Below are 121896 nucleotides of genomic sequence, written 5' to 3' on the forward strand. Positions count from 1 at the left end.
AACATGTAAATTATGAGCTCTATTTAATAACAATATTATTGCTTCACTAATTGTGACAAATGTGATATAAAAATGTAAGATGTTAATAATAGAAGAAAATGAGTGTGATGTACAAGGCAACTTTCTGTACCGTCGTCACAATTTTTCTGTAAAGCTAAAACTATTCTAAAGTTAAAAGTGTATTTTTTTAAGGTTAAAGGAGCTTAAAATATAATATAGGTGTGCCTTTTCTCCTGCTGCCCAAAAAGTACAGAATTAGACCAACAGGTACATACAGAGGTGCTCATCACTAATCATCAGGGAAATGCAAATCAAAGCCACAATGAGATATTGTCTCACACCTCTTAGAACAGCCATCATTAGAAAGACAAATGATAAATGTTGATGAGGATGTAGAGAAAAGGAATGCAAATTAGTGTAGCTACTATGGATAACAGTAGGAAGTTCCTCCAAAAATTAAAGACAGAATTACCATATGATCCAGCAATTCCACTTCGGGTTATATATCCAAAGGAAATTAAAACAAAATCTCAAAGCAGTATCTGCACTTCCATATTCATAGAAGCAATATTCCATTGTATAATGGACTATTATTCAGCCATGACAAAGAAGGAAATCCTACCATTTGCAACAACATGGATGGACCTTGAGAGCAATGTGCTAAGTGAAATAAGCCAGACAGAGAAAGGCAAAATAAATGACATTGCTTGTATATGGAATCTTAAAAAAAACAAAAACAAAAACGAATCAAAGCAGATAACAGATTAGTGATTGGAGAGGCAGGAGACTGGGGTAAGAGAAATGGATACAGGTGGTCACAAGGTACAAACTTCCGGTCATAAAGTAAATAAGTTCTAGGGATGTAAAGTACAGTTTGTTGACTACAATTAATAATACTGTTTTGTATTTTTGAAAGTTATTGAGAGGATACATCTTAAAAGTTCTCATCACAAGATAAGAAAATCAGCCACCAGGTGAAGCAATGGATGTTAACTAGCCTTCCTGTAGTGACTACTTTGCAATATGCACAGGTATCAAACCTGTGTGGTATGCCTTAAACATATACAACTTTATATGTGCATTATATCTCAAAAAAACCTGGAAAAATGTATAATCATATTCTCCAATTCTCTACAAAATTTTTCAAACTACTTACTAGTGTCAGCTCAATTTGCAGTTTGCTTTTTCACTCAGAAGTATATTTAGGCTTGTTATGGTGAAGACGAATGGTGGGTGGAGTGAAATGGGGAAGTGGTTTATTTGGAAGAAAATCAAAATGCAGAATCAGAGTCCCAGGAGGGACAGACTCGTTTCCTTCCTTTGACAAGAATTTGTTGATCAACAGCCCTCTCTCTTTTCTTTCCTCTGATCCTTTTCTGCTGCTCCTTTCTTTTTCCATTCTGGGGACTTGTTGGGTCAAACCTGCAAAGTAAAACAGAAACAGTCCCCCTCCAGGACTTGCTAGCTCATGATCATGAGAATGTGGAAGCCTGCCTTGAGGCCAGTCTGGTGGCTTCAGGTCATGACACACTTTCTGCGTTCCTGTTTATCATTGACTCTTGTTTTCCACAGTCTGTCCTAGAAAACAGTCAGTCCTTAACCGTGATCTCTGAGTTAGTATTCTCCAAGACCCTTAGTTTTGATTGTCCTTCTATCCTGCCCAACATAGAGAGAAAGCTCTCTTGTTCTTTTGGAAGCAGCTGGAGTCACTACCCAGAAGATGTAACTGCATCTTCCTCAAGATATCCATAGAGAGGAACCAGGCCCAATTCCTCAGATGCATTTCAAAGACACGCAAGCCACTTTTGCTCTAATAGCCACTTAGGTATACGGTGCTTGTTCAGGAAACCTGGGACAAAATCCATTGCAAAGGAGTTCATTATTTTAACTAGGAAGCAAAACTATCCTGAGTTTTGTGACATATCAAAGTACACAAGGGAAAAGATACAAACATGAGGCAGGTCTAGACATCACCCACGACGGCTGTTGTCCAGACAGCTGCGGGGCCTGGGGCATAGCCGGCTGCCCAGGCCAGCTGTACATTTCAGTCCCCTGGGGATCTTAACCTTGGCCCTAGAATATCCTTACTGTAGTTTGGTTCCCTTTCCTTTGCATTCAGATTCCATTCAGTTCCTTCTTATCATAGAATAAAAAAGAGGACTGTTTGTGGTCTGATTCTGGAGTGAGACAGGGAATTTGTTTGAGTTAACACAAAAATGATGTTAGAAGGGGAACGTTCTCTTAGTCTTTGGGGATACCTACCCAATACCATCAGGCTTTTAGAGAGGATGGCTCTGGTGTTCAGAAGATCACAGCATGATATAACGGGGTTCTACCATTAACATTTTATTATGGAATATTTCAAATATATGCAAAAATATGTATGTTTTGATTGTGCTGTTATCCTGGCCAACACAGAGATAAAGCTCTCCTGTCCTTCTGCAAGTTGTACCTATAAAGAGCCCCCAACCTCAACAGTTATGCTCTTAAGGCCAATCTCATTGAACATATACTTTCAATCACTCCCTGAAAGCCTCCCTCCCTCTCCACCTGCCCCAGTATTCTGAAGCAAATCCAAGACTGTAATCTCTTCTAGAAAGAGTAGGGCTCTTTTTCACAGCATAACCACTATTCTGCTATCACATCTCACACATGGACAGTAATTCCTTAATACGATCACATATCCTGTCAGTGCTCACTTTTGCCCATTGCCTCCTAAGTATTTTTTTGAATTCTTTAACTCATTTATTTTAATCTGGATCAGAATAAGATCTATACTTTGCTGTTGTTTGGTATGTCTCCAGTCTCTTTGATGTACAAAATTCTCTCTTTGTACCTCTCTTGCATTGGGCACAACTTTTTTTTTCCTAAGTGAAACCTGATCATTTCTTCGCAATCTGGACTAGCTGGAATATTTCTACAGTCTAGATTTTGCTGTCTATATCCTGACATTGTTTAATGTTTTACTCCTTCCCCTTGCAGACTTCCCACCCCTACCCCCCCACCCCCATATACCTGTTTCTTCTTTTTTAACTTGGATTCAGTGAAGTAAAGCTTTTGAGCTTAAACTCAAGGACAACAGATTGCACTGAATACGTTCTCCTTTTGAAAAAGGCAGGGCTTCCCTGGTAGCTCAGCTGGTAAAGAACCTGCCTGCAATGCAGGAGACCCCAATTCGATTCCTGGGTTGGGAAGATCCCCTGGAGAAGGGAAAGGCTACGCACTATAGTATTCTGGCCTGGAGAATTCCATGGACTATACAGTCCTTGGGATTGCAAAGAGACACAACTGAGCCACTTTCAGTTTTGAAAAAGTGTTTCACTTTTTTCCCACAGACCCCACCGGTCTACCAGGTCACCCCTTAATTTGTCTGGAGGGTTGAAAGGAGAGCAGTAAATCCCAGAACACAAGCAAATCTATTTATTTTCCAGAGTTTTAAATAGAAGCACTCAGGTCCTGAGTTTCAAGCAATCAGCATTTGTCTACACAAAGTGTACTCTTCTTTATGGCAGCATTTGGTTTTTTAAAATAACCTGTTTTAACTCACTCCACCCCTCTCCTGCTTGCCATCCATCCAGCCACAAGGGGGGTGAGGGGGAAAGGAGAGAAAAAAAAGTTGAAATATTTAGTATGTTGCCACCTGAGTCCATTTTAGTTACATCACACAAACTTAACACAAACAACCTGCAATGTTGATCTTAAAACAGCACAACAGGCTCCTTCCAGACTCCATGCCTCTCTTTTCCTTTCCCTTCCTGTCCCATCTGCCCCTCAATCCCCAAATGGTTTCGTGGAAAAGCAGTGGACCAGCACTGTTGAGAAGGAAATGCCGAGCTCTTTCCCAACTTGAGATTTGATTCAGATACCTGTTCTACACTCCCTGAGCTGATAGAACACTGACCTCAAAAAATTAGGACTGCTGTCCAAGCACCTGAGGTTTCCTGTTCCATTACAGACTGATTATCATCAGTTCAGTTCTCTAAAACTCCAGGGAATGATTTTTTTCTTCCTTCTAAAGCAGGGTCTGGCTGGAAGAGGAGCTTTTCTAGAGCACTTGGCATAGTCTTTAGTTATGCCCACTGCAAAGCAGGCTTAACTACATCCTCTCCAAGGAGCCCCACCTGGGGGCTTGTGTGCCCTCTTCCTCCCCACCTTCCTCAACACCCATTGTCTCTACTCTCCCTCCCCACTGGGCTGCACTTTGGATGAAAGATTCTTGGTTAGTTGAAGGAAAATAGTAGCTGGTCAAGAAACCTGCCCCCATGGTGTTTCTTCTAAAACAGAGAGCAGCTCTTGAATTAGAATAGGGGAGATAAAAGAAATGAGTTTCTACTAAGATCTGCTAGTTCAGGGGAATTATTCAATGAGGGGTGTGATCCCCACTCTAGCCTGCCCTCTTGTGCTGGGGATTCCAAGACCTTTGTGATCAAAGCCCTGACTACTTTTGTACTGTGTTAACACCTCCCACAGTACAATGGTGAATGCTGTATGTGATCTGGAATCTTAAAAACCTGAAATCAAATTCTACCTCTGCTATTTATGACCTTTCCTACTTTGGGCACCTTTACCTCTCAAAAGTTGAATTCATACCGCATGCCTACTTTTTAGAGTCTTTAAAAATTACACATGAGCCAGAAAGAAAAAATACTCTAGTTGACATATTGCCATAAAGACAACTTAAAATAGATGTTTAACGCTTTCAGCTAATTTTCCTAGGCAAATGAATCTTTCATATAACAAATGGCAATATCAAAAGCTTATGGCTTGAATTGGAATAACTGTACCTGGTTTTCTCCAGGGGAAAAAATAAGTTAACTCTCCAAAGGACCATCTTTGAGAAGGAGCCAGTCCAAACCTGAGGATATGTAAAGTTGCACCCTTCAAGCAAATAGGGGAGAAGGGAACTAACCCAAGTTTATTTCCATGAAAGTAGAAATATGTTGGGATCGAGTTTACTGTAATGGTTGCAATCTACCATTTAGTTTATGTAGTCTCATTAGAGCTGTAGATTGGTTGTATAAAACATACATATGGAACCTATAACACATCCTCTATTTCCTCATCAGCAAAAGGAAATAAAAACAAAATTGAATGCCTCTTAAGCACTCGATTCTTCATACAACAGTATGGAATTAGATTGTGGTAAGAACCCCAATTTTCAGCCAAGGAATCCTATGTCCAAGAGCAACTTGCCTGAGGTCAGTAGGTTAGTAGGCAGCTTAATCAGGAGTCCAACTCCAGTGTGCCAGTTCCAAAGTCCATGCTCGTTTCGTTGCAGTGACACAAATGAACAACATACCAGAAAATTGTTAGTAGGCATTTAGTACTCTTGCCTGGAAAATCTCATGGACAGAGGAGCCTGATGGGCTGCAGTCCATGGGGTCGCTAAGAGCCTGACACGACTGAGCAACTTCACTTTCACTTTTCACTTTCATGCATTGGAGAAGGAAATGGCAACCCACTCCAGTGTTCTCGCCTGGAGAATCCCAGGGACGGGGGAGCCTGGTGGGAGGCCGTCTATGGGGTCGCACAGAGTCGGACACGACTGAAGCGACTTAGCAGCAGCAGCAGTAAATGTAAATATGCAGTAAAAACACATTCTACTGAGAATCAGGGGGAATAAAGGTGATACTGAAACCACAAGACAGCAGTCCGCTTCCTCCAAGTCCTGTCAATTAACACTTTAAGACCCTGTAGAGCAATCTGAGGACAGCCATTCAATCTGGTCATAAAAACTGGTTGGAACCTCTACCACCACCTAGAGGTCAATGCACTGAACTGCAAAAACAAAGGGAAAAGGTTATTGAAGTGACTGTAAAATCCCGCGCATATTATGGTTTTTCCATTACCATGTTGAACTGACATAATATTAGATCCCTGGGAGAAACAGATGATCCTCAGAAAAGAGAGAGTTTCCAGCCTCCAGAACATAAAGTAGGTCAAGGAGTGGGGAAGACCATCTGGAGAAAGAGGTTGTTCCAAGAATATTCCTGCCTTAGTTTAAGTTGCCACTTCCTTTACCAGCAGCTACATTTTGAAGAGCATATGTTCAACACGTGCTCTAGAGAGGCAGCCATTAACACCATCATCTTGCTTCCTGGGAAAGATGATGTAAGGGGCAAAGAGAAAGGAATATATGAGAATCAAACCTTTTACATTACATTTACTCCTGGTTCATTCTTGATGTATTTAGACAAGATCAGAAGAAGCAAATTTAATATGTATTCCATGATTTTATTTCCTCGAAAAAATAATCATTTTTATTTTAATATTTGTGGAATAGATCAAAAACCTCCCATCTGAAACACTTGAGAGAAAGAAAAGGAAAAGGAAAAAGAATAAGGAAGGGTCTCATACTACTTTAAAAGAAATATGTCTTGTATGATTCAGACTTTGCCTCTCAGTAAGGGTCTCAGTCCATTTTGTATCTACACAGCCAGGGTACTGGTGACTCTGAACCCACCTTAGACCTACTCTGGGTTTGGGTTGACTTCTTCTCTATGGCACACCAGCAGAAAGTTTGGTTATGAGTCATTGCATACCAAGACCCTTCACACAACCAAACAGACCTTCTGGTGGAGGTTCTGGAATTGACTCCTTCTAGACTCACACCTGTACATTTTATAATTAAATTGTCAAAATCTAAAGACAGGGAAAGACTTTTAAAAGTAGCAAGAAAAAAGCAACTTGTTACATACCTGGGAATCCTCATAAGACTATCAGCAGGTTTTTCATCAGCAACTTTACAGGCCAGAAGAGTGGTATGATATATTCAAAATCCTGAAAGAAAAAAAAAAAAAAAACACTTGCCAATCAAGAATACATTATCAGACAAGGTTTTGCTTCATAACTGAAGGAGAGATAAAGAGTTTTCCAGACAAAAGCTGAAGACAAGTTCATCACCCTTTGACTAGCCTTCAATAAATTGTTAAAGGGAGTTTTTCAAGCTGAAACAAAGACACTAATTAGTAACAGGAAAACAAAACAGAGTTATAACTCATCTGTAAAGGTAAATATATAGTTAAGTCCTGAATATGCTAATGTCATAATGGTGGTGAATAGATCATTTACAACACTAAAATGAAAGTTAAAGGACAAAAGTATTAACTAAAACTACAATACAATTGGTTAATGGAAATACAATTTTTAAAAGTTGTAAATTGTGATATCGAAATCATAAAATGGGGGTTAGTGTCTAAATGTCAAGTTTTGTTCAAAATTAGGTTGTTATCAGCTTAAATAGACTTATAAGATGTTTTATTTTAAAAATACAATAAAAATACATGACCATCAGCAGGCCACATCATTAGAGTACCACCTAGTGGTCCAGCCTCTTGCCCAGAGCATCCTACTGTAAGTGGAACTAATGGAAGCTATGCCTATGGATGGGCTACTCAGAGCGTGAAGAAGGGGAGAGCACACAGAATTCCTCATGTCTTCTGGGTGCTGTGTGTGGTATAATGAATAACTGCTCGACATCCAAAGTGTTTGAGGTTAGTGAACAAAATTAATAAGTTAGACTTCAAAAAGGAGTTTACTTCCCAGTTGGATGACGTCAAAATGAACTGCCTGCAGATGGTTTTCATTGCAAGTAACTGAAAAGTGTATGCTTTTGCCAGGTTTGCCCAATTTTGCATCTGGGGACTGTAGTGAGGTATGTAGTGGTCTTCTGTGGTTAGAAGCGCTCTCCTTTTATAGTGATGCCAGAGGCAGAGTTGGCTCCAGGGATCTCAAAGCATTCATCTTTCCACTCAAGAAATTGCCTTCCACCCAATGTGCTCCTTTGAAACACAAGAACAACACAGTTCCCTGAAATGCTCTGCTAGTAATTAACTGCCTTGGGGCCCAGGATTCTCAGATGGGAGCTCAGCATCCTTCTTTCATTTACAGGGAAACCATTCAGACCTCCTTAGATGAAAGCAACCAGAGTCGGCCATGAAAACAATTAGTGTACTTCAGAAATAAGCAATTTAGAAAAACAACAGACAGTAGGTTTGAGGCATCTCTTTAAAAGTAATCAAAATGGGAATGGTAAGGAAAATGCCATGGGAAGAGTTTGGGCATGTTGTATGTTTGTGACAAATACAGGGCAACAGGGGGGAAAAGTGTCACATGGATGTCAGATGGTGTCCAATGAAATCTCGGTTGGGTGAGAATGGCATTGGACTAAGCTGGAATCCTGTGACGGTGGGAGTCTCTTGAGTTAGAACGTGGTGGTTCTAAGTGTAGAACTTTCCTGGTGGCTCAGACAGGAAAGCATCTGCCTACAATGCAGGAGACCTGGGTTTGATCCCTGGGTTGGGAAGATCCCCTGGAGAAGGAAATGGCAACTCATTCCATTACTATTGCCTGGAAAATCCCATGGATGGAGGAGCCTGGTAGGCTACAGTCCATGGGGTCGCAAAGAGTTGGACACGACTGAGCAACTTTACTTAAGTGCAGACTAGAGCAATGACAGAAAGACCAGTGTTATACAAGAGAGATTCTCAGGGAGGTCTCTTCAACCATGGATAAGTCAAGGAACTGGACCGAAGGTAGGTTGTTTTGTTGAAAGGGAAACTGTACAACCTTTACGGGAAGTTAGAAGGGGAAAACTAGGAGAGAGTTGGGGCCCAAAGCATCCACTGTCCTGGTGGATACACCCTGACTAGAATAACTCCTTTTCACCCTCTAAGAGCTCTCCAGGCTGAGTTTTTCATTAAGAAAAGTACAACTCAGAATCTATTTAAATTACACTGCGAAAGTTGAAGCCCTTGAACTAAAACTTACAGAGGCTTACGTCTAGTAAAGTGGTTCCAAACATAAATGCCTGAGAAATTTGATTCTTTTTTCTTGGAAGTCTTGGGGGTAGGAGGAAGCAGAAATAAGAACTCTTAAAAAGTACCTGGGACTTTATTATATGGAGCTCTCACTTTCCTCTAGGGTTTCAAATGGAGTGTTTGCTCTTATATTCTTGATGGTGATTGGTAGTCAGGATTGTGATAGCTAATTATAACCATTTTGGGGGATTGCTAGGCATGAATTGAAGTATCAGGTTCATGGGCTCTGTGGTACACCCAGCTTAAGGAGTTTGGTGTTTTCATATTTTGCTTTCATAGTACTTTAAACTGCATCAGTCCCCAGATACCCCTTGAAAACATGCAATCAGAAACACTGTTTACACATGCAGAAACAAAGATGTGCATTGTTAATGGAGAGATTCAGGGGAATCCATGGTGTTCCTGTTACTGTGGACATTGCTCCTGATTCTTGTCCTGTTACAACCACTGCAGAATACAGCTCTCTCCCAACCCTCTCCCTGCCTATGATTCTGGGTCAGTGCGATCTAGCTCTCCTGTGGAATTTTAATTATGCTTGTTTGAGCCTATGCTAACCTCCTGTTTGTGCAATGACCTGGTCTTGAACATATAAAAGACTAATGTCCCTGGGTAAGGGGTGTGCTTGGATGTGCTATGTCGACACGTTCCTGCATCGCTGAAAGGCTGGATTCGCAGATGGGTTTTCCATTTTAGCATTTAGCTGTCCTTTCTAGAAGACCAGTCTGTTTTTTCACTTCCACACCACAGAAACCACAAGTTATAAATTCTTTAAGTTAAAAATTGATACAAAAGGACAATTTTTGTACATACAGTCAAAGCTATGGTTTTTCCAGTAGTCAAGTATGGATGTGAGAGTTGGACCAAAAAGAAGGCTGAGCATAGAAGAATTGATGCTTTTGGACTGTGGTGTTGGAGAAGACTCTTGAGAGTCCCTTGCACTGCAAAGAGATCAAACCAGTCAATCCTAAAGGAAATCAATCCTGAATAGTCATTGGAAGGACTGATGCCGAAGCTGAAACTCCAATACTGTGGCCACCTGAATGTGAAGAGCCGACTCATTAGAAAAGACCCTGAAGCTGGGAAAGATTGCAGGCAGGGGGAGAAGAGGATGACAGATGGTGAGATGGTTGGGTGACATCACCGACTCAATGGACATGAGTTTGAGCAAGATTTGGGAGACGGTGAAGGACAGGGAAGACTGGCATGCTGCAGTCCATGGGATCACAAAAAGTTGGACACGGCTGAGTGACTGAACAATAACAAATATTCTCAACCTGAAGGCTGTCCCATTCCTCCTGTACCTCAAAGTCTACATGCGTGACCAGTAATAGTGACCCCTAGGCTGCTCTTCTGGCAAAATCTTCCCAAACCAGGTCTGGATACCTGTGGAGTTAAAGTATGGTCACTCTGTCCAGTTTCCCATTCTTTGACTGAAACTGGAGCCCATTATACAGAGTGAAGTAAGCCAGAAAGATAAAGACCATTACAGCACACTAACACATATATATGGAATTTAGAAAGATGGTAACGATAACCCTATATGCAAAACAGAAAAAGAGACACAGATGTACAGAACAGACTTTTGGACTCTGTGGGAGAAGGTGAGGGTGGGACGTTTTGAGAGAACAGCATCAAAACATGTATATTATCTAGGGTGAAACAGATCACCAGCCCAGGTTGGATGCATGAGACAAGTGCTCGGGCCTGGTGCACTGGGAAGACCCAGAGGAATCGGGTGGAGAGGGAGGTGGGAGGGGGGATTGGATGGGGAATACATGTAAATCCATGGCTGATTCATGTCAATGTATGACAAAAACCACTACAATATTGTAAAGTAATTAGCCTCCAACTAATAAAAATAAATGGAAAAAAAATTAAATTGGAATTGAGTTGAATGGAAATGAATTGAAATGTTTAGAATGATGGCAGATTCATACTTGGGGGAAAAACATGTATTCATTCATTTATTCATGCAACAAAATTCTGCCATTGTGAAGCTCACGGCCAAGCAAATGTCTCTCAAAAAATATGCCCCAAGGTTACAATGAGAATGGAGAAAGCACTGAAAAATCCAAAAATGAGGAGCCCAAACTTCCAAGTAAGAATGACAGTCTACCTTATTATAGCAATGGAGAGAGAACTATGTCAGAAACAATAAAAAATTACTTCTAAAATTTAGCAATTTGAAAATTTTTTCAGTTTTATTTATGCATATTTCTACATAACCAAGGAATTTCAAAAAAGAGCTACATCAGAGGAATCTTGGGGAAATGCTTTAAAATAATGAGGCTTTTGAAAGCAAAGTACGTGTTACAGAACTGGCTATTCATTTTGCTTTTGGGTGGAATCATTTCCAGAAACACGGACCATCTGAGTTCATAAAACAAAAGCTTGCTTTCCAGCAGTATGGACTTTGAGCAGATTTCACTACTCAGTTCACATAAACTTAAAAGGAAACAAGTGAGGCTCAAGGCCCAACTTCGGGCTTTCCAAAGACAACCATTGGTGCTCAGAGATCTGAGATAGGAAAATGGAGTTCTCTAGCTTGAAGTACCAAGTGTGCTGTGACCTCTCCCTGCAGGGGAATGAGCTATTCCTTTGACCTCAGCCTGCCAGCTTGATTTGGGACTTTGGCAGCAGTTACTGAATCCCGGCATCGTCAAGAAGCCCAAAGGAACAACTGCTTATTCAGTGCAGATGGCATAAAGACAGCTCAAAGGTCAGATAGGAGACCCACTCTAATATCCTGCTCATCGTCTCCAGTAGAATTCCCACAGCACTTAAGACAACGTGCTTTCCCCTTTCTTGGTAGAAGCAATGTCAGAGTCTGTGGACTTGAGATACTTGTACAATATGAGAAGAGGGAAGGGTGTCCCTGAACTAATAGTCTTAGAATATCAGGAAACTCAAGAACAGAAACCAGTGAAGCCCCAAAGGCCTGGGGGCATTTAGTTAGGGTATGGCAATCTCTGTGGCTCTTCATGTAAACTGTGAGCCACAGTTAATACACTGCCCTCTATATAAATTAACAACATTTAGACTCAATAAATAAGGTCAGTAAATATTTGGTGAATGAAGGAATGGTGAATTTTGTGTGATAGAAGCCAGTCAATTATTATAAGACCTCAGTGGGCATTCCAGGGAGTGTTTTGATCCATTCTCCTCCTCCAGCTCCAGAGGTAACAAATCCAAGAACTTAAGCTTAGCTTGAAGGACACGGGTGAAATGAACTAAAAATAAAGGCACAGGTCTAGGTCAGGCACAAAGTGAATAATCAGTGCAGCCACTGGTGTGTGCTGGCCATAGCTTGGCAACCATTGTGGTTGGGCTCTTCTGAGAAGTAGGGATAAGTTGATGGTTAGACTCCTAGAGTCAAGAAACAGAAGGCAGAAGGAAGTTATGGTCCTTCTGCTCCACCCAACAGATCTGCACTGCTTGCTCCTCAGACCATATGCCACTTCTCATCCCCATCTCTTTACTCTCACCGTCCCAGACTTGAAATGCCCTCACTTAAACCCTCTACCTGTTAAAATTCTACTCATGCTTTTTCTTGGAAATCCAAAAAGACGGGGTATGTGTATATGCAAAACTGATTCACATTGTTATACAGCAGAAACTAACACAAGATTGTAAGGCAATTACACCCTAATTTTAAAAATTCATTTAAAAAATGGAAAATAAAAAGTGAAAAAGATAAAGACAAAACCCTAGAAAAAAAAAAAAAATAAGCCCCACGCCTGACACAGGGAAAGACCCAGCTGTTGACAGGCTCATTCAACTTTCCTCTAAGAATGTAATTTCTTGGACCCACTCATGTAATCAAGATGTCAGCAGTCTCCCTGCTCCCTCGTGTCTGATAACCTCATCAAACTCCAACTTATATGGCTTGAGATAATGCAAAACCCACCTCATAATGTCTGCAAATACTTGCATCCTGTTTCCTTCTGCCTCTAAGCCTCAACAGTCTCACCACCTCCAGGCCTGTGTGTGCGTGCTAAGTCGCTTCAGTCATGTCTGACTCTCTGCCACCCCATGGACCGCAGGCCCCCAGGCTTCCTTGGCCGTGGGATTCTCCAGGCAAGAATACTGGACTGAGTTGCCATGCCCTCCTCCAGGGTATCTTCCCGACCCAGGGATGAAACCCGAGTCTCCTGTGTCTCCTACATTGGTAGGTGGGTTCTTTACCACTAGAGCCACCTCCAGGTCTGCTGACTCCTAAACAGCTTGCCAAGCTGTCTCTTCTCATTTTAGCGAGAAGTACAACCACAGCAAGCAGCCCTGGTTGTTTTGCAGACATCCTTCAGTCTCAGGACAGGGGCATCCTGGCAAGTCTGGGCTCCTCTACATGCCCCACACTCCCTTTTCTCCTCCCCTGACCATTCTGGAGTTATCAATAAATCCCTCCTCTTACCACCATGCCCATCCCAGATGCCTTGGGGCTCTCACCTACTATCTCAAAGGGCTTATTAAAGTATTTCTTCCAGACCTATACAGTGGTTTTATATGAAGAATTCTGGAGAGTATTCTCTCCATTCATTGCCTAACTGAATGCCATTGTATAGGACTATGATATAAGGCGCCTATTTGAGGTCTTCCAGTTTTCCATATTCTTAGAACCGGATCAATCAGTCTTGTATGCTTTTTTTCTTTTTTGCTCTTTCACTTCAGTATTCCTTATTTCCAATTCTTAGCTCCTAGTTCTGATTTCTTTCATTCATTTACCTATCTGAGATAGATTTATTGAGACCCTACTATGCGCCATGGGGCTCTCTGGGCAAGAATACTGGAGTGAATTGCCATTTCAATCTCCAGGGGATCTTCCCAGATCAGGGATCAAAGCTGTGTCCCCTGCATTGGCAGGTGGATTCTTTACCACTGAGCTGCCAACAGAAAGTGAAAGTGAAGTTACTCAGTCGTGTCCGACTCTTTGCGACCCCATGGACTGTAGCCCACCAGGCTCCTCTGTCCATGGGATTCTCCAGGCAAGAATACTGGAGTGGGTTGCCATTTCCTTCTCCAGGGAATCTTCCCAACCCAGGGATCAAACCCAGGGCAGGCGCTTTAACCTCTGAGCCACCAGGGAAGCCCGATAGCAGCTGGTTAAATCGATCATTTTGAAATTCAAAGACAGACATCTTCTGGTCCAGTATTTCTCAAAAGTGGTCTGTACACAGGTTAATCAGAATCACTTGGTCAGTATTGTAAAAATAAAGATTCCTGGGCCTCTCCCAGGTCTTCTTCAGCAAAGTCTTCAAGGCAGGATTCTGGGATCTGCATTTTAAAGTTTCTAATTTTATCCTCCTCATGGCCTGCTTTTGGAATCACATTTCCAAGGCTGTCTCCAACTCAACAGAAGAATCCACCCAACACATTTCTGATGTGTAAGCAAGCAGCCTCATCCTAGGCACATGCAGAGATAGAGAATTTACAACTTCACAGAGAGGATTTTTTTGTGCGTGGGTTTTTGTTTTGTTTAATGGGATAACACTATTAGTTTCTTGCGTGCTAAGTGCTTCAACCGTGTCCAACTCTGTGCAACCCCATGGACTGTAGCCCTCCAGGCTCCTCTGTCCATGGAATTCTCTAGACAAGAATGCTGGAGTGGGTTGCCATGCCTTCCTCCAGGGGATCTTCCCCACCTAGGAATCAAACCCACATCTCTTAGGTCTCCTACATTGGCAGGCAGGTTCTTTACCACTAGCTCCACCTGGGAAGCCTTTAATCTTTCTTATCAGTCACAAATTCAATATCCTTCCCTCTATCAGAAAGACAATCCGTAGAAGATCAAATCCAGAGACCACAAATATATAAACATTAATAGTATGGAGTATAAGTTAAAATAACATTTTATTTTATACCCATCAGAATGGCAAAAATTAAAAAGAGCAATAGTGTTTATTGTTGGTAGAGATGAAGGGAGAAGAGTATTCTTTTATATTCTTGGTGAAAATGTGCAGTTATACAGACCTTTTGGAAAACCTTCTGGCCACATCTGTTAAAGTTAAAAACACATACGCACTTTGACTTGGTAATCTCACTTCTGACAATCTATCCCACAGAAATTTTAAAAAAACAAAAACTTACGTACAAGAAAAATGTCAGGTTTTGGCAAAAGCAGGGAACAAGCAAAACTATCATATACTCCTGGTGGAAGTGTAAACTGATACAGCCGCCTTGAAAACCCGTTTGTCCCTGTCTTCTAAATCTGAACATATGTATGCCTTGTGATGTATTCATACCACCCTTGGTATATGCCCACCGGAAATGTTTACATGTGTTCACCAGAACAAGTGTAGAAGAATGTTGACCACAGCACTGTGCATGCTGGAAGCTACACAAACAGTCATGAAGAGTAGAATGGACAGATGAATTGTCATATCCATTTACTGATACACTGTAAAGGAATAAGAATGAACACATTATAACACCAAACATCAGTGTGGGTGAGTCTCACAAAGGAAGCCAGGTATGACAGAGTCATAAAAACCCTATGATATTGTAGGGTTATTATTCCCATTTACAGATGAAGAAACAGAGGCAAGAAAGATTAAGTGACTCACCCAAAGTCACAATGCTGGCATATGGTGGAATTTCTGAAGCTAGAAAAAGCAAAATGGTAGAAATTTTCAGTGACAGTAGAGAGAACCACACAGAGAACTCTCTATCAATATTTAGTCACAAACCAAAACTCTTTGGAAATGAATGTTCTATAAGGTGCAAAACCATCTGACAATGTTATGATCCAGTCAGTGTTTAAATATCTTCTCACAAGACTAATAATAAGTTAATATTTGCGGAGCACTAACTGACCAGGAGTCAGCCACAGGTCTGAGCCCTTTACCTACCTTTTCATTAAGCAACCCAACCACACAGGAGCAAGTACTCCTGATCGTCTGCATCCTGTTGATCAGCAACAAATTTCCCGGCCTTGTCTTCTCTAGCCCATGCTCTTCCCTGTGACTTCATTGAAATCACATGTGCTCTGAAGTGGGTGATCTGGGTCTGGATGAAGTCCCAGGTTTTTACCAGCTGTGGGACCTAAAACACGTTATTCAGCTTCCATGTAAAATTCTGTAACAAGACCTTCATGGAGCTGTGAGGAACTGATGAGCTGAGGAGTATGAATTAGGAGCTCACCAGCTGGGACACTGAAGGCTCTCTGTAAAGGCTGATGTCCTTTGGAACGTGGAATACCCTTCCATTGCCATATTCCACCCCTGAATTTTTAAAAATTATTTTATATTAGACTGTAGTTGATTTACAATGTTGTGTTAGTTTCAGATGTACAGAAAAGAGATTCAGCTGTACATGTATGTATTCTTTATCAAATTCTTTTCCCATGTAGGTTATTACAGACTATTGAGTGAGTTCCCTGTGCTATATAGTAGGTCCTTGTTGATTATGTATTTTATATACAGTAGTTTGTTAATCCCAAGCTCCTGTTTTGTTCCCCCACCTTTCCCCTTGGAGTAAGAAATGGCAACCCACTCCAGTATTCTTGCCTGGAAAATTCCATAGACGGGGTGCCTGGCAGGCTACAGTCCATAAAGAGACTCACAAAGAGTCAGACACGACTGAATGACCGAGCATGCACACACCATTCCACTTGTTGTTGTTGTTGTTGTTCAGTCACCCAGTCGTGTCTGACTCTGTGACCCCATGGACTCCAGCACTCCAAGCCTCCCTGTTCCTTCACCATCTCCCAAAGTTTGCCCAAGTTTGTGTTCATTGCATCAGTGATGCTGTCCAGCCATCTCATCCTCTGACGCCCTCTTCTCCTTCTGCCCTCGATCTCTCCCCGCATCAGAGATTTTTCCAATGAGTCATCTGTGTACATCAGATGACCAAAATACTGAAGCTTCAGCATCAGTCCTTCCAGTGAATTTTCAGGGTTGATCTCCATTTAGATTGACTGGTTTGATCTCCTTGCTGTCCAAGGGACTCTCCAGAGTGTTCTCCAGCACCACAGTTTGAAGGCATCAATTCTTTGGCATTCTGCCTTCTTTATGGTCCAGTTCTCACAACCATTATTGACCACTGGGAAGACCATAGCCTTGACCATAGCCTTTGTCAGCAGAGTAGTGTCTCTGCTTTTTATCACACTGTCTAGGTTTGTCGTTGCTTTCCTGCCAAGAAGCAATTGTATTCTGATTTCATGGCTGCAGTCACCGTCCACAGTGATTTTGGAGCCCAAGAAGAGGAAATCTGTTACTACTTCCACCTTTTCCCCTTCTATTTGCCATGCAGTAATGGGGCCAGATGCCATGATCTTAGTTTTTTTTTTTAATGTATTTAGTCTTAAGCTGGCTCTTTCACTCTCCTCCTTAACCATCATCAAGAGGTTCTTTAGTTCCTCTTCACTTTCTGCCATTAGAGTGGTATCATCTGCAGATCTGAGGTTGTTGATGTTTCTCCCGCCTATCTTGATTCTGAGTTGTAACTCATCCAGTCTGGCATTTCTCATGATGTGCTCAGCATATAGGTTAAACAAGCAGGGTGACAGCAGACAGCCTGTCATACTTCTTTCTCCATCTTGAACCAATCATTTGTTCCATACCGGGTTCTAACTGTTGCTTCTTGACTCTCATACAGGTGTCTCTTACCTTTCCCCTTAGGTAAACATAAATTTGTTATCTACGCTTCTGACTCTATTTCTGTTTTGTAAATAAGTTCATTTGTATCACTTTTTGACTCTGCATGTAAGTGATATGATATTTGTCTTTCTCTGTCTGACCTACTTCACGTAGTGTGAAAATCTCCAGGTCCATCCATGTTGCTGCAAATGGCATTACTTCATTCTTGTTAATGGCTGAGTAATATTCCATTGTGTATATATACCACATTTTCTTTATCCATTCATCTATCAATGGACATTTAGGTTGCTTCCATGTCTTGGCTATTGTAAACAGCATTACAATGAACACCTGGGTGCATGTATCCTTTTGAACTGTGGTTTTCTCTAGATATATGCCCAGGAGTGGGATTGCTGGATCAAATGGTAGCTCTATTTTTTGTTTTAAAGTTCATCTTGATGGGAAAAGCACCGTTTTGTTTAATTTTGAAACCTATTATAGTATAACTTTGCAGCACAAAGATGCATATCCAAATTCTGCAGATTTAATATTAATACTACTATGTAGTAGACATTGAGCTATGTACTTGATATACATTATCTCATTTTTTAATGAATTAATTTTAAATATTTTATTCTGAAATAATTTTAAATTTACAGAAGAATGTCAAGAATCATATCAAAAACTTTCCTCTACCCTTCATCCAAGTTCTTGAGTTTTCAACGTCTGCCACATTGGAGTGCTGTCTGTCCTACACTCCCCCTCCCTCTCTCTCTGCACACACACACACATTAATCTTCTCTGAACAATTTGAGAGAACTCTGCAGACATCATGTCCCTTTACTAGTTCAGTGTGTATTTTCTGAGACCAAGGCAGCTATCGAATTCAGGAAATTTAATACTGATGTAATACTTTAATCTACCATATTATGTGAATTTCATCCATTGTCCTTATATCCTGCAAAGCAATTTTGGGTACATTATCCAGTCCGACAACACATTGATGCTTTTTAGAATAGCTAAGACATCTGTATATTATTTTGAAAATATTTTGTTGTCATGAATTTATTTTTAGTGTGGGATTTTCATCAAGTTTCTTCAAAGATCAATTGACCGATTCCCCTTCAAGAGATCAGTCCAATCTTGAAAGGACCAGGTTTGTGAAGATAAATTCACTTACCCATTCACTGAAGCATCCAGGCAAAAATAAATAAGTAAAAAACTCAGAGGGAAAGATTTGGAACTATCTGTTTGCTATGTGCCTGTGGGCCAAGGGGTGAAGGAAAACAAACCCGTTTTCCACTTCTCTGTCAAAATCCTGGTATGTGGTGGACCCTCTGTTTTCACAATTAGCTGCAGAATCTTGACCGATGAATGGGTATTTTTTAACCCATTTCTGATCATTTCAAATTTAAAGATAGCAGCATAACTCCATTTAGTGGGCCACTGATTGAAGGGAAATTGCACTCAGCTGATGAATTTCCATGTTGCAAAATGGGTCATAGCAGCAGATGGCCTTCGAAGAAGCAAAAAATAACTTTGGAGTTGGTTGCTTTTTCTCCCAGCTTCCTTAATTGAACCCTGCTGCCTGGGAATGTAACTCCTCAAAGTAGGTCAGGGGAGTTTGGGGTGTTGGATAGTCAAAGGGAACTGTGAGTTGTCAAAGAATAATAATTTGATCTTAAATCACCATATGTTGAGATCTGAGTACAAAACTAATGCTGAGTGTCAGATCATAATTAGTGTTTATTAAGTACTCACTATCATTGGCACTACCCTAACAACCACACATGTAGTGACTTGTTTAATCTGTAAACCTATGAGTAAGGATTATCATAGTCTGCATTTGACAAATGAGAAAACATATTTGGAGAGTACATTGGTCAAGTTCAAAATAAATGCTTTTCTCTTTTGTCATATGAAATATTTCACTGGAGGACCAAGAGATCTATGTGCATGTGTGCTAAGTTGCTTCAGTTATCTCTGACTCTTTGCGACACTATGGACTGTAGCCCACCAGGTTCCTCTATAGGATTCTCCAGGCAAGAATACTGGAGTGGGTTGCCATGCCCTCCTCCAGGGGATCTTCCTCAGCCAGGAATCAAACCCGTGTCTCTTACATCTTCTGCGTTGGCAGGTAGGTTCTTTACCACTAATGCCACCTGGGAAGCCCTATGTTTTTAAAATTGATACTACTAATATAATTTTATCTATGTTAAGCTCCAAAAAATCATATTTATACTGTGTTTTCTAAATACATTTCCCAGTTGAAAAACAGAAACAAAACAAAACCAGAGCACCTTGAAAAAAATGATTCATTCCAGGTCTGGTGCTGGAAATGTACAAGACCCTGGTATATCTTGTCGTACCAAAATACCAGAAACAGATCAAAGGCTACGTGGATTGTGTGAAAAAGACTCGGGAACTTTGTGCAAAAAGGGACAAATTTGAGCATCAGTAAGTGTGATCATTTTTAAAAATTTTAACACATAGTATATGTTTCTATAAACACATAAGTGTTAGTCACTCAGTTGTATCCAACTCTGTGATCCCACAGACTATAGCCAACCAGGCTCCTCTGTCCATGGACTTCTCCAGGTAAGAATACTGAAGTGGGTAGCCATTCCCTTCTCCAGGGTATACAGTGGTTCATAATAATAAGAAAACAGTAACACACTGATAATTCTTTAATGGCTCATGGGAGCCAATACGATATTTTGAAAATTTAAAAGTAGAAAGAATCGGGTTTTTTTTTCTTGCCCTGTCTATAGAAATTGTATCTCAATCTAACCAAGTATTTAACAAGAGGGTGTTTATTTTTGCAGAAGTAATCTAGATAATCAATGAAGAAGGGATGATAGAAACATCACGAATTGAAACACCTAATGAATTAGTGTTTTTAGGCAATGATCAACCATGGCTGATAACATTAAAAAAAGGAACATTGCATGTCTCTGAGTGGAAGTATTCCACCTACCTATATAAGAGTGTTGCCAAAGAAATCAAACCAGAATCTGTGTAAGCGGCTGTGTCTTATAGGAAATACAGAGGACAGAGGAATATACTAAGAGACACCATGGGGATGTCATCTGGACTAGGGAAAACTTAAGACAAAGGGGCCAGTTTTGTTTTTGTTTTTTTAAACAATAACAAAAGCAGAAGTATAAAGGTGGCACTAGTGGTAAAGAACCTGTCTCCCAATGCAGGAGATGTCAGAGACTTGGATTCAATCCTGGGTCAGGAAGATCGCCTGGAGGAGGGCATGGCAACCCACTCCAGTACTCTTACCTGGAGAGTCCCATGGACAGAGGGGCCTGGCGACTACAGTCCATGTGGTCACAAAGAGTTGGACATGACTGAAGTGACTTAGCATGCACACATGAAGTGTAAAGAGGGAGAATCTTTACTAAAATAGACTTAAACAATTATTAACCAATAGTAACATACGGACCATTTGGGATCTTATTTCAGACAAACTGTAAAACAAAACACAACAAAACATGCTAAACACGGAAGTGTTAGAACTTTTATAGACCGTCAGAAAAATAAGAACAGTGAAATTAAGGATTAGTGTTGTCATTTTCAGGGTGTGCTAATAATTGAAATTGTGTTTAAAAAAAGAGATTCCTTGTCTTTAGAGATACATACTGAAATGTTCTCAGATGAAATCATGTGTCTAGGATTTGCTTCAAAATAATCATGAGTGGTTGGGGAAATGAGTGGTGGTATGAAAAAGAAGGATAACTAATGACAAGTGCTAAGTTAGGTGAATGCACATGAAATTTATTATACTAGCCTCTTTGCTTTTGCATACAGTTGGACTACTCCACATCAAAAGCATGTTTTTAAGTTGCCTCATACATCTAAAATTGAAAGCTTGTTGTCTATTTTGTTTTATGATAAAATGCAGCCATAACATTAAAAGATGTCGCTCCTTGGAAGGAAAGTTATGACAAACCTAGACAATGTATTAAAAAGCAGAGACATTACTTTGCTGACAAAGGTCCATATAGTCAAAGCTATGGTTTTTCCAGTAGTCATGTCCAGGTGTGAAAGTTGGACCATAAAGAAGTCCGAGCGCTGAAGAATTCATGCTTTCAAATTGTAGTGCCGGAGGACTCTTGAGAGTTCCATGGACTGCAAGGTGATCAAACCAGTCAATTCTAAAAGAATCAACCCTGACTATTCATTGGAAGGACTGATACTGAAGCTGAAACTTCAGTACTTTGGCTGCTTGGTGCGAAGAGCTGACTCACTGAAGAAGACCCTGATGCTGGGAAAGACTGAAGGCAGAGGGAGAAAAGGGCGGCAGAGGATGAGATGGTTGGATGGCATCACCAACCTAATGGACAGAAATTTGAGCAAACTCCAGGAGGTAGTGGAAGACAGAGGAGCCTGGCATGCTGCAGTCCATGGGGGTCACAAAGAATTGGACACAACTTAGCAACTGAACAGTGACACCACCAGCATGATATAATGCAATGTTTCTTAAACTATATTCTCTGTAACATTAGTTCTGAAGATGTTAATAAATATCCTTCATGTAATAGATTCTGCTATTAAATTGTGTGCATGTGTTGTTAGTCACTCAGTCGTGTCTGACTCTTTGCGACCCGGTGGACTATAGCCTGCCAGGCTCCTCTGTCCATGGGATTCACCAGGCAAGAATTTTGGAGTGGGTTGCCCTTGCCTACTCCAGGGGATCTTCTCAACCCAGGGATTGAACCTGGGTCTCCTGCATTGCAGACAGATTCTTCACCGTCTGAGCAATTAGATTAGAAAATACCAAACTAAACAGATTTCTTAACTGCTCAGAATCTTAAAGATGTGAATGTAATTCTTCAAGAGGATATAATGTGTAAAATTTCCTAACTTTACTTGGTCCATATAAGTTTTTTATATCCTTTTATAGAGTTGTGTTCCACACAACATATTTTAGTAAACTCTAGTGTGGTGGACTGAACCATAGATGAGGAGTCATTCAGAACTCTGAAGTTGAGCTGTTAGGTGTGGACTTAGCATTAGCGTTCTGGAATGAGCACAAGACAGAGGTCAAGTCTAGAGTCAGAATAGTTATAGAGCTTCTGATTACTGCAACAGTATTTGTGCTGGCAATTATGGTTGTGGTCCCACTCCAGGCAATTTAAGGATCTCAAATTCCAGCAGTGCATAAAAATGAACAAAGCTTGCAGTACAAGCTTTCTTTCTCCTGTGAAAATAACCTTTGAAAGGAAAAATGGCAGCCCTGAGTGCTGTTTGGTGCTGTGAGCTTTGACCATGCCAAGGTTTTGCCTCTCAAGGTGAGATGTTTGCAAAGCTCAACTTCTCACTCTCCTCAGAGATTCCTCACTGTCCTGTCTTCAGGAATGACTAAAACAGTTTAATGAAACCTCATGTAAAGTGTCATGTAATTGTATTTTAAATTGATGTCGGCTTTTGTTGCTGTTTCTTGGGGTTTGTAGGTCTATATCTTTAGTGTTTGGGAGTCATGTACTCACAGAAGGTGCAATGGACTTCATAGTACCCCATCCACTCCTCATCCACAGCAATGTTCTTGGGAATTGACCCAACTCCAGACATCTAGGGCTTCCCTGATGACTTAGATGGTAAAGAATCTGCCCACAATGCAGGAGACATGGGTTCAATCCCAGGGTCAGAAAGATCCCCTGCAGAAATGGCTACCCACTCCAGTATTCTTGCCTTGAGAATTCCATGGACAGAGGAGCCTGGCAGATTATATCCAGGGGGTCGCAAAAGAGTCAGACACGACTGAATGACAAATACTTTCATTTTCCAGACATCTAAGTTAATTATAGGAAACCTATTTCCTATCTTCAAGTCTGGGATGGTTACAGGGTCCAGAGATGGCAAGTGATCCATGGTGGCTTTATCAGATTTCAAGAAAGACCCTTTCTTCCATGATGACAAAGAGCCTCCTTTTCCCCCTATGGATGGGAATTATGAAGCTTGAGCCTCACATGCTGCTGACAGCCCTTCTCGGAAGGTGCCCAGCCATAGCGCAAAGCTGACTCTAGAACAGCGTTAAGAACAGGGGCCAGTAACAAGATCCTTTTAACGTTGTTTGTCAGATGGATCCAAAAGCCTCTTCATACTTAAAGTAGTGAAAGCTAGAGTTGGGTTTGCAAACTGCAGTTGGCAAACTATTCTTCCTATGAGATACTCTTTTTTTTTTTTTCTTTGTGACCCCATGGACTGCAGCCCACCAGGCTCCTTGGTCCATGGGATTTTCCAGGCAAGAGTACTGGAGTGGGTCTTCCTATGAGATATTCTTGATAATTAACTGAAGGAACCATATCCTTGCCATCACATAGAATTATAAGAATTTTTCATTTTTTTGTCCATCTCCTCTAATTTACATTTCCCTGATTATTAGGGAGGCTGAAATTCCTTTCTGTATGTGTATTAGCCAATTGAATTTCCCCTTCAGTGAACTGCTTAATTATATCATTTGCCTATGTTTCCACTGCATAGTTCTTCTTTTTCATGTTGATTTTTTAAGTTATATATTATTTATATAATTCTTGGTATTTATTTGTATTCATTGCAAATACCCTCTCCCACTCAAAGTTTGTTTTGACCTTTGCTCTTGGTCTTTTACTGTGTGGAAATTTTTAATTTTAATGTAGTTGAACATATCTTTTTCTCTGTAGTTTGTGCTTGTCTGATACATTGCTTTAAAAAATCATTTTGTATTTATAGAACATAAAGATGTTCTTTTTCTTTCTTTTTTTTCCCCTTTGATTGTGCCTCAAGGCTTACAGGATCTTAGCTCCTCAACCAAGGATTAAACCCTAGCAATGAAAGCTTGGAGTCCTAACCACTGGACTGCCAGGGAATTCCCTTATTTTCTTAATAAAAATAAACTTTTGCTTGTTTACCATTGTATATTTATTGCACCAGGGATCTATTTTATATTTAAAGTTGGATGGAGTCCCAAGTTTTTTTCTACATGGATTACCCATTTTTCCACAACCATTTATTCAATTTGTTGTTCAGTTGCTAAGTCATGTCTGACTCTTCTAGACACATGGGACTGCAGCACACACGCCAAGCTTCCCTGTCCTTCACTGATTTTCCCAGAGTTTGCTCAAACTCACATCCATCGAGTCGGTGATGTTATCCAACCATCTATCCTCTGCATCAGGTGGCCAAAGTATTGGAGCTATTTATTCAATAGGCAGTCCTTTTCCCCACTGATAGGTAACATTAACTCTGACAAATACATTTTCCACATAGGATTGTCTTTTGTCTCTCGGTTTCTATTCTGTTTCATTAAACTATTCGTGTATACCTATACCTGTGTTACACAACCATAATTAAATATCAGGGCTTCCCTGATAGCTCAGTTGGTAAAGAATCCACCTGCAATGAGGAGATACTGGTTCAATTCCTGGGTTGGGAAAATCCACTGGAGAAGGGATAGGCTACCCATTCCACTATTCTTGGCCTTCCCTTGTGGCTCAGCTGGTAAAGAATCTGCCTGCAATGCGAGAGACCTGGATTTGATCCCTGGGTTGGGAAGTTACCCTGGAGAAGGGAAAGACTACCCACTCTACTATTCTGGCCTGGAGAATTCCATGAACTATACAGTCCTTGGGGTAGCAAAGAGTTGGACACAACTGAGCAACTTTCACTTTCACACTGAACATCTGTATCTTGACCTCTTACTTTTCTATATACATTTCAGTATCTGTCAAAACCATTCTGTTGGCATACAAAAGCCATCCTTGAGGACACTAAAAATTCACATCAATGGTACAGTTTAAAGAATAACAATAAAATGGGGACTTCCCTGGTGGTCCAGAGGTTACTATTCCATGCTTCCACTGCAGAGGGCACGGGGAATTCCTCTCAATTCCTGGTTGGGAAATTAAGATCCAGCATGCTGCAGTGCCAAAAAATAAAATTTAAAAAGAAAAAAAAACAGTGCACCCATTCTTCCTAAGATTTATATATTGCTGAATTGAATCTTCATATTTTATTATTTCGTATATATCTTTATGCATATGAAATGTACAAAGGCTAAAATAGAACAGTGGTTTAACAATGATAGAAATGTATTTTCTCTCTCCCAGCAGTTTCAGCTTTCCAGGTAAACCTGGAAGCTTCATGGTGTCAGGATAAGATGAACTCTGTGGTTTCTACCATCCTCAATTTGTGGCTTCTATCCCAGGCTCTCAGATACTGTATCCAGGTCTCACTGTTCAGCTCAATATTCCAGCCAACAAAAAGAATGAAATACACTCCTTTTGTTTAAATGGCATCACATGGTGGTAAAAACATTTCCCTTCATGTACTCTCCTTCATTATTTCTTTATTCTACTAGGAAAGCAATAACCAACTTCAGCTTTATTCTATTATTGTTTTCCTACCCTCTAGAGTTAAATCTTATTTTCAGTCTTTCTTGTTTTTTACTTAGTATATTTGTGTCTGCCACTTAAATTACATCCTCAGTCCCTAAGATGCAGTAATTTCACTTTTTAAAAAACTCCCAGTATTTACAAATGTTTACTGATAATTTTTGTTTAAATTAATATCTATCTATAAAATTTTTAACTGATTCTTTTTCATACCTTCCCTGTTTATATTTGGCTAATTTTTAGAAATATGATCTCCTGTTCTAGTTCGTGGATATAATTTCCTTATCTCTATGAGTATTCCAGGCATAACATTTTCTATTCCTGATCAAGACAAGTATTAACTGCACAGAAATATGAAATGGTGTTGTCATTGAAAACTCATAACATTGTTACTGTGAATTTTATCTCTACCACTATAGTAACACACTCTACTTGAAGCAAAGCATAACTGTTAGGAGCTCTTGATTCATTTGCTGCTATTTTAGGAAGCTTCCAGTAACAGACTCCTCAACACAAACCTATCAGTTTCAAACTGCTTGACTAGACATGTTTTTGCCAAACCCCTTTAATATAGATTATTGCTAGACCATTGGCTAGCTCTGTGGAGAGATCCCAAAGTACAGTTTGTCTGAAGGCAGTAGGCACTCACAATGCATCTTCAATCAACCTGTATTTAACCAAGCCATCCCATGGCAGGAGAGAGCTGCCCTTGTTTCATTAGGAATAGCAAAGAAGTCTGAGTCATCTCAACCACTCATAGCAGGTTCTCCCTTGTGGCTTGACCATATGCCTTCTCTTCCTTTGACGCACGGTGGCATCTCAAGAGCATACTAAATATGTCGTCTGAGATTCCTGTTTAGAGATGACAGTAGAAGTAAATGCCTCTGCCTGTCAAGTCTGATTCTGTCACAGGGCATCTCCTGCTGGGGTCTTTTGAATTCAGACTTTCCTCTCCCAGCTGTCCTCTCACATGCTTGCTTCAAATTGCCAGCTTCCAAAAAGCAATTTTGCAGATCATTTTACTCTGGGGTCCTCCCTTCCCTGGGTACTGATGAGGTCAGGACAGAATGAACTCCCAGGTAATGTTACCACAGGAGGTTTCCCATAATCTTCTCTTTGCAATTTTTCCTATGTTTCCTTATTTTTATTTTTGGCACCTCGGCTTCCTTTGAGTTCCCCTACTATCTTCCTTTCCTAATTTTTTTGGCAAGCTTTCATTTCTTTATTTCAATTACAAAGAAAAAAAATTTCTAAATCCTCCTTAAAGTTCAGAGCTTCCTTGGTGGCTCAGCAGTCAAGAATCTACCTGCCAGTGCTGGAGACACAGAAGATGTGGGTCCAATCCTTGGGTCAGGAAGATTCCCTGGAGTAGGAAATGGCAACCTGCTCCAGTATTCTTGCCTGGACAATCCCATGGACAGAGGAGCCTGGTGGGCTTCAGTCCATGTGTTCACAAAAAGTCAGACATGACTGAGCAACTGAGTATGCACCCACTTAAATTAAAGCTCATTTCCAAAGATGCAGCTGTAGAACGACAGTTTTGCATCAGGAGACTTCAACCAATCTTTTCTATTTCCATAGAATAGCTTTAGGGAGTTTGTGTTTTTGTGTTCATGTAGAATTTTCTGGGAAGAAGGTCCATAAATTTTATTAGAATCTCAAAGTCAACTAGAACTAAAGAATCTTAAGGACTATTATTGTTGTCAAACTAGCTTTTTCCTGCAGCATCCTAGTAGTGAGAGGTGGAAAAAGCTCGTAGGACCAGTTATTCTGGTTTACAATACACCTTGTCTTTGGTGGGTTCCTCTGTCAACCTCACCAGTAAAAATAATAGACATTTGAACCAGAAGTCTTGAGCTTTCTTAAATTTGATAACAAGGGGGGAAAAAAACAAGAGCAATGTCAAAGACTTAAGACTGAAAGATAATCCCTGTTCTGTTTCAATTGCAATAAAAACTATTGTGTTTTGAATTAAGTGGTGAGATTTAGAAGAAGGGACAAGAGTGACAGAGCAGGGAAGAACTCTTTGAAAAGCTCATTTTGAATTGTTTAAAAATCCTAATTACAAATTTAAAGTATAATTGCAATCAGTTCATTACATGTATTGTATACATTAAAGATACAAATGGTCACTCATAAAGGAAAGTGAGAGAGGTTAATGAAGATATTACAGTCCAATGTAATAACATTGATCAGTCTTAAACCTTCAGTATATTAACATAAAAGTTAGTTCCTTCTTAGAAACCTTTATTAAAGGAAGGTATTTCTTAAGTCATAAGACTCTTCTGCCATTAATTCTATGAAAGGTCAGCCCACTTTCCTCCCCAGTCGTTAAGGCTCCTGTGGAGTAATATCTTCATTTTCCATTTCCTTGACTTTCTTGGTTTTTGGCTTCACCAGATGTCCTCACAGATCTGTAATTCTACTTCTGGCCTCTTGGCCTTGGTTACTGACCCCCCCTCAAGTCATCGTTACCAAGTATCTGATCATCTGGTGTCAATGAACTGGATGGAAACTGCATCCCGCAGCAGTGCAGGAAACATGCGTTCAATCCTGGCCAAGAAGATCCCCTGGAGGAGGGAATGGCAACCCACTCCTGTATTCGTGCCTGGAAAATCTCATGAACGGAGGAGCCTGGCGGGCTGCAGTCCATAGCATCGCAAAAAGTCAGACACGGCTGAGCACATACGCGCTTGGAGGCACATGAGCAGCTGTAGGCCAAGCACAGTCAGAGCCCAGATGTTTCTTCAGGGTCCGTTGCCTTGCTTGATTCTCTGCAGTCAACATTCCTTACTGTGAGCCTGGCTGGCTGCTCTCTCCCATCCTCACTTCATGAGCCCTGCCTTCCAGAGCTTTGCCCAGCAAATCTGCTATGGAGTCTCAACAGCAGTAGGGGCCCAAGACACCACATACAGAGAACAGAAAAGGAAATCCCGCCCCCCACCAGCAAGCCCCAGATTCTATTTTAACCACAAAATTAGCTCCCTTTTCCTGATCAGATCGCTTACAGGAATTGCTCACATATGGTAAAAATATTTTTAGTCTCTTTTTCATTCTTTCTACTCTTTGGCCTCAGTTGAACAGCAACATCCCTAAAAGTCAGAAAACCCTTTAAAAGGAGGAGAAGCCCAAGGCCAGTGAATCCATGAAATGGATAATCAGCCCCTGAATAATCAGGATCTGACTGTACCGTAAACAACTCCTCGCCCCCTTTTCTGGGAGCCAAAGGCAAAGCACAGCCAAAAACTCTCTCTGCAGGAGATCCGAGAGATTTCCTTCGGCATGCACCCTGCCCCCACCCCTACAGTGCATTCAGGACCATAAACAATTCCCCTTCAGCTCAGACATATCTTTCCCCACATGAGTAAATTTTCTGGACTTGAACAGGAATGCAATTGACTGGCTTAGAGTTTGCATAAGCACCGCGTCGTGGTTCTCTGAGTTTGCCTCAGTGCACAGATTTTACATCTGCTGGCAAAGCCGGGCAGCGGTACTCAGAGGGGCATTTGAAACCACATTTTTTGGCTCATTAAAGCTATTCTACCGATGTTGCTCCCCATGTCATTCAACCTATTTTCAAGCCGTTTTCTCAATGGGGCACTTCAGGGAGGTTGGGCATGGATTTTGCTAAAAACTGGATTGTGTCCATAAGCTGCATCAAAGCCAGTTTATTCTCGGGCTCTGGCAACCTTTGAATAGCTCTTCCACCTTTGCAGGCTCCCCCACAAAGCCGTCTCTGCACAGTTTGCCCACGAACCAGAACGCTGATTTCATCTTGTTGCTGAAGTTGTGGGGGACAAGATGTTGCCTCCAGTGAGGGAGAAGGATTTGTGACCACCTCACAGCAAACAGCAGCCCCCCCCACCCCCACCCAGCAAAGATATACAATCTTAGCTCTCTTTGGCTAGCTTCCTGAGCCCAGCCAATCAGGGAAGTGTTAGGAGCACAGACTGCTTGAAAGCAATAGAAAAACATGCCTGGCTTGGCGCTTTCCTCATTAATTAGGATGGCTTACAGAGTTTGTTGACTCCACGTCTGAGAAGAAAAGAACCTACTTGGTTAGTAGCCTGAAAAAGCAGTGATTTTATTTTCTGTTTCGACCTGCAGTGGGCAGTGCAGATGGCGAAACCTGGGAGGTTTGTCCAGGCCGTGGTTGCAGTTCTGTGTATGTGTGTGAATCCCAATCTCCTCCTCTGTGAGCTCCACATGTTATAGTTCAGCCACTCAGTCATGTCCGAGACTTTTTGCTACTCCATGGACTGCAGCACGCTAGGATTCCCTTTTCTTCACTATCTCCAGGAGTTTGCTCAAACTCATGTCCATTGAGTCAGTGATGCCATCCAACCATCTCATCCTCTGTCGTCCCCTTCTCCTCCTGCCCTCAATCTTTCCCAGCATCAGGGTCTTTTCCAGTGAGTCAGCTCTTCCCATCAGGTGATCAAAGTACTGGAGCTTCAGCTTCAGCATCAGTCCTTCCAATGAATATTCAGGATTGATTTCCTTTGGGATTGACTGGTTTGATCTCCTTGCTGTCCAAGGGACTCTCAAGAGTCTTATTCTCCAACACCACATTTTGAAAGCATTAGTTCTTTGGCAATCAGCCTTCCTTATGGCCCATCTGGCCCTTCAAAAAGGGCTCCCTGTCCAAAGCTGTCCCTCTTCTCTTTTTTTTCCCGGTGTCCCAGCATCCCACCTAGGAACATGGTAGTAAACTGACCAAACATGTGTCTGATTAGTGCAAGAGCCTTGTTTTGCTCTACTGAAATATACCCTGAGAGGTGTGTATCTGTCAGTTTGGGTGGCAGGCTAAATATTAAGCATTAACTGCCTGGTTGAAGGAGCTGGAGCATCTAATTCATCCTCTGTGATGGCTGATAACAGAAATCCAGCTCCTTGGACAGCTGAGATACAAAAGACCTTGGCCAGGGCAATTAGGTAAGAAGGAAACAAAGAAATCCAGATTGGAGATGAAGATGTTAAACTATATTTTCAGATGACCTAATCCTGGTGATAGAAAATCCTAAGGAATCCGCTAAAGAACCATTAGGATTAATAAATGAGTACATCAAGGTTATGCAAAAATCAACTGTATCTTTATGTAGGAGCAATGAGTAAACCAAAAATAAAATGAAGAAATTAATTTCATTTATAGCATTAAAGTAATAAAATACTTAGGAGTAAATTTAACCTGCCGAAAAGGATAGAACCAGTATACTCTGAAAACTACAAACACTGTTGAAACAAATAAGATGTAAAAAGATACCCTTTGTTCGTGGGTCAAAAGCCTTACTGTTGTTAAGATGGTCATACTACCCAAATGGATCTATAGATTCAACACAATCTCTATCAAGATCCCAGCTGACTTGTTTTCAGAAATTGACAAGCTAACCAGAAAATTCATATTTAAATATAAATTGTCGGTATCCAGAACAACTAAAATCATCCTGAGAAAAAGAACAAAGTTGAAGGAATCATACTCCCAATTTCAACACTTCTTACAAAGCTACAGTAATCTATGCAGTGTGGCGCTGGTATAAGGACAGATGTATGGATCAATAAAACAGATTTAAGAAATAAATAATAGCTCTCACATTTATAGTCAATTGACTTTCAACCAAGATACAAGACCATTCAATGGGGAAAGAAGAACTTTTTCAACATACGGTGTGGAGACAGTGGATAGACATATGCAAAAATAAATTTAAAACAAGAATTCGGACCCTCTCAAACACCATATACAAACCAGAATGGATCAAGACCTATGCAATAGTTAAAACTAAAACTTTTAGAGGAAAACATAGGTGTAAATTTTTGTGACCTTGAGGTAGGCAGTGGATTCTTGGATATGATACTAAAAGCATAAGCAATTAAAGAAAAGATTAACTGGATATAATTAAATTTTGAGAGTTTTGTATTCCAGAGGATATCATCAAGAAGGTGAAAACAAACCCACAGAATGAGAAAGTTTTTGCAAACAGTATATACAATAAGGGACTCGTATCTATAATATACAAAGAACTATTGCAACTCAACAACAAAATGACAACTCATTTGAAAAATGGACAAAACATCTGAATAAACATTTCTCCAAAGAAGATATAAAAATATCCAACAAGCAGATGATGCTCTACATAATTAGCAATCAGGAAATGCAAATCAAAATTATAGTTAGATACCAATTAGCACCCACTAAGATGGCTGCAATTTAAGGGAAAAAAAAAAAGCAGAAAATAACAAATGTTGTCAAGAATGTAGAAAAAATTGGAACCCTCATATACTACTGGTCATCGGAACATAAAATGGTACAACTGCTTTGGGAAACAGTCTGTCAGGTCCTCAAATAGTTAAACAGAGTTATCACATGATCCAACAACTCCACTCCATATATATCCTCAGGAGAAATGAGAACGTACGTCCAGGGACTTCCCTGGTGGTCCAGTGGATAAGACTGTGTGCTCCCAATGCAGGGGGTGCAGGTTCAATCCCTGGTCCGGAAACTAGATTCCACATTCCACAACTAAAGAGGCTGCATGCCACAACTAAGACCCTGTGCAGCCAAATAAATACATAAAAATAAATATTTAAAAAAAAATAAGTAAAATAGCCAAATACAGGAGGCTCAACGCTCCTAAGACCTTAGAAAGAGCAGCTTGAGGGGTAAGAAGAATATCAGGTAGACACAGTGTTTGGGGAAAAAAAAAGGTATGTCCACATAAACATGTATACACTAATATTCAAAGCTACATTGTTCATAACAGTTAAAAGTGAAAACAACCCAAACGTCCATTGCTGGATGTATTAGGAAAGGTTCTGAAGAGAACAGAAACAATGGACTATATAAAGGTGTATATATGTAAGATGAAATTTATTATAGGAATTGGCTCAGTTATGGAGGCCAAAAGTCCGAGAGCCTGCCATCTGCAGGCTGGAGAACCATGAAAGCTGGTAGTTAATTCAGCCTGGGGCCAGGAAGCCCTGAGAACATGGGGGCCACCAGCATAAGTCCCAGAGTCTGAAGGCTTGAGAACCCAAAGTCTGAGGTTCAAGGGCAGGAGAGGATGTCATCTTAACCCAGAAGAAAGAAAAAAAAAAAAATGTGTCCTTCCTTTGACTCCTTGTTCTGTTTGACCCTTCGATGGATTCAATGATGCCTGCCCACACTCGTGTGGACCAGCCTTCTTTACTCAATGGAAGACAGGCCTTATTTGATTTTTTCTTTTTCTCCTCTATGCCTCGAAAATCCTTCTGGTTTGTAGAGAGAGTGGTCTCACTTTTGGCTTGTAAAAGCCAAAGTTGATGTTTTCTGTTGTGTTTTGTTTTCAGGGCTCAGACTAGCAAGCAACAAAGGCTTGCTGGACCTCACTTCCTGTCTGGTTCCCCAGCTCCCTGGAGACTTGAATCTCAAATAAATGTTTCTGTCAGGAGACTGAGCTCCCAGCTGTGTAAATTGGTCACAGATGTAATTGCATTTGCCCTCTGCCCTGGAGGAACACAGGCCTGTGGTTGGGGGGTTTAGACGTCTCAGAATGAAAGACATTACTCCTAACTCTGGGTAATAGCCGTGAAGCCCAAAATCAGCTGCCCCAGAGACAGGCTGCAGTGTGGCCAGATGTCCAGGGCTGTTGCTAGCCAGACTCCAGGCCTACACAGCCAGTTACCCAGTTGGAACCATTCCATTGGCCAGTTGGGCACAGTAAAAAACACCAAAACAAAAAACGGCTTTTCCATTGGTTCCTCTTTCTTCCAAACGTGACTCCGGCCACCCTTCATCCCCTCCCTACCTAAGGCCCACAGGACCTCTGCCAAAAGCTCCAATCCCCATTTTCTTGAACAGTAGGCAACTGCAGCCCCAGTACATCCACACTGCCCATGGGGTAACTGCTAGAATCCAATGAAAATAAATAGAGAAATATGCAGCTGACCTCCATCTAGTACCTCGAGATCCTAACACAAGGTTGACTTAACCGACAGCATTTCAGTGGGGCCTGGCAGAGAAACTGAGACCTAGAGCCCTCAGCAGGAGGCAACAAGGCTGCGTTAGACCAACTCTTTGGGCATTTGAAGCCCTGGATTTAGGAAGAAGGCTATCCAGGATGGAGAGTCAGAGCCAGTCTGTACTTTGCTGGGACAGAAGGTGAAAAACACTGCCTGACAGTCCCTGAAAATACTCTTACATCACGGCAATCCCTCCAGCTAGCTAGCAGTCTAAAGATCACCGGCCAGGCAGCTAGGTCTTTTGTTCAGGAGTTGCTGGGTAGCAGATCTCCAGGAGATTGAAGATGGGTTGAATGAACTTCTGAACAACGTTTATGGAGCTTTCCTATTTCTGGGGTTTTTGCCTTCATTAAAGAACCAGACGGCAAAGATGTGCTTCAAGTGCTGGGACAGAACTGGACTCCATTGTGGCACCTGCTGTGATGGGTTCTGGCTGGGAGGGCAGGCTCCAGGGTCATGCTGCCTGGCTTTGAATTTATGTTCTGCCATCTATTAACCTTGTGACTTGGAGAGTCAATCTCCTCAATTTCTTCATTTGTAAAATGGGAATAATAAAAGGCCATACTTAACAGAGTTGCTAGGAGACTACATAAAATAACTCATGTAACATGCTTTGGACAGAACCTAGCATATGAGACAGAGAAAGAGTGAGAGAGAGGAGAAGGGGGAGGGAAAGAGAACATTATATGATTCTTCGCATATAATTCTGTTTTCAAAAAACAAGCAATTTGCTATAACAGAAGTGTACCAATTCTCATTCAACTATTTTTATGAGCTAGTTATTCAGTGTTTACACTTAGTTATAAAAGAATAGGAATAGAATTAATGTTTAACTGTGTCTGAGAGCTCTAAAAGTAATATTCATTCGTTGATATATGACTAAGTGGAGGAAACACACATGTCATTAATAGATGAATTTCTAGTAAAATTTTACTTTTTACATGTAGTTATCCTTTTCAAAACATACTAAATTTGTAGATTGTTTTGATCAGTTGTGTAAGAATAATAAATTAATAATAACTCAATCAAGATTACAGTTTAACACTTTAACCATTAGCCACAGAAATTTTAAAAAAACAAATTTCAATTGTTTTGTTGAAGAAAAATATAATAGGGTGATCAGTAAATGACTCTGAAATATAAAATGTACTATTACAATAGGATGTAATTATTTGGGGAAGTGGAATTGAGATACAATTTCAAGGAGAAAAAGGAGCAATTTACAATTTATATTCATTAAAAAAGAACTTGTATTTTTTAAATGGCAAGTGAGCGATGTTCTTACTTCTATTTTAAAATTTCAGTGTTCCCAATGCATCAAACCAGACATTTAATCTTTGGCAACAACTTAAAACTTATGATAAAACCTCTTAAATGACAGTCTAAAAAATGCAAGAAATTGGATAGCGTTACTATTACTATCAAAATTACTATAGTCTGTGTGAATGTTTGAAGAAGACCTATTCTATGTGTGCGTGTGCATGTAATTATTTCATTGAGACAGTTTTTTACCTTCCTTGTGTTCACAGTCACTTCAGTCATGTCTGACTCTTTGTGATGCTGTGGACTGTAACCTACCAGGCTCCTATGTCCGTGGGATTCTCCAGGCAAGAATACTGGAGTGGGTTGCCACTTCCTCCTCTAGGGGATCTTCCTGACCCAGGGATTGAACCTATGTCTATTGCTTCTCCTGCATTGCAGGCAATTATTTACCACTGTCCATGGAAATAACAGTTCAGTTCAGTCGCTCAGCCATGTCTGACTCTGTGACCCCATGGACTGCAGCAAGCCAGGACTCCCTGTCCATCACCAACTCCCAGAGCTTGCTCAAACTCATGTCCATCAAGTCAGTGATGCCATCCAACCATTCCATCCTCTGTCGTCCCCTTTTTCTCCTGCCTTCAATCTTTCCCAACATCAGGGTCTTTTCTAATGAGTCAGCTCTTCGCATCAGGGGGCCAAAATACTGGAGTTTTGGCTTTGACATCAGTCCTTCCAATGAACACCCAGGACTGACCTCCTTTAGGATGGACTGGTTGGATCTCCTTGCAGTCCAAGGGACTCTCAAGAGTCTTCTCCAACACCACAGTTCAAAAGCATCAATTCTTCTGCACTCGGCTTTCTTTAGAGTCCAACTCTCACATCCATACATGACCACTGGAAAAACCATAGCCTTGACTAGACGGACCTTTGTTGGCAAAGTAATGTCTCTGCTTTTTAATATGCTGTCTAGGTTGGTCATAACTTTCCTTCCAAGGAGTAAGTGTCTTTTAATTTCATGGCTGCATTCACCATCTGCAGTGATTTTGGAGCCCCCAAAAATAAAGTCAGCCACTGTTTCCACGGTTTCCCCATCTATTTGCCATGAAGTGATGGGACCAGATGCCATGATCATAGTTTTCTGAATGTTGAGCTTTCAGCCAACTTTTTCACTCTCCTCTTTCACTTTCATCAAGAGACTCTTTAGTTCTTCTTCACTTTCTGCCATAAGGATGGTGTCATCTGCATATCTGAGATTATTGATATTTCTCCCAGCAATCTTGATTTCAGCTTGTATTTCATCCAGCCCGACATTTGACATGATGTACTCTGCATAGAAGTCAAGTATTACTTTCTAGATCTTTTTTTTCCTGTGTCAGGGCTCCCCAGTCTTTTCCTGGTGTTATGGATGAATTGTATCCTCAACAAATGTGTATGTTGAAGCCCTACACCCCAGTGTGATAGTATTTGGAGACAGGGCTTTTAGGGAGGCAGTTAAGCTTAAATGAGGTCACAAGGATGGAATCCTAACCTGATTGGATTGATGTCCTTGTAAGAAGAGGAAGAGATACCAGAGATCTTTCTGCTTTCTCTGTCTCTCCCCATACACATTCAGAGGAAAGGCCATGTGAGAATACGGCCATAAGGCAGCCACCTGCAAGACTGGAAGGGAGACCTCACCAGAACCCAACTCTGACAGCACCTTGATCTGGGACATTCAGCCTCCAGAACTGGGAGAAAAATATGTATCTATTGTTTAAGCCTCTCAGTCTGTGGCATTTGGTCTTAGTAACCCTAGCAGACCAATAGACATGGTGATGATCCTTTAAATGATCACTTGGAAAGATATGTTGATAATGCAAGCTGGCAACAGTTATAGGTGAGGCAGGGTTATGAGGTAGGCGGCAAGACCAAGATGACCCTGGCAGCTGGTGATCGGACTGCCAGCAGCTATGCAATGACTTCTGTATGGTGAGATTTCCTTAAAGACGCAATAGAAGAGAGCGCTCACTGTGGGCAGGATCACTGGGGAATATTTCATAGAGGATGGAGGTGAGCAATGAAAGGTGGGAGAGTTCTAGGGGTGGCATTAAGGATGGAAGGATAGTGTGACCCATGGCTCCAAGGAGGCGAGGCCATGGCTGTGCCAACTGTGAGTAGACGTAAATCCTATCAGCTGAGTGGTGGGCTCTGTCTCTACTCTGAGATTCACCAACACATTTACACAGAAGGACCCCCAGCTGCTTTGTGCATGAATATGCTTTGCTCTGCAATTGGATTTAAACTCTTATGAGGCTAAAGACCCCTTGACTGACTTCTTCCACCTGCTGGACCTTCTGCTCTCTGCATGTCCGTCTTAGTATGGAGGGATCACACACTCCCACAACTTTCCTTTTCACCTCTGCACACTCTCCTTTATTTCTCTATCCTTTAGGACATCATCATATGACTGCCCACTCTCCCAAACTCCACCTGCATGCCCTTCATTCATCAACCCCTTGAGTACCTTCATGGACCTCACATCACCTGTGAGTATGCTAAAAACCATTGAATTGTGCACTTCAAAATGGTGCATTTTATGGCATATTAAAGTTAGACTATGGGCTTCCCAGGTGGATCAGTGGTAAAGAATCCACTTGCCAATGCAGGAGCCACAGTGGCTAAGACTCCTTGCTCCCAATGCAGGGAGCCGGGGTTTGATCCCTAGTCAAGGAACTAGATCCCACATGCCACAACTAAAGATTCTGCATGCTGTAACTAAGACCTAACACAGTCAAATAAGTAATTAAAAAAAAAATCTTTCCTATACTAAGACCTAACACAGCCAAATAAATAAGTAATAAAAAAAGTCTTTCCTATAAAAATGCAGCTAAGAAACAGGTTGAAGTACAGAATAATTATTATTCTGTTTAGACTAAATGTTGGTGTTAGATAATCAATATAAAGTTTTATGATATTTGTTTTATTTTTTTGATATTTGTTTTAATTTTTAAAACCCAGTGGTAAATAATTAAACAAAAATAGTAGAAGCATGGGAGAAATAAAGGGAATGGAAGGCATTTCTGTAGGAATGAGAGAGCTGGGTGGGAGACCAATCTGGAAGGAGAATAAATGCTGGCTGAATGGTTTCACATTTTTGTATTAGGGTAAACAGCAAATTAACAGCAATCGCTTGCATTAACATTTGAACAAGTTCTAACACTGCCATGCATGCCAATGGAGCCAATTTCAAAGACTAAACCATCTTTTATGGGACATGAGCTTGCAAATGGAATGAAGAAGAATTCTGAAAACATATGCCAGTGTCAGATTTTACAGGCAGTGTTTGAATTTGCATTTTAATGTCATAAGAAACATCTTTAGTGAATAAAACCCATGCTTCTGGCCAAAGGGTATCTTTCTATCAGGTGTTTTCAGTTCTTTGACAGTCTTTATTTGGGAGTTCCTGGACTTTCTACATTCTGAAGCCTGTTCCTCCCTAAACGATTACCATCTCATAAAAAGTACAATGGGTTGACCTTTCCATTGAAAGGAACAGCGATACCATCTCAGGAACTTTCTTTTGTTTCTCCCCATCCAAGCAGAAATCTTGTGGGGGCGAGTAGATACAGTATAAAGTTGGAACTAGAAAACATGTTTATGGCATAATGATTAAATCTCCCAGGAAACACAAATAAAGGGCAAATGAAGATTTAATATATCATGGAATAGTATACTGAGCTTAAAAGACCTTGAGAGAACATTTAAAATATGAGAAAATTGAACTCTGATGACTGCCAGTTGTATGCCTATGTCAGATAGAGCTTACCCTTTAGTCTGTGTTGTTTTGTAAATCATATTATTCCAGTGCTTTCCTACTAAGGCAGACAGCCAAAGCATAGGCACCATCTCTTCTGAGTTTTTTCCCCCTAATTCCTGCATTTAGAATTCTGCCCACCACTGGAGGGTAACACTTATCAATTTCCTCTTAATAAACTAGAATCCCTTGCAACTATCCCCATCATCAACCAATATTTGTTAAGAATCACAGAGTGTTATCTTGTACAGGGAGAGCATTTCACTAGAGCTGCTACAAAACATTACTAAAGTGTAAACACAACAGGTACAGATGTTTGCAATTCGGGGAGTCTGAAAAACTGTAGAGTCAAAAACAAGTGTCAAAGTGCCCTCTAGTGGTAAATACGGCACGCTGACACAGTGCCCTTTTTCCAGAGCAAAGGAAACAGGTTGTAAATGATACAGGGCGATTGGATGCCTGGCTTCTTGAATCCTATTTTCTTCCAGAAACCCTGAGGTTCAGACAGGATGTGACACACACAGATTTAAGTTAACTGGAAGAGACTTCCAGTACCCACGATCAGGAAGAAATAATGAATACTCAAAGACGGCAGAAAATATTCATTGTACCCTAAGGATAAGCCTTCTCAGTGTCTCTTGCAGTCTGTTCAGAAAAATTGAGTCCTGGTTAGCAGTTTTTCATTCAGGAGCGACACTCTTTGATTGGTTAATGATGCATTGCTTCATTACACGTTGACTTAGAGGGAGCACCTCCTCTAGGCCATTTCTTCAGTTTGGTGACAAATAACCAAGAAATATTCCTTTCTGAATTCTTTGAGAAGAATGCTTAATTTCAGTTATTCAAGTTCTTCTGGTACAGGTAACAAGATTGTACCATTTTCATTAAACCTTAAATCCAATACAAATGATCTAGGGTTGATTAGAAACACTAATCTGGGGTTTAATATAGTAATTGAGTTCTTATCAAGGGGCAACATAGTCTTCTGGAAACAATACTGGCCTGAAGACATAGAGATGTGGACCATGGCATTGACTCTATCACTAATGAGGTGACTTTGAGCAAATCCTTTAACATCTCAGGGCCTCAGTTTTCCCATAAATAAATACAATAACTAGACTAATAATTGGTTACCTTTTTCAGCTCTACAATAGTAAAATTTCTAAAAATCATTTGGCAGGTGATATTTTGAAGCATTAGAACTTCCCCAGTGGTTCAGATGGTAAAGAATCTTCCTGCAGTGCAGGAGACACTGGTTCAATCCCTGTGTTGGGATGATCCCCTGGAGGAGGGCATGACAACCCACTCCAGTGTTCTTGCCTGGAGAATTCCATGGACAGAGGAGCCTGGCAGGCTACAGTCCATAAAGTCGCAAAGACAGACACGACTGAAGCGACTGAAACGACTGAGCAAGTACACATGCATTTTGAAGTACTGTGTTTGTCTTGTGTGTGTATTTTTCCTTCATTGATTTCAGGAATCCTCTCCTAGCCTGCTCCTCAGCAGAAACCAAGATTCAAAGCAGCAGCTGAACTAAGAGGGAGACAAAGAGTAGGATGCCAGCCTAGAGAGACAGCTTTCCTCTTCCTGAACCTAGAAAACACAAGGGCTGGGGAAAGGGGAAGGAAGAGAGACAGTGATGAGTTACTCAAGTGAGAACAAAAGGCCAGGATGGGTGGAGCCAGGAGATAGGAAAGGAGAGCTGGAACTTTTCAGCATTAGGGTCAGGACCCAGCAGGAAGGGACAGCAGGAAGGATCAGCCTCCTGTGTGTGAACCCAAAGACTCACCACCCCATCCTGGACTCAGGTGTCATTCCTGAGCAGAGGTGGGGCGTGGACGCTACATGTGGGGTCACGGCATAAAGGGAGCACTTCCTTCAGCCCTCCCCCAACTGCAGAAATGCTGAAGAGGGCAAGTTGGGCAGATGTCCACGAGAGGGACCCCCATCCACTGCCACTGACCCACGACAGAGCCCGTGACAGAGCCCACAGGTTTGCGCAGGTGCCCTTGGCAACGCCAGTAATGGACATGGAGATGTGTGCACATCAGTTTTTACCAGTCTGTCCTGTTTTAGAGGAAATTTCTATTTCCTTTTTAAAATGGGAAGCAGGTTTGGCTATGGAGTTGATTTCCCCTCTCAATTGAATGAATTGTCCCGCAAGAAACTAAGGCTTTGGTGATCTCTGATAACACTTTCACATGTGAAATAGAAGTATTCTAGGTCTTCTCAAAGCTTAGGTTGTTATATGTTGGGCCCTAAAATAGGCTTACTCGTACCAGAATTTTACTATATGAGATATTACTTAAGATGGGTCACTCACCACCTGAAATGTGGAATTCTTTCTGTCATATGGCAGAGTTGTGTGTGGTCGGGTTTATGTATTATAAGTTTCTATATGAAGTTGTTGGTCAGAGATGGAGCACATGCCCCAAATTAATTTAAAGATTAATATAAATGTACTAAAGAACGGGTTTCCCAGGTGGCTCAGTGGTAAAAAAAAAAACAAAAAAACAAAAAAAACCACCTGCCAATAAGGGAAACATGGGTTCGATCCCTGGGTTGGGACGATCCTCTGGAGAAGGAAATGGCAACCCACTCCAGTACTCTTGCCTGGGAAATCCCATGGACAGAGGAACCTGGTGGGCTACAATCCATGGGGTCGTAAGGAGTTGGACACAACTTAGCAACTGAACAACACCAACAACATAACAACTGAAAAAATACATTCCATCAATACACTAGGTACCACAAACAAAAATTACAGGTGGCCTTGAATTTGACTGGAAACAGAGAAAACAATGCACCAACAAAAAAGATAAAAAAGGAAGAGTCTGATTCATTCCTAAAGATAAAGCAAATAGGCATATTTGTATGTGTTTGCGTTTTTCAAGGAAGATTTCTTAGGATGCAGGATTTTCATTTGATGCCATTTTTATTTTTAAAAAGAGGTTGAAAGAAGGCAGAGAGATCAATAAAACCCTCTTGGCTGGAAAAGAGGAGCTGTTTCCAGGGCAACAAGGGAGGGTGAAATGTTATGGATTTGAAGGAGACAGCATTTGACTAATGCAAAGAGAGAGGTGAGAGGAAACAGACCAGATACGGGGCCAAATGGAGAATAAGAGACCCGCGACTCAAGTCTCTGCCGCTTCTCTGTTTGATGCGCCAAACTGCCCTCCCCCAGCTCCCGGCGCCCGGCTCCCCTCCCAGCTCACAGGCCTGTCAGGCTTTCCCTCCTGGGAAAGAAACTTCACCGCAGAAAGGGACCAGACCCACTGAAACTCTCGACTTCTTGCAGAGGCTGTGGAGTTGCAACGTGAAGTCACATCTCCGGCTAGAGCTTCTTCAAGGATGGCAAACACTTCTCAGGAGCTGGGTCTCAACAGATACTAAGATAACAGGAGTCTCAACATCCAAGACTGGGGAAGAGTGAAATGTATGTGAAAGTCTATGGTCATTTTTTTTATTCCAATTTATTTTTAAAAATGTTATTGAAATATAGTTGATTGACAATGTTGTGTTAGTTTCAGGCGCACAGCCAAGTGATTCCTATATATATATAGTATGTATATATATGTATGTATGTATATATAGAGGATTCTTTTTTTATATTCTCTTCCATTATAGGTTATTATAAGATATTGAGTACAATCCCTGTGCTATACATACACAGTAGGTCTTTGATGGTTATCTATTATATATATATAGTAGTATGTATATTTTAATTCCAAATCCCTACTTTATCCCTCCCCTCCTCCCCTTTGGTAAACCTAAGTTTGTTTTCTATGTTTTTGAGTCTATTTCTGTTTTGTAAAGAAGTCCATTTGTGTCATTTTTTTTTTAGAATTCACATTTGTCTTTGGCTTACTTAGTGTGATGATCTCTTGGTCCATCCATTTTGCTGCCAATGGCATTATTTCATTATTTTTAATGGCTGAGTAGTATTCCATTGTACATATATATACTACATCTTCTTTATCCTTTCATCTGTTGATGGACACTTAGGTTGCAACATACGTTTAGTCTTTAACATGTACACACAAGTCCACATTACTCATTAATTAGTCTGAGTTCATTTCTACATAAAACAGTATTAAAAATAACATATTATTACAGCTACTATTTATTAAATTATATGTTCTAAGCACAGTGATGAAGAATATATATACATTATCTTACTTAATTCTCTCATTGAACTGGGTATCAGTATTATCTGAGTGTTTGCATGGGCAAACAGGCTCAGAACAGATGAAAAACTTGCCCAGGAACAGTCGACAAGTGGCGATGCTGGGTTTCAAACCTAGGTGTGTCCTGTCAGCAGAATGACCTTGAAAGCTGGGATTCATCAGTCAGATAAAGCTGTGAGAGAAATCCAAAAGTCAGCTCGCTACCATTAGTAATATCTGTGAGAGGGGCATGACCCTAAGAGGCAGGAAGTTTATAAAAACATTTCAGGATTCCATCAAGTTAAAAGATTTTAAAAGTTGGCCAGAATAGAGATCATATGTTAGACAACAAAACGTATTGAAAAGGTCTCAATTAGCCAAAGCTGACATGATTTAAGCTTCAAAAAGAGAATAATGACTGTGCCCTCTGATATACATTAAATTTGGAAAGCCATGGGGTCCAGAGTGAGATGCAAAAAGTGAGAATTAACAGGATTTTAAAAATTTGTATAAGCAGGTGAATAGATGCATTTTTATTGAGCCTTGTTGCTGTTATTGGCTCATTTATTAAATTAATGAAGAATACAGAATGTGGAAAATTGAACATTAAAAAACATCATCTGGCTGACAGAGAATATCAGTTAGTTAGTTTCATAAGTAATAACTTCCAGTGAATGAAAAACACCTAAAAATACAAAATTTAATTGATAATGTTTCAATGTCTGAAAGGGTTATATCATCTCGTTTTTAAATATGAAAGAATAGAAGGTTCTGTGAGGCCCGGAGATCTTTAAACCTGGTAGGGTCCCATCATGTTCAAGGTCTCCAGGGTTACAGGAAAAAAAAAAAAAGAAAGAAAGTTCACTTATCTAAAAGTTTACCAGTGAGGTGGAACTGGGGCCTCCTGCCTACTCCTCAAAAAATTAGGTCAGGTGCATAATTTAAACCCAAGGAAGGGGGTGAGTGACCACTGCTCTCTTGTTATGGCATCATATAGGAATAGCAAGAACCATGCCCATTTCGTCAGGGTCCCAGAGGAGAATCTGGGACCTTCAGCTATATGTCTCGCAGTATAGAACTTGGGTTAACTGGTAGCGAAACCATCTTCCTTGAACAAATGTGTTTTTCAACCTGGGGAGATTCAGAGTTAAATATAGAAATGCTTAAGAGAACTGGATGGAGAAGGCAATGGCACCCCACTCCAGTACTCTTGTCTGGAAAATCCAATGGACGGAGGAGCGTGGTAGGCTACAGTCCATGGGTCTCGAAGAGTCGGACACGACTGGGCGACTTCACTTTCACTTTTCACTTTCATGCACTGGAGAAGGAAATGGCAGCCCACTCCAGTATTCTTGCCTGGAGAATCCCAGGGACGGGAGCCTAGTGGGCTGCCATCTATGGGGTCGCACAGAGTTGGACACGAGTGACGTGACTTAGCAGCAGCAGCAAGAGAACTGGAACACTAGTGTCAACACCCTTATGTTAAGAAGGTGTCTGCATATTTGGTATTTTGCCTTTTGACTATAATTTGAAATGTGTGTTTGTGCAACTGATTTCAATAGAAATCAGTTTTAACGTGAAATCTTCCAAAGTCATTTTCAGTATTGAAACATCTAAGATAACGTCATTGTTGTTGTTCATCTGATAAGTTGTGTCCGACTCTTCTGCCACCCCAGGGACTGTGGCCCAGACTTCCCTGGTGGCTCAGATAGTAAAGAATCACCTGCAATGCAGGGTACAAGGGTTCGATCCTTGGGAAGATCCCCTGGAGAAGGGAACGGCCACCTACTCCAGTATTCTTGCCTGGAGAATTCCATGGACAGGAGAACCTGGCAGACTGCAGTCCGTGGGGTTGGGAAGAGTTGGACACGACTGAGTGACTAACACACGCACCTTTGGCACACGCGGACTATAGCCCACCGGGCTCCTTCTGTCCATGGGATTTCCTGGGTAAGAGAACTTTGTTTACTTTAGTTAAAGGATTTTTGTTAATAACAGTTCCTTAGAATTCAGGAAAGTTGTGTATGGAAATCAGGTCACTGGTGACTTAAGAGGGAAAAGCTGGGGTTGATGCAGCTGCTAAAGGCACTTCCCCCACAGAGCATCAGCCCTCCACCTCAGCACCTTCGTCATTTCCTGGTCCAGTGCCTGCCTCCAGGTCCTAGAAGGGTGCCTGTGCTTCAGCGGGCTGCTTCCTCCATGTGGTCATAAATTCTGACTATGACCAGATGGGTTTTCCACAGCCCCATGTCCCCCTCCCTGTCTGAGACAATGCATAACACTCAGCAGCATGTTTGGGCACAGAGAGGACAAGGGAACAGATTAAAAACACTTGTTTGTGTCTGATTTTTCCAGTTATTAACTCATCATTTGCTTTGGCCTGTTTGTGCCCAGTGTCATCCAAGGAACCCAGTCCCACACTGGCAAAGCACCCAACTGTGACATTATCATACCTGCCCACCCAACCTGACTCTTTTAAACTTCCTTGGTCAATGTGATATTCCCATGTCTTAGGTATAATACTGGAGAAAGCAATGGCACCCCACTCCAGTACTCTTGCCTGGAAAATCCCATGGACGGAGGAGCCTGGTAGGCTGCGGTCCATGGGGTTGCTAAGAGTCGGACACGACTGAGCAACTTCACTTTTACTTTTCACTTTCATGCATTGGAGAAGGAAATGGCAACCCACTCCAGTGCTCTTGCCTGGAGAATCCCTGGGACCTGGGAGCCTGATGGGCTGCCGTCTATGGGGTCGCACAGAGTCGGACACGACTGAAGTGACTTAGCAGCAGCAGCAGTTGTAATACAACACTTCAGTCTGTATGGCCTGAGGCTCTCCCCTGCAGGAAGGCAATGCTATTATTACCGCAAAAAATTGCTCCAGAAATAGTCTCACTAGGCAATTTCCTTGCTAGGGAATTTCTCTTAACGTAAGCTCAGCCCACGGTTCTCATTCTAAATAGACAGGTTTTCCAACATGCATGCAAATGTCAACCATGTAACCTGTACCACCCTCAGAGCCCTGGCAAGGAAGAAAGGAAAAAACTGAAACCTGAAAACAAAGGTTAAGTAAATTTGTTTTAAATCACCCTTCCAATGATCCTGTTGAACAGGGAGCCACAATTCAACTGCCCAAATGACTCAAAATGCACGCAGATAACACGAGAGAAGCCGTAGTCCTCCAGTTCCTCTAGCACTTGGAGGACACCCTGCGGTCATGACCATAGGTCATTTGTCCTCCAGGGATTTTAAAGAGTGGTGTGGGTGTCCCGACACAGTTACTCCTGCCAGGAACTAATGTGAGTTAGGATTCTTTTTTGTCTTTTTCTTCATGGCGGCGGAGTTAGGATTCTTATCATCTTCACTTCAAAATGTGCTCCCGGGGCCAGGGTGAGGCCAGCAAGCCACCTCCAGTGCAGACGTGAAGGGGGCTCCTGGGCTCAGGGTCCGTGTGCTGACCCCACCCTCCCTCCCCCCTCCTCTCTATGTGTGTTGTCTTCAAAACTCTCTGTATTCATTTGCTAGGGTTGCTGTGGCAAAGTGCCACAAACAGGGTGGCTAAACACAGCAGGAATGTATTCTCTCACAGTGCTGGAGGCTGGTGCTAAGTTGCTTCAGTCACATCCAACTCCTTGCAACTCTCTGGACTATAGTCTTCCAGGCTCCTCTGTCCATGGGATTCTCCAGGCAAGAATACTGGAGTGAGTTGCCTTGGCCTCCTCCAGTGTCTCAAGCCTCACTCCTCTGAGTGAGTTTCTGAGAACAGTCATCAGCGCTCAGCATTCTTGGGCTTGGAGATGTATCACTCGAGTCTCTGCAGCCATCCTCACCCTGCATTTTCCCTGTCTCTTTCTCTTTTTCTTTTTCTCTCTCTTTTTCTAAGTTCACCAACTCCACTGCATTAGGGCCTAATGACCTCAGCTTAACCTGATTATATCAGCAATGATCCTATATCCAAGGGAAAAAAGGTCACAGTCATAAATTCTGGGAGTTGGGACTTCAACATATCTTTTGGGAGAATCTTAGTTTCCGACCCAGGGATCAAGCCTCTCAATTGGAAGTGCAGAGTCTTAACCACTGGACCACTAGGGAAGTCCTTTGTTTGCTGACTTTTTGATGACAGCCATTCTGACTGGTATGAGGTGGTATCTCATTGTGGTTTTGATTTACATGTCTCTAATAATTAGCAATGTTGAACATTTTTTCCTGTGTCTGTTGGCCATCTATATGTCTTCTTTGGAGAAAGGTCCAGACCGATGGTTTTAGTAAAAAGTACATCTTAATGATATTTTACTTTTGATGCTTATTACTTATATACATAATTTGTTTAGGTAGTTTTGATCAGTGGCATCAAATAAAGGTTATAACTCAACCCATAAGAAAACATAGGTGATTAGATCATTACAATCACAGGAAATAATAAAATATAAATTTTGCTGGCAGATATAGATTTTTCTGATGGAGAAGCATAATGGAGTGATTGAGAGAAGCCTTTTATCCCAATTCATTTCATGAAGCTTGAAATGGGTTATACTTGGATAAATTCCTGTGGGGAACATGGAATGGAAATAGGAAGTCAAGGACAAAAAGGAACAATATGAATTTTCAACTCTAAAAGCAGAATTTTTTTCATGTATTTTGCAAGTGAATAACGATAAACCCTAAGTAGTCCCAGTGTTGTTTTCATTTGATATGTTTTAAAATAATATAATGTTTATACTTGAAATAAACTAGGAGTTACATCTTTTTCAACTAAACTTACAATGAAAAGTTTTAGATTTCAATTAAAAATATGCAAGAGAGGGACTTCCTGGTAGTCCGGTCGCTAAGACTCTGTGTTCCCAATACAGAAGGGGGCCCAGGTTCAATCTCTGATCAGGGGATTACATACCACATGCCACAGCTAAAGATTCCACGCTCTGCAATGAAGATTGAAGATCCCACGAGCTGCAAATAAGACCTGGCTCAGCCAAATAGATAAATATTTAAAACAGACGAAAGAGAATAGTTTTGGAGGGACACTTGGGGAAAAAAATTGAAGGCGACAATCTGTATCTGTCCAGGGCAGGGTGTCTAAACCTCAGCACTACTGAAATTTTAGGTCGGGTGATTCTTTGTGATGGGGCTGTCCTATACATTGCAGAGTATTAAGCAGCATCCTGGGCCTCTACCTACTAGATGCCACTAGCATCTCACCTTCCCAGCTGTGGCAACCACAGAGATTTCTAGACATTGCCAGATACCCCCTGGGAAAGCAAAACTGTTCCCACAGGAGGACCGCTTGATCTGTGGATAAATGCTCTTCTGTCTTTACATTTCCACTCTCTTCAAAAGCATTGAAAAGTGAAAGTGAAAGTCGCTCAGTCGTGTCTGACTCTTTGCGACCCCATGGACTGTATAGTGAATTCTTCAGGCCAGAATACTGGAGTGGGTAGCCTTTCCCTTCTCCAGGGGATCTTCCCAACCCAGGGATTGAACCCAGGTCCCCCACATTGCAGGCGGATTCTTTACCAGCTGCTGTCCCCAAACACTGACAGCGATCCTAGAATCCCCTCAACCTTATTTCTATTCTTGTCCAGGCTTAAGAGAAGTGGCTAAGAAACGACAACTTATACCAGGATTAGTAACTTATTTATATTTCCTGCCTGCCCCTGCCACACACGTGTGTGTGTGACCCCTGGTACAAATTGAATCCAGTTTGGATGAAGAATGAAAAACTTGAGTTAGCGTTGCTCTGGGCTGTTCCATGCCAACTGCATTATGTCCAATATTACATTAGCTATATGAACACACACAACAATAGACAATAATCCAATATGTCCAGGAGAAGAGAGATTCTGATTTTTGGGAGATCTTACTGATTCTTGAAAATGGGATCTTTTTAGCTCTTGAGGAGTAATAGGTAGGGGAAAAGAGATTTTATGAATCAGTAGAAGCAAAATAAAGGCAGTTCAGCACAGGAAGAAAATGGGCTAAGGATCAACAGCCAAGTAGAAGAGTGGCCATCACCTTGTTTTGTACATTCTGCACGTAAACCAGCCTGAAGCTGAGAGCCGAGGTCTTCATTCATTAACACAGGAGGAGGGAACATCGTGGTCTCATTAAACATCGGCAGAAGCCAGATGCTGTGTGGATAGTTAGCTTTTTTTGGTCTGAGTGTGGGGTTGTTTTTCTTGCCACCCTATTTAACAACTGCAGCCCTGCAAGGACAAGAAAAACACAGGGAGGAAAGTCAACTCTCGGTTTTGAAAAGTCCAGAGAACCTAATTGTTTTGATACCCAAAGGGTTATGGGAAGAGCCAGAAGAATAGATTTGATTTGAGTTTGCCCCCTCTGGTACTGGAAGAGACAAAATTCTGCTGCTTAGGGTGCCCAGCATAGTTCAGTGCTTGGTTTCTTACTGCTCTCTGTTCTCCAAGAGGACCCCTTCCCTTTAAAAAGTGTAACAGGACTCCCATGGTGGTCCAGTGGTGAAAACTCAATGCTTCTAATGCGGGAGGTGCAGGTTCAGTTCCTGGTCAGGGAGCTGAGATCCCAAGTGCCACTTGGCATGACCAAAAAAAAAAAAAAAAAAGTTAAAAATTATAATAAGTCAAAAGTATGATGGGGGGTGCTATGAGAAAAGCGTGCTGAAATGCTCCCCCGTGCTTGCTCTCCCTCCATTTTTTTCCTACAAATTTTCATAACTTCAAGGGAATAAAAAAAATCCCTTGGACAGCAAGGAGATCAAACCAGTCAATCCTAAAGGAAATCAACCTGAATAGTCATCGGAAGGACTGATGCTGAGGTTGAAGCTCCAATATTTTGGCCACCTAATGCGAAGAACTGACTCATTGGAAAAGACCCTGATGCTGGGAAATATTGAGAAAAGAAGGAGAGGGGGCAACGGAGGATGAGATGGTTGGATGGCATCATTGACTCAATGGACATGAGCTTGAGCAAACTTTGGGAGATAGTGAAGGACAGGGAAGCTTGGCATGATGCAGTCCATGGAGGTGCAAAAAGCTGGACACAACTGAGTGTCTGAACAATAACAAAAGGGAAAAAAAAAAGCAAATTAGTTATCAGTTTCTCAGCTGTAGGAGAAGCTTAATTCTTCCTACTGATGTCCCAGGCCACCTAGTCCTGGAGACAAGAATGTAGCCATCTTGGTAGCCAGCTGATAGCAGATGTTAGAAATTAGGTGATTTTCTCCTTTCATCAAAGCTGGCAAGAACACTAAACAACATTTTTAAAAATGAGGAGAGCCTGGGTATTCGCCTAGGACACAGCATTGAAAAAAACTGAGCCAATACAATCATCCAGTCTCCATGGAACTCAGCTGGAAGTCCTCCTCACCAAGAGATTTAACAGCACCTTTCACTTGAAGAGATCCTAAAATATTTTACACGGTGTACCAAAGATGTGTCACATACTTGTGTTACATACTTAGAGCCTTTGTCATTCTGTTTGCTCTCCCTCCAAGGCACACTTCTGCCTAAAATAGCTCTCTGGTGCTCCTGGGTTCTGTTACAAACCCCAGAGACACATTCTAGAAGTAGAGATCAAATTAGATGGCCTTTTGTTTAAAGTTTCTTAGCAGCATTGGAGAATGATGCCCTGTGAATTCGATGAATCAGTAGATGTGGAATGAGATTGTCATTATCATCACAAACACGTAGCTAATGAGGACAGAGGCCATGGGGGAGGGGGGAAGTTGGACACTTTTATTTAAGCCCAACTTCTTATAGTAATGGTCAATGAGAAAGAGAAAAGCGTATCTCCTATGAGAAGATCCTAAGGTCTGCAACACTGAAATAAAAAAATCTCAAACCAAACGTGATGCCGAAAGGTCACTGATTGACCATCGGCTTTTGTATCACACAAACCTCAGTGAAATCCTCAAGGTGATGAAGCAGAATAACCCTAATCAGCTGAGTAATAACAGTAAAAGCCAGGGTGTATTTTTTTTACAGCAATAATTAACAGGTATGAACTCATTCAAACAGTGCAAGTAAATGTCTGCAAAGGTCAGGCAAGCAAAATAAATACATAAATCAGGCTGGGGGTAATATGGTGGAAATTGGTGGGATCTGCTCTGAGTCAGAAAATGCATCCTGTGCTAACAGCATGCACTTTCAATTGAAAGAAATAAAATAAATAAAAGCAAAACAAAAAAACAAAAACACCGTGCTAGTTAAACCAGGCAGGTGAAGTTTAGGTGAGAGGGCAAGTTTGCAAGCCCTTAAATAGCACTGGCTCTTTCTTAGTCACTAGTTTCTACCCTGGTCCCTGGATGAAATCTTTGAGGATAGGTCGTGAATTTGTCATATTGATGCAAACAGCTCAGTGATTCAAGAAATATTTGTTGAGTTATATAACATAATCTTTTACCTAGAGAATTGCTTCCCTTGAATTATTGCTGTGGGTTTACCTATACAGGCAAAATGTCATAAGAAAAAAACCATGGGAAATTCTCACATTTCCATCACACAATGTTCTCTTAGCAGAGACCCATGAGAAAAATGCCTTTTAAATCTCAGTTCAGGAACAGGAAGAATCTGGGACTTGGTTTTCATATTTATGGACATTGAATACTGTAGCCACATTTTGATCCTAGAAATCTGAATGCCATATTTGGAGGCCTTTTTTTTAGCTTTAGGACCATGTAATGCATTTCTATGTGATGAATTTACACTGGCTTTTTTTATTCTCCTAATACAATTTTCCTCTCTCCTTAGTACCCTGATCTATATATCCTTTTGAGTAGAGGTTTTTGGGTTTTTTTTTGGTGTGCCATTTCAAATCCATTGAGAATTGAGTATACATTAATTGAGTTCCAACCGGAATATGGTAAATCTACATAGAAAACCTACTGGAAAACCTCAGTAAATGGTTTTAGGTTTGGGACCATGTTTTTCCATAACCCCAAATGACATTGCTTTAGAAGAACTGAACTAAGGTAAAATAAGGTGGGGTGGGGGGAATGAAGTATTTTATATCAACAAACTACTTTAAAAAAAAAACATGATTTACTACATTTACATTTTGGTGACTTTTTACTGTGGTAAAATACACATAACACAAAATTTACCATTTTAACCATGTTAAAATGTACAATTTGGCAACGTTATGAACTTGTATAGTATCATGCAACCATCACTACTATCTCCAGGAAATTTTCATCACCCAAGCAGAAACTCTGTATGTACCTATCAAACCCTAATTCCCCTCCTCCCAGCCCCTCATAACCTCTATTCTTCTTTCTGTGTCTGTGAATTTGTGTACTCTAGATTCCTCCTATAAGTAGAATCTTACAATATTTTTCCTTTTGAGACGGGCTTATTTCTCTTGGCATAATATATTCAAGGTTCATTTATGTTAAAGAATGTATCAGAATTTCCCTCTTTTTTAAAGGTTGGATACTATTTCATTGTATGAATATACCACATTTTGTTTATTCACTCATCTATGGACAAGTTACGTATTTCCATCTTTTGGCTACTGTGAATAATGCTACTAGGAACACTGATGTTCAAGTGTCTCTTTGAGTCCCTACTTTCAGTGCTTGGGGTATATACCCAGAGCTGGAATTGCTGGATCATATGGTAATTCTGTGTTTAGCTTTTTGAGGAACTGCCCAATTGTTTTCCACTGCAACCTCACCATTTTACATTCCTATCAGCAAGAACTAAGTGTTCCAATTTCTCTACATCTTTGCCAACACTTTATATTTTTAAAATAATATCTATCAGTGGGAAGTAATGTCTCCAAGATATAGTTTTAATTAATGGATTCTCTCTTGAGAAATCTGTATGCAGGTCAGGAAGCAACATTTAGAACTGGACATGGAACAACAGACTGGTTCCAAATAGCAAAAGGAGTACGTCAAGGCTGTATATTGTTACCCTGCTTATTTAATTTATATGCAGAGTACATTATGAGAAATGCTGGATGAAGCACAAGCTGAAATCAAGATTGCTAGGAGAAATATCAATAACCTCAGATATACAGATGACACCACCCTTATAGTAGAAAGTGAAGAAGAACTAAAGAGCCTCTTGATGAAAGTGAAAGAGGGAAGTGAAAAAGTTGGCTTAAAGCTCAACATTCAGAAAACTAAGATCATGGCAAATAGATGGGGAAACAGTGGCTGACTTTATTTTTTTTGGGTTCCAAAATCACTGCAGATGGTGATTGCAGCCATGAAATTAAAATACACTTACTCCTTGGAAGGAAAGTTATGACCAACCTAGACAGCATATTAAAAAGCAGAGACATTACTTTGTCAACAAAGTTCCATCTAGTCAAGGCAATGGTTTTTTCAGTAGTCATGTATGGATGTGAGAGTTGGACTCTAAAGAAAGCCGAGTGCAGAAGAATTGATGCTTTTGAACTGTGGTGTTGGAGAAGACTCTTGAGAGTCCCTTGGACTGCAAGGAGATCCAGCCAGTCCATCCTAAAGGAAATCAGTCCCGGGTGTTCATTGGAAGGACTGATGTTGAAGCTGAAACTCCAATATTTTGGCCACCTGATGCAAAGAGCTGACTCATTTGAAAAGACCCTGATGTTGGGGAAGATTGAAGGCAGGAGGAGAAGGGGACAACAGAGGATGAGATGGTTAGATGGCATCACTGACTCAATGGACATGAGTTTGGGTAAATTCCAGGAGTTGGTGATAGAAGGGAGGCCTGGCGTGCTGCAGTTCATGGGGTTGCAAAGAGTCATACACGACTTAGTGACTGAACTGAACTCTCTCAAATTCAACAAAGATTTTTGTTTTTCTATAGGTAAGACTGTTTGCCTAGGGGGAAGTCTGAAGTCAGGCAGATCCTAGTTTGAACAGCTCTATTTTACTTTGTTTTTTCAATTGTTAAATGGGAATAAAAACAGACTGTATTTCATAGCTTTGTTTCCATAATCCAAGGAGACAATGCACCTTAAGGGTTTAGCATAGGGGCAGGTGGAGAGTAATCACTCGAGAAATGGAAAGGACCTGTGGCCATACTTTACCAAATGTGACTTTCCTTCAAACTTGTGTCCGACAAACAACAGCTGGCCCAGTCACTGTTAATACATAAACCTTAGTGCTTTTTAAAAAGAATTTTATTTTTGGATGTGCTGAGTCTGTGTCGCTGCAGTGGGCTTTCTCTAGTTGCAGCGGGGGCTGCTTTTTGTTGTGGTGTGCAGGCCTCTCATTGCAGTGCCTTCTCTTATTGATGAGCACAGGCTCCAGGGCATGCCAGCTTCAGTAGTTGCGGCTCCCAGGCTCTAGAGCACAAGCTCAGAAGTTGTGGCTGTATGTGGGATCTTCCCAGACCAGGGATCGAACCTGTGTCTCCTGTGTTGGCAGGCAGATTCTTTACCGTAAGCCATGAGGGAAACCCTAAACTTTAGTGATTGAGCGACCATTGTCAAGTTCTAATTGCTGGTTAATGATGGACTAGGTCATACAGATCAACCCTTCCTCTAAAAACAGTGAAAAATATCAGATGTCACTACAACCTGAAGCCTATTCAGCATCGTGGAACTGAACATGCCGGGAAGCTCACGGGCCAGTGTTTGGCCAGACATCAGTATCTGGAGAGGTAAACACATTATTGGAGCATCTGCTGACACCCCTCCCCTCTGCTTCGGGTCAGTGTCTGTGTCAGGGGAAAGTGAACTGTCAGAGCTCAGGTCTCATGCAAGGAAGAGGGTCTGATAGAAGACCCTGCCCACACAAAATGGGGACCCCCAAAGGTCCCCCAAAGCTTCAACACAGTACTGTCTCCGTTAAAGGATGTACAGGTAGATTTACAACTGACTTCTTCACAGCAATAACGGACACCAAAACGCACTTCTCAGAGAATTCTATACCTGGGAAAAATATTATTCAAAAATGAGGACAAAATAAAGACATGTTCAGATAAACAAAAACTGAGAGTTCATCATAAGGAAAACCTCACTAAAAAAAAGAATCCTAAAGAATAGTCTTCAGAATTAGACAGCCATCCCAGCTAGCAGACCTGAGATCAAAAAGACTAAAGTGGTAACATAGGTGAAACTAATCAGTGATTTAAAAGTAGCAAAGCAATGACATTATCTACTGGGGTAAAATAAATAAATATTAATAACAAAGAGACTCAAAATATTGTGCTAAAAATAGCATGTAAGTCAGGAATGTGATGAATGGACTTGGAGTGTTTTGCAATATTTGTACTATTTGGGGGCAGGGGTAAAGATTTTAATAATTTAAGAACTTAATAAGCCAAACATACATGTCATTCAGTTCAGTTCAGTTCACTCAGTCGTGTCTGACTTTTTGTGATCCCATGGACTGCAGCACACCAGGATTCCCTGTCCATCACCAACTCTTGGAGCTTGTCAAACTCATGTCTGTCGAGTCAGTGGTGCCATCCAACCATCTCATCCTCTGTCGTCCTCTTCTCTTCCTGCCCTCTTTTCCAGCATCAAGGTCTTTTCCAATGAATCAGCTCTTTGCGACAGATGGCCAAAGTACTGGAGTTTCAGCATCAGTCCTTCCAATGAATATTCAGGAGTGATTTCCTTTAGGATTAACTGCTTTGAGCTCCTTGCAGTCCAAGGGACTCTCAAGAGTCTTCTCCAGCACCATAGTTCAAAAGCATCAGTTCTTTGGCACTCAGTTTTGTTCACATTCCAACTCTCACATCCATACATGACTAGTGGAAAAACCATAGCTTTGACTAGACAGACCTTTGTCAGCAAAGTAATGTCTCTGCTTTTTAATATGCTGTCTAGGATGGTCATAGCTTTTCTTCCAAGGAGCAAATGTCTTTTAATTTCATGACTACATTCACCATTTGCAGTGATTTTGGAGCCCAAGAAAATAAAGCCTGTTACTGTTTCCATTGTTTCCCCATCTATTTGCCATGAAGTGATGGGACTGGATTCCATGATCTTAGCTTTTTGAATGTTGAGTTTTAAGCCAGTATGAAAAGGCAAAAAGATATAACACACGTTATAGTTTCTAGGAACTGAATAAAAGAATAGAAACAGAGACTTCCTGGTGGTCCAGTGGTTAAGACTTTGACTTCCAGTGCAGGGGCTGTGGGTTCCATCCCTGGGTGGGGAGCCGAGATCCTACATGCTTCACAGCCAAGAAACCAAAACATGAAACAGAAGCAATACTGTAACACATTTAATAAAGACTTTTAAAAAACATAACAGAAACAGAGAATATAACTTTCATATTAGTAGAGGAGAAGAAAAGCAAATAGTAAAAAATTTTCAATCATGAATGCTAAAATTAATAGAAGAAGCTTCAGTGAGAAATAGGATAGTTGTACAGCCTCAAAATATCTCCCCAAATTTATTTACTAATTACTGAGCAGTATTAAGGACTTCCCAGGTGGTGCTAGTGATAAAGAATGCACCTGCAAATGCAGGAGATGCAAGAGACACGAGTTTGATCCCTGTGTCAGGAAGATTCTCTGGAGAAGGAAATGGCAACTCACTCCAGTATTCTCACCTGGGAAATCCCATGGACAGAGGAGCCTGATGGGTCCCAGTCCATGGGGTCGCGAAGAGTCGGACATGAGTGAGCACAGCCCGTTAACATACATCACAAATTTTTTTGACACTCTTCCCTCCAAGAGGTGGAGCTAAATCCCCTCTGCCTGAGTGTAGACTGGCTTAGTAACTCGCTTCAAAAGGAGCATGGAGAATGGAAAATGATCACTTTACAGTTTAGAAACCTGGCAGACATGACCTTATCCAAGCCATCAATTTCCACATCACCAGTAACAAATCACATTAATATCATGAACCCCTGACATGATACAATGAGACGAGTGCTTCATGTCTGTGGTATTCTTCACACACACATAGACATCCTAACCCAAGTCTTATGTTAAGAAAACATCAGGTAAACCCAAACTGAGGAAGAAAATCTATGACCAATTCTCTTCAGACGTGTCAAGGTCATGAATGATAAGGAAACCCTGAGAAACTGTCACAGATTGGAGGAGACTAAGGATGCTTTTGGTGCTAAGAACTAAGTGAAATACAGTTCAAAATTCTGGTTTGAATCCTGGAATGGGAAAAAAAAAAGTAGAAAAACAGCTATGACAGACAGGCCCTAGAGTTCTCTCCATGCCCCCCACCTCCTGGAGCTCATGCCCTTTTAATATCCCCTTTGTTGAGTATGGGCAGGACCTGAGCTTCTTTCTAACAGAATATAGCAAAGTAATGAGACATTACTGTAGTGATTACATTTGGTTGAATAGGACTCTGGGCTTCCCAGGTGGCTCTAGCGGTAAGAACCAGCCTGCCAATGCAGGAGACATAAGAGACAAGGGTCCAATCCCTGGATCAGGAGGATCCCCTGGAGGAGGGCATGGCAACCCACTCCAGTATTCTTACATGGAAAATCCCATGGACAGAGGAGCTGGCATGGTGGTCTATAGTCCATAGGGTTGCAAAGAGTCGGACACAACTGAAGCAGCTTAGCACACACGCACACATGCAGACAGGACTCCATCTGGCTAGTAAACTCAAATTCTCTCTATTTCCAGCTTTGAAGAAGCACACTTTTAGGAAATACGCGGGTATGTTGGAGAAATCTATATGGCAAGAATCTGCAAGCAGTCGTTAGGAGCAGAGGGGCTTCTTAAGTGGAGCTACTGGTAAAGAATCCACCTGCAATTCAGGAGACACAAGAGACATGGGTTCCATCCCTGGGTAGGGAAAATCCCATGGAAGAGGAAATGGCGATCCACTCCAGTATTCTGGCCTGGAGAATCCCACGGACAGGAGCCTGGCAGGCTACAGTCCATGAGGTCACAAAGAGATGGACATGACTGAGCGACTCAGTATGAGCAGGAACAGAGAAAGACCTCTGAAAGATTGAAATCCTCAGTTTCGCAGCTGCAGGAAATGTATTCTCACAACAATCTGAGGAAGTTTGAAAGCAGGTCTTTCCCCAGTTGAGGTTCTTATGAGATCACAGTTCCTGGCTAACAGCTGGATTGTAGTCTGATAAAACCTTGAAGTAAAGAAACTGACTAAGCCAGATGCAAACTTCTGACCTATAGAAATCGTGTTTTTAAAACTAAAATTTTTTTGATAATTTGTTAGCAATAGAAATTAAGACAACTGTTAAATCTACCCCCGCCCCTGGCAAAGTTGCACTTTTAAAATCTCAAATTCTTTAACTTTTCACAGTTAGGTTCCTAATCATCTTTTTCTAAAGTTAGTAAATTTTACCATCAAGAAGGCTTTGAAAGTGTTTAGTCATGTCCATTAATGTAATTAAATTTCTATAAACATGTTACACCGCATATTTAAATTCAATATATTCATTTTCCTTTTAGTACTTCAATTAAGTCAAATCTTCCCCTGTATTTAAATAACTTGTAAATCTATTACATTTAAATTATAAATAGGTTGAACCTTATGTTCTCCTATTTCAACTCTGCATACAGACTTGGTTAGACTGTAACTTAAAATAACACATTTTAGAGGAGAAGAAATAATTGTTTCTCTGCCCTTCTGAGTTCTTAGCTGAGACCCCTGAACATGATTTTGTGCCTGGGAAGAGGAAAGGTATGATGGAACATTCCAGAAGGAAAGGAAATGGACTGCACAAAGTGGGCTTCTGTCTCTATCCTATAAGAGACCAAGAGGAGAGGTACCTTCCTGGTTAATGAGCAAAGTCACCCAAAGGAGGCTTTTCCTTTAAGATGTTAAAATGAAGTTGCTTAGTTGTGTCCAACTCTTTGCGACCCCATGAACTGTAGCCTACCAGGCTCCTCAGTGCATGGGATTTTCCAGGCAAGAATACTGGAGTGGGTTTCCATTTCCTTCTCCAGGGGATCTTCCTGACCCAGGGGTCGAAACCAGGTCTCCTGCATTGTAGGCAGACGCTTTACCGTCTGAGTAAGATGTGGTAGGTAATAACAACTATAAAGCCCACATTCACCCCTGTTACTGTAACCCCAGGCAGATCCTTCATAAGCTTAGTTTCTCTTCCCTGTTGGGAGTATCATTTTCAAATAACCATACCATAAATAATTACATTTTACCTTGTTTTTAGTTAGGAACTTAAGATCAGAATTAAGATCAGAATTAAGACTTTGAAAATAAGCAGCCCATCTGGCTGGCTCCCAACAAATGATTCCATAAGGGTCATAAACATTTAGCCTGCCCAGCTAATTGTGGTGACTTTCACTTTCTCCCTGATAACTTTAATTTCCTTTCATGAAACTTCAGGAACTTCCTGTGGTACAAAGGTGTTGAGAGCAAGTGGAACTGGCTGAGAACTTTATCATTTGCAGATATTTGTGTTAAATGAACATTGTGATGTTTCTTTATGGTCGGCTGTACCAAATATGAGTTCCCTGAGAACAGGTCAAGCCTGTAGACAACTGAAAGAAAATGAAAGTTGCTGGAGAAGGAAATGGCAACCCACTCCAGTATTTTTGCTTGGAAAAGTCCATGGACAGAGGAGCCTGGTGGGCTGAAGTCCATGGGGTTACATGACTGAGCATGTGTGCACGAGGGTGGAGGGAGATGGGTTGGTAGCAATAAAGTGGTAGAACTAAAAAAAAAAAGAAAAAAGATAATGAAAGTTGCTTTTGCGCAGTTAGCAATCTAGTTTGAGGATGCAAAGCAAAAAGCACATGATGCAACAAGTGACCCCAGATAAACAGTTCCCATGTATTAATTATGGGAACCCCCCACACACAAACAATTTAATTCTCTCCCAAACGTGGGAGAGGATAGTGTTAATGTTTTTCTTCATCTTTTAACTTATGAGAAAACAGGTTTAGATAAATTATTAGGTGGCTCCACCAAGGTCATCCAGCTAGAATGTGGTGGGGTCAGGTTTTGAACCCAGGCAGAGAGAGGTCCCAAGACAAAAGCAGCTTTAACTAAGGTTGTAAGAAGTTTTAAGGACTGAGAGATTTATATCTAACTTTACTGTAACCTTGGGCAAGTTATTTCCTTTATATGTCCTCAAGTTCCTTATCTGCAAACCTGCTCCTTCTTCATGGGGTTGTTGTGCAAGTGAATGAGCAGGTGCAGGGCGGGCACTCAAGCACATTCCTAATGTATAATGACCGCTCAGCGTGGTCAACAACTAAAAATAAACTGACATCCCTCATTCTCAGAAGGACTAAGGTCCCTCGAATCTCAGCATCTCCGCCGACTACAGACGTCACGCTTTTATATTAATACAAACTCTTGAAATCCAAAGGGAACGCAAAGATTGCCTCAGTTAAGTCCACTACGGCTAAATAGAGTCACCTGCCCACTGTCTTTTCCCAATTCTCTCCAACTTCCCAGGGGTTTCTTCGATTTTGGCATGTGAGAGGTGTGACTCAGCATCTGACGGGCACACGGGGCTTGAAATGTAAGAAGGGAAGCCTTTCAAGGATTGGACTTTTCCGTGGGTGAGGGGGTCACAGGCCAAGTCTCCTCCGTCAGGGGACGTCGGTGACAGACGAGACGGTGTGCACGCCTCCTCACCCCCCACACACACTTTGGTCACCGCAGTGAGCAAGCCCGTAAACAGGGACGGGCGGCAGCTAGAGTGTCACACGAGCGGACTTCTTAGCGTCCATCTGATCTGTCCCTACCGCGTCAGTCCCCGGCTCCGCTCTTCACCTCGGCCGCCGCCGTTGGGGGCGGGGCCTCCGGAGCGCGGGGCGGGGCCGAGAGCGGCTGGGAGCCCCGCCCCCCACCGGAGGCTCCGCCCCGCCCGCCGAAGGCCCCGCCCCCGCCCGCAGGAGCCCTGCCCCTCCCGCCCTAACCTTCCCGGCTCCCCGCACACCCCGCTGCTCGCGTCCCGCGCCGCCTGTACTGCAGGAAGGAGCTGCGGGCTCCAGCCGCGCCGGCCCGAGCGCGCAGCCCGCACCATGCCCCGCATAGATGCGGACCTCAAGCTGGACTTCAAGGATGTCCTGCTCCGACCCAAGCGAAGCAGCCTCAAGAGTCGAGCCGAGGTCAGGCCCTTCGAAAGCCGCATTGGGGTGGGATTGTTTGTTTTTTTTCCGGGGTGGCGCGGGGCAGGTGGGTGAGAGGCGCTGTACTGTGCGCCCACCTCGCCTGTTTTTCAATGTGTCTGGGGGTTAGTGGGACGCCGACCCCCTCTGCTCTTCTCACCACTGGAGAGAGGGAAAGCCAGCTGGTCCCCTGCCAGGACAGGAGGTGTCTGTAAGAGGTCCGAGGTGTCCTTAAGGGGTCCGACTCCGGCCTAAAATCCTCAATGTGTCTGGTTGGGGCGGCGAGGGGAAGCGCACAGCGGAACTAAACCCCAGAGGAGCGAAGACCAAGTGGTCGGCTGATTCAGAAAGAGTGACGGCGAGGGCAGGGGCTGTTTGAGGGGTGCATGTAGGGTGAAAAGGACGCAGAGGAGCCCGGGTGTACTGGGACGGGGATTTTTTTTGGCAGCGTCTCTCTGCGGAGAACTCCGACTGCTTTAGTATCAGGTCCAGCCATGGAATTTATTTTAGGAGGTCTGAAACACAGGGAAACTCTGGGGCAAAAGTTCAGGGTTTACTTTCTGTGTTTCAGTGACTTCTGGGAGTGAGGCTGGGGACCTGTGTGCCTGGCGGCATCCCCTTACTGGACAGCTGGAGTCCAACCCAGTCTTCCAGAAGCTGGAAACACTGGGGTGCGGGTGTGGGGGCTAATGGGACCTCTGGGGGGCAGGGGTGGGGGCAGTTTTGCTCATTCTGCGTTGATAATGAGAGCAAAGTCCGAGGAACAGGTGGAGACCAGACTGGAAAGAGCTAGAGATTGGGGGCAGGAGGAAGGTCAAGTCTTGAAGGATAAACTAGTTGCACAGATAGGCAGAGTCCCCTGGAGACATGTATATGGGTGTTGGTGGCTTTGCTTGGGGCTTGGAGCTGGAGAGGAAGGTGAGGAAACTTCTGTGTCTGGAGGCAGGGGTTGCAGAAGTAAACAGGGGGAGGCTGAGCCAGCACAGGTTTCTTCCCCCACTCGCCCTTCCAGGACCATAAATAAATCCCCTTGCGAGGATCTGGGCTGCCTGCCTGCCTGCCTGCGCTGGGCTGGGATTCCTAACTGCAGTGCCTGGTGCTGCCAGCTGAGGGCTTGTTTGAATTAACTAGAAGCCTCCTGCTTTAGCCAATAATCAGAACCAATCAACTCACCTTCTCAAGCTGGAGGGTTGGCAGCTGGAGCCCAGACTGGAAGAGGCGGAGAATGAGTAACCCTTTTCACTCTGGGTTGGTCAGCTCTGTTTGTTCCTGCCCTTCTCTTTGTCACTTAGAAGAACAATGAACAGCTTGGATGGCAGGCCCAGACTCCTGAAGTCTCAGCAGTAGCTGGTACCTGAGTCCACACTGAGACGAGATGTGGGGATTTGGGGCAGACAAATAATTTGGTGGCCGCAATAATCTAAATATTGGGTCACAATTCACTTAGTAAAGAAAAAGTTGTTTTGAGAAAAATCATATTTAAAGCAAGGATGTATTATGTGTATTTTCTGAAGCAGGAAACCTCTTGTAAAGGTAAAAACATTCAGAATTTGTTAGTTGTTGTTGTTCAGTCGCTTAGTCGTGTTTGACTCTTTGCAACCCCACGGACTGCAAGCTTCCCTGTCCTTCACTATCTCCCAGAGTTTGCTCAAACTCATGTCCCTTGAGTCGGTGATGCCATCCAACCATCTCATCCTCCGTCACCCCCTTCTTCTCCTGCGCTAGAATGAATTACCCTTTTCCAGGGAATAGTATGAGGTTGTCTTGGGTCATTTGGTTTCATAATTTGGGCTGACTGAAGCTGTTAATGTCCCAGCTTCCCATGATACATTGCAATCTACAGGCACACACAGCAGTGAGATCTCAGTGCCCTTGAGAAGTGTTTTCATATTTCCACGTTTGTGGGAGTTTACCAGCTCCCTTCCTGGAAACCTGAATTAACTGGCGTTGCCTTTCCGTTTGGTTCCCATCATGGCTTAGCTGCCTACTGGCCACCCCCATCACCTGACTGCCTGTTTCATTGATATTGAGGGATCTAGGAAGTGAAGTTGCTCAGTTGTGTCCTACTCTTTGCAACCCCACGGACCGTAGCCTGCCAGGTTCTTCTGTCCAGGGGATTCTCCAGGCAAGAATACTGGGTTGGGTTGCCATTTTCTTCTCCAAGGGATCTTCCTAACCCAGGGATCAAACCCGGGTCTCCTGCACTGCAGGCAGACTGTTTACCGTCTGAGCCACCAGGAAAGCCCATTTGGATCCCATCATGGTTTAGCCGCCTGTTGGCCACCCCCATCCCCTGACTGCCTGCTTCATTGATATTGAGGGATCTAGGAGGACCGCTAACCCCTTCTCGAGGCATGCTCAGTTGGCTGTGGATGCCTGAAGTTTCCCATAGGCAAAAGAAAACTTTGCATTGTAAGACCAGGTAGAATCCCGAAGTGTATGCCCCCAGGCACGGAGATACCTGAATGTAAATGGGAAACTCAATGGTAAATGGCCGGACTTTGAGCCCAGCGGAAAGCAGAGGTGAGTGGAGCCAGCAGAGCAAACACCGGTTGCGAGAGCAGTCTGGCTGGGAAGGGAGCCTGGTGACTGTGGACGAGATTCATCACTGCAGCAGTTTTGCTCAGAGCTGGGCCGGCTGCTGGATCCGCCGGGCGAGTGAGCAGGAAATGGAGAGAAAGGCGGGGTGCCCTCCCACTCAGGTCTAGTGCTCCTGCCAGGGCATTGCCACAAGTGTCACATGAAATGAACTTGAGATCAACTCCCGGAGGCTGAGGGTACAGGAGGCCAGGTGACCTTTCTGTGGTTGTACCACATCCACAGTCATCGTCAACTGTCCCGGCATTGTCCGTGTTCCTGTCTTCACAAGTCCTCAGGCCACAAGAATGGAGGGCCGCGGGGCTGCATTTAGGTATATTTTCAGAGGAAGTGACATGTTGGTTGGGCAGGGCCTCCGACACACTGAGGGGGTGACCTCATCCCTGAGTGCCTGAGAATTCTCTTCCTTGGGACCCATTCCTTGCTCCAGTGACCCACCCTTGTCCTTACGCCAGTAAGATGTTTAAAGAAAATCACAAACCTCACGGCACAACTATAATGTTGGAAGTCAGACAGTGAAGGAGTTTGCAGCGGAAAACTGGTCACTGGGGCTGGGACAGAGAAGACAAGACCCAATGAGTCTCCTAAAGACTGTAGTCTTTTTCTCACCAGAGGCCCAGTGAGAAATGGACCAGCTCCGGTGAGTTCTGGTCCAACTTCAGTGGACAGCAGGCTGGCCTGAGGGGAGCAAGACCATGGCAGAGTAGAGAGGAGATTGGCTGGAGGAAAGGAGACCTGGGTTCTTCCAGGCTCTGAGCCAATTGTGTTATTACCTGGGTTCTGTGCTTGCTGGGGCTGCTATAACCAAGTACCATGGACTGGCTGACTCATACAACAGGGGTTTATTATCTCTTGGTTCTGGAAGCCCCAGGTCAAGATGTCAACAGATTGGGTTCCTGCTGAGAGCTTTGAGGGAGAAGCTTCCTTGCCTCTCCCCTACCTTCAGATTGCTGACACACAACCTGGATGTTCCTTGGCTGCAAGCATTGTTCCAGTCTCTGCCTTCCCCTTCAATCAGCATTCTCCCTTGCTGTGTGTCTCTGTCCAAATTTCCCCTTTTTATAAGAACACCAGTCATACTGGAGTGGGACGTACCTTAATGATCTCATCTTACCTTGATTACACACAAAGACCTTAACTTCAAAAAGGTCATGTTCACAGGAACTGATGGCTGGTATTTCAATGCCTTTTGGAGGAGAGACAGTTCCAACTGTAACAGCCTGTCTAAATGTTGCTCTGTAACATTGGAGGGTTTGACTAGGCTTGCTTTTCATGAATGCATCAGAATCACCTAGGAAGACACTCCTAAATACACACATTGTCTCCATCACAAAGGTTCTGATTTATGAAGTTGGGGCAGATTGAGCATGTGTATTTTGGAAATCATCATATGTGATTCTGATGTGCACACAGGTGCCGGGGGCTGGCCACTGGAGCCTTCGCACAGTGGAGCACCATGGTTTTGTGGTGGTATGCGACTGCATGTGCTTCCCTGAATCCTGACACCTGATGGTGAAACATCCAGGGGACCAGGCACATTCAGAGGGCCGGGCTGGGGCCCACCACATGTTACCCTGAAAGGCTGGGAGCCAAAACACAATCCCATCCTTACCTTTAGCCAGACACTAATTATTTGCACCCTTTTTGAGCCACTCGGACCACAGAGGGGAAAGGCATTGCCCCTGCACTTATAGTCTACATGTGAGACCGGTACTGAGTAACGTAGTCAGAGAACTGCTTTAATCGGCACCATCCATAGGTTTAGGCAAGAGGCCCCTGCCCCAGACCCCAGTTTTGTCCCCTCCTCATTGGACAGAGCTGAAGGCTGGGCCTTTCCCTCTGGGCCGTGCTCTAGATACTCAGGATCCTGGATTTCCTGCCCAGATGACTTTGAACTGATTCCAGGGCCTGCACAGGGCAGGGGGGTAGGGCGTGGGGGATCTTCTCCAGGTGTGTTTTCTAAGGGCCAGCCATGCTGCTCAGATGCTCGCCTCTTTATCTCAGAGAGTGGCCAGGTCACTGCTGTTTGAGGGATAGATGTGTGGACATGGAGGTTAGCATGTAGGCTGAAGTGTCCCTGTGTGCACAAAAGGATGTGTGTGGGAAGAGATGGCCAGGACCGGCTCCCATGACACCATGTTCTAGTGCTTTCCAGGCCCTTAATGAAACTGTTGTCCAGGAAGGAGGACAGAGCAAAATTTGTGTATCAGCTTCTTATACGTTGCTCATGACATTGAGATATTTAGAAACGTGGTAGATGGGCTTCTGGTTGTAGTTTTGGGCTCTCAAACATTGGGCTGTAGGACTGACTGTGACAAAAGTGAAAGTGTGTTATTTGCCCAGTCGTGTCTGACTCTTTGCGACTGCATGGGCTATCACCTATCCGGCTCCTCTGTCCATGGGACTCTCCAGGCAAGAATACTGGAGTGGGTTGCCATTCCCTTCTCCAGCGAATGTTTCTGACCCAGGGATTGAACCTGGGTCTCCTGCCTTGCAGGCAGATTCTTTACCGTCTGAGCCACCAGGGAAGCAAGAGCAGTGGAAACGTGTATTTTTGAGGTGGAGGAGGGGTGGCTTATTACTTTATGTGCCCTTTCAAATCAGGCTTAGCAGAGAGGGAGTTTGGAGGTGCTATATTTGGTGCCTTGACCAGCTGTGGCAGATTAAATGCCAAGTTTAGTTTCTGGTGACTAGGATATTTAAAATATTTCTCTCAGTAAACAACTGGTCTGTTTTTGGGTGTGTGTTTGTGTGTGTGTCTTTCTGTGTACATAAGGTCGGAGCAGATATTTTATTTCTCATTCCTAGAATTAAGGATTGCATAGACTCTGCCATGTGGAAGAGACTAGACATGAGGGGAAGAGTTCATTGTCAAGGCTGACCTCCTCTATGGAGAACAGTTTTTTGCCTACTGCCTATAGGTTTTTGGAGTGCCCCCCCCCCAAAAAAAAACCATTGTGAGCTCAGCTGGGTGCAGAGCATAGCTGCTCTTCCCATGCATCTTGGAAGCAGTATTAGTAATTTGAGACCAAGAAATCCTGATTGTTGTGAGCCTGCGGAGCCAAAATGTTAGAGGGCCATTAGCAGCCCAGAAGGGTGCAATTAATAGTTCCCATCAGTTATCTTTAGGATGCAGAGCGAACTTGCTTCGCTGAAGTAGAACCAAGCATGGTGATAAAGGAAGTGGGGAAAAGGGATGTGCTGCCTCCCACCAGTGCCCCCGCGGTCACAGCATCTCTTTTCCCCTCAACTGATGCTGTTTAAGGCCGGTGCCGCCGTGTTGATGACCTCATTCGCTCAGGAAGCCTTCTGTGTGTAGAAGAGCAGGAGATGCGAAAAGCCCCAAAGACCTAGGTGTCCCCTGGTGTCTTGACATGCTGATGGCAAAGCGAGAGTTACTTCCTAAAAATCGGTTCATAGGTACCGTTTTTTCCAGATTCCGTATATACGTGTTACTATGTAATATTTGTTTTTCTCTTTCTGACTCACTTCACTCTGTAACAGGCCCTAGGTACATCCACCTCACTACAACTGACTCAGGTACTGAGGAACCTATTTGCAGGACAGGAATGGAGACACAGATGTAGAGAAGGGGCTTGTGGACACAGCGGCGGAAGGGGAGGGTAGGACGAACTGAGAAAGTAGCATTGACATGTATACACTGGTGGTGGTGATGGTGGTTTAGTCGCTAAGTCGTGTCCAACTCTTGCGACCCCATAGATTGTAGCCCGCTAGGCTCCTCTGCCCATGGGATTCTCCAGGCAAGAATACTGGAGCAGGTTGCCATTTCCTTCTCCAGGGGATCTTCCCAACCCAAGGATTGAACCCAGGTCTCCTGCATTGCAGGCAGATTCTTTACCAACTGAGCTATGAGGGAAGCCATGTGCACACTGTTATGTGTAAAACAGCTAGCTAGTGGGAAATTCCTATATGACACGGAGCTAAGCCTGGCGCTCTGTGATGACGTAGAAGGATGGGATGGATGAGGGGAGGGAGGATATAATTATGACTGATTCATGTTGTATGGCAGAAGCCCACACAACAGTGTAAAGCAATTTTTATTAAAAAGTAATTAAAAAAAAGAAAGTTACTTCCAATGAAAAATAAAAGGCTCTAGATAAACGCTGGTAGGAAATGATTATTGCCATGGTCCTTAGTAAGCCGGGATTAATGTGGGTCCAGATTCTTGCAGCAGCTTAAGATTCACACCTGGGTTTGCGCTACCAGTTCTCCTTGGGGAAGCGCCCCCTTCCACGAGGGGCTGTGTCCCGCAGGGTCCAACTAAGGAAACAGACAGGACTGAATATTTAAAACAGGAAATTTAATAAGAGGCAGTGTGGCTCAGTGGAGATGCCAGAGGGGATACCAGGGACTGACTGCAGAGAAACCACTTCCAAAGGGGAGGGTCCCAAGGCCTGGGATCACTCTGTGAGCTAGAACCATGACCCAGCAGGCCATGGCTGAGGGGGTCTGCAGAACTACTCTGCTTGGACCCAGGCCCGTCTCCTCCCTTGTCCCACCAGGGACCCCATTGGCCAAACCCAGCCAGAAACCAGCCTGGGAAGTGGAGCCTGGTGGTGGTGTGTGTGTGTAGGTCCTTAGATAAGAGCAGAGCAGGCGTAGGGTGAGCAGTGCATCTGGGCATATACATGACTGTCTTTGTATGGTAGCCAGGGATCTGCCCCGGGATAAAGCCATGATTTTGATTCTGCTAGCTCTTGGCGAACACCTGGCCCTACTGACTGCTTTTGCTGAGCCCGCCTTCCTGGCCTTGCTCTCGTTCTGGATTCCTGATCTCTTGAGTTAGTCATAAATACCCTGAGGTTGGAATTAGGGTAGAACTGGAGCTGTGTTTGCAAATCAGAAACCAGTAGTCATGTGCATAGACATGGCTCTCTTTGAAAGATGCTGGTAGTCATGAAACAGTGGAGAAGGCTGAAGGGCACAGGGCTTAATGGGGGTTGCAGCTGACTGCAGGGTGAAGGTGGAGTGCCTGGTTCTCTCAGAGGTGGGAATTAAAGGGAGGGCCTTGGGTGGCGGGGAAGACTGGAGTGGATTTTCCCAGAAGGGGAACCGTCCCTCCAGAAGTGGAGAACGGTAACTTGTGTGTGGGTGTTTGGGGCTGGCATGAAGCAGGCTGGGGACAGAAGGTGGCCGGGGGGATGGGAGAGGCCATTGAAGGAGAGAGCTTCCAATTTGGAGGCTGGGCTTGATGGCAGAACACGTGGTGCCTTGACCTGGTTTCTTGAGGATCAGAAGGATCCGGGTTCAGTTTTTGCACCTGGGTAACAACCCGTGTTTCCATTTCCTCAGGGACTCGCTTGTGTTTGGAACCCCTGGCCCAACCCCTAAGAGGACCCAGGGACATACACTTCCTTTGTGTCTTTTCATTCACTCCAAACTCTAGAAATTCTGCCCCAATTACATAAAGAACCAAGGACTTCTTTCCCCTCTTGCAATAGGTGGACCTTGAGCGAACCTTCACATTTCGGAACTCGAAGCAGACCTACTCGGGGATTCCCATCATTGTGGCCAACATGGACACCGTGGGGACGTTTGAGATGGCAGTGGTGATGTCACAGGTAGGACAGTGGGCTGTTTCCCTCTGGTGCTCACACTGGACAGCTTGTCATACACGGGAGAGGAGAAAAGTGAGACATTTCAGGTCATTCACTGTGGCCACACTAATTGGTTCTGCGTCTGATTGTTGCTGGAGGCCCTTCTTTTTCTCTCTTCCATCAGAAGGTAGGTGGAGTCGGGACTTTGCATTCAAGGAGATGGTCTAGATCTGATGCCCAAAGCTCAGCTTCTCTGTACACTGATGCCAATCAAGTCTTGGAGACCATCCTTAATCATTAACTTCTCCCACCTGGAGGGTGTTTCAGTCTCTGCAAAATAGCTCAAAGATATTGTCATGTGTATCCCTTGATGGGGAGTTTTGGGTGAAGTAGAAAAGGATAGCTTTATTGCTTTGCCATTGAATCTACCTGCAAAGCAGGAGACCTGGGTTTGATCCCTGGGTCGGGAAGATCCCCTGGAGAAGGAAATGGCAACCCACTCCAGTATTCTTGCCTGGAGAATTCCATGGACAGAGGAACCTGGGTTTACAGTCCATGGGGTCGCAAAGAGTTGGACATGGCTGAGCAACTAACACACTCATTGCTTTGCCAGACAAAGGGGGACACAATGGACTAACGTCTTCAAAACTGTGTGTCTGCACTTGGGAAAGACAGTGACAAGTTGTGTAGTCATTGTTCAGAGGGTGTGATCAGCTCTCAGACATTCTTCTGATGGGTTGGTGGTGAGGTAAGTAGGAGTCAGTGTTTTCAACCTTCAGGTCCAACTGTCTATGGTCTACAGGCTTGTGGGCAGCATGAAAAGTAGTGTCAGTCACTCAGTCGTGTCTGACTCTTTGGCGGCCCCTGGACGGTAGCCCACCAGGCTTCTCTGTCCGTAAAGTTCTCAAGGCAAGAATACTGGAGTGGGTTGCCATCCCTTCTCTAAGGGTCTTCCCAACCCAGGGATCAAACTGATATCTCCTGCACTGGCTGAGCCATCAGGAATGTAGGCAGCATACCATCCTTAATCATTAACTTCTCCCACCTGGAAGGTGTTTCAGTATCTGCAAAATAGCTCAAAGATACAGTCATGTGTATCCTTTGATGGGGAAGCAGGACTTTGCTCCCAGGCTGCTCTTCACTGTTTGTTACTCCTTGGGCTCCCCTCCTTTGCCTAATTAGTAACTATTTGAATCTGCCAGTTGGAACTCAGGGAAGGTCATGGAGGCTGAGTAAAGGCAGTTTCCTATAATCAAAGCAATGGGGGGGGCACTGAAAAGCTGGGCCCAGGAGCCTCACAGGACCCTGCTCAGTTTCAGACTTGCATCCATTTCTTCCTTGAAAATTCCTGTGATAGTTTTGGAAATTAGAGATACAAAACGAAGTTGGACGTCATGCCATATTGGAATATTAGAGAAGTGTCGTATTTAGTAGAAGAGTGACAGCACCTTTAAAAAGACAGAATCACTTTGTTCTATAACATTTATTATATCACAATATAGAAAACTTAGGTGCCAAGCACTGGACGGAACGTGGATGAGGAGGTCACAGCTCCACCAGTTGGTTTCCGAGGAAACCAAGGCAGAGACAGAGGAGAGGTCATTTGGCCCAAGGCATTTAGGCAAATAGACATAGAGCCGAGATGCAGACCCAGACTGACTCCAGCATAAAGGGTCTGCCTCCCAACTTACACTGGCAGATAATAGTACAAGCTCAGGGTCCCTGGAGCCGGCTGCTATCTTTCTGCCTGTCAAGGGAGTCATATCCTGGGCTTGGGAAAATAAAGGCAAAGTTACTGTGGGCAGAAACTTCATCTCACACATCTGTGTCTGCATTTGGATTCAAGGTTCAGTGCATCTTAACTCATCATCGATGTGAAATGTGTGCTTCTGATGCTCAGAGCCTGTGCATCTATTTCCATAGACAATGCCTGCCAAGTGAAAAGATAAATCCAATTAGTTGAAAGAGCTTCTTGCTGTGGGCAGCACGTCTAACCTCAGGAGGTGCTGGGATTCATTATTAGCCAGTGATTAGAAGGAAGATTTTCAAACAAATTATGAACTCACCAAATGGTGTAGGGGGTGGTCTGCCTGAGGTCTGAGTCCAGGATCAGTTGCATCGTCTGTCCGCACTCAGCCCCCATTGAGCTTTGGGCCGGAGGCTAACAAATTAATTGGAAAAGGAATTTGTGGTTTTTTTTTTCCTCCCTATCTTTCCCTCACTTTGCTGTGATCAGCCATTGCTCTTCATGAATTATGTATTTGTGTAAAAGTGCATGAAATCAGGGAGGGATTAATAGCCCTGATTAATTCACATATCAGATTACTGTTTCATGAGAAACAGAGAACTTGCTAGGCTCTTCCCATTTGCACAGGAGAGACTTTCCATAAATGAAAATAGCTAATCATATGTGGGTCCTATGAATTTTCCATTTCTAGAATGCTGAGTTAGTTCCTTGCATCATTAAAGTCAGAGAACTTTTTAATGGGGGAGATAGACTGAGAGAAGTTAGGAGTGAGGCCCCTATACAGGAGGTGGAGGAGCCTGGGTTCTGCATTCAGATTTGAGTTTGATTCTGTCCTTTCCCACTTTTTGGCCAATCATTGGTTAAATTTCTTAAATGTAAGTTTTTTAAGCCCCATCTTTGCCTATGAAGTTACTGTTGTACAAAGTTGTTCTGAGAAGTACATGAAATAATGTATGCAAAATTCTTGTGCAAAATAAATGTTCAGTAAACCCTTGCTGGGTTGGTGGTCATAGTTTTAGAATTAGGATTTGTGTACTTCCTTCCCTCAAGAATACCAGCTGCCTGATGGGTTTAGCTTTTAACAGGAAATGCTTAGGTCGTGAACACAAAGAGAAGCTTTCAGGTAGAAGCTGAGGTTCTTTTGGGTTGACTAAGCATCACTAAGCGCTGATACTTTGGCCACCTGATGCGAAGAGCTGACTCATTGGAAAAGACCCCGATGCTGGGAAAGATTGAGGGCAGAAGTGGGTAATGGAAGAGGATGAGATGGTTGGATGGCATCACCGACTCAATGGACATGAGTTTGAGCAAACTTTGGGAGAGAGTGAAGGACAGGGATGCCTGGTGTGGTGCAGTCCATGGGGTCGCAGAGAGTCAGACATGACGTAGCGACTGAACGAGAAGAAGAAGCATCACTTTGCCTTCGGGCTGTGCTGCTGACCAGCAGGAGACCAGCCCTCTGCTGCTCTTGGCCTGTCACATGTGGGCTGGACCAGAGCTCTCAGAACCCTCCCTCCTCCTCTCCCACCCCTGCCTCTTGGCATTGCCTCCTCAATCTTGAATGCTGTGTTGGCTAATGAGATTAGAATGGTCCTGTGATTTCCCCGGTTACACCTTCCTCTGTTTGGGGCCCCTCGGAGCATACTCAAAGCAAATGAAGCGTGAGAGGCTGGAACACTGGATGGTTTTGTGTTGGTGGTTTGACCTCACCATATGGAGGAAGGCGGGGTGGGGCTCCCTTGACTTCTCGTCCTAATGGTGCCTTTCCCTTTTGTTTCCTAGCACTCCATGTTTACAGCGATTCACAAGCATTATACCCTGGATGACTGGAAGCTCTTTGCAGCTAATCACCCAGAATGCCTGCAGGTAAGACTCTATCCTGGTTATAAATGACCTTTGTTGCCCAGGAAGGGAAATGTCAGGGTAGTCAAAAGGATTTGAGTTGGCAGCAGATAGACACACAGACTCCCAGGCGATAGTGAAAGACAGGGAAGCCTGGCGTGCTGTAGTCGACTTAGCAACCGAACAGTAACAACAGACACACATCCCAAAGAGAAATTGGGGAAGGCAATAGGGAACCCACAGCCCTTGATCGTTGCTAGGAATTTGCCAAGGAAACCTGTTCTGTACTCCTTTTTAAAAATATGATGATTTACCTGTAAGGAGCATATTTTTTTCCCCTTGGAAAGTGAAGTGTTTTGTCATGAGAGCTTGCGGAGGTCCCAGCAGGGTCAGTCCTGCCAGGGATTGAGTCCATTCCGAACATGCCTTTTATCTAGAAAAATCATCTAATTATAATAAGTTGTTATAATTGGAGCTGAATATGATGGCGCAGAATAAACAGTATGCTCTCCAGGATGACTTTAATCAAAAAGGCAGATAATACAAAGTGTTGGTGTAGATGTGCAGAAATTGGAACCCCCTGACATGGCTGGTGGGAATGTAACATGGTGCCACTGCTTTGGAAAACAGTTCGGTAATTTCTCAGAAGGTTCAACATAGGAGTTACCGTATCACCTAACTTCTATTTCTAGAATAGACCCAACAGATATAAAAATATATGTTCACACAAAACCTTATACAGGGATACTGATGCATGCTTAGTCACTAAGTCATGTCCGACTCTTTGCAACCCCATGGACTACAGACCACCAGGGTCCTCTGTCCAGGGGGATTCTCCAGGCAAGAATACTGGAGTGGGTTGCTGTGCCCTCCTCCAGGGGATCTTCCCGACCCAGGGATTGAACCCAGGTCTCTCATGTCTCCCGCATTGCAGGCAGATTCTTTACCATCTGAACCACCAGGGAAGCCCACACGGATGTTCATAGTAGCACTATTCATGGTAGCCAAATGGTTCATGTGTCTAGCTGATGAACAAACAAAACCTAGTATACCCATAGGGTGGAATATTCAGCTAAGAAGGGCAATAAAGTACTGATTCATGCTACAACATGAATGAACCTTGGAAATGAAACTGTTCACCTCAAACTGGGACTTGGACCCACATGGCTGGGACTCAAACCCAACCAAACCCATGGTCTTTCAACTGATCTCACACACTGGGGTTTCAGGACCTAAGGAAGCTCAGGTTGTTGATGTTTTATCACAGAAAGAATTCCGTGAGAGACAAAGTGATAGGTGTGCTGCATGCTAAGTGGCTTCAGTTGTGTCCAGCTCTTTGTGACCCCATGGACTGTAGCCCACCAGGCTCTTCTGTCCATAGGGATTTCCAGGCAAGAATACTGGAGTGAGTTGCCATGTCCTTCTCGAGGGGATCTTCCTGATCCAGGGATCAAACCCACATCTCTTATGTCTCCTGCATTGGGAGGCAGGTCCTTTACCACTCATATCACCTGGGAGGCCCAAAGAGATAGGTAAGAAGCGGATTTATTTGAAAGAAATGCATACCACAGAGTGTGGGCCATCTCAGAATGCAAGAGTGACCTTGAAATGTGGTACGAAGTGCTCAGTTGCCTCAGTTTTGTCTGACTCTTTTCAAGTCTCTGGACTGTAGCCTGACAGGCTCCTCTGTCCATGGGATTCTCCAGGGAAGGATACGGGAGTGGGTTGTCATGCCTTTCTCAAGGGGATCTTCCCGACACAGTGATTGAACCCACATCTCTTATATCTCCTGCACTGGCAGGCAGTTTCTTTTACCACTAGCGTCACCTGGGAAGTTTGAAATGTGGTGTGGTTAGCTTTTATGGGGCACTTCCCTGGTGTCTCAGTCGGTAAAGAATCTGCCTACCATGTGGGAGACCCAAGTTTGATCCCTGGGTCGGGAAGATCCCCTGGAGAGGGGCATGGCAACCCACTCCCATATTCTTCCCTGGAGAATTCCATGGACAGAGGAGCCTGGTGGGCTGCAGTGCATGGGGTCGCAAAGAACCAGATGTGACTGAGCTGAGTGACTTAACACTTTCAACTTTTCACTTTCACTAGCTTCTGTGGCTTGGGTAATTTCATAGGATAATGAGTAGGAGGATTATTCCAACTATTTTGGTGAGGGGGTGGAGATTTCCAGGAACTGGGCCACTGCCAACTCTTTGGTCCTTGATGAGTGGCCTTGGAACTGTTATGGCGCCTGTGGGTGTGTCGTTTAGCTAGCTGATATGTTACAGTGAGCATGTACTGAGGCTGAAGTTCTAGCTGAAGTCTGCTCGTCCTCCGTCTTGAACGTATTTGGTTCTAATCAGTTTATGTGGATGGGTTCCCACATCCTCCTATCCATGGTTGGTCAGCAGCTAGTTGTGATTTTGATGTTCTCGCAAGAGAAGATAAGCATACGTCCTTTTACTCCACCATCACCGTGGCGTGCAAAGTCCAATTAGCGACTGAACAACAACAATGACTGTTTATGTTGTGTCCTTGGTTTGTGTCATTCTTTTAAAGGTCGTGCCCTGCCCACTTCACTCCTGTTTCAAAAACATTTTGCCAAGTGAAAAAGCCAGACACAAAAAGCCCTGTATATGATTCTATTTCCATGAAATGTTGAGACAAGGGAAACCTATAGAGACAGAATTAGTTGAGAGTGAGGGCTAAAGGGTGTGGAGGTTTCTCTTGGGGGTTGATGAAATGTTCTAGAATTGATTGTGGTGACGGTTGTACAACTCTGAATATACTAAAACCCACTAAATTGTGCACTTTAAATAGATGAAGCATATGTGACTACATCTTAATAAAGCTGTAACTGAAAAAATGAAAGGTGGTTTGAAAATAATAAAGGCCCCAGTAGAACATGCCAGTCTTCGATCCTGGCACCCTTGGGTGGTCCTGTGTCCATGCTAAAGAGACATCTCTATGCTGGGGATGATTTCCTCCATGGTCAGATCATCTGGATTGGAAAATGACTTCTTATTGTACTGCTTTTGAAGTTACGCTAGTTTCTGGCTATTTTTCTTTGCTGTGCCATGACTGTGTGTGGATTTTGATTGGCGAGGGAGGTGGTTTCAGAGATAAAATAGTTCTGGCTCACACTTGAGTCCTTTCTTTTCAGCATAATTTATTCTAATGGATTATCTCTGTTTCAACTTATCCCCCTCTTCTTTGGAGGAAGTTTGGGGAGCGTGAGTTTCCAGCAGTGCACTGTGGATCAGAACCGTGGCTTTCATTACTAAGGGCAATCATTTCACTTACTACCCCGCTGCCACCAAAGTTAAAGCTCATTAAAAAGGGAACGCATGACAAACCCAGTGGCACTGAGAGAAACTTACCAGTCTCTAGTTCCACCTGCCAAACTTTAACAGAAATGAAAGGAAAGGTAAAAAAGATAGCAGAGCTGAGTGGGAGGGAAAGAACCTGTGGACTTGGGGAACCAGTCAGACTGTCATCAGGAATGAAGGTGGGAGTCAGTATGTATCACATTATCAGTCGGCTTACACTAAGTCTGGATGTGAGAGTTGGACTGTGAAGAAAGCTGAGTGCCGAAAATTGATGCTTTTGAACTGTGGTGTTGGAGAAGACTCTTGAGAGTCCCTTGGACTGCAAGGAGATCCAACCAGTCCATCCTAAAGGAGATTAGTCCTGGGTGTTCATTGGAAGGACTGATGCTGAAGCTGAAACTCCAATACTCTGGCCACCTCATGCGAAGAGTTGACTCATTGGAAAAGACCCTGATGCTGGGGGGGATTGGGGGCAGGGGGAGAAGGGGACAACAGAGGATGAGATGTCTGGGTGGCATCACCGACTCGATGGACATGAGTTTGGTAAACTCCGGGAGTTGGTGATGGACAGGGGGGCCTGGCGTGCTGCGATTCATGGGGTCGCAAAAAGTCGGACATGACTCAGCGACTGAACTGAACTGAACACTTAGTCTATGGGGTGTAGCTACATTGTTGTGACTTGTGGTTTGGGGGGAGTAACAAAGGAGAGTAAGATGTGCTGCTCACGGGCATTTATAGTTTAGAGGTGTGAGTTAAAATACTGAATTTACAAATTTTAAATTTATAAAAAAATAAATACATCATAGAAGGTGAGATGCTAACTCTGGGCACAGTCCCACGGGCTAGTTTTAATGAGGCATAAACTACTAAAACCCTCAGAGCAGATTTCGAGAGCAGCAGAGGGGTGGTTTGGAGGCACCGGTGCTGAGGAAGGTTAGGGGAGAGGGTATCACGGAGGAGGAGGTGGCGGCATCAGATGTAAACACATCCCAGCGCAGACAGGAAGGATCCTTTCAATCTTGTTCATTCTTATGCTTCAGGACATTTATTGGAGGCATTAAGACTTGTATGTCATTTTCCTTTCTTTTATTTTTAATATTTACTTATTTGGCTGCACTGGGTCTTAGTTGCGTCATGTGGGATCTAGTTCCCCTGACCAGAGATTGAACTTGGACCTCCTGCGCTGGGAGTGCAGTGTCTTAGCCACTGGACCAGGGAAGTCGCACAGTTTGCATGTTGTGATAATGTTGTATTGGGAGTAAAAATGAAAACAGGAAGGAGTTTTATCAGAGAGGTTTTAGACATCTTTCCCTCTGTCCTCTCCCACCCCCACCTCAGTGGGATGCTCAGGGTAACGGCCACGGCTTTGGCATGAGGAACTCGAGCAGACTGGCCACCCTGGTTTTCCTTTCCTCTCCTCTGCTCCAGGAGGAGAATTTGCACCAGCTGCTCCATGGTTCTGCATTCCACGTGGCATTGTTCAGTTGCCAAGTTGTGTCCGACTCTTTGTGACCCCATGGACTACAGCACGCCAGCCTTCCCTGTCCCTCACCATCTCCCAGAGTTTACCCTGGTTCATGTCCATTGAATCGATGATGCTAACCAACTATCTCATCCTCTGCCATCCCCTTCTCCTTTAGCCTTCAATCTTTCCCAGCATCAGGGTCTTTTCCAAGACTGGCTCTTCGCATCATGTGGCCAAAGTATTGAAGCTTCAGCATCAGTCCTTCCAATGAGTATTCAAGGTTGATTTCCCTTAAGATTGACTGGTTTGATGGCCATGTGAAAAGCTTGAGGAAATTAAAAGCCATGGATGAGATTGTGTGGCCGAGGTTCAGGTCTCAGTTTAGTGTTTATGTGCAGTTTAGTGTTGGAAAAGACAACAGTCAGTTTAGATAAATGACCGTGAGAATCTCCTTTGCCTCTGCTGCTGCAGGTTTCTTGAGCCGGTCCACTGTGTGTGTGATCAGGGTGAACCTCAGAGGGGCACAGTACTGTCCCCAGAACTGGCGGGTGGACGGAGGCAGGGTCTGACCTCTGAACACCACTTACCGTTCCTGTCTTACACCTCTTGGTTTATTCGGTATAGCATGTAGCTGTGAGTTCGGGCAGTGGGAAGAATGATCTGGAAAAGATGAGCAACATCCTGGAAGCTGTGCCGCAGGTCAAGTTTATTTGCCTGGATGTGGCCAATGGGTACTCGGAGCATTTTGTGGAGTTTGTGAAGCTGGTCCGGTCCAGATTTCCAGAACACACCATCATGGTAAGTGTGATGGGATGACCCTCTAGATGGGAAGCAGAGAAGAATTACATGGTGTGTTGGGGGAGCTGTGTTCTCTTAGGAGCTTTTGGTGCCTTCTTTCTAGAAGAATAGTTGTGAATCAGTGGGATAAGGACAGGCAGCAGCTGCGAAGATCTGAAAACTGGCTCAGCTATAAAAAATAAAATCCAGATCAATGCCATAGGGTGTTGGCTCCTTGTCTCTGCTAGATATCATCAAGTGTTTCTTACCATGTGAGACCTTTATACCAAGGTGTATGTCACTGCTTAGCAGAGTCTATTTTAAAAAATAAAAACACAGTTGGCTTTCTCTTTATCATATTTGTCATCTCTGCCCCACTCTCCTTGCTAGTAGAAAAGTCTGCTGTGAGGGTTGAAATCCACAATATGAACATTTCGCAATAGTCAGCTATTTGCAAATCAATTGGTGTATTGTTTTATCTAGGATCTTTATCTTTGAACTTTCCTACCTTTTGAGGGGGTTATTTTTACTAATTTTTAACACCTTTCCTGGTGAGAATGTATATGTGTTATCTTTGGGAAACATAGATTTATAGAAAAATGAACTAGAAGCTTTAGGGTTAAATTTGGGCTTCTGGAAAATCTATATTGTAGTTATGTATCTTTATTGGTCTTAATTAACATGGTGATTATTGATTGACCACTAGATAATGTACTTAACTCTCCTTTTATAAGTTTTTTTGAACCCAGTTCTTTTCTTTTTTTCAATTTATTTTATTGTATGGTTGATTTACAATGTTGTGTTAATTTTTGCTGTATAGCAAAGTGCTTCAGTTATACATATATGTATGCTACTGCTAAGTCACTTCAGTCGTGTCCGACTCTGTGCGACCCCATCCCTGGGATTCTCCAGGCAAGAACACTGGAGTGGGTTGCCATTTCCTTCTCCAATGCAGAAAAGTGAAAAGTGAAAGTGAAGTCGCTCAGTCATGTCTGACTCGTCGTGACCCCATGGACTGCAGCCTACCAGGCTCTTCCGTCCATGGGATTTTCCAGGCAAGAGTACTGGAGTGGGGTGCCATTGCCTTCTCCGTCATATGTGCATATATACATTTTTTCCGTAGTCTTTCCGGTTATGGTATATCACAAGATGTTGAATATAGTTCCCTGTGCTATACAGTAGGAGCTTGTTGTTATCCACTTTGTACATAATAGTTTGCATCTGCTAATCCCAAACTCCCAAACCATCCTTCCCCAGCCCCTCTTCTACCCTGACAAGCACAAGTCCATTCTCTATGTCTTCCTTTTACAAATTTTTAATTTATCTTCACATTTCATCATTTTAAGGAAGTTGGGAGACAGGAGTTAGTATTTCTGTTGACAAAGGTAAATCACCTGTGAAGGATTTCCAGAACATTTAAAAGATATATTTTTATTTATTTCTGGGTGTGCTGGGTCTTTGTTGCCGCTCGAACTTTTCTGTAGTTGCGGCCAGTGGGAGCTACTCTCTAGTTGCGTTGCACGAGCTTCTCATTGAGTGGTTTCTTTTCCTGTGGAGCACGAGCTCTAGGGAACGTGGGCTCAGTAGTTGCAGCTCCTGGGCTCTAGAGAAGAGGCTCAGTAGTTGTGGTGCTCAGGCTTAGTTGCTCCGTAGCATGTGGGTCTTCCTGGACCAGGGATTGAACCCGTGTCTCCTGTATTGGCAGGCAGATTCTTTGCCACAGGGCAGCCCCCCAGCATTTTTGAGATAAGTACTTTTATGCTTTCCAATCCAGTGAGAAGAAAGCATCAAGTAGTGTCCCGAAGTCAACCAGCTGCACCATGTTTAAAGTTGGGGGGGGAAACAGATTCATTTCACCCCCATAATCGTGCTACCAGCATTGTTGTGTTTGATAAAGAAACACCATTTATTGAGTTCCTCTCATGTTTCTCAGAAGGTAGAGAATTCACCTGCAATGCAGGAGACCTAAGTTCAATCCCTGGGTTGGGAACGTCCCCTGAGAAGGGAGTGGCCATGAGCTCCAGTATTCTCACCTGGAGAATCCCATGGGCAGAGAAGCCTGGCAGACTACGGTCCATGGGGTTGCAAAGAGTCAGACACGACTGAGTGACTGACACTTTCACTCCCATGTTTCAGGAGGCTTCCGTCTGTTCTTTCTTTTTACATCTCTGTAAAGAGTAGGAACTGTTGTCCCAGGTTTATTGCAGATGAGAAATCCTTATTCCTGATCCTTCGACTCTGGGATTTTCACAAGGTCACACCCTTGTGAGTGTGGCACATCTTGTGGAGTGGCAGAGCTGAGGTTTGAGGTCAGGGCGGTCAGAGTCCAGAGTCCAGGCTCTGCCCCTGGAGACCTGTAAACATGCCCCATCCTTGCTAACTTTAGCGATGAAGCTGCCTCCATCCACTAGGCCATACACGTGACCAGTTTCCTGTTTCTCCGTCCTGAGCTGGGCAGCTTCCTCAGGCTCCTGTCATGACCCAGCAAGGCGCATATCTCTAGTCCTGAGGCCCCAGCTGGCTCTTGTGCCCCAGTCATCTGCGGAAACAGAGGAATGAGAAAGCTGGCCTCCCGGGAGGGCAGAAGCCCCCTCCCCTCAGCTGGGACCTGGGAGCCCTACAAACATTTGGTGTTAAACGCAAACTCTGTGCAGTGAGGACTGAGATGGTAGGAAGAGCAGGACAGATATTTGCGCAGGAGGAGTCCTTTGTTGATTCCTTCTGGTGAGTACTTCTGGGTTGCTGTTGACGTTTCCTCTGATCTGAGGTAGTGGGATATAGATCTTTCCAGATCATTCCAGTTGACCTCCAGTTGTTAGGGACCAGAAATTACACTTACTGAATGAAGCAACCTTGTGACTCTACTTTTTTGTCTTGGATAATTGACGTATTCAGTTGTGAAATATGACATACATTCAAACAAGTGCATAAAACACGGGTGTTTAATAAACAGTCATAAAAGCAGGGGCCCTTCAGTGTACCTCTGCAGCGCCTCCTCCCACCTCGGACCAAAGCCCCTCTCTGCCTGATGCTCATTTCCTTCCTCGAGTGTCCCCGGTTTTGCCATCTACCAATGCATGCCTAAACAACACCGCTTAAGTTTTGCCTATTTTCGAACCTCATGTAAATGGTGACTCTGCTGCATATCTTCTGGGTCTTCTTTGCCTTTGTAGTCCATTGCGACGGCCCACATCATTTCGTGGGAGCTGTGGGGTCATATACTGTTCCTGGGAACATCCGGGAAATGTTAACCCCATTTCCCAGATGCCTCCCTTGCCCTTGACCTCTTGCTCTGCTTCGATGCTGATTGTACCAGCATTAACATCGCTGAGGGTGCCTGATGTCGGTGTGGCCACATGAGCAACATGGTTCGGCTGAACCTACCTTCTGAAGCTCATTCTTCTCCCCTGTGAAAAGCTGGTCGAGATAAAAATGCTTGGAGCATCATCATGGGGATCAGATGGGCTGATGGTAAGGGTGCAGTAGTCACCCATTGACAAGTCGGCAAGTATTGAGGGCACGTGCTCTGGGAACCGAACCAGAGGTGGAAGGCTGATGGAGAAGAGAAATGGGGGTGGGATGGGGGGTGTTATATGAGTTTTAAGAAGAAGGAGAAAACATGAACCACTTTTTGAAACAAGGATAGTGAGAGCAGAAATTCCCCAGCGCCCCAGAGCTTGCCGTGCACCCTGCACACAGTTGCCTGGGGGTTTTAGCTCACAGCTGGCTGTACCCAGGGCTGAGCGGGCTGCCTGTTGTGGAGCCTGGGTTCCAGCTCCAGGGAGAGGACCAGGGGAGACGGGCGGTGCAGGAAGGAGGCGGGCTGGCAGGGCAGGGGAAGGGTGTCAGCAGTGCCTGGGGGCTGCTGGGGTGGGGGTGAGGCGAGGAGGGGGAGATTGACACTGAGTTCCCAGGCCCCCTGGGCGCCCAGGAGTGCTGAGCCACACGGAGGCCCCGCCTGCTCTGTGCATTTTCCCGGGGGAGGCAGGGGTGTGGTGGGTGGGTGGCGGGTGCGGGGATGATGCTTCTCAGTGTTCCTGGGCAGCTCCTGCTGACTGCCCAGGGGGTGTGTTCCCAGTGTTGGGATTGGTCTCCCCAGTGATGAGCAGGAGGCTCTAGCCTTTCTCCCCCGGCTGCTTTACCTACACTGACCCCTCAGATTCACGTGGAAACCTCCAGTACTCTTAACACCTTTGGTCTTTAGGAAGATAATTTTCCTCGTGGCATTTGGAGGCATTGTGAGGATGCGTTTGTCCACTGATGGGGAACTGAAAGGTATATAACTCGGGATGCCGAGTGCTGTCCTGATGACTACTCTGCAGTGAACGGAAGGGTGGCTCAGAAGCGTCTTGGCAGAACCCCAGTTCCAGGCTTGCTTCTCCCATTGCCCAGCACATCTTGGATTCACATGGACCCTTTGCCTCTTACCTTTCACCTAAGGAAAGCACTGCTGCAGGTCAGGAGGGAGGAAGTGGGGATGTTTAGAGAACGTCACTGGCAGAAAAGGGTCTTGTGAAGGTGCTGGGTGTTAGGGTGTGACACGTCCTCTGGGCCTCTGCCTGGTGGCTTTCCGAGAGGAATGGGAATGGTGTGTTCTTGGGTGGATTCCAGGGACTGTGGAAAGAGGCACTAACAAGGACCAGGCACTTGTCTTTTATGGTAACTTGTGCTCGAGTAAGGCTAAGAGCACCTACTTTAGTTGGTGGGAGGCTTCAGCCTAGAGGGGTCAAGAAACTTATTGATGTTCATGCAGCCAGTGAGAGGTGGGACTGAGTTAGATGGTGTGTCCCCAAGGTCTGGAATCCTCCATTCCAGCCCTCCCCCGCCCCCGCCATTACACCATTCTGCAGCCAGACCCCCTACCAGCTCAGGCTCCTTGTGGCGGAGAGGTTCCTGTGTTGGGTCTCTTGTGTGTGTTCAGTTGGGTCCGACCCTATGGACTGTAGGCTCCTCTGTCCATTCAGTTTTCCAGGCAAGAATACTGGAGTGGGTTGCCATTTTCTCCTCCAGGGGCTCTTCTCAACCTAGGGATTGGACCCATGGTGTCCCCTGTCTCCTGCATTGGCAGGCAGATTCTTTACCACTAGAGCTACCTGCGAAACCCAGTTTGGGCCTAGAAAGTGCTTTTGTGCTGGTGGCTCTTTCTGATCTGGCCCAGAGGACACAGGCTTGTGACACCTAATCTGTTCAGAGAGACTTGCTCTGCTCCCCTGGGGAATGTCAAGTCAGCCACTGTTGGCAGACCCCTGGGAAGCTGTGGGCATGTCCTTGGCCTTTCCGTGTGTGGCCAGTGGCTCAGGCACCTGTCTGGATCCTTTCTCTAGCATTTCATGGTCAGGCAAGGTTCTGAGTCACACGGAGGCCCCGCCTGCTCTATGCCTCTTCCTGGGGAGGCGGTGGGGTGGGTGGGTGGTGGGGAGATGCTCTTCAGTGTTCCTCGAAGGTGGTGGCCGTGGGCACCCGAATTTACCTCCCTGAAGCTCAGACACCCTCTCAGGCCAGGTTAGCCTAGACTTTCTGGTTCATCCTCTCTCTGGAACTGGTGTAAACTGAGACTGCGGCAGAAGCTAGGAAGGGCCCCCGAGATGCAGCTGATGTGTGTCTCTGAGAGTCACACAGTAAATTCAGTTGCTTGTGTTTTTCACGTGAAAGGTGGTTATTGCCTTGGTGGCATCTCCTACTCCCTGGAATGCCCAGGTAAATAGAAGGATATCCTCGGGTGCATGGGGGAAGACTCTGGCATTAATGTTCCAGCACCTTCTGTTAGGAGTTGGCCCTTAGGCCAGATTCAGTCTGCTGCTGTTGGCTTGTTGTTCATTTGCTCAGTCATGTCCGACTCTTTGCGACCTCATGGACTGCAGCACACCAGGCTTCCCTGTCCTTTGCTATCTCTCGGAGTTCGCTCAAACTCATGTCCATCGAGTCAGTGATGCCACCCAACCATCTCATCCTCTGTCGTCCCCTTCTCCTCCTGCCCTCAGTCTTTCCCAGCATCAGGGTCTTTTCCAATGAGTCAGCTGTTTGCATCAGGTGGCCAAAGTATTGAAGCTTCAGCATCAGTCCTTCCAATGAATATTCAGGGTTGATTTCCTTTAGGATTGACTTGTCTGACTCCTTGCAGTCCAAGGGACTCTCAAGAGTCTTCTCCAGCACCATAGTTCAAAAGCATAATTTCTTCTGCACTCAGTCTTCTTTATGGTCCAGCTGTCACATCTGTACATGACTAATGGAAAAACCATAGCTTTGACTATATGGACCTTTGTAGGCAAAGTGATGTCTCTTCTTTTTAATATGCTGTCTAGGTTTGTCATAGCTTTTCTTCCCAGGAGTGAGTGTCTTTTAATTGCAAGGCTGCTGTCACCATCTGCAGTGATTTTGGAGCCCCCCAAAATAAAGTCTGTCACTGTTTCCATTGTTTCCCCATCTATTTGCCATGAAGTGATGGGACCAGATGCCATGATCTTAGTTTTCTGAATGTTGAGCTTTAAGCCAACTTTTTCACTCTTCTCTTTCACTTTCATCAAGAGGCTCTTTAGTTCTTCGCTTTCTGCCATAAGGGTGGTGTTATCTGCATATCTGAGGTTATTGATATTTCTTCCGGCAATCTTGATTCCAGCTTGTACTTCATCCATCCCCGCATTTCAATGATGTACTCTGCACATAAGTTAAATAAGTGGGGTGACAACATACAGCCTTCACATACTCCTTTCCCAGTTTGGAACCAGTCTGTTGTTCCATGACTGATTCTAAATGTTACTTCTTGACCTGCATGCAGGTTTCACAGGAGACAGGTAAGGTGGTCTGGTATTCCCATCTCTTTTAAGGATTTTCCACAGTTTGTTGTGATCCACACAAAGGCTTAAGCATAGTGGATGAAGCAGAAGTAGATGTTTTTTTCGAATTCTCTTGCTTTTTCGTGTAATCCAGCGGATGTTGACGATTTGATCTCTGGTTCCTCTGCCTTTTCTAAATCCAGCTTGTACATTTGGAAGTTCTCAGTTCACATGCTGTTGAAGCCTAACTTGAAGGATTTTAAGCATTACCTTGCTAGCATGTGAGATGAGTGTAGTTGTGCCGTAGTTTGAACATTCCTTGGCATTGCCCTTCTTTGGGATTGGAATGAAAACTGACCATTTCCAGTCCTGTGGCCACTGCTGAGTTTCCCAAATTTTCTCATTCTATAGAAAGGAATTTTTTTGGCAAAAGACTTCTGAAGAGCCAGTCAAAAGTGGGTAGAAAACTTACTGTTTAACGGGTACAAAATTTCAGTTTGGGATGATGAAAAAGTTCTGGAGATGGATATTGGTGAAGTCCCTTTGTAAACCTTCCAGTGACAAGGACAGCTGGATCTGATCTGCCCCACTTTATAGCAGGGTAAATGGAGACTCGGAGTGGATGTGATTTTCTTAAAATTACCCAGTGAGCGGGAGGGCCGTCAGTCAGGCCCAGCTTTCTGAAGTTATCTTGCCGTAGATGTCTGGGTCCAAAGGAGAACTGGAAGAATTGGGGCTGGTTTTTGCCCAGAGGACTTTTTAAATTTATTTTTAAAAGTTTTAAGTTTTAAAAAAAATTTTATTTAATTTTGGGCTGTGCCGGGTCTTTGTTGCTGCACGGGCTTTTCTCTAGTTGCGGCTGGCGGACGTCTCATTGTGGTAGCTTCTCTTGTTGCAGAACATGAGCTCTAGGGTGCTCAAGCTTCAGTACTTGTGGCGCAGAGGCATAGTCACCTGTCAGCCTGTGGGATCTTCCCGGACCGGGGATGGAAGCCACGTCTCCTGCATTGACAGGGGTATTCTTAACCACTGAGCCACCAGGCAGGCCCCTAGAGGCCTTTTTAAAATGATACAGAAGTACGTGAAATGTTCGTTTTGTCCATTTTATGTGTGTTCTCTGGCCCCTCCCACCTGCCCTGGACACGGAGGAGCAGGAGGTGGTGCCCGGACAGTGCCTGGCCTCCCTGGGAAGAGGGGGGCCTAACAGAAACCTCCACCTGTCTGCTCTGGGACCCAGCTGGGGGCTGCAGCTTCTGTTTGTCCTGGCTGCCCCGGTCATGACCAAGCCGGACATGCTGCCCACCTTCTGAGCCTGTGGTATCCACTTCCCACAGGAGCTGTTTCTGGTCAAGATAAGCCGACTGCTTGCTAATCATGCCCGGCCAACTACCCCCCCAACCCCAGCGCATCCCACCCCGAGCCCACCGGCTGCCTGCGCTGTGGGCTGGGCTTCCCTCAGAACCTAACCACACTCCTGGAGTCTCTCGCGTTTCTGAACTTGACTACTTTCAGCTTTTGTGTTTGCCCGTCTTGGTTTCAAACTTGGACAGGTTTTTGTTCCTGCCAGTGGACACTCACCGTCCTCTCCTAGCCATTGGCATCCTTGTTGTGTGGTCCTCGGGCTGGAGGCGTTTCATCATCACTCTGGGTTTATCCATGCTCAGCCCTCAGGTGCCTGCCTCTGGTTCAGGAGCCCCGACGGCAGCTCAGGGGATGTGGGGACACCTTGAGAAGCCCCTGGGCTCTTACAATGGCATCAGCTCCCTCCACACTTTTAAACTTACCTTGACCTCACGTGGTTATACTTGTTATGTCCATCTGAGGTGACTTGAATTGACTTATTTGGTATAAAGTGAACCCTTTTAAACTGGTCTGTAGGCAGTACCAGAATGGAGAACAAAATCCACAATGACAGTGAAACCTTGTAGGGAGCTGCGAGTAGCTTCTTCAGGTGTTTTATTTTTAACTTCTAATTAATTTTTACTTGTAAAATTTATTTTGAATTCTTAGCAAGTCAACCAGGGAGGAAGAATGGGAGCTTGGCGTGCTATTTCTTGGGTTCCTGTGTGCGTGCGAAGTCACTTCCGTTGTGTCTGACTCTTTGCGACCCTATGCACTGTGTCTGCCAGGCTCCTCTGTCCATGGGATTCTCCAGGGAAGTGCCCTCTTCTGGGGCAATCTTCCCGACACAGGGATCGAACCCGTGTCTTCTGCAGCTCCTGCACTGAAGGCAGGTTCTTTACCGCTGAGCCACCAGGGAAGCCTTCCTTGGGTTCCTACTAAGTTCTTTTCCAGGTTCAGAGTTGTATGCTTAGGAGGAAAAAAAAAAACCCTAAGAAAACAGAAACTATAACTTTCATTTGTAAAAGTAATGCAGTTTCTACTGTCAAATCCAAGAAACTGTAAGGAATTATTGATAAAAGTCAGAATATTCCCTTACCACAACATGTTTTATCAGCATTTTGGTGTATGTTTTCATCTATACATATACTTGTTTAACAAAACTGAGCTCTTACTATTTCCTTCTGTTTCTCCTAACATTATACTGAAAGCATTTAAACATTTTCCCATGGCATCAAACCAGTCTTATAAACATCACATGGGTTGGCCTGAGATTGTCGAACCATCACCATTTGGGGGAATATATTTGCAGTTTTGCACTGTTAACAGTAATACATGTTTGTAGTTAAATCCTTGACCTCATCCATAATTATTGCCTTGAGAGAAAATCCTGAAAGTTATTGGATCAAAGGATATACATACTTTTCATTTCAGTATGCGGGCAAATTATTTTCTAGGAAAACTTGTACTGGAGTAGGCATTCCACTGGCAGAGAACGAGTGTCTGTTTTCAGCATTTAGTTTTTATAATCACTGACAATTTGTTAAGTGAAAAGTGGTACCTTGCTGATATCTTCGTTGAAATTTGATTGCTGGTGGAGGTTAAACACTGTCCCTGTGTTTATTGGCCACTTTTATTTCTCTCATTAGTTCATATCCTTCGGAAGTTATTCTGTGCGGTGCTAGCATTTTTCTTGTAGATTTGGAAAAGCTCTTATAATGTTAGTCTTCTTCGTAATTTTAAATCTTTTTCTCCACCAGGTTATTTATTAGTTTTGTTGATTATATGTATGAGTGTGTGTTTATGCAGGTTTTTAACTTTTATGTAGACACATCTGTCTTTATGTTTTTTTCACTTGTATGTGTATTATAAGTATTCAAAGCTTTCCTCTAAATCTGGGAGGGGACAACTTTTAATTTATCTGAAGCTTATTTTGGTGCAAGGTATGAGTGATAATCCATATCTGTTTCTGAAACTCCCTTTCCCCCCAAATTTCAATATTTATGTCTATTGAAATATTGTTCCTTTCCTCTGTGATGTGAAATGCCATCTTTATCATGTACTGTATTCTCATATCTTCCTATCCTTTCTCTGGGCTATCATTTTCCATTGTCAAATGCTGTTTGGATTAAAGGAACTTTGAGCCATCCTCATCACCCCTTTCGAAGATCCTTTTATACAAAGTTAAAAGTCACGTTGTCTAGGTGGAAAAGAAAAGTTCTCCTTGGAATCAATTCAGTGAAAAGACACTTGGGGCTTCAATGCCAAAAAAAGAAGTTGTATGAGTTAGGGATACACTGCCCAAAATAAGACTTCGCACAGTTGTGAAAATTCAGACAGGCATCCTGCCAAGTATTCTATGTACCAACTGAAGAATCCACAGGCCAGTGAGTTGTAATAAAAAGGGCTATTTTTATGTTCCCAGGCTCCTGCAGTGAAAGAACATGCACTGTTTTCAAACCAGATGCATCCTTCTGGTTTTAGTTTCTACCACTTCCTGGCTTATGGGTTTATTCTTAGGACCACAGTTTCATATTGTTCTGAAAATGAAGTATGTTCCAGTCCCCAAGGTGCCTAGGGTTCATCTGCCTTTTCATATCTCAGTGGGAACCACTTGACCCTAGGATGGGTTTAGTTCAACCCAGTCGTTCAGTTGTGTCTGACTCTTTGCACCCCGTGGACTGCAGCATGCCAGGCTTCCCTGTCCATCACCAGCTCCTGGAGCTTGCTCAAACTCATGTCCATCAAGTCAGTGATGCCATCCAAGCATCTCATCCTCTGTCGTCCCCTTTTCCTCCTGCCTTCAATCTTTCCTAGCATCAGGGTCTTTTCGAATGAGTTAGTTCTTGGCATCAGGTGGCCAAAGTATTGGAGTTCCAGCTTCAGCATCAGTCCTTCCAATGAACATTTAGGACTGACTTCCTCTAGGATGGGATACCCAGGTATTTTCCCAACTGTGAGGTGGTCAGTAGTTCCCTAATTCTGGGTTCTATTGGTTCCATAGTAGTTCTCCAGGGGTTTTAAACACTGTGAACCACAAATAACATTTTAATCAGCTCAGAGAGTGTTTCATTGTGTTTATTTTATATATTTGGGTTCCCTGTGTTTGTCTTGCTTGACCTAGAAAGTCTTAAGGTCTCTTGGAGTTCTAAAGTCATGTAGTTCTGTAAATTCCTCATGCTGTCAGCTCACCCAGAGGTAGCCTGGGGTGTCCAATTCTGTGTTCTTGTTAATTGTTGTTATTTAGGGTTGTTTCCAAATTTGCTGGCGTACTGAGTGCAGCACTTTAACAGCATCATCTTTTAGGATTTAAAATAGCTCAGCTGGAATTCTATCACCTCCACTCACTCGGTTGGTGGTGATACTTCCTAAGGCCCAGTTGACGTCATACTCTAGGATGTCTGGCTCTCAGTGAGTGATCACGCCATCATAGTTAATTGAGAAGAAAGGAAACCTGGAGAAAACCCTAAGCCACCAATTGGCTGAAAGTTGATTCAGGGATTGGTCCCTTGTCTTCTCCCGTTTTTATACTTTTGTCCCCTTGGCTGCCTGATAGCCTCAGATCCAGCTCCTCCTTGTGTTCAGGTGTGGGGCTCTCCCATCACTCACCTTTGTTCCTCCCGGAGTAGTTCCTGATCATGAACTGTATTCTTTCTATCCCAGGCAGGGAACGTGGTGACGGGAGAGATGGTAGAAGAGCTTATTCTTTCTGGAGCAGATATCATCAAAGTGGGAGTTGGACCAGGTAAGACTTGCTGGGAGCACAGCGGAGAGTGTGTTGTTGGAGAGGATTGGGGTCTAGCACTTGGGGGGACCAGAGATGCCCAGAAGGGACCTCAGGAATGATCCAGCCACAGACTTAAAGCACATTTCTTTTGGAAGTATTGTTGAGCTTCTGATCAGAAGAGGCTCCTGATTAGAAATATCACTGAGCTGCTTTCTGATGCTTCTGGGAATTTCTGAATGAACTGGAATGTGGTTCGATTCAAATAAGGTCTTGGTTTCAGAACATTCCTGTGGAAGAAAAGAATGAGAGCTCATGAGTGATCCCATTTACCTTGAAGAGAAAGGGATGAAGAGCTCACGGGGACAGTTAATGGATGTGAATGACTCCAGTTTATGTGAATGTTTGAGGGACCCCAAACATTGCAAATAAGCATGCAGCTGAGGCCACGTTTGAACTTGATTCATGGCCCAGGCAGTTATCACCTTTGGCTCTTCAGCTGATACATATCCATCTCAGATTTTGCTGCATCCTCCCAGGCCTTCTCTCCCAGGACCACCAGTGGCATTCTGAGTAGAGGAATAAGGTGGCACCTTTCTACCCTCTTCTGGGCAGATCTCTTTCTCTTGGGGACACTTGATGCTGACTTTCCCTTTTGGCCAGACAGGTGCATGAGCTTCAATATTAAACTTCTTCATGTTAAATATGAGCTTCTTCATATTAAAAGTTCTCCTTGCACATCCATGATTAACCAAACACTAAAATGGGAGAGGAGGAAAAGAGGTATACATTTTCATCTGGGAGTAGAAAAACAGCAAAGCTTTTTTTTTTTTTTTTAACAAATACCATGCTCTCAGAAGACACTACCAAAAAAGGAAGCAAACCATAATCTAATATGAGAGGGAGGCAGAAAAGATGGTTGTGTTGTGACCTGGCACAGTCGTCAGCCTTCAGGGACCAGGATCGGCAGGAAGAGACTCTTAGGGAAGGAGAGCCCTGTAGGCTTGTAAAAGGCCCTAAGCATTTAAAAAAATAATAATTTTATCTATTTTTGGCTATGCTGAGTGTTCATTGCTGTGCAGGCTTTTCTCACATTTTGGTAGATGGAGGCTAGTCTCTAGTTGTGGTGCAGGGGCTTCTTATCGTGGTGGCTTTTCTTATGGAGCAGAGATTCCAGGCACGTGGGCTCAGTAGAAAGGGCTCCCGGGCTCTAGAGCTCAGGCTCAATAGTTGAGTCACATGGGCTGAGTTGCTCCACAACATGTGGGATCTTCCTGGACCAGGGATCAAACTTGTGTCTCCTGCCCTGGCAGGTGGATTCTTTACTACTGAGCTCCACCAGGGAAGCCCAGGCCCCAAGCTTTTAACACACAGCGAGGTTCTCAAGGGTGGGCTTTTGATATTGCCACTCACCCAACAGTCTCTAATAGTCTGAGCAAGAGGAAAGAGAGCTGTGGTCTTTACTGAGTGTCTGTCGTTATTAGAAACTCAGTGCTTAAGGCCTGTTCTTGCTTACAGGGCACTGTCCTCCACTTAGAATGGGCTGTAACAGACCAGGCTTGTGATGGAGTCAAATAGGCTAACAGTGTTAGACCAGGAAGACTCTTTCTCTCCCTTCAAAGTAGAGCACGCACCGATCACCTATTCCACCACATAAATGTATTGAGTGTCTCCTAGCTGCCGTAGAGCTGGGTGGGTGCTGTACATACAGGGTGTGAGGTGTGTAAACCATCTTCTTGTTCCTTAGGGCTGTTCTCCATGTAATCTTGAGTATCCAGCTGCCCTTGCTTCCTTCCCATATGTCCTCTATGTACACAGTCTCTTTCCCCCGAAGATTTATTGTTCTTCTGCTGTTAATGTGTGCCTCCCAGGCTGTCTGTTTAGAACAGAGGTGACCAAAGGGAGTAAGAAGCTCTCTTTGAGCCTGATGTATTGGAGTCATTTCTATAAACCGATTGGAGATGATGTTTACATTTCATGAACTCTTGAGCATAAAAACAGTGGACTTTGGCCATCTAGATGACAGCATTAAATAAGGTTCATCATGGAACAACTCCTGGGACCTGGGGAAAAAAAGCATTAAAAATGTGCCCCACGGCCACTGGGGCTGGGAGGAAGTGGGTACCCGGTTTCTCCTTTCAACTTGGGGGTTCATCAGGACCACTCCCCCACCTTGTCCCTCACCCGTGCAGAGCTCCAGGCCCTGCAGCTGAGTCCCTGCCCGCCCTTGAGGATCTGGCAGTGGAGTGGGAAAGGAGAAAGGCCGATTCTGAACCAGAGCCAGAGGTTGTAAAGCTCCAGGTGTGCCTCGCACAGTGCGTGTCTGGGGCAGGGGTGCCTTGGTCGGGAGGGAAGCTTCACAGCCCTCAGGGAGCGAGTGGCCGTGTTGTGAGGATGGAGAGAAGGAGATGGCTCCTCCCTGCAACTGGATGCGGGAGAAGGCGGCTCCCCTGGTCCCGGTGTCCCTGCCGGACCAGGCCTCAAAGTATATATATAGCCTTGACTCTCGACCTGTTGGGAGAGGTTTGTGGGCAGCTGGGAAGCCACTAGTGATGGTGGGGAAAAGGAGAGGAGGCAGAGGCTTTATGCAAGTTCACGCTCAGCTTTTACACTGGCCCATAGGCGACACCCCCAGATGGGCAGGAGTGACAGAGTGAGTGAGTGAGTGGTGAAGCGTGGAGACAGAGATGTGACTCATTCATTCTTGAGTTCAAGCATTCTTTCAGTGACTATTTATAGCGGCCTAATTATGCACAAAGGTCTGTTCTCAGCGCTGGATCCACAAACAATGAATATCCATGGAGCTTACCCTCCAGCAGAGAAAACAGATCCTCAGTTCTTACACAAATAATGACTTAAATGCTCTTTTTGAAATGAGCTGCTGTGACGAACAACGTCCCTGAGGCAGTGACCTTGAAGATGAAGCCTGGGAGATGAGATAGGCTTGGGCAGACCAGGGGGTTGGTGCAGAGGGGAGCGCTCGAGAGACAGAACATCACATACAGGGGTTCCCCGAGGTGGGAGGAAAGGAAAGGTCAGTGAGGCTGGGGGGTACCAAGTGGGGCGGACGGAGAGAAGAGGGGACAGGCGGGTAGATAGTCCAGAGCTTGAGCTGGCTGGCCTCGGAGCAGGCGCTGGTCTGCTGGGAGGGAAGGGGAAGCTTGGGCATGGAGACGTGCTGGAGAGGCCCGTCTGATTCGGCCTGGACCTAACTGGGCTGATGCACTGCAGACAGTGAACTAGGACTGCAGTTGACCATGGGGAGGGCAGAGGTCAGGGGGAATGAAGGCATTGGGGTGGCTGCTGTGAGTTCTTCAGTGGAAGCTGACCTCAGAGGCCGGGCTGGACAGGGTGAGAGATGGACCAGGAGAGGGTGAGGACCAGGAGGCTGGCATGTGTAGAGGCAGAGCTGAGGCAGAGGGCGGCTGTGAGCATGCCCTGGGCGCCGGGCCCCTTTGCTTGCGGCTGACTGGAGGCCGGGCAGTCTTCATCCCCTCATGTCATTTCATCTCCATCACAGCCCCGTGAGGTCAGTGCTTTCATTTCCACTTTTTAAGCGAGGCACTGAGGCTTAGAGAAGTGAGTCATTTGACAGAAGTTGAAGGTCAAGGAGGCTCAAGGCCGTGGGAGGCGTCTGAAGGTCCCTTGTGGTTGTGTGGGAAGTGAGGGAAGGTGGGAAGGAGTAGAGTTGAAGGTTGGGAAGTCGAGGGAGCTGATGTCATGGAGAGTGACGGTGACTGGTGTAGGGGGGAGTGTCCTGGACCTGAGCAGATGCGGGTGATGCAGCCTGGAAGGGATGAGTGGCCAGGACGGTGGTTGTAGCCACCTCCGCTGAGCTGCGGGGGCCACCCCACCCCGCGCCCCGCCTCCACCCCCCTCCCCCACCCCCAGGAAATGGGGGTACGGCTGTGTGATGGGAGAGGAGGCTCATTTTGTCAAGTCTTGCTCAGTCCTAACCATCTCTCTCTGGGGTTCCCCTCCTCCTCCATCCAGGTTCCGTGTGTACCACCCGCACCAAGACAGGGGTGGGCTACCCCCAGCTGAGTGCTGTGATCGAGTGCGCAGACTCGGCCCATGGCCTGAAGGGGCACATCATCTCGGTAGGTGTCCGAGGGGGGCTGGGGGCGGGCGTTTCCGGGAGGCCCTTGCTCCCCGGCTGCCCTTCACCTCGTTGGTGACCCTGTGGTCTCGGGAGCCAGCTGGGGACCATGCTCGCAGCGTTCGGTGACACTCAACAGAGGTACAGGCCCTGCTTCCTGGGGACTGCGGAGAAGGGGGCGGCTCCTTGGTCAGTAACTACTCTGTAGTCAGTAATGGCTGGAGGTGGTGCGTATCATGATGGGATACATGGGGAGCTTTGAGAAAATGAGAGGGTCACGTGTTCTCTTGCTAGGGCTCGCTGTAACAAAGTGCCCCTTACTGGATGACGCACAAGCTGGAATCAAGATTGCCAGGAGAAATATCAATAACCTCAGATATACAGATGACACCACCCTTATGGCAGAAAGCGAAGAAGAATTCAAGAGCCTCTTGATGAAAGTGAAAGAGGAGAGTGAAAAAGTTGGCTGAAAGCTCAACATTCAGAAAACTAAGATCATGGCATCCGGTCCCATCACTTCATGGCAAATAGACGGGGAAACAGTGGCTGACTTTACTTTTTTGGGCTCCAAAATCACTGCAGATGGTGACTACAGCCATGAAATTAAAAGACACTTACTCCTCGGAAGGAAAGTTATGACCAACCTAGACAGCATATTAAAAAGCAGAGACATTACTTTGTCAACAAGCGTCCGTCTAGTCAAGGCAATGGTTTTTCCGGTAGTCATGTATGGATGTGAGAGTTGGACTATAAAGAAAGCTGAGTGCTGAGGAATTGATGCTTTTGAACTGTGGTGTTGGAGAAGACCCTTGAAAATCCCCTGGACAGTAAGGAGATCCAACCAGTCCATTCTAAAGGAAATCAGTCCTGAATATTCATTGAAAGGACTGTTGCTGAAGCTGAAACTCCAATAGTTTGGCCATCTGATGTGAAGAACTGACTCATTGGACAAGACCCTGATGCTGGGAAAGATTGAAGGCGGGAGGAGAAGGGGAAGACAGAGGATGAGATGGTTGGATAGCATCACCGACTCAATGGACATGAGTTTGAGTAAACCCTGAGAGTTGGTGATGGACAGGGAGGCCTGGCGTGCTGCAGTCCATGGGGTCGCAAAGAGTTGGATAGGATTGAGTGACTGAACTGAACAAATAAGAGAAGTATATTGTCTCACTCTTCTGGAGGTCAGAGGTCCAAGATCAATGTGTCAGTAGGGCCACGAAGCCTCCAGGGAAACCCCCATTCTAGCCTCCAGAGTTTATGGTAGTTGCTCGGCTAAGGACACCAGAGCTCCAGTTTTCACAGGGCATCCTCCCCGCATGCACATCTGCCTTTGTATCCAGATTTCTCCTTTTTATAAGAACATCAGTCATATGGGACTAGAGCCCGCCCTTCTCCAAGGCGACCTCACCTTAGCTTCTCACATCTGCAGAGCTGTCAGTGCTCTGGCCGGTCACCGGTTTCTGTCGTCAGCGTGGGTTCGGTGCGATGCTGGGGGCAGAAGTTAAATTATGTGGGTGGAGGGGTATATGGATGGAGGTGAAGAGAGTCAGTGATCTAACAGCACTGTTATGGAGCTCCTGGAAGGACAACACCCCAGTACTCAGCAACTAAATATTACAGATTGAATGTGTGTCAATTTAACCCTCAGTTTATCTATCATTCTTCTCTACCTTTATCGACATGACCATCATTCAAGTAGTCATCACATCTGTCTCCTTCTAGGTGAGATGCCCAGAACAGGCAGAACTTGTCAGATATAGCTGGATGGACTTGGACAGATCTATGGCTTCAGCTTATGTGGGTGATATATATATATAATAAGTCTCTCAGTCATGTCCTCCTCTTCACAACCCCATGGTGTGAACAGTCCATGGGACTATCCAGGCCAGAATAGTGGATTCGGTAGCCTTTGCCTTCTCCAGGGTATCTTCCCAACTCAGGGATTGAACCCAGGTCTCCCACATTGCAGGCAGATTCTTTACCAGCTGAGCCATATAGGAAGCCCATATATATCCTATAAACATTTGAATTATATATATTTAATAATATATATCTAAATTCTGAACTTTTGGCATGTTTTTAGTGGTGTTATAACAATGGACTCAAATATAGTAAATTAAATCTTCAGTCCTTTTCACTTGTTCAGTTGCTAAGTCAAGCTCTCACATTAAATAATTGACAGGTTATTTTGGTAAAAAAAAAATGGATGTAGTAAATTAACATATTATGGTGGAATGATCTGTTATTGGTTTTGGTTCAGCATTGAAACTGGTGAGATTTGATTTCTGGACCTGCTTTGAGGACATAATTTGTTGTTCAATCACTCAGTCGTGTCCGACTCTTTGCTACCCCATGGACTACAACACAACAGGCTTCTCTGTCCTTCACTGTCCCCTGGAGTTGCTGAAACTTATGTTCATTGAGTCGATGATGCCATCCATCCATCTCATCCTCTGTTGCCTCTTTCTCTTCCTGCCCTTAATCTTTCCCAGCATCAGGGACTTTTCTAGTGAGTTGGCTCTTTGCATCAGGTGGCCAAAGTATTGGAGTTTCAGCATCAGTCCTTCCAATGAATATTCAGGACTGATTTCCTTTAGAATGGACTGGTTGGATCTCCTTGGAGTCCAAGGGATTCTCAAGAGTCTTCTCCAACACTGCAGTTCAAAAGCATCAATTCTTCAGTGCTCAGCTTTCTTTATGGTCCAACTCTCACATCCACACATGACTACTGGAAACCATAGCTTTGACTAGACGGACCTTTCTTGGCAAAGTAATGTCTCTGCTTTTTAATATGCTGTCTAGGTTGGTCATAACTTTTCTTTCAAGGAGCAAGCGTCTTTTAATTTCATGGCTGCAGTCACCATCAGCAGTGATTTTGGAGCCCCTCAAAATAAAGCTTGTTACTGTTTCCATTGTTTCCCCATCTATTTGCCATGAAGTGATGGGACCAGATGCCATAATCTTTGTCTTTTGAATGTTGAGTTTTAAACCAGCTTTTTTACTCTCCTCTTTGACTTTCAACAAGAGGTTCTTGAGTTCCTCTTCGATTTCTGCCATAAGGGTGGTATCATCTGCATATCTGAGGTTATTGATATTTCTCTCAGCAGTCTTGATTCAAGCTTGTGCTTCATCCAACCTGGTATTTCACATGATTTACTCTACATATAAGTTAAATAAGCAGGGTGACAATATACACTCTTGACGTACTCCTTTCCCCATTTGGTACAGTCTGTTGTTCCGTGTCTGGTTCTAACTTGCTTGACCTGCATACAGATTTCTTAGGAGGCAGGTAAGGTGGCCTGGTATTCCTATCTCTTGAAGAATTTTCTACAGTTTGTTGTGATCCACACAAAGACTTGAGCATAGTCAATGAAGCAGGTGTTTTTCTATAATTCTCTTGCTTTTTCCTTGATCCAGTGGGTATTAGCAATTTGATCTTTGTTTCCTCTGCCTTTTCTAAATCCAGCTTGCACATCTGGAAGTTCTCGGTTCACGGACTGTTGAAGCCTAGCTTGGAGAATAGTGAGCATTACTTTGCTAACATGTGAGATGAGTGCAATTGTGCGGTAGTTTGAGCATTCTTTGGCATCCCTGTCTTTGGGATTGGAATGAAAAGTGACCTTTTCCAGTCCTGTCGCCAGTGCTGAGTTTTCCAAATTTGCTGGCATATTGAGTGCAGCACCTTTACAGCATCATTTTTTAGGCTTTGAAATAGCTCAGCTGGAATTCCATCATCTCTATTAGCTTTGTTCATAGTAATGCCTCCAAAGACCCACTTGACTTCAGACTCCAGGATGTCTGGCTCTAGATGACTGATCACACCACCATGGTTATCTGGGTCATGAAGACCTTTTTTGTATAGTTCTTCTGTGTAGTCTTGCCACCTCTTCTTAATATCTTCTGCTTCTGTTAGGTCCGTACTGTTTCTGTCCTTTATTGTGCCCATCTTTGCATGAAATGTTCCTTTTGTATCTCTAATTTTCTTGAAGAGATCTCTAGTCTTTCCCATTCTATTGTTTTCCTCTATTTCTTTGCATTGTTCACTTAAAGCTTTCTTATCTCTCCTTGCTATTCTTTGGAACTCTTCATTCAAATGGGTGTATCTTTCCTTTTCTCCTTTGCCTTTCCCTTCTCTTTTCTCAGCTATTTGTAAGGCCTTCTCAGACAACCTTTTTGCCTTTTTGCATTTCTTTTTCTTAGGGATGTTTTTGATCACCACCTCCCATACAGTGCTATGAATCTCCACCCATAGTTCTTCAGGCACTCTGTCTATCAGATCTAATCCCTTAAATCTCTTTGTCACTTCCACTGTATAATCATAAGGGATTTGATTTAGGTCATACCAGAATAGCGGTTTTCTCTACTGTCTTCAATTTAAGTCTGAATTTTGCAATAGAAAATTTGTGATCTGAGCCACAGTCAGCTCCCAGTCTTGTTTTTGCTGACTGTATAGAGCCTCTCCATTTTCGGCTGCAAAGAATATAATCAATCTGATTTCGGTATTGAGGGTATAATAATATACTTTAAAAATCCCTACGAGCACACAATCTCTTTCAGATTTTACTAGAGCATCTGAGCCTTGCTGCCAGTGCTTCCCCCCACATGACTTGATATGCCAAAATGAAGATCTAGGTCTTTGATTCACGGTCCCACACTCACTTCCTGTGTTCCTTCTGATTTCTCATCCAGGCTTTCCATCCATCCATTCATTCAGTTAGTTCATATTCATTGAGCATCTACTGTGTGCTGGGGCTGGAATAAATGACCGAAGATTTATCGGGTGCTGACAGAGTTCTTTCCCAGGTGGTGCTAGAGATAAAGAACCCGCCTGCCAATGCAGGAGGCATAAGAGATGCAGCTTCGATCCCTCGGTTGGGAAGATCACTTGGAGAAGGGCATGGCAACCCACTCCAGTATCCTTGCCTGGTGGGCTATAGTCCATAGGGGCACAGAGAGTCAGACATGACTGAAACGACTTAGCACACATGCACGACAGTTCTAAGGTCTTCAGCTCAGTATCTTTCTCTTTTAGCTTTTGCCCCAGTGAATAAATTAAGACCCATTTGTTGAACAACTTGTGTATAAAAGGCTGACATAGAGCCATCATCCTACATTTATGGAGTGAGTTGATTGACGTCATTGGAATTACCAAACAGGGCAGTCCTCCAATGTGGTTCTTGAACGCTCACCATAGCCGCCTCTTGGGCTGGTTGTATGACAGTCACCAGGGAAGCTTTTCACTGTACTCATTCCTGGCCCCCATTCTGTTTAATTAAAAAAAAAAGTGTTTATTGAAGTACACTTGATTTATAATGTTGTGTTTCTGTTGTACAGCATAGCCACATGTATACATATATCCCCTCTTCCTTCCCGCATAGGTCACCACAGAGCATTGAGTAGGATTCCTTGTGCTATACAGTAGGTTCTCACTAGTTACCTATTTTATGCATGATAGTGTATAAATGTCAATCCCAATCTCCCAATTCATTTCACCCTCTCCTTTCCCCCTTGGTCTCCCTACATTTGTTCTCTACATCTGTGACTATTTCTGCTTTGCAAATAAGTTCGTCTGTACCATTTTTCTATATTCCACATATATGTGTTAAGATATGATATTTGATTTTCCCTTCTGACTTACTTCATTCTGTATACAGGTCCATCTGTGTCTCTGCAAATGGCACAATTTCATTCCATTTTATGGCAGAGTAATATTCCATTGTGTGTGTGATTGTGCATATGTACCACATCTTCTTTATCCATTCATCTGTCGATGGACATTTAGGTTGCTTCCATGTCCTGGTATTGTAAATAGTGCTGAAATGAACATTGGGGTGCATGTATCTTTTTGAGTTATGGTTTTCTCTGGTATGTGTCCAGGAATGGGATTGCTGGATCATATGGTAGCTCTATTTTTAGATTTTTGAGGAATTCCCATACTGTTCTCCATAGTGCATATATCAATTTACATTCCCTCAATCCTGGTGAATGAGACTGTTCATAGTTTGGCCCCTAGAGCACCATATGTAATTAGTCATAATTCTCCACTCACCATCAAGAGTCTTAAATAACAATTTAGACCTTATATATATTCCTTCAATGACCACCATTTCTAAATTTGTAGAGGTCAAATTAATGAAGTGTTACTATGGACTTACTCTGAGATCCCATACTTGTGTCTTTCCGGAAATTTTACACTTGCTTAGTTTACAGGATTTTGCAGGGGGAGCAGGGGTGGAGGCTGTGTTTGCACCACAAGTCACTCTGAAAATCAACTGGGGATCTCCTTACCCAGCACTCTCTAATTTATAGCTTATGTCATCTGTTCTCTAAGTGTGTGCCCAGACCAGCAGTACCAGTATCAGCTGAGAACTTGTGAGAAGTCCTCAGGCCTCATCTCAGACCTAGTGAATGAGAAGCCCTGAAGGTGAAATTAACAAGCCCTCCGAGGTCTGTAATCTGGGTCTGTTCTCAAGCTTGAGAGATACTGGCTTCTAGAGTCAGGCTCAGCACACACAGGCTGGGTCCATGTGCCAGAGCCATCTTTTGACACCCACAAAACAGTTTCTCTGAGTTTGTCAGGGACGGTGACAGCCCAGGCTGGTGGTCCTGATGCTCTGAGGTTCTTATTTTTCCATGGGTGGCCAGAGCTTTCCTAGATAGGGCTAGAAGTTCAATTTGTAACCAGCAGAGACCCTGTGAAGTTCACAGACTTACATGGGTTCTGCATCCCTGACTTCAGCTCATTCCTCTGATCAGCTAAGTATCTTGTGGTTCAGAGCAGCTGTTTTTCTTGCTGTCCATTTGTCTAATGGAGTTTCACAGACAGGTTTCCCCCACTTGCCAAGAGACCTAAACCCAGTGGAAACCTGTCAGTTGTTTGGATCCTGCCTCTTTGTCCGGCTTCCTTCCAGCTGCCTCATACTCTCATTGCTGAATTTGCACATCTTTGCTACTGCAGTTCAGAAGGAAGCTGTCAGGGGGTTGGCCACACCCAAGAGGCTGGACTTGAACTGAGTTTGTATTTATTGTGATCCATGTGGGCTTCTGAGAGGCAGAGGGCTAAGAAATCCAAGACACCCCCTGGGATAGGTGAAGAGTAAGGTGTGACCAGTTCATTTTGTCTTTCATGTACTGGGGACGTGACGCAAAGGAGAGCATTTTAAAGGTAGAAACAGCTTTCGAGGTCATGATGGCTGTCAGGTATTGAACATCTGTCTTCTGGGCACGGTATACCATAACCTCTAATCCCTGGAACCGTCTAGGTATGAGGTAGCTATTATCTTCTTTGGACAGGTGTGTTAGTCAGGGTTCTCCAGAGAAACAGAACCAGTAGGGGTGTGTGTGTGTGTGTGTGTGTGTGTGTGTGTGTGTGTGTGTGTGTGTGTGTGTGTGTGTGTGTGTGTGTGTGTGTGTGTGTGTGTGTGTGTGTGTGTGCGCATATATGAGTTTAGATAGAAGTAGATTTATTATAAGGAAATAAATTGGTTCACGTGACGATAGGACTGAAAAAAATCGCAAGATCTGTAGGGTGAGTTGGCAAGCTGCAGTTGGCAAGCTGACTGTGTGGTTCCAGTCTTGAGTTCCAAGACCTGAGAACCAGGGAGAGCCGTGTTTCTGCGGGAGTCAGTGGAACAACTCTAAGGCAGTCATTGAGGAAGAATCCTCTCCCTTGGGAAAGTCTCATCCTTTCCATGCCATTCAAGCCTTCAGATGATTAGGTGAGGCCCACCCACATGCGGGCGAGCAGTCTGCTTTACTGATTTGCATATTAATCTCATCCACAAAGGGCTTCCCAGGTGGTGCCGGTGGTAAAGAATCTGCCTGCCAGTGTAAGAGACATGGGTTCAATCCCTGGGTTGGGAAGATTCCCCTGGCGAAGGGCATGGCAATCCACTCCAGTATTCTTAACATGGAGAACCCCATGGACAGAGGAGCCTGGTAGGCTACAGTCCATAGGATTGCCAAGAGTTGGGACACGGCTGAAGCGACTTAGCATGCACACACTCTTATCCCCAAAACACCCTCTCAGAAACACCCAGGACAATTTTTGGCCAAATGCCACTCCACAGCCCAGTCAAGTTGACATGTAACATCATCACACCTGGTGAGGAGACTTTAGCCTGGAGACCGTAGTGATTTGCTCAGCATCACACTGCTGGTGGAGGGCAGAGCCAGCTCTGAGACCGAGGCCCGTTCACCTCCTGTGCTCCACGCCTTCCCTGGATCACCCTCATTTAGGAGATGTGGAGGCTCAGAGGGTGAGGGCTCGCTGAAGTCAACAAGAATGCAGGGTTGGCCCAGCATTCCCGGTCCGCCCCTTTCCGACCCCAGTGCTTTGGGGGAAGCTTCAGCTTAATCTGTGCTTATGGCTCGGCCTTTCCCCTCAGGGCTCCAAAGCCTGTGTTCCAGTGAAGAGATCAGAGTCAGGACCGGGTGAACCCTGAGGAAGGTGAGGGATTTGAACAACCAGATGAGTTCACTGTCCATACCCAAAATAGTTTGGACTCTGTAGTGCTTCCCAGGACCTAAAAAAAAAAGTCCTGTGATGAGATTGGCTGGAATCACTGTTGTCTCTCTACTCAGGGCCAAAATTTTAACCATTGTATTTGATAAAGACCTACAGAGCAGGCTTCTCCAGTTTGAGGAGAGAATGATAGAGGTGGGGCTGATTCAGAGTAACCCCCAACCCCTGGCTCATCTCCACCCAGTCAGTAGGGCTCTCGTCCACTCCCTGACCCTCCACAGAGAGGCATCCACTGATCCGCAGATTTCTTATTTTGTTGATTTAATGCATTAGCTTAGGAATGGTTAGTTTAGGAATGGTCAGACCATTATCTGAAAAGATCTAAACAAAGTCATTCAAAAAATTTAATTTTTTTGAGGCTTGAAAAATCCCTCAACCAAATACGTTTAGCCTAGTAAAAGAAATAAAAAGGAAATAAAGACAACGAGAAATGCCATCTTTAAAAAAAAACTTATTAAAGCATAGTTGATCTACAGTGTGTTAATTTCTGCTGGACTGCAAAGTGATTCAGTTACACACACATATATATACTTTTCCATTATGATGTATTGCAGGATATTGAATATGGTTCCCTGTGCTATACAGTAGGACACTGTTGTTTACCCATTTTACATATAATAGTTAGCATCTGCTAATCCCAAACTTCCATTCTCTCCTCCCTTCAACCCCTCCCTCTTGGCAAGCACAAGACGTCTGGTTCTCTATGTCTGTGAACCTGTTTCTGTTTTGTAGATAAGGTCGTTTGTGCCATATTTTAGATTCCATATATAAATGATACTGTATTTGTCTTTTAAAAGAATAACCTATTTCGGGCTGTCCTGGGTCTTTGTTGCTGCGCGGGCTTTTCTCTAGCTGTGGCAAGCAGGGGCCACTCTCTAGCTGCGGCGTGCAGACGTCTCATTGCGGTGACTTCTCTTGTAGGGCGTGGGCTCCAGGGTGCGCAGGCTCAGTAGCTGCGGCTCCCGGGCTCTAGAGCGCAGGCGCAGTACTTGTGGTGCACGGACGGGCTTAGTTGCTCCACAGCGTGTGGGATCTTCCTGGATCCAGGATTGTACCCGTGCCCCTGCACTGGCAGATGGATTCTTTCCCGCTGAGCCACCAGGGAAGCCCCTGTCTTTCTCTTTTTGACTTGCTTCATTTGGTATGATAATCTGTAGGTCCATTCATGTTGCTGCAAATGGCATGATTTCATTCTTTTTAAGGCTGCGTAATATTCCTCTGTGTGTGTGCGTGTGTGTAGAGAGAGCTTTATCCATTCATATGTCAAAGGACAGTTTAGGTTGTTTCCATGTCTTGGGTATTGTGACTGGTGCTGCTGTGAACATAGAGGTGTGTGTTTCTTTTCAAATTAGAGTGTGGTCTGGATAGATGCCCAGGAGTGGGACCAGCTGGATCACATGGCAACTCTATTTTTAGTTTTTTGAGGAACCTCCATGCTCCATACTCTTCCATAGTGGCTGCACCAATTTACATTCCCACCAACAGTGTAGCAGAGTTCTTTTCTTCACACCCTCTCTATCATTTGCCATTTGTAGACTTTTTAATGATGTCCATTCTGCCTGGTGCGAGGGGTACCTCATTGTACTTTTGATTGCATTTCTCTAATAACTAGAGATGATGAGCATCTTTTCATGTCCCTATTGACCATCAGTATGTCTTCTTTGGAGAAATGTCTATTTAGGCCTTTTGCCCATTTTTTGATGGGATTGTTTGTTTGTTTTTGAGTTGTATGAACTGTTTGTATATTTAGAAAATTAAGCTCTTGTCAGTTGTATCATTTGCAAATATTTTCTCCCAGTCCATAGGTTGTCTTTTTGTTATGATTATGGTTTCCTTTGCTGTGCAAAAGCTTAAAAGCTTGATTAGGTCCCATTTCTCTATTTTTGCTTCTATAGAAATGCCATCTTAAGATAACCACTGCTAATGTTTTGATATGTATGCTTCTAGACATTTTTAGAGTTTCCTCTTAACTAGGGTTCTAATCTCATTCATCCATTATTATAGCTGTGTGACCTTGAACAAGTCACTCCACCTTTCTGAGCCTCCCTCTTTGTTTTTCCCCACCTACAAAATATCAGCCTCTGGTACTTGTGGTGTTTGAATAGAAAAATGAAATTTGTAAGAACCCCCTTGTTCATAGTTGGTGCTTGATTTAGTCCCCTCTGTCCACTGCATGCTTGTTTTCACTGCCTCTTCTTTTAGGGCTGGGCAGGTATTTTTAAGAAGAGGTCATGCTGACAGTTCACAGATCGAATCACCACTCATGTCATGTGATACCCTTTCTACTTAAATACTTCAACACTCTTGGAAAACAAGTAACCCTTGAAATATTTGCATGTTGTTTTTTTTCCCTGCAAGTGTGTGTGTTCATGTATGAAAGTAAATGCATGTCTCTGCCTCCTGAGAACATGAAGGATGCTTTGACCCTCCTTTGGAGCTTACCTGTAAATGTAGTTGCGGGCAGACTCCTTTGCCCTAAGGCGTCATGTGATGTTGGGTTGCACTGGGTTAAACTGTAGTCCTGCCTTTTGGCTGTGCATTGCCTATTTCATAAATCGCACCCTGGCGCAGTGAGTAGACGAGGTGCTATGTATGGTTTCCTCTCCAAAGCACATCATGAAGTCCTGTTAACTGTGGACATCTTGACATCTGTGTACATCCTGGGAGGAGAAGAGCTTGTTCTCTGGGGGTCCCTAGAGTGCAGGCTTTCTGAGTCAGGCCTCATCACTGACCACACAGGTGTGACATTTGCAGAAGCCTGCATGAGCAGTCACAAACTATTCACAAGTGAATTAAGACTTAAGAATACGCTTTTGTGTGTGTGTGGGCAGGTGTGTGCACATCTTTTAAGTCAGACCCTGCTAGGGACCTTTTTATTGGAAGCATGAGTTTATTTAACGTTCTTTTTTTCTGGCCATACTGTATGGCATATGGGATATTAGTTCCCCACCCAGGGATCAAACCCATGGCTTGGGAGTCTTGACCATTAGACTGCCAAGGCCAGTCCCTATTTATTCTTTTGAGGTTATAAGTTTGAAACCCTACTGTGGAGAACTGGTTTTGATAGAAAGATAAAGCAATTTAAAAATAATTGGCAAGTCAAGTGAAGGGCATAGAGGGGTTGCACCTTTGAAAGAGAAAGTTAAAAAAAAAAATAAAAAGAAAGTAAAAATATGCGGGAAATTTGAAGCACCGGCCGGACACACGGCTGTGTATGTGACTGTATTCACATGAAGGGCTATGGCCACATCCCTTTTATGAAGAGCCTGCCTCTGAAATAAATCCTTGCTTGTGACTCCATGGTCCTCTGGGGTCAGGAAAGCCAGACATGAGTGATGCACTTGATGGAGGAGGTAATTGCAGTCAGTAAATATATCATAAAAACAAGAAATTGAATCCCCACCCCTGCCTTTTGATCAGAATTGCAATGAAGCAGTGTTTGAGATTCAACCAGTCCATCCTAAAGGAAATCAGTCCTGAATATTCATTGGAAGGACTGATGCTAAAGCTGAAACTTCAATACTTTGGCCACCTGATACAAATAACTGACTCATTTGAAAAGACCTTGATGTTGGGAAAGATTGAAGGCAGGAGGAGAAGGGGACGACGGAGGATGAGATTGTTGGGTGGCATCACCAATGCGATGAACATGAGTTTGAGTAGGCTCTGGGAGCTGGCGATGGACAGGAGGCCTGGCGTGCTGCAGTCCATGAGGCTGCAAAGAGCTGGACACAACTGAGCAACTGAACTGAGTGTTTGAGGTCTAGCTCCTGGAAGGACAGGCTTAAAAGCAGATCGGAAAAGGAGGACTGAGTCACAGGGACCCACGTCCTCAGTTAGAGACGCTGTTTGTAAAGTTATTCCTCTCAGTTCCACGGAGATGCCCTCCACCTTCCTGCCATCACCACATGGGTAGCTCAGGTGGCCTGGGTCTTCTGCATCCTTCCCAAAGTGTGTCCCCTCTCCTGGGGACAGGCACTTCCCTCCAAGACCGGCCCTGGGCTCTGTCACGTTGCATCTGAGCACTGACCTGGATTCCCAGGGCCGTTGCTTCTCTGCCTTTCTCTGTTGGGTGGGCGGCTACCCCAGGCCACGTGGCTGGCCTTTTCCTCCTCGGACCTCACACAGGCCACACTGCCAACAGCAGGTAGCAGCCTGGTTATTCTGTGCCTCTCGGGCTTGTAAGCAAACCCAGTAGGTCCTTGTCCTGTGGTTTTGTACTGGGTCCCTGGTGTTGGAACATAATCCCCACAGCCAGACTGTGCCGGCAGCCCACGGTGATGGGCACTGAACCAGTGCAGGGCGCTCTGTGGGTCACGTGGGTGTCGGGAGCCTATGTTTGACTTGAAGGAAACTGGGGACCTTACAAGAAAGTGACCAGGAGACACAAGGCTTGAAATATAAAAGAGCAAATTCAGTGTCCTTTGTGGCTCATAAAATACTTGTGCTCTTGTGCTAAATAAATCTCACTTCATGCCGGGCAGCGGGGAGAGGTGATGACTGAATGATAGTTACATGGGGGATGGCCAGTGGCCAGGCATGGTGGAGATGAGGTCCAGCCCCCCAATCCTGCCTGCTCAGTGGTTCCTGCATCCTAAGTGGAGTACTGATGCCCGGTGGGGGAGCGGGGGTCTACTGGCCTGAAACATGACTGACGGGGCCTGGGAATGGCAGGTGCAGTGGTGAGGGTATTAGCACAAGTTGGAGTGCCTGATGCAGAAAGGCCAAACAAACTGAAACATTGGAGTTTGGAGCAGAGAAAGGTTAATTGCAGGGCCATGCAAAGAGACAGTGGCTCATGCCCTTAAAAAACCCTAAGCTCCTGGGAGAGTTTTGGCAAAGCACTTTTAAAAAGCCAGCTTGGGGTGTGGGGGGCGGAGATTGCAGGGTCACGTGATCAGCTTGTGCACAATTATCTGATTGGTTGATGGTGAGGGAACAGGGTGATGTCACAGGGGTTTATGTTATCAGTCCTTAGGTTCCAGGAGGCCTGGGGCTGTGTGCTCATGGTCATCAGATATTAATAGAGTAGTTAACATCTTCTGTTTGGTGGTGGGTTTTCATATCTGCAAAGCAACTCAACTGTGCATCAAATAGGGACTTCTTTGGTGGCTCAGATCGTAAAAGATCTGCCTGCAATGTAAGGGACCTGGGGTCAATCCCTGGGTCAGGAGATCCCCTGGAGAAGGGAATGGCAGCCCACTCCAATATTCTTGCCTGGAGAATTCCATGGCCAAGAGGAGCCTGGCAGGCTACAGTTCCCGGGGTCACAAAGAGTTGGACACGACTGAGCAACTAACACTTTCACTTTTCACTTTCATATCTGCAAAGCAACTCAGGAACTGTGCATCAAATGCTATTATCTAGGTACTTCAGAGAGGAGCTTGAGCAGACAACACAGGGGAAGGCCTGTCTCCCAGGAAGGGCCCCATGGGGTCCTGCTGGGTTGCAGTTCCTCTCTTTTTTTCTGATACTCCTCAGTCTTGAGGAGAACAAGTTTTTGAACAAGAAAAGGAATAAAAGTTCAGAGAAGGAGGTTAATCATAAACTTGACAGAGGTACCAGCATGGTCCGGCTTCCTTACAAGAGAAGTGTTGGGCCTGGGCTCTGCTGGTTGTGTGCTTGTCTGCAGGTGAGGTGGATGGAGGGGGCTAGGCCAGCAGATACCATCTCATTCCCCCCGGCGGAGGTGGGGGGGTGCGGGGAATGGCCTGGCCCAGCTCCCACTGACCTCCTCTCTTTGCTCTTCCCCTTTTTGAAGGACGGAGGCTGCACATGTCCAGGAGATGTCGCCAAAGCCTTTGGTAAGAGGCCGTGGAAGGGAGGGAGCGTGCAGGGAGTGGGGAGCTCCCTGCGGGGGTGCCGGAGGGAGGGGGCAGACACATTGGGAGAGGATCGGGGCCAATCCTGAGTTTCCTCTCCCTGGATCTCAGCCTCTGATTGGCCCACATCCTGGCATCGTTTGGTTCTATCTGATGGCAGAGAAGGCTCAGGGGACTCAATGGAAGAGGACTGTACCAGGTCTGATGCCCCCCAAAACTTCAGCGAGCGGGTGTTTGGAGCCTAACCTGGGGTTAATATCCCCAGGGAGGGACTGAAATCCCAGCCGCAGTTTCACAAGCCAGATGCTGAGGAGCCTGTTTCCCACTAGGGGGCAGCAGCGTCGGGCTGCGGTCTGGTGGGGCTGGACCACGAGGCCTGGCTGGCCAGGTGTTTTCTTAGGAAGGCACTGGGTCATCTAGCGTCTCTGCGGGCTGTGCCCGTGCCCGCCACTGAACCTTTGCCAACTGCGGTCCACAGCTGTGAGGTGTACCAGCCGGAGGCAGCCACTCCCTCCTTTCCTGATGCCAGGACCGGGTTTGCTGCTGGTTTATTTTTTCTTTTTCGCTGGAGGGAACTTTTCTGCCTTGGGCATCCCTCAGGGATGCCGCCGGCCCCTCCTCTGACCTGTAAGCGGTGACATCCCCTCCTGTCCTTTATCGCTGTTTCGGTTTGGCCTGTAGAACGTCTTAAGTTCATTTTTTTAAATTATTTTTTCTAAATATTAAGATAATTCTAAATTTTTAGAATTTCATCTAAATATTTAGGTAATTCTAAACTATCTAAAATGGTGTTTTTTTTAATTGTTTTTTCGAACGCTGCTCATGACAGTACAGGGCAGTGTTCTTAGCAGCTAGGTTTTGTAGCAACCCTGGAGAACGTGCAGGGGCCGGAGGCCCCCAGAGGCGAGGTAAGGGTCCCGCACTCGGGGGCGGAGTCGGGATTCCTGCTCCCCTGCTCCACTGGTCTGTTCACTCGCCTCTTATAATAAGGATCACAGCAGCCAAGGACGTTTCTCCTGTGGGGTTTTCAGCTGCAGGGACTGAACACTGAGGGGTGTTCTGTCTCGGGCTCCCTTCTAACAGTGCATACGGACACCCTGTGCAGAGTGGTCTCTGGACTCAGGCTCTGAAGGTGTGCCCGCACCCCCCACCCCCATTCCAGGAAATGTAGCCATGCCTTCGGACGGAGAGGGACCACTTTGGGAAAAAATGCTGGTTGGGAAAGGACACAGGAGCATTCAGAAAGGGACGTGATTGGAAGCCTGAGTGGTGGTCATCAGGAGGCCTGACCGGACACCAGTTGTCCCTGCCCCCTTATCATCCTGGCAGGGGGACCGAGGAGCCGGCATTTGTGTTGGGGACCCTGCAGGGAAGCCGTCGACGCTTTCTGCCAAGTCGAGAGGCCCTGTGTCTTGCTTGCCTGATTGCCAGGCCCAGGGTCCAGCCCTGCAGAGTCGGCCTTCCGAGATGCTGGACAGAAAGGCCTGGAACACCTGATGCACACCTCGAAGTCCTCTTACAGATATTTAAGCGACCAGCTGGAAGCAGTCAAGGCCACTTTTTAGGGGAGTCTGTGCTTGCTGCTTCTGATCCTTCATCCTGGTTGTGTAACACTTCTGTACCCTGATATCCTCCAATTCTGAATGTAAACCCTCAGTAGGACTGGTCAGGATGGCGAACGGTGACTATTTCTATTTCTTCCATGTATGCCTTCTACTTTCCTGACAACTAGTCACGCCACCTCTGCCGTGTGCTGTGATAAATACTGAGGACAGAGCAGTGAGCCAGCCCTGGTCCTACCGCTCCTGGTTTGGATCCAACATAACCTCCAAAGGCAGCTGCAACACCCCAGTCTCCTCTGTACCTGTCCTGGAAGTTTCATGTCATTCGGTGATTTATATGGGGTGGTGTTTACTCTGGAAGTCAAATGTTTATCACAACAGAGGTGTGAGTCGAGTTTTACAGGGTATATCTATAGATAGATGTGTGTATATGTGTTTGATGTACACAGACATACATGTGTTTACACACAAATGCACACACATATACATATATGTACGTACGGATTTCTCTCCTTCATGCCCAAGCTCTTGGGGAGGAAGTTCTGTCTGTTCTGAGGTCCCTTTACGTCTATACAGAGTGTGAGTGTGCTGAGACCTTCATGTAGACCAGATGCCCAATGGGGACATGGCAGAGGACTTATTGCATTAAGTATGAGATTGGAAAACACGCTGAGGTGCTGCTCACTTCTAATGTTCCTCTGATTTTAACAGAGTTAGACCTGTGGACGTTGGTCATAGGAAGTCAACAATAACCATTAAGGATTTCCCAGTGTACTAGTCACCAAGCTTCAGTAGGCTGTGTTGCTCAGAATGTCTGGTGCCTGTCTGCCTTTAACTTTTTTTCCTGAGTGGGGAAGTTGGGCTTTTTCTCGCTATAACCAGGAGGAGAGAGAGGGAATTGGTAGTACTTGCATCTTTCTGGAGCTGACTTTTCCCTGACCCTTTTCTCTGCTGCTGCTTTTTGTCCCCACTTTGGGGTGCAGGAGCTGGAGCAGATTTTGTCATGCTGGGAGGAATGTTTTCGGGCCATACTGAGTGTGCCGGAGAGGTGATCGAGAGGAACGGACAGAAGCTCAAGCTGTTCTATGGGATGAGCTCAGAGACGGCAATGAAGAAACACTCAGGAGGGGTCGCGGAGTATAGGTATGTGGGGGTGGGATGGGGAGTGGGTACAGCACCATCACTGGTGAGGTTACATTCCCTTGATTCTTATAGAAGTGGGATGGAAGTAGGTCTCAAAGAGTGCAAGTTTGTTTATATTATTGTGGCTTCCCTTGTAGCTCAGCTGGTAAAGAGTCCACCTGCAATGCAGGAGACCCTGGTTTGATTCCTGGATTGGGAAGATCCCCTAGAGAAGGGATAGGCTACCCACTCCAGGATTCTTAAACTACCCTTGTGGCCTCAGCTGGTAAAGAATCCACCTGCAATGTGGGAGACCTGGGGGATGGAAGTAGGTCTCAAAGAATACAAGTCTTTTTATATTATGGTACCATGGGAAAGGCCTGGGAAACATTTTTAAAATTAAGATATTTAATTAAATAACTGTATGGCTTACATTTTTTTAATTGAGGTATAGTTGATTTACAACATTGTTAGTTTCAGGTGTATGGCAAAGTGATTCATTTGTACATACGTATACATTTTTTTTCAGATTCTTTTTCCTTATAGGTTACTGCAAAATATTGAGTAGCGTTCCCTCTGCTATACAGTAGGTCCTTCTTGGTTATCTACTGTAAACATAGCAGTGTGTACATGTCAATGCCAGACTCTGAGTCTGTCCCCCCATCTTCCTTCCTGGTAACCATAAGTTTATTCATAAATTCATTTGTATAATTCTTTTCAGATTGTGCATAGAAGCCGTATCATATGATATTTGTCTTTCTCTGACTCCTTAGTAGGTCTATCTATGTTGCTACAAATGGCATTATTTCATTTTTAATGGCTGAGTAATATTCCACTGTGTACATGTTATATATGTACCACATATTCTTTACCCATTTATCTGTTAATGGACATTTAGGATGCTTCCATGTCCTGCCTATTGTAAACAGAGCTGCAGTGAACACAGGGGTACATGTATCCTTTAGAACCATGTTTTTCCCCAGATATATGTCCAGGAGTGGGGCTAGAGCATATGGTAGCTCTATGTTTAGTTTCCTAAGGAGTCTCCTTACTGTTTCCGTAGCAGGTGTACCAGTTTACATTCCCACCAACAGTGTAGGAGGGTTCTCTTTTCTCCACACCCCTTCTAGCATTTACTCTTTGTAGACTTTTTGATCATGGCCATTATGACTGATGTGAGGTGCTCTCTAATATTGAGCCACAAGAGCTATTTGTACGTTTTGGGGAATTGTAATCCCTTGCTAGTTGCCATCATTTGCAAATAATTTCTTCCATTCTGTGGGTTGTCTTTTCATTTTGATTATGGTTTCCCTTGCTATGCAAAAACTTTTTTGAGTTTAATTAGGTCTCATTTATTTTTATTCCTGTTGCTCTAGGCGATGGATCAAAAGATACTGTTGTGATTTATGTCAAAGAGTTTTACCTATGTTTTCCTCTGAGTTTCATACTATCAGGTCTTATATTTAGGTCTTAAATCCATTTTGAGTTTCTTTTTGTGTATTATGTTAAAGAATGTTTTGGTTTGTTTTTTTTTTACATTTTGCTGTCCAGTTTTCCCAGCCCCATTTATTGAAGAGGCTGTCTTTTCTCCATTTAGAGTCTTGCCTCCTTTGTCATAGATTAATTGACCATAGGTGTGTGGATTTATTTCTGAGCTTGCTGTCCTGTTCCATTTGCCTACATTTGTTTTTGTGCCAGTACCATATTGTTTAGATAACTGTAGCTTTGTATATAGTATAGTCTGAAGTCAGGGGGCCTGGTTCCTCCAGCTTCACTTTTCTTTCTCAAGATCACTTTGGCTATTTGGAATCTTTTGTGTCTCCATACAAATTGTAAGAATTTTTTTTGTTGTTCTGTGAAAAATGCCATTGCTAATTTGATAGAGATTGCATTGAATGTGGAGATTGCATTGGGTAGTATAATCATTTTGACAATATTGATTCTTCCAATCCAAGAACGTGGTTTCTTTCCATGTATTTATGTCATCTTTGATTAGAAAACCCATCTTGGCCTCTTTCAAAACAGCCATAATTTTTATCCAACTAGCATTGGCAGTGTTTGGGCTCAAGTTGGAAGTGGAATTAGGGGTATGTGTGAGTAGTTATGACTCTTGTTCAGCCAGCCCTGGAGGGGACCAGCTAGGCTTCCAGGGGGTTAGGCCGGAATGTCCCAGTCTTGTCCTGAGAGAACACCTGTGGAGCCTGGCATGAGTCAGGTGGAAGGATGGGTCTCCCACTGCATGTGAGATGGGGTGGGTGAGACCCCCCCTCACAGAGGTCAGACCTTTTGGGAAGAATGCCCTGTGTTACCTGCAGCAGCTCCCATAGGACTTGCCCTTGCCTACAGGCTTGGACAGTTGACACAGGCAGCATTTGTAGGCATTTAATCGTATCAGTCTGCAGAAGGGATGCTCACGTCTGCTTATCTGTTCCACTTCCGTTTTAATTGTATGTACGTGTGTCTGGAGAACGTTGTGGCAGAATTTACCCACCACCTCACCCTCCTCCATAGAGTCTGCCATTGCTTCTCATCAGAGTTGGCAGTGATGACAAGCCGCGCCACGTGACAGGACAGGAGCTCCTGAATCCTTAGAAGGATGGGAATTCTAGCCGCCTGCCATGGGCCGATACCCTCCATTTCCTACCACTTATTCCACACCCAAAAGCTTTCATGAGAATGTGGGGTTTGGATGCATTATGTAAGGTCTGAGGCAAGCTCAAGGTACACAATTCAGTCACTGAGATATATCAGGTGGGCAGGCTGGTGGGAGGGGTGGGGTCCCCCCCCACCAGAGCTGTGTTCCTCAGGTACTGGTAGTCTAACTCCACTCCTCTTTCTCTGCAGTCTTTTTCTCTTTTGAGGGGAATCTCAATAAGGAAAAGACGTTGTAGTTATGGGGACAGTGGGGTGGAAACGAGGAGCCGGGGGCTACATTCATACCTTCATCCTGGAAGCTGCAGACAGTTTAGGACGAGAGGGACACCCTGTCCCATGCAGCCTCCAAAGGCCTCTTTCTCCTGTGTGATGACTGGTGGAGGAGGCCAGACAGTGTTGGTGGAGAGAGAGAAAGGGGTTTACTGCCTCCCCTTCGACCTGAACCTCTGCCAAGCGGCTTAGTGCTTTACTAGGACCGTTGTTCAAGAGCCTGTGCCTTCTCCCATGTGCTGGTCTGGGAGAGGAGCCATTGCGATTGCGTGACAGCCAGATGCTTTGCCTGGAGGACTTTTTTTGCCCTCTAGCCACTGCATCTGTTTTGGGTTTCTAAGAAAAGCAGGTAGGGAAGGCTGGTCCAGGCTAGAGCATGAACAGAAACCAAGGAGCTGAACAAAAAACCATCTTCTGTGATTCCAGCAGGGTTTAGACAAAACAGATTCAGGAGTAAATTTTGAAGACTCAGTTCTGGAAGTAGATTCAATCAAATCTTAGACACAGAAGGAAAGTGCTGAAGGAGTGAGAAGCATAATCAAGAGGCAGCGTGAGCCCTCTAGGCTGCATCTGTGTTGTGTCTTTGCATCCCCCGCCCCCCATCATCTGATCTCCTCCTAAGACTGGTTCTCCTACTTTGACATTGTATTTAATTAAGGCAGAGTTATTTATGCTTTGCTAGTTCCTTCCCAGTCATTACCCACTTAGTTCTCACGCTGTCCTTGGGAGACACATCAAAGCCCTTCATTTTACAGATGAGAAGACTTGGGCGTCAATGATAAATGACTTGCAAAAGGTATCATCGCCACTTAGAGAAGAAGTGATGCTGTGGATCTGGAGGGTGTCTGTAAGCCTGGAGAGGCCATGGAGATGTTTATTGAAAGATGAAATGGTCATCATTTCTGGCACATTATGCACATGTTGGTCTGTGGTCACAGAATACAGCAGTATCAGTCATCTTGGATGTGACCAGTGACCGGCTTCATGAACTCAGTGCTGTAAGCTAGCCACTAGGCCAGCCCTTGGTCTGGTCGATGGTTTGTGTTTTTGTTTTTTTTTTCCCTTAGTTTTTATTGGACTATAGTTGTTTGTTTACAATGTTGTGTTTCTGCTTTGCAGATAAGTTCCTTTCTACCATTTTTCTAGATTCCACATATATGTTATTACATATTTGTTTGTTTTTTTTTTTAATTTTTTTATTAGTTGGAGGCTAATTACTTCACAACATTTCAGTGGGTTTTGTCATACATTGACATGAATCAGCCATAGATTTACACTTATTCCCCATCCCGATCCCCCCTCCCATCTCCCTCTCCACCCGATTCCTCTGGGTCTTCCCAGTGCACCAGGCCCGAGCACTTGTCTCATGCATCCCACCTGGGCTGGTGATCTGTTTCACCATAGATAGTATACATGCTGTTCTTTTGAAACATCCCACCCTCACCTTCTCCCACAGAGTTCAAAAGTCTGTTCTGTATTTCTGTGTCTCTTTTTCTGTTTTGCATATAGGGTTATCGTTACCATCTTTCTAAATTCCATATATATGTGTTAGTATGCTGTAATGTTCTTTATCTTTCTGGCTTACTTCACTCTGTATAAGGGGCTCCAGCTTCATCCATCTCATTAGGACTGGTTCAAATGAATTCTTTTTGACGGCTGAGTAAAATTCCATGGTGTATATGTACCACAGCTTCCTTATCCATTCATCTGCTGATGGGCATCTAGGTTGCTTCCATGTCCTGGCATTATAAACAGTGCTGCGATGAACATTGGGTGCATGTTCTCTTTCAGATCTGGTTCCTCAGTGTGTATGCCCAGAAGTGGTATTGCTGGGTCATATGGCAGTTCTATTTCCAGTTTTTTAAGGAATCTCCACACTGTTTTCCATAGTGCTGTACTAGTTTGCATTCCCACCAACAGTGTAAGAGGGTTCCCTTTTCTCCACAGCCCTCCAGCATTTATTGCTTGTAGACTTTTGGATAGCAGCCATCCCTGACTGGCGTGTAATGGTACCTCATTGTGGTTTTGATTTGCATTTCTCTGATAATGAGTGATGTTGAGCATCTTTTCATGTGATTTGTTAGCCATCTGTATGTCTTCTTTGGAGAAATGTCTGTTTAGTTCTTTGGCCCATTTTTTGATTGGGTCATTGATTTTTCTGGAATTGAGCTTCAGGAGTTGCTTGTATATTTTTGAGATTAATCCTTTGTCTGTTCTTCATTTGCTATTATTTTCTCCCAATCTGAGGGCTGTCTTTTCACCTTACTTATAGTTTCCTTTGTAGTGCAAAAGCTTTTAAGTTTCATTAGGTCCCATTTGTTTAGTTTTGCTTTTATTTCCAATATTCTGGGAGGTGGGTCATAGAGGATCTTGCTGTGATTTATGTCGGAGAGTGTTTTGCCTATGTTCTCCTCTAGGAGTTTTATAGTTTCTGGTCTTACATTTAGATCTTTAATCCATTTTGAGTTTATTTTTGTGTATGGTGTTAGAAAGTGTTCTAGTTTCATTCTTTTACAAGTGGTTGACCAGTTTTCCCAGCACCACTTGTTAAAGAGGTTGTCTTTTTTCCATTGTATATCCTTGCCTCCTTTGTCAAAGATAAGGTGTCCATAGGCTCGTGGATTTATCTCTGGGCTTTCTATTCTGTTCCATTGATCTATATTTCTGTCTTTGTGCCAGTACCATACTGTCTGATGACTGTGGCTTTGTAGTAGAGTCTGAAGTCAGGCAGGTTGATTCCTCCAGTTCCATTCTTCTTTCTCAAGATTACTTTGGCTATTCGAGGTTTTTTGTATTTCCATACAAATTGTGAAATTCTTTGGTCTAGTTCTGTGAAAAATACCGTTGGTAGCTTGATAGGGATTGCATTGAATCTATAGATTGCTTTGGGTAGAATAGCCATTTTGACAATATTGATTCTTCCAATCCATGAACACGGTATGTTTCTCCATCTGTTTGTGTCCTCCTTGATTTCTTTCATCAGTGTTTTATAGTTTTCTATGTATAGGTCTTTTGTTTCTTTAGGTAGATATACTCCTAAGTATTTTATTCTTTTTGTTGCAATGGTGAATGGTATTGTTTCCTTAATTTCTCTTTCTGTTTTTTCATTGTTAGTATATAGGAATGCAAGGGATTTCTGTGTGTTAATTTTATATCCTGCAACTTTACTATATTCATTGATTAGCTCTAGTAATTTTCTGGTAGAGTCTTTAGGGTTTTCTATGTAGAGGATCATGTCATCTGCAAACAGTGAGAGTTTCACTTCTTCTTTTCCTATCTGGATTCCTTTTACTTCTTTTTCTGCTCTGATTGCTGTGGCCAAAACTTCCAACACTATGTTGAACAGTAGTGGTGACAGTGGGCACCCTTGTCTTGTTCCTGATTTCATACATATTTGTTTTTCTCTGACTTGACTTCACTCTGTATGGCTGTCTCTAGGTCTGTCCATGTTTTTGCATGTACAATTTCATTCCTTTTTATGGCTGAGTAATATTCCATTTTGTATATGTACCACATCAGTAGCTACTCCTCTGTTGATGGACATTTAGATTGCTTCCATGTCTGGGCTGTTGTAAATAGTGCTGCAGTAAACACTGAGGTGCATGTATCTTTTTGAATTAAGGTTTTTCTCTGGTATATGCCCAGGAGTGGGACTGCTGGGTCATAGGGTAGCTCTATGTTTAGTTTTTTAAGGAAACTCCATACTGTTCTCCTTTACCCGAGGAAAGGTCTTTGCCTCAGGTAGGTTTATTCCAAGGTATTTTCATTTTTTGTTGCAATGGTAAAATGGTATCGTTTCCTTAATTTCTCTTTCTGATCTTTCATTGTTAGTGTATAGAAATGCAAGAGATTTCTGTGCATTAATTTTGTATTTTGCAGCTTTGCCAAGTTCATTGATTAACACCAGTAGTTTTTTGGTGGCCTCTTTAGGATTTTCTATGTTAGCATCATGTCATCTGCAGTTTTACATCTTCTTTTCCAGTTTGGATTCCTTTTATTCTCTGATTGCAGAGGCTAGGACTTTGAAAACTATGTTAATTAACAGTGGTGAGAGTGGACATCCTTGTCTTGTTCTGGTCAGTGGTTTAAATTGCTAGATATTACCTGAGGGTAGTCTTCCATGTGTAGATTTCAATGCACAAGAGTTAATACCCTTTTGAAACTCTAGGTAATGACTTTTTGATCAAGAGATGCTGGTTTTTCATGTGAAGAGACCAGCTAAAGTTCCAGTATTTGGTAAATTGTCTGGGCTTCCCTCATAGCTCAGTTGGTAAAGAATCCGCCTGCAATGCAAGAGATCCTGGTTTGATTCCCGGGTTCGGGAAGATACACTGGAGAAGGGATGGGCTGCCCTCTCCAGTATTCTTGGCCTTCCCTGGTGGCTCTGCTGGTAGAGAATCTGCCCACAATGTGGGAGACCTGGGTTGGGAAGATCCCCTGGCGAAGGGAACGGCTACCCACTCCAGTATTCTGGCCTGGAGAATTCCATGAACCGTATAGTCCATGGGGTGGCAAAGAGTCAGACACGACTGAGCGACTTTCACTAGAATTTCCAGGTTTCCTGACCCTTGGATGGGGGCTCGAGTTTTGCGTGGACTGGAGATTCCCTTCTTGTAATGCCCCTTCTAACGCAAGTCTAGATGGTATCTTTAAAACCTGCAGTAAGGGGGTGTGACACGGAATCTGGCAGTGTTGCTTAGTGGCCTTAGGACGAGTGGGACAAGGACTCAGCAGGACAGTTAGATGTGGTTTAACGTTTGTGCCATGAGCCAGACCTGAATTTCTGAGCATCACCCAGAAAACATGAAGGATGCTTACCAATGCCTTGGGTGCTGAGGAGGTCATTAGTTCTGCTCTGGGTCCACCTTGCAGAGGCCCCACACCACACCTAGGCATGGTGATTTGTGCAGACATGCAGGAAGGTAAGCCGAGGGGTGCTCAACAAAGGCCGTGCGAGTGGAGACACTGACCTCACTGGTGGAGGTTTCCATGTAACCTCGCAGTGCCCACTTGTCCATTTTCTCTGTCCCTTCTTCCTCTCTCGGTCATCTCCTGTGAAGATGCTCTGTCTGATGCCGATTGGAGGGCTGGCAGGGGTGTGGGGGAAGGGGACACTCTGGGCTTGTTCTGTTATTGGTTAGGGCGGGCCAGCAGGAGAGGCCGTGCCGGGAGGTCTGTTCCCCTACCCCGTCGGTATTCTGGACTCTGGGTCAGCTGGAGGCCCATGTACGGATTAGTGGAGGATGGAAAGGTGGGGCTGGTTTCTGATGGAAGGATTGGTGTACTTGCAGGAGGTGGTGAGGTGCTGGCCGGGTCTGCGACTCTTCTAGGAGTTGCTGATGGAGACTTTGTGTTCCCGGCACTCTGGGCAGTCAGCAGCCAGGCTGTGCGTCTTGGGTGGGAGTGTGTCCACCCGAGATGCTGGCCTGACCCGCGTGGTGTGTGCAGCAAGGCCGAGGTCCTCCCAGCGTGGGTCAGATCAGAGGGTGGCATGCAGCCGCCCAAGTGCCTTGGGGCCGGTTCAAGTGCCAAAGCTGGGGATCCTGGCTGGGTAGTTCAGGGAAGAGAACCAGACTGAAACAAACACCTCCTTTTTCTTCCAGAGCCTCTGAGGGCAAGACTGTGGAAGTGCCTTACAAAGGGGACGTCAAGAACACTATTCTGGATATTCTCGGGGGACTGAGGTCTACCTGCACCTACGTGGGGGCTGCCAAACTCAAAGAGCTCAGCCGGAGAGCCACATTCATCCGAGTGACCCAGCAACACAACACCGTGTTCAGCTAACCCCAAGGACGAGGACGAGGCCACCTCCGGCCAGCGAAGGCGTCCACACACGCCTGCTTTTCCATCTCCTCGTGTTAGGGCAGAGGTTCCAGCAGGCCCTGGGGTGTGGGGGCTGCTCCCTCTTCTCCTCCCGTCACCTGGAGGCCACAGGACTCCCCTAGGTCGAGGGGCCCAGAAGTCAGGCACTCAGAGGGTTAGCGGTTGGAGCTTACCTGCCCGGAATGTGTAACCTCATTGTTGAAACTAATATTCACGCCTTTTTTTTTTTTTTTTTTTTTAAAGAAAATGGTTTCACTTTAATATAATGCTACGAAGACTTGCTTGCGTGCTGGAGTTTGCATTTACAGGACCAAGTTGTTGGGGGAGCTGGGGGTTTTCTGCTTCCTTCCCACGATTGGCTCTTGGTGGTCAAGGTACCTGGGTGGGAAAGGCAGAGGGGCAGGGGGAGGGGGCCGCAACCAGAGGAACCAGCACCCCCTCCATCCAGCTCACAGATACTGCAGAAGAATGAGAGCAATCAACTGGACAGGTGAACTTGGCTTCCTGCAGGTGTCCCCACGGTGCGGGGACACACTTCCGCCACATCTCTTACACATGCCTTTGGGGACGGTCCTCTGTCACTGTGCTCATGCTGTTTCTAGTCTTGTCCTGGGTTTTCGTTTGGTTCATTTTCCTCCATCTCTCCCCTCTCCTCCTCTCTCTCAAAGAGATAACATATTATTTTGAAGAAGTTCCAGGGGATCGTTCAAGGTTATCCACTAAAAAGTTGAGATGAGTCCCACTGAAAAGCAGCTGAAGCCTTGACATTGGTTTAGAATCGGAGATAGAAGCGTCCCCTCGTCACAGCGATGAATACTCTCCAGGAGGGACCGTGGGCGCTGGTCTAAGGGTCCATTCATTCATTGATGACATTTGTACTTTCTTGGAGAAAAGACTCACGGCCTTGGTGGGAGTCCCACCCCAGTGCTCTGTGACACTTGTCTAAACAGTGAACCCTCGTGCCTTAATGACGACCGGCTACTTCTTTTGAAGCATTACTTAAGTATTAGGATTGGGAAGTGTATGCAGCCCAGGATGTTTTACTTTATTTCCTTTTAAATGAGGCTAAAGAAGCAGATACAGGAGTTAATTTTTCTTTGAAGAGACAAGTGACGGCCCTGGAGGAGAGAGGAGCCACTCACTCCTGCTGCGTGAGAGCGAATTAACAGCCTGACGTTCATGAGGAATCTGAACAAACCACCACACTCCAGGGACTTCCAGGCCTGAATTTATAGTCTTTGTTGTTCATGCAGTTGCTCAGTTGTGTCCAACTCTTTGTGACCCTAAGGACTGCAGCACGTCAGGCTTCCCTGTCCTTCACTATGTCCCGGAGTTTGTTCAGATTCATGTCTGTTGAGTCAGTGATGCCATCCAACCATCTTATCCTTTGTTGCCCTTTTCTCCTATCCTCAGTCTTTCTCAGCATCAGGGTCTTTGCCAGTGAGTCAGCTCTTCGCATAAGGTGGCCAAAGTATTGGAAAGCTCCAGCATCAGTCCTTCCAATGAATATTCAGGGTGGTTTTCCTTTAGGATTGACCGGTTTGAGCTCCTTGCTGTCCAAGGGACTCTCAGGAGTCTTCTCCAGCATCATGATTTGAAGGCATCAATTCTTCAGCGCTCAGCCTTCTTTATGGTCCAGTCTCACAGTCTTAGAAGAAGATATTTAAAATTCCAGCAACTTGAGCTCCGTGGTAATACTTTTTCCTCCTAAATCCACCCAGAATAATTCTTATAGGAACACAAATGCCCACACACTTGAGATGAGAGTCTGAAGGATACTGAACCTCTAGCTGGATGTGCGTTGCAGCTGGAGGTACCCCACCTTTTCTGTCTGGTTGTCTGAGTTGTGAACCCCTGTACCTGTGGTAGATGTGTGTTACACTTGAGCCCTTGAGTTCATTAGTTTTAAGAGATCCTTCATGGAAAAAGAAAGGAA

General features: G+C 44.3%; 1 protein-coding gene across 3 annotated transcripts; it reads left to right on the forward strand.

Annotated features, from left to right (window-relative positions):
* The first annotated feature begins 60725 nt into the window (after positions 1-60725).
* Positions 60726-120237, forward strand: GMPR (guanosine monophosphate reductase). Of its 3 annotated transcripts, XM_043450028.1 has the most exons (10): positions 60729-60938; positions 68999-69118; positions 72624-72707; positions 78093-78266; positions 90023-90104; positions 94077-94183; positions 95905-95979; positions 108468-108510; positions 111074-111233; positions 119741-120237. In XM_043450028.1, the coding sequence occupies exons 1-10, from the start codon at positions 60852-60854 to the stop codon at positions 119919-119921; spliced, it is 1113 nt and encodes a 370-aa protein (XP_043305963.1). In that variant the 5' UTR covers positions 60729-60851; the 3' UTR covers positions 119922-120237. The 3 variants fall into 3 exon arrangements, with proteins under 3 accessions (XP_043305965.1, XP_043305963.1, XP_043305964.1); XM_043450030.1 differs by lacking the exons at positions 111074-111233; positions 119741-120237 and adding an exon at positions 109858-111040 and having other exon boundaries at positions 60726-60938; XM_043450029.1 differs by lacking the exon at positions 95905-95979 and having other exon boundaries at positions 60732-60938.
* Positions 120238-121896: the final 1659 nt, after the last annotated feature.

Source organism: Cervus canadensis, chromosome 28 (genome assembly GCF_019320065.1).
Source record: "Cervus canadensis isolate Bull #8, Minnesota chromosome 28, ASM1932006v1, whole genome shotgun sequence".
Classification (NCBI taxonomy): Eukaryota; Metazoa; Chordata; class Mammalia; order Artiodactyla; family Cervidae; genus Cervus; species Cervus canadensis.

Coding starts and splice junctions, on each gene's coding strand:
- GMPR (XM_043450028.1), top strand. CDS start 60,852: ATGCCCCGCATAGATGCGGACCTCAAGCTGGACTTCAAGGATGTCCTG. Junction 94,184..95,904: donor TGAAGGGGCACATCATCTCG/GTAGGTGTCCGA, acceptor GTCTCCTTCTAG/GTGAGATGCCCAGAACAGGC. Junction 111,234..119,740: donor GGAGGGGTCGCGGAGTATAG/GTATGTGGGGGT, acceptor TTTTTCTTCCAG/AGCCTCTGAGGGCAAGACTG.